Below are 144,179 nucleotides of genomic sequence, written 5' to 3' on the forward strand. Positions count from 1 at the left end.
ACTTGACCCAAGGAAGATGTAGTTCATCTGACAAAGAATGGGATTTAGAAGAAGATACTGAAAACTTCAGTCAGAGGTGAGATTTATGGAGGCCTTGCAAGGAAAAGCAAACACAGCACCACAAGTCTGGCCAGTCTGGGTCACGTTATCACATTGCTATGTGGCATCCAGACCAATACATGAGTCTCACCAGTTCCCAAGTGAGCATGTGCCTCATGTGTGCTGGGCTAAGGAGTCTTGTAGGTTATGCATCTCATCATTTCTAGTAAGGGTCTTCATCAACAATTTCCTACAGGTTGCTTATGAATAGTCACACAGAAGTGATTCTCATCAATGCTACAAGATTTTGCAGATCTCCAATCAAAAGGGTTAATGTGGGTGCTCCAGGTTTTACATCAAGACCTCTTGTAAACCTTATGAATAACATCAGAGAATTTACAAAATTATAATTATACACAAGACATAGACCTTAGCTGCTGGGCTATAAAGGTATAAATCAGACAGACCTATTACTCATGAGGATTTATATCCATACCACAGAGTCAATACCAATCTTTGGGGAAAAAGAAAAAAAGAGAGAATTCTAGTCATTTGAACCCAAGGTCATAACTGACCCTTTAGGGAAAAAAAATATACCAAGAAAGAAAGCTTTTTCAAGAAAATAAAAAGTGAAAAATACAGAAAATAACCTCTAAAGCTTCCTTCTTGGATTTTAAACTTTCAAAATATGGAAACTCTTTTCAAGTACAGAATATGAATCTCCACAGCAAAATCCTAAATGTTATAGCCAAGAGAATATTTGAAGAGGTTAGAATTTGTTGAAAAAGACTCGTCTGTATATCTAGGACAGAAAGAATATGTGTAGCTGGTAATGTGAACACTAAGCCACTTTGAAGATGTTATGAGCAGGCAAAAAAGAGTCTTGTCATTATTAGGGGGTGAGGATGCCTGCATCCCTCTTGAATTAGATGCAGCTGTGATTCCACTGGAGAATGATGCACAACTGCTCAAAGAAAGCCTTGCCTATGCTAATGGCAAAGCTACCAATGGAGGACACGAACATTCTTGGACCCACTGCAGACCTTCTGAATTGAAAACTCTGAGTGCAGAGATTTAACAAGCTCCTCTGATGATTCTGATGCAGTTATTTTGAGAATCACTATTCCAGGTTGAAGAAGGAAATGGCAACCCACTCTAGTATTCTTGCCTGGAAAATCCCATGGACAGAGGAGCCTGGTAGGCTACAGTCCATGGGTTCACAAAGACTTGGACACGACTGATCAACTGAGCACTTTCTGGGTTAAGGGGCTTCCTAGGTGGTGCTGAAGAAGTGACGTGTTAGTTTCTCAGTCTCAACCCACCTGCCAATGCAGAAGACATAAGAGACTCGGGTTCTAGCCGAAGGTTGGGAAGATCCATGGGAAGAGAGCATAGCAATCCACTCCAGTATTCTTGCTTGGAGAATCCCCACAGAGAGAAGAGCCTGGCCACAGGGTCACAAAGAGTTAGACATGACTAAAATGACATAGCACACAAGCATTCTAGCATGCAAACCTTAAGATGTAGTATCTTCTACTATTTAATTTCTGGAGAGATGGCACATCATAGAAAAATCAAGCTTGAGAGTATTTGGCTTTCAACTCTAGGACAAAATGGCATCCTTGCCTAAGAGTAAGTGTCTTTTTCAGGAAACAGTGGTGTACTTGGATAGAATGAAATTAAGGTAATATTTTCCAGATGAAGGTAATGGAATTCTATTTCTGGTAATCTCAGCTATATGCTGGCTTCCACACCCATTAAAATAATGGCATACATTGTATCAGAGGAAGTTCAAATATAGCCTAAATATTTACTGATCAATTTTGAGTTTCAAATTAGATAATCTTTTAATCTAATGAACATAATTGACTTTGGTATTCCTTTTCCCTCACATTTTAGAAGCTTCTTTTCAAATATCAAGATAAAATGAGAAGTCTAAGCACAGCTTTTTGCCAAAGCCAAATGTAGGGTGAATATAGTATATAAATGACATAAGGAGAGTTTTCTGTGACTTAGAAAAGATATAAACATGTGAGTATTGGCTGTAACATAAATATAGAGAATAGAAGACATGTTAGGATATTGATTAAGGCCTCAATAGAGCTTCCCCATTGGCTCAGCGGTAAAGAATCCATCTGCCATGCAGGAGACACGGGACATGTGGTTCAATCCCTGGGTTGGAAAGAACCCCTGGAGGAGGGCATGGCCACCCACTTAGGTATTCTTGCCTGGGAGGATTCCATGGGCTGAGGAGCCTGGCAGGTTACAGTTCACTGGGTCACAAAGAGTCGTACATGACTGAGGTGACTGAGCACACATCCAGGGCTCTGATAAGGGACAACAGCCACTCCACCACCACTTAGGATGGGGGAAGAGAAAACAATTGCAAGACAGGGCAAAGAGCAAACCAAAAGAAAAGACTTGCTCTCTGCAGCACATTATCATCATGGAAGAGGAGAAGTAGCAGTTGGACATTCATAGACATTTCTAGTCAGAAGAAGAGCTGGAGATGGTGCACAGGGATCTAACTGAGAGCTTGCCTGAAGCAGGCATGAGCTACAGAGGGTCTTCTTCACTACTAGAGTGTGTGGCCAGGCTGAGGATCTGAGATCTGTAAGGGACCCCAAGTTGGAATAAGGGAGCAGAAGAATCCAGGAATCTCGTGATCTGTCAGTTATCATGAATGAGGACCACGCTGATAGTCTAAAACCAGGATGGACCCGGTGTTCCTGACAGGATCCGTTCAGGAGTGACTGCCAGGACAGTGTTTAGTGAGGACAAGAAGATGCTTATGGATGATGCCTTCCGCAGAGATTAGAAAACTTCACTTTGAACCAAAAGATCAAACTGGAAAGTCGTGATAAGACCATTTGAAGCACAAAGCAGCTCTGACAATGTGTTCAAACTTTATATTGATAGAATATTTAAGTAAAAGGAACTATTGTCAACCAGAAGAAATCAAATTTAATAAACAAATGCAGAGGCCAGTACTCTATCTCTACCATCAGCAGGTATGTGTGTTCCAAGAGGTAATGAGGTCAGCTATAGATAACCAAGTTATATTGTCAAAGTCAAAATACATATCCATCTTCATTGCAGGAGACCCAGGTTCAATTTCTGGGTCAAGAAGTTCCCCTGGAGAAGGGATCAGCTACCCACTCCAGTATTCTTGGGCTTACCTGGTGGCTTAGATGGTAAAGAAACTGCTTTCAATTAGGGAGGCCTGGATTTGATCCCTGGATTGGGAAGATCCCCTAGAAGAGGGCACAACAACCCACTCCAGCATTCTTGCCTGGAGAATCCCCATGGACAGAGGAGTCTGGAGACAATAGTCCATAGGGTTTCAAGGAATCAGACAGGATTGAACAACTAAACACAAAATATATAACCAAACACAGAAGGAGTCAGAATCCATGGGCTTCTCTTTTCCTGAAATCTCAGATCTTCCAAGTGAAGCTGCCTCTCACAGCAAGTAAGGCACTTTTGCAACATCTTAGATAAGTAGGTCAATTTTGTGTCCAAAGAGAGGTTATGCTGGCATTTAAGTAAATGCAGACTATCTGAAACAACAGTTACAGGCAATCTATGTGTATATAAAAGCAGCAATAAACTGCATTTGTTGAAGTAAGCTTTTCACTATCTGACTAGCATCTCTTCAGATAAATTTGAGAGGAAGGCTACAGCAGTCAAGAAGTTTCCCAGGAAAAATTTTGAAAAATCAGTATGACTTATTTATCAAAACTAAGCTGGGTAACCTGGTCGTGTGTTTTTCAAATAGTGGTATCTACTTCCAAGGCCAATGCAGCATGTAGCCAAGGTCTGAGTGCAAACAGGTCAAGATATGCTACATAAAATTATGCCAAAAATAAATGCCTTCTATAAAAACAAACTTACTCATAAAAAACATTCTTTGTTAACAGATAACTCATGCTGACAGCTTGTGAATTCCAGAATTCTTCAGGCAGTTTTTCTATTGGCCATTCTTTCAGGCCCTAGTTTAAAATGTTCACTGATTATCACAAAAAGGTGGCTAAGGATGCATTTTAAAAAGAGAGTTTGGATAATTTTGAATTTACAATGGCAGCCAATAGAGAGCCTTAATAAGTTATATGTTATCTTTCTAAATGTATAGACCAATAAAAAAGGATAAAGCACCAAAGAAAAGATCCTGGCAAAACATGCATGGTTATATAATTAAGACTGCAGCCTTATCCTACAAAGACAAACTTCCAAATTGCACACATGTTTAAAATGCAGCCATAAATCTATTTAAAGTGCTTCTTCATTCAGGCCTGCAAACATAGCATTGTCTTTGTCAATTTGTCTGTAGCCTGTTCTGGTAGGTGACATTGTTCTTGAGCACTAATCAATTGATGTCTCTGTGCCATCTGTCATTCTGTTGCTAAGCACAGCAGCAATACTGTAAAGTGAAGTGTGAGTGGCAAGAAGCAGGGTTTGTGTTCATCACGATGTCACTGTCCAGACTATACAGTCAATAAATCCTTCACATACCGGTCTTATCCTAATGGTGAAGAAATGCCTTGGCAATGCATGGGAGAAAATAGGATGAAAAATAATCACTCCAATAAGACTTTGAAGATCTTGCTTTGTTTACAGAGTGACCTCGTAAAAAAAAGGATACTGTTCTTTACTTGGATGGGATATATATGTCATTACATAAAATTACATTACTGAAAACTCTGAGCTCATATTTGTTCTTTCTCACCTAGATATATGTGCAACATTTCTTATGGACTCAATTTCATCTCTCAGCGGAGCCCTCCATAACTTTTCTTCACATTTCTGAGCATAAAAGGCAGCACTATTAATAATTATGCAGAGAAAGCAAGCTGATACCAAGAGTGTCCCAGGCAAAGTACAAGTCTGCAATTTGAGAAAGCTGTCCCATTAAATATTGTAAGATTCAAGAAAAAAAAAGAGGTGCTTACTAATATGTTCTCAAAATACTGCTAATAGTTTACTTTCAAAATATCACAGATAATTGGTTATAGTTAAGCTTGGATGTAGTGAAATTGTACACAATTTTCCTTGATGCAAGAATAATAAGGTGTTGATTTCAATTATAATCATTAAAACATATGAACTATAAACATGATGTACAGCCCAGGAAGTCTCTATTACTGTGTTTCATAGTTACCAAAATCAGCATAATCCGATGTGGGAATGTGTGTGATTAGTTCAAGTTACATCTCCCTGAATATGACATTCCAGATTTTCTATTCCTTAGACAAAAGATATATGCCTAACTTTCAAATAAATCACTCCATTGGCTATATCTGGCTGGAAAACAACTGGTTGAGAAAATACCATGGGGAAAGGTACTGGCAAATCCCTGTAGGAGGTAACCATCAATAATTGATGAATGGCTTCAAAGGTTATTCCCAAATATGCGAAGCATTTCTTCTTTTTAAAGCAGTGTACTTTCTCATTATAACAATGAAACTTTTAGAGTAATAGGCACACTGTACATTTAAAATGTTTTTTGAGAAAAAACAGTTTAAATATTTTGTACATTTATACATTTAATTATACATTCAAACAACTACCAAATTTTTATAAAGTATATAATAATAATACTATGTGCCAAGGAATTTACAAAGTACTGGCAATACAAACATATACAAATGACTATGCATTTTAGAAACAAATATAGGAGGAGAGTGACACAAGAAAATTAACATGGAAAGAACAAGAGTAAGGTATTTACTCTAAAAGCACTCCCTCTCTTTTTTCTATGACCACTTACCTTGGCTTATTCAGATGAGTTTAACTGAAGTAATCACTGAGTAAAATAATCACTTTAAAATTACTATTTGAGTGATATAGGTCAAAAGAAAGAGGAATAGGAAGAGGACTAATCATCCATCCTTCTATACACATTGTCACTTCAAAAGTAATCAATTCTTGGTGTACGGCCAACCATCCTCATGACTGTTGTGACTGCCCATAAACGTACTTATGTTTCCTTTTATAGTTTGATATTGTTTTTGAAAATCCTCTACCGATAGACTATGATAACAGAGGTTGGGGCATTTCTTATTTCTCTAAGACCAAGTAAGAAGATCCAGACTCTGATCACTGTTGATGATACAATGCTATTGTGCTTTGGGGAACAAAGCATGAGTAACACAGAAATCAAAATGTTTTCTGGTTATTCATATTTATAAAATATAAAATAGAGCTATGCCATGATATAATTCATTATGTGATTTTTCCATATATTTCTTTGTGATTTTTCCCTAAATTTAATGAAATACACAAAGCAGGGATATATAGTCTCTCTTGAAAGTTCTTACTGTCTTTACTGTATCCACCTGATACAGTACTTACAGTACACTGATATGGCTTACGAAAGCTTATCAGTTCAGTTCAGTTGCTCAGTTGTGTCCAACTCTTTGCAACCCCATGGGCTGCATCATACCAGGCTTCCCTGTCCATCACCAACTCCTGGAGCATGGCCAGACTCATGTCCATTGAGTTGGTGATGCCATCCAACCATCTCGTCCTCTGGTATAAAAGATTATACATCCATAATTTTAACAATTATATAAAAATAATTTAGATGTGTGTATATATTTGTAAAAGAATACTCTGTAAAGGCTACAAACATGTCCTTTCAAGTCATGTTTCGTCTTGTGTCATGTTGATTGTTTCAACAGAGTCAGAAATTTGACATTAGAATAATTATACAGAGAACTAAAGTGCTGTCTGATGGATTTAAGGAGAATGTCAAAGGTAGAACCATTACTTGGAGAAAATAAATTATTTTAATAAAAGCTTTCTACTGGCCAGAAAAACAACATTCTTTATACTTAGGCATATACTCTGAATAAAATTCCTTTGTATGATAAAATCATTCTGTGAATGTGATCACCATATATGAACAGACCGAAAAGCAATATTAAGATACAGATTGTACTGATGTAGCAAGATTTATTACTAGTTGCCTGATTATATTTAGTAACTGTCGCAATGCAATGGCAATCCAGTGCTTTGCTAATTAGTCAGACAATTTGGCACTACATTCGTTGAAAAACAGAGGTGAATGTCGAAAAACAGAGGTGAATGTCGAAAAACAGAGGTGAATCTTAGCAGTCCAGAGATTTTGCCTTCTGGCTTTTGATTCTATTTCTCTGTAAATACAAGATGAATTTTGGCATTTGCAAAGTCATCCTAGAGAAATAAGTTTCAAATAAAAAGCAGAAAAGGAGGTATCATAGAAGACAGAAGATTTTCAGACAAAATACAAGACTGAGGAGAGATTACCTTGGAGATGAAGGCAAGACCACTCTGAGGAAGATGCCACTCATCTCTCTTGTTTAACTCATGTTGCAGAGGTCTCAGATGGCTCCAAAATGTGCTACTATAATGATCAAAATTGTTTAATAAAAAGCTTATTTTTATTTAAGCATGTTACCTGCAAATTAGGAAGCTTTTCAAGCTATAGAAATAGAGAAAGAGAGCAAAGTGTCACAATTTCCAATGTCACAGATACCACACCATAACTATTTTACATACTATATAAATTTCTCTTTTTTTTTCCTGTCTAAAGTCCAGCTCTGCATAATCTCGTAGCCAGTGTTTCTCTTATTCTACACACACATACATTTGCTCCAGGATCATTAAAAAAAATCAATGTTAGTCTCTACTAACAATTTGAAGATTCTCAGGAGGGATTTACACTTCACAAATAGCTGCCTTCCTAAAAGTCTTTCCTATGTGCATAACTCCCCCACCGTTCTATTATTTAGGGTGACTCCCCAAATCACTCCCTTTTCTTTACCTTTCATCTGCCTCTCATCTTATTTAACCAACCTCAACATAAATCTCTTTGCTCCAGCTTCTTCAAACTACAACTTGTCTTTTTTTTTTTTTTTTAATTGCCCTTAACTTGTTTTTCACAAAGTTTATGTTTTTTCAATATTTCAGTATCACATGGCTGGCTTTGCCTCTTCCCAATACTCTAAAACAATTAGCACAAAATAAAGTCTCTTGTTAGATCACCTTAAAATGAAGTGCAAAGTGAAAATTTTGATTGCTATTTATTTAAATTTGACTTTATATATATATATAAATATGATGATTGGAATAGTACACTTGCACTATTGAAAACTGGAAAATAGAGCAATGAAACGTTTAGAAATATCACATACATTCACTAGGCAGTAATAACCACCATTAATATTCTAACATTTACCCTTCCAAATCTTTCTCCCTGTGTATATTTGTGTGTACACACACCACAATGGAATCGATTTTTTCATAGTATACTACTACCTACTTCTTTTAATTAAGAAGTTTTACCACAGTTATTCTTATCTAATCTAATAGCCAGAATTATTTAGATTTCCAAAACTGACCCCCCAAATATCATTTCTGATATTCAAACCCATTCCTAGCCTGAACTATGCTCTCTGCATCTGATAATGTCCCTTATATGTGGTCCAGTCTTACACAGAAACTTTATTATTTTGTTGAAATAACCAGGATAGACTGTCCCACTTTCAGAAGTTCCTGGATTATTTAGTATGATCTAATCAATTTTGCTCATTTATTTTGTTTATTTCATACAAACTTTGCCAGATCTTCAAGCTTAATGATAAAAAATGCAATTCAATTAAAAAAAAATTTAGATGGACTAGGTCCTGTTTTGTTCCCAATATTCCTTAAATTTGACGCTCTGCTTAGGTCATGAAATTCTAAATGTAATATATGTGATTTCTAAGTAATATCAAATATGTAGTTCTCCATCAATCATATACTTAATAATTTTAATACCAGTTGTTAATTCTTGGCTGACCCAATTTCACCAGTTTGTTAAATCTTTGTTTCTAACATATTATTTCTTTTACATATATTTGTTGTCCTTCTCTAAATTGGATTCATCCCTCAATAGCAGGGCTATTTAGTTTGTATTATATTTATCATACTGCTGATTGAATTCACTTGTATCTGCAGCAGGTGAATTTCCATATATCTTAAAGGAGTATTCAAAGATAAAGGAGCATTATGCCTGCAAATAACACAGAAATAACTCAGGAAAAATAATAGTCAATATATACACATACATATATATTTCACATAAAGAAAGAGAGCATGATATTGAAAATATGTCAAAATAGTAGCATGCAGTGAATCTGGGGGCTTTCCAGGTGGCTTTAGTGTAAAGAACCTGCCTGCCAATTCAGCAGATGTAAGAGACAAGGATTAGATCCTACAGTCAGGAAGATCCCCTGGAGGAAAGTGCAAGTGAAGTCGTTCAGTCGTGTCCGACTCTTTGCGACCCGTGGACTGTAGCACACCAGGCTGCTCTGTCCATGGGATTCTCCAGGCAAGAATACTGGAGTGGGTTGTCATTTCCTTCTCCAGGGGATCTTCCCGACCCAGGGATCGAACCCAGCTCTCCCTCATTGCAGGGACTTTAACCTCTGAGCCACCAGGGAAGCCCCTAAGGGCATGGCAATTCACTCCAGTATCCTTGCCTGGAGAATCCCAAGGATGCAGGAGCATGGCAGGCTATGGTTCATAAGGTCGCAGGGTGTTGGACGTGATTAAACCGACTTAGTACGCATGCATGTGAATCTGGGTAAATGTAGATGAGAGTTCTTTACAGTGTTTTGAAATTATGTCTAAATTAAAATAGTATATTTCAGGAAACCGATAAACACATGGCTGATCACAGTAACAGCAAAACAGTTAAATATAAAGTTGTAGTTTATCAAGTGAAATGGAGAAACAGGAAAATACATAATCATTTATCTTTTAAGCATAAAGCAGATATATTAGATTGCCAGTGGTAATATAAATTGATAATATTTTTGTAGACATAGTTGGTGATATGTGTCTTAGCTATAAAAGTCCATGTACCTTTTGAAAATTCTGATTTAATTATTCCATGAAAAATAAGAAATGTATAAAAATATCTGCATTTGTTATGCCTATTTTTATGTTACTATTCCCATGATAAGTTTAAAGAATCTAACTTTACAAGAACAACAAAAAAAAGAAGTTAGGTAAATTATAGTACATTGTAAAAACAATACACAGGCAATGAAATTAAGGTGGAGTATTTATTTGATAGACTTTCAAATAGTATTTCAAATAGATATATTTCAAATAGTATTTATTTGAAAGTAGTATACAATTATTTGAAAGTATTATATGCAATCTTGCACTTGATGCTTTTCCAAATTAGCTAAAGTAAAAGGTGTAATTACATACAAGTGGATAGTCCGTTCTGAAGGAGATCAGCCGTGGGATTTCTTTGGAAGGAATGATGCTAAAGCTGAAACTCCAGTACTCTGGCCACCTCATCCGAAGAGTTGACTCACTGGAAAAGACTGATGCTGGGAGGGATTGGGGGCAGGAGAAGAAGGGGACGACAGAGGATGAGATGGCTGGATGGCATCATTGACTCGATGGACGCGAGTCTGAGTGAACTCCGGGAGTTGGTGATGGACAAGGAGGCCTGGCGTGCTGCGATTCATGGGGTCGCAAAGAGTCGGACACAACTGAGCGACTGAACTAAACTGAACTAAACTGAGATAGAAAAAGATAAACCATAAATATGAGACGATAACAATTTTCTAAGGAGTCAGGACCCCGGCCTCTGCCACTTGGTGTGGTCTTTGAACTTCCTGAGTCTGTCTCACATAAGAGGCTGTTTAAAAATCTGAACCCAGGATTTTTAAAGAGCACCAAAATTGATCCAGTGGCATGCTAATGTACATTTTTTTTGTCTGAGCATAGAACCAAGATTAATCAAGGGCTTGGTAAGACTAAATTTAGGCCTATACAATAAATAAGATTATAAGCCAAGAAAGGTACTGATTCTCTCTCTTTTCATGTTAAAAAAAAATAATTTCTCCTTTCTTTGCTCAAGCCCTGTGTAATTTAGTTTTAGAGCTTATTTCTTTACTTTGATCCTTTTTGTTTGCAAATTCCGTGAAATTGGGCTTGGTATTTCCTCAGAAGCTGTGGCTTATTATTGATCTTAATTATCTTCTAAGAGTCTAGCCTTCTAGACTGTAATCAAATTGTTCGGAGCTTATAAGCCTCTTTCCATAACATTTTACACAAACTACCTGTATCCTGGTCTAAATAGCATAGAGCTAGTTCAGACTTCCCATTATTCACGCTCCCTTAATTCCAAGAGATCTTTGCTTTATCATGCAGGATGAAACAGGAATTGCCTGCAGGCACTTCCAATATTAGGTGTTACCAAACTCAAAGAATTATTTTGTTTGTAGGATGGGAAACTTTTAAAAGCTGTCAAGAAATTTACCTTTAAATACCTCACTTTGCCACATCCAGAGATGAATATCTAGTCTCCTAACTTCAGAGACTTGTTCAGATTTATTCCTATCAAGAATATTTCTCCTTTTGCCAGAATTGTTGAAAGGCTATTCTTAGTCAACAGTCTATTGAGGACCTCAGAAAATTCCAAAAACAAAATGAAACAAAAAACAAACAAAAAAATTCTAACTACATTCTACTAATTATGTTCACTTATTCTGCTTCTGGGAAAATAGATTAAGAAAATGAACAAAAGTTGCAAAAATGCCAACTGTGAGTCTTTACATTTAAAAAATTAGATAATACTTTCATTACCTGCATTCGGTAAGTTACTAAAACACTTTCTGACTAAATTTCTTTAACCAAAAAATAGGGATAATAATAGTACTTACTTAAAAGGTGGTTTTGAGTTTTGGATGACTTAATATATTCAAAGTCCTTAGAATAATGCCTGCAAGTAGTAGTGCTTGCAAATTATTTTATTATCATAAAAGAAACAAATGGTGCAAGAAATTGTAGTACAATCATTGATAATGTATCACTAAGTCATTAAAACATTTTAATAAAAATTAATAACATGAAATAAATTTTTAAAATAAGGAAAATTTTAATAACTTAATTGAGTATTGTTTTATATATGTCTGATTATAACTATGTACATAGTTTTTTTTTTTTTTTTTTTAAGTAGAAACACTTCAGTTCAGTTCAGTCGATCAGTTGTGTCCGACTATTTGCGATCCCATGAATCACAGCACGCCAGGCCTCCCTGTCTGTCACCAACTCCCGGAGTTCACTCAGACTCATGTCCATCAAGTCAGTGATGCCATCCAGCCATCTCATCCTCTGTCGTCCCCTTCTCCTCCTGCCTCCAATCCCTCCCAGCATCAGAGTCTTTTCCAATGAGTCAACTCGTCACATGAGGTGGCCAAAGTACTGGAGTTTCAGCTTTAGCATCATTCCTTCCAAAGAAATCCCAGGGCTCATCTCCTTCAGAATGGACTGGTTGGATCTCCTTGCAGTCCAAGGGATTCTCAAGAGTGTTCTCCAACACCACAGTTCAAAAACATCAATTCTTTGGTGCTCAGCTTTCTTCACAGTCCAGCTCTCACATCCATACATGACCACTGGAAAAACCATAGCCTTGACTAGACAGACCTTTGTTGGCAAAGTAATGTCTTTGCTTTTCAATATGCTGTCTAGGTTGGTCATAACTTTTCTTCCAGGGAGTAAGCTTCTTTTAATTTCATGGCAGCCATCTGCAGTGATTTTGGAGCCCCAAAAAATAAAGTCTGACATTGTTTCCATTGTTTTCCCATCTATTTCCCAAGAAGTGATGGGACCAGATGCCATAATCTTCATTTTCTGAATGTTGAGCTTTAAGCCAACTTTTTCACTCTCCTCTTTCACTTTCATCAAGAGGCTTTTAGTCCCTCTTCACTTTCTGCCATAAGAGTGGTGTCATCTGCATCTCTGACATTATTGAGACTTCTCCCGGCAATCTTGATACCAGCTTGTGCTTGAAGCCCAGTATTTCTCATGATGTACTCTGAATATAAGTTAAATAAGCAGGGTGACAATATACAGCCTTGACGTACTCCTTTTCCTATTTGGAACCAGTCTGTTGCTCCATGTCCAGTTCTAACTGTTGCTTCCTGACCTGCATATAGGTTTCTCAAGAGGCAGGTTAGGTGGTCTGGTATTCTCATCTCTTGAGGAATTTTCCACAGTTTATTGTGATCCACACAGTCAAAGGCTTTGGCATAGTCAATACAGCAGAAATAGATGTTTGTTTGTTTGTTTGTTTGTTTGTTTGTTTTCTAGAACTCTCTTGCTTTTTCAATGATCAAGCAGATGTTCGCAATTTGATCTCTGGTTCCTCTGCCTTTTCTAAAACCAGCTGGAATATCTGGAAGTTCATGGTTCACTTATTGCTGAAGCCTGGCTTGGAGAATTTCGAGCATTACTTTACTAGCATGTGAGATGAGTGCAATTGTGTGGTAGTTTGAACATTTTTTGGCATTGCCTTTCTTTGGGATTGGAATGAAAACGGACCTTTTCCAGTCCTGTGGCCTCTGCTGAGTTTTCCAAATTTGCTGGCATATTCCGTGCAGTACTTTCACAGCATCATCTTTCAGGATTTGAAATAGCTCAACTGGAATTCCATCACCTCCACTAGCTTTTTTTGTAGTGATGCTTCCTAAGGCCCACTTGACTTCACAATCCAGGATGTCTGGCTCTAGGTTAGTGATCACACCATCATGATTATCTTGGTCATGAAGATTTTTTTGTACAGTTCTTCCGTGTATTCTTGCCACCTCTTCTTAATACCTTCTGCTTCTGTTAGGTCCATACCATTTCTGTCCTTTATTGTGGCCGTCTTTGCATGAAATGTTCCCTTGGTATCTGTAATTTTCTTGAAGAGATCTCTAGTCTTTCTTTTTCTGTTGTTTTCCTCTATTTCTTTGCACTGATAGCTGAAGAAGGCTTTCTTATCTCTTCTTGCTATTCTTTGGAACTCTGCATTCAGATGCTTCTGTCTTTTCTTTTCTCCTTTGCTTTTTGCTTCTCTTCTTTTCACAGCTATTTGTAAGGCCTCCTCAGACAGCCATTTTGCTTTTTTCATTTCTTTTCCATGGGGATGGTCTTGATCCCTGTCTCCTGTACAATGTCACGAACCTCATTCCATAGTTCATCAGGAACTCTGTCTATCAGATCTAGTCCCTTAAATCTATTTCTCACTTCCACTGTATAATCATAAGGGATTTGATTTAGGTCATACCTGAATGGGCTAGTGGTTTTCCCTACTTTCTTCAATTTCAGTCTGAATTTGGTAATAAGGCGTTCATGATCTCAGCCACAGTCAGGTCCTGGTCTTGTTTTTATTGACTGTATAGAGCTTTTCCATCTTTGGCTGCAAAGAATATCATCAATCTGATTTTGGTGTTGACCATCTGGTGATGTCCATGTGTAGAGTCTTTTCTGGTATCGTTGGAAGAAAAGACTCCACACATGGACATCACCCCATGGACAGTATGGAAAAAAGTAGAATGGAATACATCAAATGAACTATTCCATCTCTGTGATACATAAAACGTTGGGTATTTTTTGGTAACCCATATTTTTTTAGAGAAGGCATTGTTCTTTTAAAAAAGAAACTATTAATAAAATATTAGGGCATTTTCATAGCATGAGTATATCTAATGATGGTATAATGTGGTATTACTATTTCCCACACTATGTCAAATCTCCTTCAGAGCTGCTATGTAGAAAACAAGCAGATCAGTGGTAATTAAGTAACAATAAAATCTTAAAAGTGAAAAGTCTATGTGATAAACTAACTGAAAATGTTCAGTTAAGACCATAATGTTTGCCTTGCCAGACCTTCAGCGTACATGGTTGCAAACCCTGAGTGGTATTAGCACCATTTCAACAGTCTTGTGGTATTTGAGCAGCATTACTTAGGAGGCAGTCTCAACATTTAATAGTATGATCATGAACCCTCAAGGGTTCTGTCAGGTAATAGAACAACCCTTGCCAAATAACCTTGAAACAAAATTCATTTTGTATGACCAAGTCCTCTTGCTGTATAAGTGTGAAAAAATATTGGCATCGCAGAAGTAAAGTAGCTGCTATATGTTGAGCCACAAATGAATAAAACCTCCAATAAGACAGGAAAAAGAAATGCACTGAAATAACGCATTAAATAGGATGGCATGTCTGAGGAACGCTGAGGGTAAATGAAATAAAAAGAGAAAAAATTGCCAGATTTTGTTAACAGTTGACATTGCTAGTCAGCCAGTTTAAACATGTGTTAAAGATATAAGGATAAAATATTTTTTTGTTTACTTTTCTGTTTAAAGATGAAAATGAAATACAGTAATATCTGATATATTTTCATTGTGATGTGTTGATATTACATGTAGAATGTTCTCCTTTATTTGCTAACATCAAAAATATCACTCAATAATTGCAGGGAAATAAGATCAACCACATGCTAACCCTGAACAATGCAGTGCAGCTGTGTCGGAGAGAAGAAATTTGGCATTTCAATGAAAAAAAAAAAGGCACATATATTAAACTAATGAACTCTGTTCCACAGGGATTACTAGAATGACTATATTTTAAACAAAAATGCCATCACCGCACTATTTTCTGCGTTGTCAGTGTACTGTTTTTGAAAAAAATCTTTATTCCTTTAGATAAACGATTTACTCTGTAACTTTTGTGTTACTAGATTGTCATTACATAAACTATATTCTAAATACAATACAAATCATTGTATTTATTGTGACTGTGAAATTCATTGTCTAAAAAATACCTCCTAAGGAGCAAATTTACCAGAAAAGATTATTTAAAAAGGCCAAATTGGTTAGTATTGGAAACAGTTGACAGGGAATGACATCAGAAAAATCTAGGTTAAAATTCTGATGCCAATTCCTACTAGTGGTAAAAAATATATATAGCCAAGTTTCTGATATTTAAAAGCCTTAGTGTCCTCATCTGAAATGCAATTAGTAATATTTAACTTGTATATTTGTTGAAATAAAATAAAACAAGTTATGAAAGCTGTTAATTATAATGACTGATACAAGACAATATTAATAACAGATTACAGTTCTTACATTTGCATATTTGAAATCTTAAACATTATGTTTTAAAAACAAAAAAATAGGCTTATCCACAATTACATGCCTATTGGTTAGTCCATGACAAGCCCCATAGCGAGATATTTAAAAGTGAAAGTGATCTTTTGTGGGAGATAAAGAATATAACTGCATTGAGAAGTCAGGCATTAAATGGTTCATAAAAAAATTTTTTTAATGTATTTTTTCATTTGCCCGAAAAGCCAAGTCAGGGAAGATAAGGTTGAAAGATGCATATACATCCTTGAGAATTCACACAGTTTCAGCTGACACGTGTGTTTTTCTATAAAGTATAGTGATGAATGTTCATTGTATTTCATTTTCCCTGTTTCAAGCAGAAAATTTGTGGCTTCTTATAACACTTGGGTGCCTGCAGGGTCCCCAATTAGGAAACTATTAAAGCTGAGATCTGTATGATTTACATGGATGTTGGGGTGTAGGGGCTGGAAGGACATACATATTGAAGGAGGAAACAGACAGACCAGGCTCCATCTTGAAAGCAGGAGTCCATCTTGGGCCGGACTGTGGACTTTGAGCTCTATGCCCAGTATCTATGGAAACGACATACCAACTGAAAAACCAGGCCCCCTGGATGGAACACCAGGGCTCGTAGCTAGACTCTCTGTTGCCTAAAAGAACAATCTAATTATCTGTGTAACTGAATAGAATCATAAATTTTATTATTCTTATTGGGGTATGATCACAGGCCTGTTGATAATTGTCCACTGTTAACTACCTAGGCTTAAGGCATATGAATCATGGGTTAACTTTGATTGTATCTTTCTTTTCCTTTGTTCAGACTAGTTTCAGGGAATTTGAGGAGGTGGGTATGGGCACGTACACTTAGGGTATATAAAGTTTTCAGAAAAACTGGTCAGGGTCCTTGGCTAAGAGGAAACTCTGCTTTGGGCCCGCCGATGTAATAAACTGCACTCCACTATCTGCATTGTCCTTCTGAGTGAGTTTGTTTCCCGGAATGTGTGGCTACAACAATATCACGTTCATTCACTGATAAAGCTAGTCTTTTGATTTTCATAGTTTTATCTATAGAATAATTAGTTTCCTATTTAATTTTTTACACTCCTTTATAACTTATATGTGAAGAAGGAAATGGCAACCAACCCCAGAACTCTTGCCTGGAGTATCCCATAGACAGAGGGGCCTGGCAGCCTACAGTCCATGGGGTGGCAAAAGTGAGTAGGACCCAACTGAGGGACTAAACAACAATAATAACATAGCTACGTTCTTGACACAGATCGAAGGTACAACAATTTCAACAACATTTCTTTAAAGCAACATATATATATATTTAAATCAAAATCAGCATGAGAAAAATGTAGATTCCATAAAGGAGAATAAAACCTTAAAAGTTCTGGTAGTGTTTAAAAAGAAAATGAAAACAAACGATTAAAAAAAAAACAACCCTGTGTATTTTCTGTTCAATTTCAGCATCTGCTCTGTAGCTTTCTTTTTCTTCCCTCTAGATGAGTGCCTGCAATCGTAAAACACGACTCCGGTAATACTTTTGTAAATGAATCACTACAGCATTCATACAATTAGCCTCTGAACAGATGTCAGAAAGTAAAGATCCGCCGCTTCTAGATCAAGTTGCCGCTGCCAACTCTCGCGAGCTTTGTCAGTAACTGTTGATTGTAATGTCAGTGCAGTCCAATTTACAGGCTGGAGAAGCAGCTGCATACTGCATTTCCCTGAAGTATTATATGATTTCTACTCCTTGCAAACTTTATCATCTTTGTTGCAGTGAGTCGGGTAAGTTGCTCTGAATTTACGTCTTCCTGTAGAGATGGAAGTTACCCTGAAGCTCATTCTGTAGGAGGAATGCGATCCCTTCACGTGTTTGTTTGTGCCCCTTTGGTGCTCTGTGGGAGGCAGTCATTGGAAATGGGACAGATGAAGGGAGCAGCCACATACATCAAAACTTCTGATTATTCAGGGAACACAGACTGAGTTCATTTAACTGCTTACGGAAATAATGAATTTGTTCAACTTTGTATAAAGGACCGTAGCAGTTAATAGTATCACTGTAATGTATGTTCCTAATGCACCCTCTAAGGGAAAACATTTTATGCTGTGTTTTACATTTAAATGCTCTGTTTGGTGAATGTCGCCTTAAAAGAGTAACAGAAGTGTTTCTTGACCAATCTTACTCTATTTTTCTTTTATTTTCTCTATTTTTCTTTCTATTTTTCTGAAATGAATAGTTCTCTTATTGTCTGGTTTTACAGAGTACTTAACATTTTGCTATTTGAAACTTTAACAAAATCAATTTGCAAAGGAAAGGTCTAAGTTTGTTTTGTATAAAAGGAAAGATCTATTTCTTGATTTGATTTACAAACTTTGGTCTAGTTTGCCCTGTTTATTCTCTTTTGTAATATGTGTATTTATAGAAAAGTATTTTACATTTGTTATTTTTATTATTATAGAAATAATAGCAAATGCACACTTTCTGCTCATTCTACAATTTTTTAAATCTACCTTTATTTTGATATCAATTCTTATTTCACCAGAGGATTAAGCACTGTGTTTTTATAAAACCATATGAATGATTAAAAGTGAACTGAAATGTGAACAAAATTATTTCACTATTTATGATTTCTATTTGTAATAAAAAAAAAACTTGTCCCTTCCAAATTTTTATGAATATATTGCATGATAATAAACTCAGGAGTTACTGTTATTAGTCTGTATAATGCCTTCCATAATATGAGCTATCTCATAGCTATGATAAATATAATTATATGTCACTTCTGTAGTTATTAAGGGTAAGCATGAGGTTTTAAAGAATGATTTTTACTTTAAATGACAACCTTTAGAATTCTCTGTGTGTTTGAAATAGAGTGGTCTTTTGGATGCAAATTATATTTCTAATTGGATTTTCAAAGTTCTGTTTTGTTCTTCTAGACATATTATTGTCCTTAGTTTTTTAATTATAAGAAAATATTTGGTGGAACTCCAACTGAAAATCTAAATATATTTATTTGAAACAAAAATTTGTAATATATAGTGGAACTATACATAACATTGTTCTGTAATTTCCAAGTCTCCTGTAAATGTGTTAGCATATTTTCAGATTAAAAAAAAAAAAAAAGAAAGCTAAAAAAAGAAAATATAGGGATCTACTCTATATTTCAGCTTTTAAAATATAAGCAAATGATATCTTATTTACAGACTTAATTTCCGCTTTGATTTATTTCTTGGTAACAATGAATAATGCATGCTTAAATTATATGTTGTCTTCATTTTAACGCTTTCTTGCCCAAATCTGCTCATTCTTATCAAAATTTAACTGTTCCAAATGAAGAATTATAACTGAATAGATGTCAATCTAAGAATAGATTGAACTTTGCAAGAAGACCCAAGATATCTAATGTTAAATGTTCAAATTATTCACACAATAAAAAGTTTGTAAAATTTTTTCCTCATTGAGGAAAGTTATAGATCTGTGTTTCATACCTAATATAGTGTCTTCTATCTATACATCCTTTTAGTGTCTATTGGGTATCTGAAGGATCCCTGGAAGACAATGGTGTAGTTTATAAACAGACTTCCTCAATTTCCCGCTTCACTTAGCCTACAACAAAACAAGCTTTTTAGGTTTGATATAAAGGCTCAGTTGTTTTAATTGGACTATCTACATTTTAGTGGCCCTTGTTCTAGACCATATTATCTAGATGGCTCTTTTCTTACCATTTTAACAGTCTTTATTTTTATATAGAAGTATATATTCTACTAAAACTTTTTTAAAATGACAAGAAAACTACATTCAGTGAAAACTATTAACAGGTTTTGCTTGACCATCCTTTAATAAGTCCTTGACTGCCCAATTATTTAGAAAATTTGGTTGATATCCAATTATGACAAATATATAGCAAATAAACAGCTTTTTATACCAATAATTTTATTATACTCATACCTTATACCATTGCATACTTTTAAAACTAGTCAAGGAATTTTGATACTACTTTCAAAATTGAATTAAAAATACAAAAAGAAGAAAATAAATTTTTACATTTTTAATTTTGAAAGTTTTTTTTTTTTTTTAATTGAGAATAATTTCCAGAATTGCCAGTAGATTTTGATATCCTGGACCATTTGATAAACTTGGAACACTATAGTATTCATTATTTTCCAGGTTTGTCTCCTTCCCCACTCCCATCAATTTTCTTTTGCAATTCCAAACAAAACTTCTGCCTTTAATCAAGTATTAAATATTATTACAATAAATTAGTTGATCTAAACTGAGTATTTCTAAATTCATTTACTCAGGTGTCCTTGGTATGAAAATTTACCCCATTCTTTGTGATAAACATGCTATGTGTTCTCAGAATTTAAATTGTTTAATGTACCAGTAGTCAATTTGCAACAGAATTTATAGGATGAAATAAATGAAATTTTATTGAATACTTTAATTATTAACAAACACTTAGAGATACAGAGAAATAACATTTTTTAATCTCTTTTGTCTACTTTTTGATTGCTTAATCTTGTGATAATGTATATTAAACACATAAACATCTCTTAATGGTAAAACTACAGTGCAGCATTTAGACTAGAGAATACTACATTATGAAAAAAAAAATTATTCTTACTTAAATAAAGGACTTCAGTGGCTCAGCAGTAAAGAATCCTCCTGCAATGCAGGAGACCCAGAGTTCAGTCCCTGGGTTGGGAAGATCCCCTGGAGGATGGCATGGCAACCCACTCTAGTATTCTTGCCTGGAGAACCCCATGGACTGAGGAGCCTGGAAGGCTACAATTCATAGGGTCACAAAGAGTTGGACATGACTGAAGTGACTTAGCATGCATGTAAATAAATATAAACATATTAGCCTACACTAATAATAAGTATGCAAATAGAAACATATGTTCATGTTAAAACCTAGATTTAATAATATAGTGTTTAAAATGTACTCCAACAGGTTAACACCAAGGTTAATTAAAATTATATTGCCATTCTTGCTACAAACACAGACTTATATGATTGAATGTTACTAATTACATTATTTACAATTACAAGGTGTAAGTACTTATATTACTAATACCAAGGTGATGACTCATAGATATCACTGTTGAAAAAGAAAGATTATTATTCATGTAAATCATATTATATAACATTTAGTTCTACTTAGCACAAAATATAAATAAAAGCATACAAGTACTTATATAAATCAATTAAGTGACATGGAATGTTATTGCAACCTTTTAGATGTTATAGCAGCCTTTCATAATACATGCAATGAAAATTATTATATTTATTAATTACATACAAAAACAAAATATGTTGGTAGTAATTTTATATTCACTATGGAATAAAATTAATAAACAATAGAATGAAAGTTTGAAAACTGTCAGAAACCAAAAATTATCTGGATCTGTTATATGGTTTATATAAACCAAACAAAAAGAATACAATCTTTATTAGACTCAGTAGAGATTGATTGAGCTAGGCCAAATGCCTACCTCCAATTTAGAAGAAATGTCTTAGGATTTATCAGAAGGGGGAAAAATAAAATTGTAGTATGTGTTAGCAGTATCTCTAAAACTCCTAACTCTCTGAAATATAAAATTTTATTAGAGTCAAATTTGCTACTGCTGCTGATATTTAGTCAATAAGTTGTGTCCAACTCTTTGTGACCCAATGGACTGTAGCCTCCCAAGTTCCTCTGTCCATGGGATTTCACAGGTGAGAATATTGGAATAGGTTGCCATTTCCTTCTACGGGAGATATTCTTGACCCAGGGATCAAACCAGGGCTCCTGAATTGGCAGGCAAATTCTTTACCACTGAGCCATCAGGGAAGCCTCAAGTGTCAAGTTTACAGGCATCTTTATATTACCATGTTGTTGCTGCTGCTGCTGCTAAGTCGCTTCAGTCATATCTGACTCTGTGTGACCCCATAGATGGAGCCCACCAGGCTCCCCCATACCTAGGATTCTCCAGGCAAGAACACTGGAGTGGGTTGCCATTTCCTTCTCCAATGCATGAAAGTGAAAAGTGAAAGTGAAGTCACTCAGTTGTGTCCGACTCTTAGCGACCCCATGGACCGTAGCCTACCAAGCTCCTCTGTCCATGGGATTTTCCAGGCAAGAGTATATAGCATGACATTATATTTATTATTTTTATTTTTAAAATATATTTAATTTGACTATAATATCTAAATTTCATAATAGCATATATATAGTGTTAAAATATTATATACTTTGATAATATATTTTATTGATAATAACACAGAGTCATTTATTTCAAAATTGAGAGCATAAAAAATCGCATGGCTTGATTTCTTAAAGCCTTACTATTATAGCAATCATTATGTATAAACATGTATGTGTATATATATGCATAAACATGCAGATATAAGTAGAATTAGAAATAAATATATATAAATATAGACATAGCCATAATCATAGACAGAGACAGAGATAGTAGTAGAAATGGATATACATCTATAAGTACTGTACACTGAACAAAATAGTGTATACAATGAATTAGTTTATTCATATATTTTGGGGGATCAAAAAATACTTGTTGGTTACTAACTGTCCTGTGAGCAGTGGTGAATGAGGCTCATTAACTATGAGGATCATAGATCTAAGACAGTTATCGTAATAGGTAGTGCCTAAATCACTGCCTTCTAAGACATTCTAAAATTTAAGAAAAAAAAAAATCTAATACAAATTCTTGGTGCTCACAGGATTAGTTTCTTGGACACATAGTTTGGATTTATTATTACACTCTCAAAACATAATGAAGAAAACATTTTGTACATGTATAGAACTTTGCTATTGTTTTATGGATGAGAATCAGTGTTTGTATTTGCCAATTTTAATCAGATTTTCTTTTTTTTCTCAGTTGTATAAAGATATTAATTCTTTCAGATAATATCTGCATTACATTTTTCTATCCTTTGTCACTTAGAGTTTCAGAATGTGATTTAAATTTTTTATTGAAAAGAGACTCAACTGTGCATTATGAATTTTTAATAAAACTTTGATTTGCCTGAATGTTCTTTTCATATTATTAAATAAATATTATTTCATGAAATGTCAAGTAGTGATGATTTAGTAGGTATTAAAGATTACTGTTGCTTCCCCTGCTTTTTCCAGTAATTCCTCAATTTTAATCCTCTGATTTCACTGTCTACTACCAAAATATAAGCAAATCTGACCATGCTAACACATTTAACCTCCCTAGTTGCATATGCTTTAATAAATTAACAGATTAAGACATTTACTGAGTCATCTCTAAGTGTAAAATTTCTTCTAAATTGATTTCTTCATCCACACATTACATTATCAGTCAGTCTCTTCATTGGCAATATAATTTAGGTAGAAAAATCCTTCATGGTTATTCGGTTCCAAAGGACTGGTATACATACAATCTTCTCTATCTAATTTTTCTGGTAGACCTTTATGGTGGTAGCAGATTTGTTTGTTTTCACAATTTGTAGGATTAATGGCAGCTATTGTATTTTTTTTTTTCACTTAACATTTTATGAATTGCTTGTCCAAATTCTCTTCTGACCTTACACTATGCTTATAGTTGTACAGAGGAAAAAACCACTAAGGCAAAAAGGACCCCAGATGGGACTGTGGAAACAGAAAAAGACAGTAATAGAAGTCTGAAGATCCTTAGAGTTTCTTAACCTACTTCACAGCTCTGTCAAGAGCCAGTCAGCCATGATTAGAACTGCATATATTCCAGAGAATATGTGAGTTTGTATTTCTTTCTCTAACCAAGGTAGAAATTTAATCTACTGTATCTGTCATAAATAGACTGCCATTTAATGCCTGGTAAAGTCATACACACACACACACACACACACACACTTATGCCTTGGACAAATTTTCTCCTTAAAATACTAAATCTCTCTTTCTTACAGAGGTTTGTAAATGAATCTCTTCAAATTGAAATCATTTCTTTTTCCTTTTCCATTTCACTCATTTCTTCCCTAAATTGAAAACTGAAATATGTCCAACCATTTTCTTTTGTTTGTAGCAGTGAGAGATTAATTAGTTTTCATAATTTACAGGATTAATAAGAGCTGCTAAATTTTAGTTAATTATCATCAATAAAATATAACATTAGATGCATGGAGCTGTTGAAACTTCCTGCTTACCTTTCTTGCAGAAACCAATATGCAGAGCCGGAGTACAGTCATATACCTCAGATTTGTCTTACGGTTCCTTCTGCTCTGGGTACTTTTTGAGAAGTCACACACTGAAGAAGACATCATAATTACCACCAAGAATGGAAAAGTCAGGGGGATGCGCTTGCCAGTACTTGGTGGCACAGTAACAGCCTTTCTTGGAATCCCGTATGCACAGCCACCTCTTGGTAGACTACGATTCAAAAAGCCACAATCCTTGACCAAATGGCCTGATATTTGGAATGCTACAAAATATGCAAATTCTTGTTATCAGAACACAGATCAAAGTTTTCCAGGCTTCCTTGGATCAGAGATGTGGAACCCAAACACTGACCTCAGTGAAGACTGTTTATATCTGAATGTGTGGATTCCAACACCTAAACCAAAAAATGCTACTGTAATGATATGGATCTATGGTGGTAGTTTTCAGACTGGAACATCATCTTTGCATGTTTATGATGGCAAGTTTCTGGCACGGGTTGAAAGAGTTATTGTGGTTTCAATGAACTACAGAGTAGGTGCCCTTGGATTCTTAGCTTTACCAGGAAATCCTGAGGCACCAGGGAATGTGGGTCTATTTGATCAACAGTTGGCTCTTCAGTGGGTCCAAAAAAACATAGCAGCCTTTGGTGGAAATCCTAAAAGTGTAACTCTCTTTGGAGAAAGTGCAGGAGCAGCTTCAGTTAGCCTTCATTTACTTTCTCCTAAAAGCCACCCGTTGTTTACCAGAGCTATTCTGCAAAGTGGATCTTCTAATGCTCCTTGGGCAGTGACATCTCTTTATGAAGCTAGGAACAGAACATTGACTTTAGCTAAATTTATTGGTTGCTCTAGAGAAAATGACACTGAGATAATCAAATGTCTTCGAAATAAAGAGCCCCAGGAGATTCTTCTTCATGAAGTGTTTGTTGTCCCCTATGGTACACTCTTATCAGTAAATTTTGGTCCCACTGTGGATGGCGATTTTCTCACTGACATGCCAGACACACTACTCCAACTTGGACAGTTCAAAAAAACCCAGATCTTGGTGGGTGTTAATAAAGACGAAGGGACAGCATTTTTAGTATATGGTGCTCCTGGTTTCAGCAAAGATAACAACAGTATTATAACTAGAAAGGAATTTCAAGAAGGTTTAAAAATATTTTTTCCAGGAGTGAGTGAGTTTGGAAAGGAATCGATCCTTTTCCACTACATGGACTGGTTAGATGATCAGAGAGCTGAAAACTACCGAGAGGCCTTGGATGATGTTGTTGGCGATTATAATATCATATGTCCTGCTTTGGAGTTCACCAAAAAGTTCTCAGATATGGGAAACAATGCATTTTTCTACTATTTTGAGCACCGATCCTCCAAACTCCCTTGGCCAGAATGGATGGGAGTGATGCATGGTTATGAGATCGAATTTGTCTTTGGTTTACCACTGGAAAGAAGAGTTAATTACACAAAAGCTGAGGAAATTTTTAGTAGATCCATTATGAAACGCTGGGCAAATTTTGCAAAATATGGGTAAGTGCCAATTTTTGTAATTGTTCTTGTTTGTTTTGTTTTGCTTAGCTTTGCATGGTCCCCTGTGTAGACTTCATTCAAGGTACAGAAACATTTTGATTATTTATTCTCTTCACGCTTTAAGCTGGTTTTGTTCTTCATTATGTAGTACATTTCAGTTCTTTGCATCAGAGTGCTTAAAAGAAATAATCAAAGAACTTTTATGAAAAATATTTTCTGATTTCATTTCCATAGCACCATAAAGTACTTTAACAACATTCGCCAAAGTTTGTATGGAACTAGATGTCCACCTTGCGAACAAGATATCCACCTTGTCAAGTATTTTTCAGCGTAAAGGTTCACAGCATTCACATGTTTAAGAAGGAGCAGGAGTATCTCTCTTTTGCTTGTGCTCTTAAGCAGTGGCACACTGTTACCTGATGCACAAGGACAGACATACCATCACAGGAAAATCAAAGGGCAGGATGGTGTTAGGGTTGGCCCTCACATTATTCAAAATACAGAATTTGACATTTTATCAATTTTTTTTATTCCTTAATATGTTTGTTCAGAGGTTTTAGGTAACCTTTGTTGAACAAGAGTTGCAAGGCTCATCTTGTTTAGCTAAGCTGTTTTATACTTGAGTAGTCACAAGGGTGACATTACATAATAAGAGATGCTACAAAAGAACATATTTTCCCTCAATGTTACAAATATTGTGATATTATCTCTTTAATAGTCAGAGAAAAATGCTCTTTTAATATCAATATATTTTCTATTTTTAAATACTTCATGTGTATAAAAAATAAGGATTCTGTAATAGTGTGTAACCTCAAATTGAATTTTATACACTGAAACAGTTTGTATCAGTGAGTTTAACCAAAGAAATAACAATTGGGGCACCTCTTTTTTGAAAAATGCTTACAGAAACTCACAAATTGATTGATGCATTAATCCAATCTGTCATCCTATCTTTATAATCAAAAAGAATTTTGGGAGTGATTTTCTTTCTGGTTTTCTTTTCCATCCTCCATTTAGAATTAATTATGTTGATGCTTCATGTTATTATTGGTATTTTTCTACAAAGTACCTGTATTTTATAATTCCTCTCAAAATGTTTTGACACTTATTCACTGTATATAAGGCTAAAACTCTTCCATCTGGCATTAAGATGCTTCTGTAACCTTGCTACAACCCGTTCTCCTCAGTACCTGTTTCCTTGGTAGAGGAGATATCTCATGAATATCAAATATTTCAAGTTTAACTACACCTTAGAGCCTGTTCTTGCTGTGTGCCCTGTTTAGAAAATTTACCTCTCTCCTTTGTAATGATACAAGTCCTACTATTGTGTTAAGTTTTGACCAATTACATGTTTCATACAGAGTATCTTTAATTCTAAAAGTTGTAATTGCTTCAGACCTGTTTTACACTCTCAGAAAAACCATTGACAGTCATGTATCTAAATGCTATCTTTCATTGTATTCTGAGCCTCCTAAACTAGACTGAGAACTAACTTCTTGAAAGAGAAGTTATGGTTTTATTGTATACTTATTGAAGTACTGACATTGGTGTATGTTCCACTTAACAAATATTTAGATTCAATAAGAACAAGTTAAACTTTTTTTTTAAGATATGTAAGCTATTATCTGTAGCTGTACAATATGTTACACCTTCTCAACATCAGCCTAAATTTCTGCTTAACAAGGAACATCTTATTTCTAGAGCTGCTTTAGAATTATGTATATTTCATTCTGTTCTCTCCCTCAAGGCTTTAATCCACATTAAATCACTTGAGTATGTTTTTAATTCTGTCTGACAATTCTAGAAATTATAAATATTTTAAGGGGACTATTAAGGGAATTTAAGGGAAACATCAATATTTCTTCAAATTATTGATGCCTATAATTTTTAAAAGACTTTATATCTTACATGTTTAAATCATCAAGAAATATATATTTTCTTATTTCACAATGGAGAACACTGAGAACCAGGTGAAATAATGGTCATATCTATGGAAAATGAGTGCAACAGGTCAAAGAAGAGAATATTTGATACTTAATAGAATAAAAGATTGTATAATCCTAATTTACTTATATGATTAGCATATTTTAATAGGAAATAAATGAATGTTGACAAATTTTGATTATAATAGTAAATTCATATGAACAAGATTAAAACCATAAAGATTAAAGTAAACTTTTTAATGTAGTTCAGCTGTAGATACCACTCAGCAAGATACCATTTTAACCAGTGAGTTTCTTTATAGTCCATGCTTGCGCAGTTAGACAGAGATAATAATATACCATATGTGTTGAGATTTGACTTGATGGCAAACATAATGTTAATCTCCTGGTGTGCACTATATTTTTTCAAAGTATACCTATGTAATAAATACAGAAGCTTAGAATGATTAAATAAACTCCATGATAACAAATTTGGTTTAAGTGTCAGGTTTGGAAATTCACTCACATTCATTTGCCCACAAACATGACGTTTGATGTTCTCTTCCCAGGGAGATGCTCCCCCTTGGTTTGCCTCCACTCCCAGTACCAAGGACATTTAGCAATATCTGGAATTATTTTTGAGTATCACTTCTGGAACTGGGGTGGGCTACTAGCTATATAGAGGCCAGGGATGCTGCCAAACTTCTTACAATGCTCAGGATAGTCCCCCAGCAACAAATTATTCATTCCAAATGTCAGTAATGCCTAGATTGGGAAACAGCAGATTTTTACTCCCATATAACCCCAAAATCACACATAAAGAAAGTAAAAGGTAGAAATAAGAATTGTAATTATCATTCAGGAAAGTGAATTTTCAAGTACATGGTTCATAAAATGTTTTAATGAATTTTTCTCCTTAAAGAATGTTTAGTATACATTATATTTCTTATTAGGACTAAGTTCAACATAATTTTGAAATTTTCTTTGTGATATTTTATTTTCCCAATGGGTTGTTTAGTAGTCTTTTATTTAACTTTTAGCTATTTGGATAATTTCTAGATAGTTTGTTGTGGCTTTTTAATTTAATTCAGTTCTAGTTAGAGACTCTACTCAATATTTTCCGGTTTGAAATATATTGAGAATTATTTTATGACCCAGAATATGATTCATATGGGTGATTACTTTATGTGCTCTTGAAAAGAATGCATGTTCTTTTGGTATGATATGTTCTGTAAATTAATTAGTCCATGGTTTCTCAGGTGTTCTAATATTTTCGTCTACTTATTTTAAATACTGCGAGAAGGGTATTAACATCTTTCACTATAATTGTGATTCTGTTTATTTCTCCACTTAATTCTACTAATTTTCCTTTTACTATTTTAAATTTGTATTATTAATTCTGTGCACATTTAGGATTATGTATTCCTGATTAGTTGACTTTTACCATTGTGAAATGTCTCTGTCCTGAAATTGTCTTTGCCTAATATTAAGATAGATACATCAAGTTTCTCATGCTATGTTTGCACAATATATTTTGCTCCATCCTTTTACTCTAGCTCACCTAATTAAAAAAAAAAAAAAGAGAGAAAGAAACCTTTCTTAGATTTAGCATGATTAACCCAATTGGCATTTAGTATAATTATCAATGTGTTTTGTTTAAATCTACCATCTTGCTATTTTTAATCCATCCTTCTTATTGCTCCTTTGCAACTCTTTCTTCTTTAATGTTTACGCTATTGTATTTTTTTTTTTTTTTTTATGGATGTTTAGTTTGTCTTTATGGAGAAGGTAATGGCAACCCACTCCAATACTCTTGCCTGGAAAATTCCATGGACGGAGAAGGCTGATGGGCTGCGGTCCATGGGGTCACTACGAGACTGAGCGACTTCACTTTCACTTTTCACTTTCCTGCACTGGGGAAGGAAATGGCAATCCACTCCAGTGTTCCTGCCTAGAGAATCCCAGGGATGGAGGAGCCTGGTGGGCTTCCGTCTACAGGGTCGCACAGAGTCGGACATGACTGAAGCGACTTAGCAGCAGCAGCAGCAGCTGTTTGTCTTTAATTTTTTCCCCAGTGTTTGTTTTAACACTAAAATTGTTTCACTTATAACTATCTACTTAAAGTTAATACTGACCTACTTTGCTGACATTTCCCACTTTCTGAACAATTCATGCTTCCTATTTTCCATTTCACTCTTAACTACTTCACAACTGTAAGAAATTAACAATAAAGTTTCATGTACTCTCCTCATTTTTATATTTCCCTATGTTTATGCAATGTATAATATATCTCTTAAAATTGTGTTTGTTTTTTACAAGTTATATTAATGTAAATTCATAAAATAAAAAGCAGAGTCTTTTATGTTTACTTGTGTCTTTAGTGGGGTTTCCCTGGTGGCTTAGATGGTAAAGAATCTACCTGCAGTTTAGAAGACCTTTATTCCATCACTTGGTTGGGGAGATTTGGAGAATGAAATGGCAATCAACTCCAGGATTCTTGCCTGGAAATTTCCACGGGCATATACCATTTCCAGTATTCTTGATCCTTCCTATGGATTCTAATTGTCATCTGGAATTGTTTTCCTTTGTGCTAAAAAACATCCTTTAGAATTTCTCATTGGCAGTTTGAATAGTTACAGATCCTCTCAGCATTTTTTTTTTTAAATCTGAGGATACCTTTATTTTCCTTCAATTGAATGAATTTTTTTAAAGATAGATTTCTGGTTTAATATTTTTTTCTTTTTCTTTCATCAGTTTAAAGATATGTTCCATTATCTTCTTGTCTCTTCAGTTCTGATGTAAAGTGAACTTTTATTTGTATGATCATCTTCTCTATACAATGTAAAAAATTTTTTCCTCTGGTTGATTTCAAAATTTCCTCTTTATCTTTGGTTTCAATTGTTTATCCATGGTATTTCCAAGAATGATTTCTTTGTCTAGGGATTTTGTCTTATTTTGTTTTTGTCTGATGTTTGCTAAGCTTTTTCTCAGTAATTTTTAATATCACATTTGAGAAAATTTGTATCAGTATTCCATCAAATATTATTTATGCCCCATTCTTACTCTCATCTCCTTCTAGAACTCCAATTATACATGCACTAGATTATAAATTTTGTCCCACAGGTTACTAAGCTTCTGTTGCCTTTTCTGCACATTTCCAAATTAGATACATTTTAAAATTTTCTCTACGAGCTCAATGACTTTTTCTATTATCTCCAATCTGTGATTGAAGGTAACCAATGAATTTTTTATTTCACTTATTTTAGTTTTCAGATTTAATTTTTTCAGTAGTTTCATTATTTTGGGGAGTTCCTTCCTGTTTTCTATTTAGATATTATTCTTTAAGTTCCTGAACATATTTAAAATAGCTGCTTTAAGTTGTTCATTCAATATCTAGTTGATGGGTTCATGTACTGTTTTCCTATTTTTTTGCATGTCTAGAAATTTTTACATTTGTACTAGACTTTGTGGATGATACAACAGAAATTCTATATTATTTTAGCCTTCTCTGAAGAATATATGCCTCCACTGAATGATGGTTGTTTGTTTTTAATTTTACCGAACAGTTCAATTAAGGGATGTGTATATACTTCAATTTGTCTGAAGCATGTGTAGACTTGGTTTTATATTTTGAGTGAATCCATGAAAGGTCCAAAATATTTTATAGACCCTTTAAGTTGACAGAACTTAAACTAATGTTTGTTTTCACTGAGGATGTTACAGTTACTTGTTTTGTGTCTATTAGAGTGGAGATAGTGCTTCCAATGCGGTGCAGTGGTAAAGAATACACCTGCCAGTGCAGGAGATGCGAGATCCGCAAGTTCAATCTCCTGGGTCAGGAAGATCCCCTGGAATAAGAAACGGCAACCCATTCCAGTCTTGTTGCCTGGAGAATCCCATAGACAGAGGAGCCTGGCAGGCTGCAGTCCATGGGGTCGCAAAGAGCCAGGCATGACTGAGTACACACACACACCATGGTAGAGATAGACTGGGTCTCCTTACTCTGAAGTTATGGCCTTCCACTCAGCTGGCCTGCATATTAACAAGATGAAAGCAAAGTGTTGACAACATTATACTAGTTATTCACTCTTCAGCTGTCCCATCTCTTCTGCTCTCAGCCATGCAGTCTCTTCTCTCTATTCCCAGCCTCTCATGTTCTTGCTCTGAATCTATTCAGCCCAGGCCTCAGCCAAAGATGTTCAGGGAGACCTGTCCCAAAGATTCTAGCTACTTCAATACCCCAGCATTCTTATTTCTATTTTTTTCGCCTCAGTGAAGCTACCGTACTTTGCTTAGGTTCAAGCTCCGTACATCTTGGACAGCCAATTATCTTCATGTGAGTAACCACAGTAAACACAGCCCCACCTTGAAGTTCCTCTTCTCTCAAATAACATAGACTTATGTTGCCTGTTATCCAGTTCCTGAAACTCGTCATTTAATTTTTTTGCTTTTGGTCCAGTATATACTTGTTTATGGTGGGACAGTTAATCCAGTTTTGATTATTCCATCATGGATGACAATGAAAGCCCAACCCCATTTGTATTTCAAGAGAATCTTAACCTTTATGTATTTCATTCAGGTCCATGAAATTCATTTTTCCAGTTACTTTAAAAACACTTGTCAATTTCCAAGATATAGGTTAAGAAAAACTTTTAAAATTTCATTTCTTTGCAAAAATAAAGAAAATGTTATCCTGTGAAAGCACTAAATAGTATTTGAATTTTGTATCTTTAGTTGCATGGTTTGAAATTCCTTATAAAATGTATACAACTGAAGCCTTAGCTAGTTGGAATTACTGTCCATATGCATTTTGCTTGCTTTTGCTTTTCCCTCAATCCCATCTCTAAAAATGAATTTAAATCTAGATCCAAATAGCAGGCATGTGCATCACACCCAGTATCCTATAATAGGAGACATTAAAATGTCAATATAACATATATATATCCATCAGTTATTCATTTAGTCAATACCTTGATGACCAATAGATTAGATTAACCAGCACTTAATGATGTATCTTCAGCACTACCTCAGTGATACAGGAAATTGGGGAAACCAAACTTGATTTGTCAAACAGACCAGAACAGCTAAAGGAGGAATATAAGCCAAAATACAATTAGTAGTATAACGTCAGATAGAGGATCGTTATTTCTGCTGCTGCTGCTGCTGCTAAGTCGCTTCAGTCGTATTCCTGGACCCCTCCAATTGCCTCCTGCTGCTGCAGAGCATCATTTGTTTACTGTGTTCTCTCTGGGTGCTATTTTCAGAATTCCTCCAGGGCACAGCCTCAAGTAGAGCTATTCACAGTGCAGTTACATAGCCTTCCCCATCATCAGTGATAGCCCTGATGTGTCCAGTGTTAATCTTACTAGGGATCCTTTGTGTATAACCTTAGTCAAGTTACTTAACATCCCTTACTGTGTTTTCCTATCTGAAAAAATGAGGTTATAAATATACCTCCCTTATTGACACGTTGAAATAAACCTTATAATTGACAGGAAACTGCATTTCTCTATTTCATTAAAAAAAAAATTCTGTTTTTCCCCTACCAAGCATAAGCTACTTCAATCTATTCTTATCTAAGTTTAAACTTGACTTCCTCCCCCAAATGTACAATTGTTTAACTTCCTGGCTCAGCATTAGTCAAGTTTTCAAACAAATAAAGGTAAACTACAAAATTGAGGCAATTAAGTTTCTTCTGTGTCTTTGGTGAGAATTTGTTTATTCAGGATCCTCTAAATTGGTTAATGTTTCCTAATACTTTTTTTCCAGAAATAAATGATATGACACAAATACTTTTTGTCCTATTTTGATGTCATGAAACCAAAAAGTTACTTAGCAAAGTATTTTTAGTAATCTCACAGAAGTATACTGATGTTATCCTCATGTGTCTTATTTATTTACTATTTATTCCCTTAAACTTTTTTACATAGAAATGAAAATATATTACTAAACTTTCAGTCCCCTGGTTTACTGATCTGTATTAAATAAATATGAACAGTTCATGACATTTGTCCTGGAAAGCAGGTGAGATTAAATGAATGCTGAGTCATAATTTCTTAGTGCATAAGATTATTTTGAATAATTGTCAGAATTTAAAATAGACTTGCCTCTGTGTACTAAATTGTAATTACAACCATCAGAAATTTACAGATTTGCCAGATTTCTAAAATAATGAACTTTATAGCTATATTCCAGATATATATAAGATGGGTATTACACATGTACTTCCATATTTTCCTTATACTAGTAAGAATATGCTTATTTTATAATATTTATATAAAGTTGATTTAATAATATTTAGTTTTTAATGGGTGTATTTCTCTTGTGTTTACATATATATGACACAAGAAATAAAGTAATTGAAACAACACTTCAATTCCAGTTAATTTTCAAACAAATCTGTTTTCTTTGTATGTTCTCTTTCTCATCTCCTGGAATCATTTTATATTTTTAAAAGGTAATAGAAAAACTGAAGAAAAGTTGAAAAGAAAATGTTAGTGGAGAACTGGTGCCCCTTTATTCTAATTCTCTGTATAGAGATTTTGCGTGTATCTGTTCTCATTTGATAGAGTTCATATCCTGTCACCAAGAAATTAATTTTAAAATTACACTTGAGTTTATTTTTATTATATTTTTCAACTTGAAATAAATATTCTAGGACTTAATTACAATATACCTCTTGTGAAGCGATTTCTTAAATATACTAAAAGAGTAGCAGTTGAAGATAGTTTTAAAGTGGACAGTACGATTAAACTGACAAGGTATGAAATGCATTTATGCTATTATTAGAATGAAAATTTGTTGAAATGATGACATTATCTAACATTTTCTGATGAGAAGAATGTGGTCCATAGAAGAATAGTGAATTGGAGCTAATAGGTGACAGAACAAAGATTAACTGTGACTCAAGACTATTAACTTTCATTTCCTTCTATTATCCGTTCACCAGGCTGCCTTCACCATGAATTATTGAAAGCAGTCATTAAATAGGCTTACAAAATGCATTTGGTTACAAAGTTATAATTTTAACATGTTAGCATGCTGATATTTGCCTGGATAATGTTACAGAGGTAAGGACAGAGAATAAACTAAAATTAAACATCATGACATGCACAGACAAGTTTAAGTTTGTGAAAGACTCATCTGGCCATCTAGTCCAATTATTATCAGGCTTGTAATTAGATTTTTTGACAGATAATAGTTCATGTGGCTTCCAGAGTGAGAGAAAAAGTCCTTGCCCTCCAGTTCTATAATTATTTGTGGTGCCTTATCGTAATTAACTTAACTGAAACATTTTGAAGACTTTACAAAGAGGTCAGGGTTCAGATCCTTTGGGATTTATTTTATTGTTATCATGAATGCATCAATGTTGTATCACTTCAAATACTTTTCTCCCCCTTAGGAATTAGTTGAGGAATTAGTTGGGAATAAAACAATAAATGTTGTCTGCAACATTCCTAAAAATACCTTAGTTTAACAAATATATTATATATGTAGGTGAAATATATATACATATATATGCATTAGGTGAAGGTCACTCAGTCATGTCTGACTCTTTGTGATCCATGGACTGTGTATTCCAAGTAATTCTCCAAGCCAGAATACTGGAGTGGGTAGCCTTTCCCTTCTCCAGGTGATCTTCCTAACCCAGGGATCAAACCCAGGTCTGCCACATTGCAGGCGAATTCTTTACCAGCTGAGCCACAAGGGAAGCCCATCTTTGCGTTAGTGTAACCTATTTGAAAAGGAAGAATTATGTCGCATGACAACTTAAAATGTACATAAGATGACGTGCAAACTGTTCAGAGTGCAGTCATATTTTGCCATCAGTGACAGTAGAATGAAAAGAAGAAACCAGAATCCCCAAAGAGCTACTACATCTACAAAAATGTTTGACTAAGTGTTTTGAAGTACTGTAGTATTTTAAGGGAGCTCATTAAAACGTGGAAAATCATATTTATGTTATAGGATCAATTTACTTAGAAATAGATGAATGTGATTTGTTCTCTGAGTTTGCCCAAAATTTTTGTGTATTTGTAAAAATTATAACATTCAATCTGCCTGTAAATCTTAAATTCAATCTGAAATTAGAATTAATCATTTTTAAAAAGTCAAAATCATATTTTCAGGAATGTACATATAAATGCAGTACTTCAAAAGATGTGTCAGATAGAAAATAACAACTTCAAAAAAAACAAAATGTGGCTTTAAATATTTTGTTGTTTAAAATACTACATTTTTCTGACTGTTCCAAAATCAGAAATTATTAAAATGTGTTTGGTTAGATTGATAAGTTCCAAGAAATTATTCTTGGTGCAGTTTTTCTCCCAAGTCATTAACACTCAAGATCAGAGTTAACAAGCATAACTCCACTCTCTTAAATTTTCAGCATATTAATAGCTCTCTTGGACACCTTCACATTAACATGATAAATACTATTAACCTGATGAGATAATCTGTAGTTTTTTTATACATGAAATGTTAATATTAACTTTTCCACAGACCTCTGTTATATAAAAGCAATTTAATCTTTATCTTATGCAAATTAAATTTAATTACTTTTGATGTATCATTCTTTATGAATTGATGCATAGTAATATCTGTCTTATGACTAGATTTAAAAATACTAGTTATAAATTATATTTTATCTGATAAACCATTATAAAACAATAACACAATTATATCAAAAGTGTTAGAATTTCATATTTTTCTTAAAAACCATAATGCCAAACATGCTTTTGCTGGTTTTGTGTTTATGGAAATAGGAAAAATTACACATTTTATGAAACTCCTTATAATAAAAGTTTGCATCTTTTATAGACCTGCTAATCACAAGTTAATATTGTTTGTTTAGATAGGTCATTATGTTGATTGGTTTATTCATTCTTCTGCTTAATCATTCAACAAATATTAACATATCTGAAAGCTTATATGAACCAAGTATTACTTAGGTGATACGAGTACAGTAGTCATCAAAATATACCCAAGGAAAGAAAGAAAGGAAAAGCAAAACATGGGAGAGGAAAAAAAGAAAATCCCAGAGAAAGTTTCTACCTTCAGGGGCCATACAAATAACTTTAACTAGTTTGGAGACTTCGTTAACTACCAATGCATCCAGGAAAGCCCAGGTGGTGCAGTGGTAAAGAATGCATATGCCAATGCAGGAAATGCAAGAGAAGTGGCCTGGGTCACAAAGATTCCCTGAAGAGGGAAATGGCAACCCACTCCAGTATTTTTGCCCAGAAAATCCATGGAGAGGGAAGCTTGATGGGTCCATGGAGTTGCAAAGAGTCAGACATAACTGAGCTCCATCCACACACTTATGTTTGATGACCCCTTTATACCTCTTTGTTATTCATAGAAATCTTTGACTCCTTATAGTTAAAATATGAATCTATTAAACACAGATCATAAAGATGAAAATGATAAAGACATGAAGCTAAAAGAAACTCCATTTAAAAAAGTCAGAATGTGAGAAGGAACTACCTAATTCTACAAATTGATTGTTGGAATCAAAGAATCCCTAAGTTCCCTGAAGGAATAATAAGAAAATAAAATTATCAAGCTTATTTAGAGATATACATTTCATTTTAGATTTAAAAAAAAAAAAAAGCAAAAACTGTGTATCTTAATGAGCTAGCAAGAATTAAACTGGCCATCTTGAAAGCAGAAGAAAAATGGCTTCATTTCTCAAATCTGAACAGCTATCTCAATCTCTCTTTTGAGTGCATCACTGATGATTTCAAACGCACACGGAAAAAAAAATAATAGAAGGACAAATATATAATAAAATTTTATATTGACCAGAGTTCTGAAAAAATATTAAGCATAATTAGGGACCTAGAGCCTGACGTGAATGGAATGTGATGATATTTGTAGGATTGCCATGAAAAGTCTCTCTCAAAGTTATATTAGAGTGAAATGACAGAGTTAATCATGTGGATTTCCAGGAGAAAAATGTGATGTCAGTATCTTGGGAATAAATTTTCTCCAGAGAAAAAGCAGCAAGGACATGCCCTAAGACTGAAATATTTAGGATGTTTCAATTCCCAGGTGGCTCAGTAATGAATCTACTGGTCCAATGCAGGAGATGCCAGAGACACAGGTTCAGTCTCTGGGTTGGGAAGATTCCCTGGAGCAGGAAATGGCAACCCCTCCATATTCTTGCCTAGAAAATTTCACAGACAAAGGAGCCTGGTGGGCTACAGTCCGTGGGGTCACAAAGAGACATGGCTGAGTGACTGAATACACACAAGTTAACATAGAAAAAGCTGGAAAGCAAGTCTATGTGAAGGTAAGTGGTGAAAGGCAAAGTCCGAGAAGTACAGAGGGTCAAGATATATAAGATTTGGTGCTTAGACTGATTTTCTGGAATCTACTCTGAATGAAATGATAAGCCATGGGACATTTGGGGCAATTGAGTGGCATAAGTTGACTGAAACTTTATAAGCATCTCTCTGACTGGTAGGTAAATAAGGGTGAAGCAGAGAGAGGAGCTAGGGGACTCCTATTAGAACAACCCAGGTGATGTCTTGAATTGAGTGTACCTGGGAAGGACTGTCAGGAAAGATATTTTGAAAGATATTTTGAAAGATATTTTGAAAGATCTGATAGGATTTGCTGACTGGATGTGCATATGAGAGAACAAGTGGAGAAGAGGATGAACCAAGGTTTTCGATCTGAGTTACTAGAAGAACAGAGCTGCTGTTTTGTGAGATAGGGATGACTGTGTAGGATAGTGGTTGAGATTGTGTGATCAAAAGTGCTGATTTAAACATTTTAAATTTAAGGTGCCTATTCTGTAGACACCTGGAGCAAAAAAAAAAAAAAAAAGCTATTCTGACACTGAAGTCTGAAATTCAAGGGAGCGGTAGAAGTTAGAGATCTAAACTTTGTACATAATAGCATTAAAATGATATTTAGAGCTGCTGAATTATATCATTTATGGAGGCAGATATCTGAGCTCTTCAGAGATTTGGAGGAAAAGAGTAACAATCAGAGGGAATGAGTAGCCAATGAGTCAGACAGACAACTAGGAGAACAAGATATCTCCCAAGATCAATAAAGAAAGAACTTCAAGGAGGGTATAGATATCCGCATCAAACATAGGATAAGTATAAGGGAAACTATATGAAACTGTATATATAGGCTTGTGGGTTTGGAATTATGGAGGTTATTGGTGAGTGACAAAGATACCTGATGTTTTGATGAAAACATAGAAACTAAAATCTTAGTGGAAAGCCAAAAAACAATGAGAAGAAAATGATTAGAAATTGAAACTTGACTCATCTTTTTTAAGAACTTTACTCTTAAGGGGAACTGAATCTGGGGATATGAGAATAAGAGCAAACAGGAGGGTTTTTGATTGTTTTTGCTTTTTTTGTGGTAAATATTGCAACATGTTTGTGTGTTGATGGAATGGTATAGTGATTAATGTGACTAATTTTGTTTTATGTCGGCATCATAACCATCTACCTAATTTTACCCTTTTATTTATTTTCTTCTGAGAAAACAATGCAGTTAAATACAATGCATACCCTTTGGATAGAAATCAGGCTGTCAGTAACTTGGATTTTGCAGAACACAAATTAAGGTTCTCAAGAGATGGGAAGCAAAGTGAAAATAAAACCACAACCCAAATATTCGGAACATCCAGAAAAAAAGGCTGTCATTAAATACTTCTTTGATATTTATTCTACAGAAAAGATTGTATTTCATTCTTTAGAACCTATGGACTTATAATGTGCCCTAAATTCTGGAAGAATTATTTCTTCATCTTTTAAGATGAGAGACAAATCAAAAGCAGCAGATTTCTGAGAGCTAAGGAAGGAAGCAAGCAACTTTACAACAAAACTAAGAGGTCACAGACTAAGTCAGACCAACAACTGTCAGGGTGGGGAGCCTATAACCTCTGGTATGTAAGTGCCTGTAACTAGTGACAAAATATTAGCCTTTAGACCAAAAAAAAAAAAATTGTGTAATGTTTTCATTAATGTGTCCTTTAACATTCAGGGAAGAATTATACAATATCTATTAGGAAAATTTTCTTTATTAAAATTACTGTGGTTACAATAAAAGTAACTGAGCCCTTAAGGAATATGCCTCACATATGACCTATACATAGTAATAACTTAGCCTACTGTTATAGTCTGGATATTCTTAAGAAGGTACTGAACAAGTAGTTATTTGGATTAATAAATTTGTCTATTGTAATATTCATGTTAATAATAACATTAGTTAAAAATTTATTAACTGCTAATGATAAGGACAGAAACAAGGGATGAAGAAAGTGATTAAATAGTTAATTTCACTAGGGTATTGTAAATAGAAAATATATGAGACCCCTAAAATTTAATGATTACTCAAGAAAGTGGATTTGCTTAACCACAAAACCAAGCAAGCATGCTTAGCAAAAAAAGCCATTCAACAAAAGCATGAGACATGCCCCCAGACAATAAAACAAGGTGGCATGAGACCCACATTCTGCCCAGGGAGCTCAGTTCAGTTCAGTCACTCAGTTGTGTCCGACGCTTTGAGACCCCATGGACCTCAGCACGCCAGGATTCCCTGTCCATCACCAACTCCCGGAGTTTACTCAGACTCACGTCCATCGAGTCCGTGATGCCATCCAACATCTCTGTCATGCCCTTCTCCTCCCACCTTCAATCTTTCCCAGCATCAGGGTCTTTTCAAATGAGTCAGTTCTTTGCATCAGGGCACCAAAGTATTAAGTTTCAGCTTCAGCATCAGTTCTTCCAATAAATATTCAGGATTAATTTTCTTTAGAATGGACTGGTTGGATCTCCTTGCAGTCCAAGGGACTCTCAAGAGTCTTCTCCAACACCACAGTTCAAAAGCGTCAATTCTTCAGCGCTCAATTTTCTTTAAGTCCAACTCTCACATCCATACATGACCACTGGAAAAACCATAGCCTTGACTAGATGGACCTTTGTAGGCAAAGTAATGTCTCTGCTATTTAATATGCCATCTAGGTTGCTCATAACTTTTCTTCCAAGGAGCAAATGTCTTTTAATTTCATGGCTGCAGTCACTATCTGCAGTGACTTTGGAGACCCCAAAAATAAAGTCTGTCACTGTTTCCATTGTTTCCCCATCTATTTGCCATGAACTGATGGGAACAGATGCCATGTTCTTAGTTTTCTGAGTGCTCAGCTTTAAGCCAACTTTTTCACTCTCCTCTTTCACTTTCATCAAGAGGCTCTTTAGTTATTCTTTGCTTTCTGCCATAAGGGTGGTGTCATCTGCATATCTGAGGTTATTGATATTTCTCCTGGCAATCTTGATTCCAGCTTGTGCTTCATCCAGTCCAGCGTTTCTCATGATGTACTCTGCATATAAGTTAAATAAGCAGGGTGACAATATACAGCCTTGACATACTCCTTTCCCTAATTGGAACCAGTCTGTTGTTCTAACTCCAGTCTAAGTGTTGCTTCCTGACCTGCATACAGTTGCTCAAGAGGAAGGTCAGGTGGTCTGGTATTCCCATCTCTTGAAGAATTTTCCAGTTTGTTGTGATTCACACAGTCAAAGGCTTTGGCATAGTCATAAACCAGAAATAGACGTTTTTCTGGAATGCTCTTTTTTTTTTGTTGATCTGACAGATGTTGGCAATTTGATCTCTGGTTCCTCTGCCTTTTCTAAATCCAGCTTGACCATCTGGAAATTTCTGTTTCATATATTACTAAAGCCTGGCTTGGAGAATTTTGAGCATTACTTTACTAGCATGTGAGATGAGTGCAATTATGCAGTAGGTTTAGCATTCTTTGGCATTACCTTTCTTTGGAATTGACATGAAAACTGGCTTTTTCCAATCCTGTGGCCACTGCTGAGTTTTCCAGATTTGCTGACAAATTGAGTGCAGCACTTTCACAGCATGATCTTTTAGATATTGAAATAGTTCAACTGCAATTCCATCACCTCCTCTAGTTTGTTCGTAGTGATGCTTCGTAAGGCCCACTCACATTCACCTATGCTCTAGGTGAGTGATTATATCATCGTGGTTATCTAGGTCATGAAGATTTTTTGTATACTTCTTCTGTGTTCTTGCCACCTCTTCTTGATATCTTCTTTCTGTTAGGTCCCTACTATTTCTGTCCTTTATTGTGCCTATCTTTGCATGAAATGTCCTCTTGGTATCTCTAATTTTCTTGAAGAGATCTCTAGTCCTTCCCATTCTGTTGTTTTCCTCTATTTCTCTGCATTGATCACTGAGGAAGGCTTTCTTATCTTTCCTTGAAATTCTTTGGAACTCTGCTTTCAAATGGGTATATCTTTCCTTTTCTCCTTTGCCTTTTGCTTCTCTTCTTTTCTTAGCTATTTGTAAGGCCTTGTCAGGCAACCATTTTTCCTTTTTGCATTTCTCTTTCTTGGGAATGGTCTTGATCCCTCCCTCCTGTACAATGTCACGAACCTCTGTCCATAGTTCTTCAGGCACTCCATCTATCAGATATAATTCCTTGAATCTATTTCTCACTTCCACTGTATAATCATAAAGGATTTGATTTAGGTCATACCTGAATGGTCTAGTGGTTTTCCCTACTTTCTCAATTTAAGTCTGAATTTGGCAGTAAGGAGTTCATGATCTGAGCCATAGTTAGCTCACATCCTTGTTTTTGCTGACTGTGTAGCGTTTCTCCACCTTTGGCTGCAAAGAATATAATCAATCTGATTTTGGTGTTGAGCATCTGGTGATGTCCATGTATAGCATCTTATAGTGTGTTGTTGGAAGAGGGTGTTGGCTATGACCAATGTATTCTCTTGGCAAATCTCTATTAGCCTTTGTCCTGCTTTGTTGTGTACTCCAAGGGCAAATTTGCCTGTTACTCCAGGTATCTCTTGGCTTCCTACTTTCGCATTTCAGTCTCCTATAATGAAAATGACATCTTCTTTGGGTGTTAGTTCTAGAAGGTCTTGTAGATCTTCATAGAACTATTAAACTTCCACTTCTTCAGCATTACTCATCGGGGCATAGACTTGGATTACTGTGTTACTGAATGGTTTGCCTTGGAAATGAACAGAGACCATTCTGTTGTTTTTGAGATTGCATCCAAGTACTGCATTTTGGACTCTTTTATTTACTATATTGGCTACTCCATTTCTTCTAAGGGATTCTTGCCCACAATAGCAGATATAATGGTTAACTGAGTTAAATTTACCCATTCCAGTCCATTTTAGTTTGCTGATTCCTAAAATGACCTCACTGAACTCAGTAAGTTAATAATCCACAAAAAAAAGCACAAAACCCCATAATTTATAAACTTAGCTTGACCATGCAGAAACAGGAAAACTCTGCTGCTCATCCTGGAGGAGTAACTGATGATGGAAACATGACATCTACTTAAGAAAGACAAATAAGTTCTTCTCCCCCACCTTTCTTTTCCTTGGATTTTTTAAAACTTTTGCCCTCTAATTTTTGTGGTATGGCATTTCTTGCCCACTTACTTATAAGCCTCACAAACATCCTATTTTAATAAATCACTTCTTATCTATCACTAGGCTCTTACTGAATTCTTCTCTGCGTTGAGACCTAAAGGACTATCGTGCTGGAGCTATCCAGAACCCCCGAAATGACACACTGTTTCACTGATTCCTGTCTGTTCTCTGCATGGGACTTTGCTTTCAGTAAGACAGACAGCTTTCTAAGAAAGTATGATCATCATCAACAGGTGGTGACAAGGATACTGAGAGTATATAAAGAACTTAAGCTGCTCAAAATTCCACAGGTATTAGTAAAAACCAGAGCTCTAGTTTGAGCCCTGTGGTCTGATGGAAGAACCCACGTCTATCTTTTCCACAGTTTGCTTCTTTTGTATTCAAATTTTTATGAATCAGTGGGAAAGGGAAAGAGCAAATAACTGAATCTTTTCTGCCCTTAGTTTCCTTATCTTTGATATGGGAGTGCTGATAACTATCTCCTAGTTGTCATGGAAATCTGAGAAACTATACGTAAAAAGTCTAACATATTTCTAGACACACAGTGCAAGTAGGGAAATGGCAACCCACTCCAGTACTCTTGCCTGGAAAATCCCATGGACGGAGAAGCCTGATATGCTACAGTCCATGGGGTCGCAAAGAGTCGCACACAACTGAGTGACTTCACTTCACTTCAGTCCAAGTAGGATTAATGGATAAGAAACAGGATACTCAGTTAAGTTAGTACATATTGTTTAGGTCAGCTAAACAAGAAATATTTTTTTTTTTTTAATATAAGATTTCTCATAAATCCACATGGGGCATACTTATACTAAAATAAAGTGATTACTTGTTTAACTAAAATTCACAATTAATTTGGTGTTCTATTTTGTTTAGTTTTGTTTGTGCTGAATCTGGTAATCCTAACAGAAAGTCAGATAGCTTACAAAGAATGTGAAGTAACCCTAAGGAGCAAAGTTTGGTAAAGCTAAGAAAGGTGTCAGAAATTCAGTGAAAGTTCTGAAGCCAAATCTAGCCTCTGTATCCTGACACCAAATTGATTCTCAGAGACAGAGTTTTGGGTCAAGTGGAAAAGAATAGCTTTATTGCTTTGTCAGGCAAAGGGGGACACAGTAGGCTTTAGCCCTCAAAACTGTGTATCCTAACCTGGAGGGGTAGTGAGACGTTTTATAGTAATGGTTCAAAGAGGGTATTATCTGTTTGTGGACATTCTGCTAGTTGGTTGGTGGTGAGGCAAGTGGAGGTTAGCATCATCAACTTCCTGGTTCTGACAGGTCTGGGGTCTACATCCTAGTGGGCAACATCCTTTAACTTCTACCACCTAGGGGGATTTCAGCATCTGCAAAACAGCTCAAGGATATTACTATGTGTATCCCTTGAAGGGGAACGAGGACCCTGCCCCAAGACTGCTATATTGTTTCTTTGACTGTTCCTATTTGGTTCCACATCCCCTCCCTTCAGTTCAGTTCAGTTCAGTCCCTCAGTCTGTCCGACTCTTTGCGACCCCATGAATGGCAGCACGCCAGGGCTCCCTGTCCATCACCAACTCCCGGAGTTCACTCAGACTCATGTCCATCGAGTCAGTGATGCCATCCAGCCATCTCATCCTCTGTCCCCTTCTCCTCCTGCCCCCAATCCCTCCCAGCATCAGAGGCTTATCTGAGTCAACTCTTCACATGAGGTGGGCTTCAGCTTTAGCATCATTCCTTCCAAAGAAATCCCAGGGTTGATCTCCTTCAGAATGGACTGGTTGGATCTCCTTGCAGTCCAAGGGACTCTCAAGAGTCTTCTCCAACACCACAGTTCAAAAGCATCAATTCTTCGGAGCTCAGCCTTCTTCACAGTGCAACTCTCACATCCATACATGACCACAGGAAAAACCATAGCCTTGACTAGACTGACCTTTGTTGGCAAAGTAATGTCTCTGCTTTTCAATATGCTATCTAGGTTAGTCAAAACTTTTCTTCCAAGGAGTAAGCATCTTTTAATTTCATGGCTGCAGTCACTATCTGCAGTGATTTTGGAGCCCCCCAAAATAAAGTCTGACACTGTTTCCACTGTTTCCCCATCTATTTGCCATGAAGTGATGGGACCAGATGCCATGATCTTCATTTTCTGAATGTTGAGCTTTAAGCCAACTTTTTCACTCTCCACTTTGACTTTCATCAAGAGGCTTGTTAGTTCCTCTTCACTTTCTGCCATAAGGGTGATGTCATCTGCATATCTGAAGTGATTGATATTTCTCCCGGCAGGCAATCTTGATTCCAGCTTGTGTTTCTTCCAGCCCAGTGTTTCTCTTTTCAATAGTTAGCAACTGTTTCAACCTGCTCATTGGAACTCAGGGAAGGCCACGGAGGAGGCTGAATGAAGTTTATTTCCTATAACCAAGAAATGTTAGGAAACAAAAAGGCTTTTGTGCCCAGCAGCCCCACAGGGCATTTTACTTGGTATCAGGGCCACAGGTTGGTAAAAAGATGAACAGAATAAAAAAACAGATACTGAATTCTGTTGTGAAAATTCATTCTCACAACTGGATCAGACCAGCAGGATTAGGGAATTTGGGCTCTGAAGGGACTCACTTTATTTCTGTCCTGGTTGTATTTCTCAAGGTTGGCCCTGAGGTTAGAGAGACCTCAGTCTGCATGTTTAGAGTTTACATTATAAGTGAGCTGAGGAAAGTAAAGATCAACATCATAAAGGAAAAATTTGGTCTAAATATTAACTATAATAGAAGCAAGACTTTTTTTCCCCCTTAACCTAAATCTCTAAAGCTCTGAATATGCATTTACTTGTGTTTATTTCATTGTTTATTTTTGGATTTTTTTTTTTCTTTTCTACGTTAAGAAAAGATAAACTCTGGGCAATGAATGTTTCATAAATATATTCATAAAGACTTTTGAATAGTATTGATGAACCCTGTAATATAGAATGAGGGGGAAATGGCATAAACTAGAAAATATGTTATTTGTAGGTTCTTCAAACTAATTCTATTTATAACACTAGATTGCAATCTCAAATTTCATTTTTATTACCTCCAGGAATTATTTACAGTGCTCTATATACTCATAAATTTGTGTTATCAGAAAATAAACTACTCAGACCTTGTAATATAAGAGGTTTTCTTACAAAGTAGTCATTGTGGAAGTTAAAGAAACCTAATAATTATAAAAAATAATTATAATTCAAGGGTGTAGAAGTCCAAATCTTATTTCCTCCATCAACTTGGGAGTAAAGATAGTCTACTAGTTATTCAGGCTTCTACTATGTATAATGTAAGTAGATTTTTTTGATCTCTACCTAAATTATAGAGCTATACTGGATGATTCATCCCTTTCCCTTATTACATTCTTTTTCTACCATTAATACAATGGAGATCATTATTTATATGTGCCTGCATGCTCAGTAACTCAGTTGTGTCTGACTGTTTGTGACACCATAGACAGTAGCCCACCAGGTTACTTGGTCCATGGGATTTTTCTGGGCAGGAATACTGGAGTGGGTTGCCATTTCCTCCTCCAGGGGTTCCTCCAAACCCAGAAATTGAGCCTGTGTCTCCTGCATTGGTAGGCGGATTCTTTACCACTGAGCCAACTGGGAAGCCTTATTTATATGCAATGGCTAAGCAACTTTAAAATGAGAAAAGTTAACTTCTAAATATGAAGTTGAACCTCATCTTTGCAGTTGCCCTTTCTTATGTGGAAACTTTTACAGAAATTTTGCTTAAAACCTGTTTATATTCATTTTTTGTCAAATGACAAAAATAAAACAATTTAGCAATGAGTTTGGTGTTCAAGGGGAAATAATATATAGACTATATGTAGATTCAAGGGAAAATAATCTATAGACTAGGGGAGTACAGTGCCTTACAAGCAGTGAAGCCTTCTTTCCAAGGGATGTTTGGACAAGAGCAAGTTTTATAGACTCTAGAAGCGGTAAGGAGGGGACAGAACATGGCTGACTGAGGTTACATATGAACTTACTTAGAAAGATAAAGGATCAAGAAAATAAATATGGAGCCCAGAACTGACTTGATGTTTGGGGATTGACTAGCTGGATGTACAGTTGACACTTGAACAATGCTGGGCTTACTGAGACTCAACTTCCTGTGAAATTGAAAATCCAGTATAATTTATAGGTATCCTCTGTATACATGGTCTACAGCCTTGGATTCAAATAATGGAGGATCTTATAGTACTATAGTATTTATCATTAGGAAAAATTATTCCTATAAGTGGAGCTGTGCATTTCAAACCCATGTTGTTTAAAGGTCTAAGAAATCTTTGAACAAGTTTATTACAGTATATTTTTATCTCTTCAAACAGATTATTGATAAAATTGTGTATTCCAGAGTCAGTACCAAAGTGTTAAGAATGTATAAAGACTAAAAATATTTACTCATATATATTTGTTCCTGATAGAATGATGTGGTCCTTTATCTGTTCTTGAAAGTCTCTTTTCATAGAATCTTCAGGATCCACCTTGCAGATATTTTGATTTCTTGAACTGAGCTTCAATTAAAAAAAAAAAAATCTCTAGAGGATGACAGGTGAGAATAAGGGAAATGAAAAAAAGAAAAAAAAATAGGAAACTTAAATTTATCCAGTTTCTATCTTTGGACTAATGTGTTCACATATATTAACACATTTAATTTAATTCTCATAACAAATTCATTTAGAAGGTATTATCTCGCTTAGTTAGATGAAGAGAGAGGGTGAAGTAAAGTAGGCAAAATCAAATACTAGATATGGTATGAAGTGGGCTTCTGACAAAAATTATTTCTGAAACCAAAGCCGTTTTTTCCCACCTGGTCACATGGCCAACTTGCCACTCTATATTTTACTATGTTTACTATTATTTTTTAATCCCTACTGCCTATAGTGTCCAGTACTTGCAGTTTTGTGTTTAAGCTGAAATTCCATGCACTAGGAAGATAACAATGGTTATTCATGTATCCTACTACATTGTTGAGGGAATAAGAAATCTAAGTTATCAGATTAAATTGTCTTTATTTCAAATTTAGAAATTAAATCTTTAATACTGAAAAGAGTAACAGAATTTTTGAAGAGCAAATCAAAATGATTTCTTTTGTGATTTGAGTTTTGTGTTTCTTGGCAGATGCAGATAATTTATTTAACCCCAGAAATTACCATTGTTTTTTCATTTTATTTTAAACCTCTCTTGTTTTTAAAATAATTTTATTACTTTTCAGTTTATCCTTTATTCATGAATTTCCTCTCCACATTTACACTCCTCTATTTACACACACATGGGGCATTTGTTCATGAATATATAGGTGTTGTTGCTGGCCAAAAACGTGGCTTTCTCTGCTCACTGAAATCGAATAAAAATTATGGAGACAGAGTATGGAGGAAATAGAAACGTGGTTTTAATTCTCAGTCTGCAGAGAGGGGAATATAGTAGGCTCATGCCTCAATAACTGTGCCTGCCCTCAATCCCCCATGAGGAGTCTAGGGATTTATATAAGATAAGGGCTCACAGTCAGGAGTCTATGAGGGAAAAAGGTGTTAGGATCTTGATTTCTTCCTCCTGATTGTTTCAAAGACAGTTATAGGCTGGCATCAGTAACCCAGTAATTGAGTCTGGCAGTCCAATGGCTCTGAGGCCTTCTTTCTGATATGTAAAAAGAAGAACTATAAGGGGAAGAGTGCTGTAAGGATAAACACCAGGTAAAGGATATATTTTGCATAGAGTCAAAGGAAAATAGGTGCAAAGTGTAGTTCCTATAGAGTTAGGGGGCAGAAAAAGCAAACTTAGTTACAGACCCTTTAAAAAAAAAAAAGAAAAAGAAAGCTAGGAATGTTCAGGTCTGCTCACTCTTCTCAGGGGGAAAAAAAAAAAAATACTTTTTTTCCCCTATCAATGCAACAGTGTGTCTTAACTTTTCTCTCAGACTCATGTGCTTTGATATTAAAAAAGAAGAAGAATTAGACCTCCACTGGCATGAGCAGAATAATTTTTGATGTCAGTTCTTCTGTGAGGTTTGTAACTGCCTCTTAAATAGAGAGATCTAAATCCCTCCTCTTTAGATTCTTTAGCAGTTTGAGTCTTTGAGCCAGATTGTTTCATTTCTCAGTGGTTATATTATACTAGTTAAATTCAACATTGCTGCTGTTTTCATGTTTGTGCTAAGTTGCTTCAGTCCTTTCTGGCTCTTTGCAACCCCATGGATGGTAGCCCACCGGGCGCCTCCATCTGTGGGATTCTCCAGGCATGAATACTGAAGTGGGTTGCCATTTTTTTACTCCAGGGGATCTTCCCGACACAGGGATTGAACCTGTGTCTCTTATGTCTCCTGCACTGGGAGGCGAGTTCTTTACCACTATTGCCACTTTGGAAGCTTTATTGGCCCACACTGGGCTTAAATTCAAAGTGTTTTCAAGGCTGCATCCCTTTTGGAGGCTCCAAGGAAGAATCAGTTTCTTGCCTTTTCCAGATTCCAGAAGCCACACTCATTTCTTGGCCTGTGGGCCTCAGTCTATCTTCAAAGCCAGCAACATTGGGTTGAGTCTTTTTTAAAATGCCATCTCTGCAGTTCCCCACAGCCAGGATTTTGTTGTGGTTCAGTCACCAAGTCCTGTCTAACTCTTTGTGACCTCATGGACTGTACCCAGTTAGGCTCCTCTCTGTCCATGGAATTCTCTAGGAAACAATACTGGAGTGGGTTGCCATGCCCTCCTGCAGGGCATCTTCCCAACCCAGCGATTGAACCTGTTTCCTTCAATGGCAGGCAGGTTCTTTACCACTAGTATCATTCATGGCTGATATCAAAAATTAAACATTTATTGTATCTACTTTGGCTATCTATCATTTGTGTTCAGTTCAGGTCACTCAGCTGTGTCCGACTCTTTGCAGCCCCCTGGACTGCAGCACACCAGGCCTCCCTGTCCATCACTAACTCCCTGAGTTTTTTCAAACTCATGTACATTGAGTCCGTGAAGCCATGCAACTATCTCATCCTCTGTCATCCCCTTCTCCTCCCGCCTTCAATCTTTCCCAGCATCAGGGTCTTTTCAAATTAGTCAGTTCTTTGCATCAGGGTGCCAAAGTATTAGAGTTTCAGCTTCCGCATCAGTCCTCCAAATGAATATTTAGGACTGATTTCCTTTAGAATGGACTGGTTGGATGTCCTTGCAGTCCAAGGGACTCTCAAGAGTCTTCTCCAACACCACAATTCAAAAGTGTCAATTCATCAGCACTCAGTTTTCTTTATGTCCAACTCTCACATCCATACATGACATTGAAAAACCATAAATTTGATTAGAGGGCTTTTGTTGGCAAAGTAATGTCTCTGCTTTTTAATATGCTCTCTAGGTTGGTCATAACATTTCTTCCAAGGAGCAAATATCTTTTAATTTCATGGCTGCAGTCACCATCTGCAGTGATTTTGGAGACACCAAAAATAAAGTCTGTCACAATTTCCATTGTTTTCCCATCTATTTGCCATGAAGTGATGGGACCAGATGCCATGATCTTAGTTTTCTGAATGTTGAGCTTTAAGCCACTTTTTTCACTCTCCTCTTTCACTTTCATCAAGAGGCTCTTTAGTTCTTCTTTGCTTTCTGCCATAAGGGTGGTGTCATCTGCATATCTGAGGTTATTGATATTTCTCCTGGCAGTCTTGATTCCAGCTTGTGCTTCTTCCAGTCCAGTGTTTCTCATGATGTACTCTGCCTATAAATTAAATAAGCAGGGTGACAATATACAGCCGTGACTTACTTCTTTCCCTATTTGGAACCAGTCAGTTGTTCCATGTCCAGTTTTTACTGTTGCTTCCTGACCTGCATTCAGATTTCTCAAGAGGCAGGTGAGGGGGTCTGGTATTTCCATCTCTTGAAGAATTTTCCATGGTTTGTTGTGATTCGCACAGTTAAAAGCTTTGGCATACCCGTAAAGCAGAAGTAGATATTTTCTGGAACTCTCTTGTTTTTTTGATGATCCAGCAGATGTTGGCAGTTTGATCTTTGGTTCCTCTGCCTTTTCTAAATCCAGCTTGATCATCTGGGAATTCATGGTTCATGTACTCTTGAAGGCTGGCTTGGAGAATTTTGAGCATTACTTTATTAGCATGTGAGATGAGTACAATTGTGCAGTAGTTTGAACATTGTTTGTCATTGTCTTTCTTAGGAATTGGAATGAAAACTGACCTTTTCCAGTACTACAGCTTATTTTTATCATTGCTGTGAAATAAATTTCAGTCAATTTATCTTATAATTCTTGAGTAAAATGTAAAACAAAAAAAATGCAGGTAATTCAACTGGTGTTTTAGTCAGAGGTTTAATGTTAATCATGAATCAGTTGTCTGCTTGTCCAGAAGTTTCCCTCAGTCTTATGTGGATCTTGCCACAGGTTGCCCTTTGAGATGAAAGCACCACACGAGTTCTTCATTTAATGTTATACTGAAGAACAAAAAGTTTGAAAGAGATAACAGCTTACATCAAAATCTGCTAAGAAAGCCAATGTCTAATAACTTGTTATTAATTTCAAGTGGAGAAACTTGATTCTCCAAATGGCCACCAAAACAGAGCTGATGAACATAATGCGTTGTTATTCCCAATGGCATTGCGACTAGTCCTGTTTGTCCTAGTATCAAAGCCCAGCTTCTAAGCCATAAACTGGCAATAAAATAATACCCCAAGGGCAAAATGGGAATAAATGTTATGAAGTGATAAAGCTATGCAAATATTCAGTGAATCCCTTAAAATGCAACATTAGCCCACAAACGAAGAAGTATATATCCTGGAAAACCCACACTCTTCCACGAAAACTATAGTGTATACCAAGATATTTTGATATGATTTTTCCAGTAATCAAGTACAGATATGAGAGTTGGACCATAATGAAGGCTAAGCACTGAAGAATTAATGCTTTTGAATTGTGGGGCTGGAAAAGGCTCTTGAGAATCTCTTGGACTCCAAGGAGATCAAATCAGTCAATCCTAAAGAAAATTAACCCTGAATATTCATTGAAAGGACTGATTCTGAAGCTGAATCTTCAGTACTCTGGCCACCTGATGCAAACAGTTGACTCATTTGAAAAGACCCTGATGCTGGGAAAGATTGAGGGCAGGATTAGGAGCAAGTGATAGAGGATAAGATGGTTTGATAGCATCACCAACTCAATAGGCATGAGTTTGCACAAACTCTGGGAGATAGCGAAGGACAGGGAAGCCTGGCATACTGATGTCTATGGGGTTGCAAAGAGCTGGATATGACTTAGTGACTGAACAAACAACAGCAAAGATATTTGGCATGGGCATAATCTTCCTAGTAGAGACAATATGGAAAAATTTCATAAATGTTTTGCCTATGAATTTGAACTTGCTGCTAGAAAATCACAAATTGAACATAAAAAAATTATCTATAGCTCATATTGATTATAAGAATAAATAAAAAACCTTATTCTTTACCCTGAGTTTTATTGAGGAAAAATTGACATATATTGATGTATAAATTTAAGATGTACAGATTGATGGTTTTATTTATATATTTTGTGAAATTTTTACCACAATAGATTTAGTCAACTTCCATCATCTTACATAGATGCAATAAAAAGAAAATATCTCCTTGTAATGAGAAATCTTGGGATCTATTCCCTTTACTTTCCTATGTATAATATCATACAGCAGTTGTAATGTTTTACTAATATATCTTATAACTAGAAATTTGTTCCTTTTAACCACTTTGCTCCAATTCTCCCTCCCCATTCTTTGCCTCTGATAACCACAAATCTGATCTCTTTTTATCTGAGTTCGGTATGTTTTTGTTTTTGGATTCCAAGTATAAGTGACCTCATACTGCATTTTTCTTTCTCTAACTTATTTTGTATAATGCCTTCAAGGTCCATCCATATCATTGCATATAGTAAGATTTTCTCTTATTTAATGACTGACTGATATCTTATTGTGTATATGTGTGTGTGTGTGCGTATGTATGTGTGTGCATGTGCGTGTGCGTGTGTGTGTGTGTATATACATATACATATATGTGATGGTGGTGGTTTAGTTGCTAAACCATGTTTGACTCATAACCCCATGGCAAAGTAGCCCACCAGGCTCCTCTGTCAGTGAGATTTCCCAGACAAGAATACTGGAGTGGGTTGCCATTTCCTTCTCCAGGGGATCTTCCTGACCCAGGGATCTAACCTGTGTCTCCTGCATTGCAGGCGGATTCTTCTACCTACTGAGTCACCAGTGAAGCCCGTGTGTGTGTGTGTGTGTGTGTGTGTGTGTGTGTGTGTGTGTATGTGTGTGTAGATGCATACACACATATGTATATATACTTCTTTATCCATATTAGTTAGCAAGAATACGGCCTACCTAAAACTCATTATTGTTGTATCCAAAATAAATCTCAGTTTCTACAGTTAGTGTGAAAATACAGAATGAATTTAAATCACCTAATACAATGTCTATCATAGAGTAAGCATGACTAATAATGGACATTTTTAATATTACTAATAATCATAAACATTAAAAATCTTCTTAAGAATGCCCAGTACTATTGACCACTATAAAATACTAAATAAATGAGAGTATTTCCAATAAATTATGTTAACAACACAATTCTTCTCTAGACAATACCTTTTTTTTTTAAAGTTTGACAGTGAAGAAATTTAATTAAGGCCCATGCTCTACTAAACATGCTAAAGTCAGATTTTGCTGTAATAAGTTTAATCATAAAAGCCATATCAGTTCTCATAGGTAATTTATGTGTATTTTTAATTATGTGTTTTACATTGGCAGATACTGCAAATATGAAAATATGTTACTCTTAGATTATAAAAATGCAGTTTTATACATGGAATTAGTTAGAGGGTAATTTATTTAACACATAATTGTCTCAAGGTATCACTGATAAACTTATGCTAAATATGAGCAATGGATTTAAACAGTTATGCATTTGCAATTGTATAGATATATACAAAATGACAAGTGACATATTTTAATACACCTTGAATGTCAAAAAAATCTTTAAAATCTACTCATTTCTTATTGAAGAAGTGACAGTTTAATCACTCAGTCATGTCCAACTCTTTTCAGCTCCGTGAACTGTAGCCCACCAGGCTCCTCTTGTCCATGGAATTCTCCAGGCAAGAATACTGGAGCAGGTTACCATTTCCTTCTCCAAGGTATCTTCCCAGCCCAGAGGTCAAAACCAGGTCTTCTGAATTGCAGATAGATTTTTTACTGCCTGAGCCACCAGGGAAGCCCAAATTCTTATAATATAACAATAAACTAAAAGTACCATGTATTTAAGTTGTTATGTCACGCAAGAGTCCTACAAACATTCAAATTTGATGATAGTTTGATATCTTGACATAAAAGTTGAAAAATTCTCATGAAATTTTTAAATTGAAACCACATGGAAATTGATTAAGGAATTTTTAACCTGGGCTTCAATATTTCAATTGATTGACAATTTTATCCATCCAACCTCCAGAATAGTCCACATAAAAATAAAGGATAAACATTTTTATAATACAGAAAAATGAAAGTTCTTAACAGATTTGTCTTCTAAAAGCTAAATACTAAATAATATTATGGACACCCATTTATCATAATAACAAATGATTTCATATCAACTTGAGAAAACTTGTGAATTATCTATTATTTAATATTAAAGGTAAAAATAGTCTTTAACTTTCTTAGTGATGAAATAATAAATAATACATGTAAAGTCAAGAGGAATAAATAACTTTAATTCACCTCTCCATAATTGATGATAATTTTTTTTCCTACATTTTACTTTCTTAACTTAACCACAGATAAGTTTATAGTCAAGATTTTTCTGTAGTATACATGTCTGTTTTATAGATATAAATGGCATTTTGGAAGAATATTCATAGCAGTCTAAGTGCTTTCAAAATGGCCTTCTTGAGTTGTAGCAGAAATAAACTACAATATTGTCATAGTCTTTGAAATTAATTATTTATTATGTTTATAAAATAAGAAAAAAGGATATTTTTTAAAATAGAATACATTTCCTAATGACAATCTTGTCATAATGGATTGATTACATAGCATTTGTTCATTAAATATCACTGGTATATTAGAAATTCAACATACCAAAAATTACTTTAAAAATTACAAATGTCTTTCATTATTTCCTTATACTGTATGTACTAGAATAGAGAGATTACGTATATATTTGACAGCCTAAAATTTTTCTTGAAATTGATTTTTTGTCAGCGTTTATGAATTCTTAAAGGACACCTGATATATCTATCATTCCTTTTCCAATAGTTGGTGTCAGAATACTTAATGTTGTTTAAAATAAGCAGACTATACTACTTGGTAGTCAGTTTTTCTTAATGAAATACAACTCAAGAAAAAAACCCTTAAATCATAAAAAATTTTCTGTGAGTAACATACTTTTAAAAATCTAATCAAATTTCATTTTGATAGAAGTCATTTTTAAAATGAATATCTCAGTGTCTTCTGCAGTGATAACTGGTTATTGAAAACAATTGTAGCTATTTTATGAAAATATTATAATGTTTCAGTCAGGGAGAATTTCAACTCTATTTCCTAAGGAAACTTATTGGGCAAATAAGCTTCTAAAAAATATTACTTTGCTTTAAAGGTGGCCTTTATCATGAGAAATTAGAGCAAAAATGTTTTTAAAGGCCTTATATGATGTCAGAAAAGTAGACAAACACTGTAATGCAACTATAATTTACCTTAATCCATAGGATTTTCATTCTGAATTTATTTGTTAAAAAAAAAATTGCTGGAAATTTTTAATAAATTAATGTGAGGAACCTAAAGAAACATTTTAGTTTCACTGTAGTATGTACCTCAAAAAATAAGTAGAAATGAAATTTATATGCTATTTGAGTTTCTGTATCCATTCCACCAACCAAAAATATAGTAATACTTTCTTCAGGAAAATATGATAGATCATAGTTGCTTAAAGTTTTGATAATATCTATTCAGAGACATAGGAACATTCTTTATAGTTGTTCCCCAAAGATTATAGTATTCTATCAAGCTATTTTTTCCAACATCTGAATTTTTCAGAATCAACCAACACAACCATGGAAAGCACCCAGTTTGGTCATTAAAATAATCACTACAATATTTCATGCACTTTGACTACTATTTAGGCAGATTAAAATAAATTACATAAGCATTATGCTAAAGATATGATTATACCATTATTTCAGCATCTGGTTCTGGTCCCTTTTTGTTGTATCCAATGTTATGAACGTAAGTGATGATTATAAAAAAATCATATGCTTTATGTTAAATTTTATCTCTTTTCTCTTTTAATATTTTATACTCTCATTCATTGAACAAATATTTATTGAGCAACAGTTACAAACCAGGCAATATGCTAAATACTGTGGAGTCAGTAGGAATATAGTGTAAAAGAAATTACAGACCTACTAGCAGGAGGTTACCACCTTCTGCTGGAAGACAGCAGCAAATAAGTAATGTACCATAAGGACTATACCATGCTTAACTACAGACTTCTCAGACCAATCCTAGAAACCTTCCTGAAGGAGACAAACAAGCCTTTGGGACAGATAATGGGTTTTATTTGTTTGTTTTCCCTTTAAGGCCATGCTGTATGATATGTGGACTATCACCAACCAGGGATTGAACTTGTGCCCCTTGCATTGGGAGCACAGAGCCTTAACTACTAGGCTTCCATGGAAGTCCCTGGGAATGTTAGTTTGTATTTGCAAAGACCCAGAGGTGATAGGGGGCTTCCCTAGTGGCTCAGTGGTAAAGGATCACCTTCAATGCAGGAGACACAGGTTTGATCCTGGGTGAAGAAGATACCCTGGAGAAGGAATGGCAGCCCACTCCAGTATTCTTGTCTGGGAAATCACATAGACAGAGGAGTCTAGCGGGCTACAGAGTCCATGGGCTCGCAAACTGTCAGATGCGACTGAGCGACTAAACAAGTGACAGAGTGAGAGAAAATAAGAAAGTGAGAGGGTAACAGGCAGGAAGGCCAGGCGTCTCCAAATGGAGGAAATAGGCTGCAAGTGTCAGGCGTTGTTTTGTCTCTCCCTTAAGGGGCAGGAGGAAACAAACTCTCTATGGAAATGTTTCTTCTGAAGCTATGTTCATGAAACTATGTATTTGCTTTGGAATTGGCCTTTCTTTGAAATGGTTCCACCTAAGACTAACTGTTTTTTTTTTTTTTTTTTTCTTTTCTCAAACCTCGGGCTGATAATAACTCAACAAACCCGTATTCATATCAATTGTTTCATGGCTGGGGGATGACACACCTCATGCCATCCTATCTCAAAAATGCATATTGTGGGAGAAGGGCCTGGTGAAATGCCTTCAGCCTTGAGGTGTCTCTCTTATCTGATTAATAGCTTTCTAACAGACATAAAACAGCTTTCTATAACTAGGAAAACCAGGGAGCACTCTCTGTCCCCCTTCTGATGTCTCTGTCAGAAGCATCCCTGTCACTGTTTTTACTTAAATAAAACTGCTACACAAAAGCTCTTCAGTGATCAAGCCTGGTCCCTGATTCTGAAGCTAAATCTTCTTTGGAGATCACAAATTCAACATCATTCACAGTAAGCTATCAAAAGGAGGTACAGAAAGCTATGACTTTAGAGAGGTATGGAGGAACCAGGTTATACTTTGGCAAATTCCACCAGTTATGGATTATATTCTAAGATTACCATGTAGAAATATTTTGTTTGTTTAAATCAGGGAATAATGCTTATCGACTTTGAATTTTAGTAAGATCATTTTGTTTGCAGAGGAGAGAATGATCTAATAAGCCAGAAAGGTGAAAGGGAGAATAATTTGGAAACATGTCACAATCACTTGGAGCAGAGGCAGCATAATAATGGTCTCAATTAGCAGGGTTTCATTGGAAATGAAAAGACTAGGTAGAAGATGTCTTTGAGGGCTTCAGTGGACATCAGTCAAATTGTCTGGTGATTACTTAGGTATGGAGAGAGAAGTAAAGTAAATCAAGGAATGTTACCTTGTTTTCTGACTTGACTAACCAGGGTCTTTTACTGAATTTGATGCATGTGGAGGACAGGGTTAGATTGATAAGTTCAGTCATTCTTATGCTGAATTAGTGCTCAAGACACATCTATGGGGATATGTTGAGTAGGTACTTGGATATAAATGATAATTTAATTAATCAAACTGGATGTGATCACTAAGATATTTTATGTAGGATGAGAAGCCTATTAGGTGTAGGACCTGACAATCTCCAATGTTAGGGAGGAAGAAAAGGTAAAGTGAAGTGAACTGAAGTGAAGTCGCTCAGTCGTGTCCAACTCTTTGCGACCGCATGGACTGTAGCCTACGAGGCTCCTCCCTCCATGGGATTCTCCAGGCAAGAGTACTGGAGTGGGTTGCCATTTCCTTCTCCAGGGGATCTTCCTGACCCAGGGATTGAACCCGGGTCTCCAGCATTCCAGGCAGATGCTTTAACCTCTGAGCCACCAGGGAAGCCCAAAAAGGTAAAGATGCCTACAATTCAGAGTAAGAAGGAATGACTAGAAAATTAGAAGGAGAAAATAATAAATTTGTGATGTTTATAAAGGCAATGAAAATTAGTTTTCTAAGAGAAATGTGAACAATTGTTGAGCAGGGGCTAAAAATATGGTCTTTATAGTTAATAATTTAGGTCATTGGGGTCATCTGTGCTGTATCTTAGATCTTCCAGAATCATATGAAGATAGAATATCTCCCATCTGCCTATATACATATGACTGTGCAAGCATTGAATTAAATATTCAAAACACATGACAAGCCATATTATGTCACTAAGAAATGTAACCCTGTGTTTAATAATCTCTTTGAAAATATATTTTTGTTCCTTTAGTAATCTATACTGACAATATACTATTCATATTACTATTTTTCCCAAACCTTCAAACCCCATCAACTGTTCTTTTTGGGATTCCAAAATTCACTACCGTTTCAACTTCTTGAATGTTTCCTTAACTCTGGCTTTGAATGATGTCTGGCTGATTCTAAAGATTCTATTTCACATTCAGTCTGTTCAACTGATGGCTGTTTTTATTTCACTATTCTTGTACCACACAGTTGTATTTATATCCACCTGACTAGAGGTTACTATTTTTAACTTTACTTCTCCCTCCTCTCTCACAATATTTCAATTTACTTGAAGCAGATTCTGTTAGACTATATTGCACTATGCTATTCACTCCCCATTTTTGCTTTCTCATCCTCTTAAATTCTGGTGAATCCTATTCATTCATTGGAGACTTTTAGCATCTAGCTTACTTTCCTTCTGTCCACCGTAAATCATACAGGCATATTTAATCATTTTAGTGTTCATATTAATAACCTATCCAACATTTTGACTCCTTTATCTCAATGTTTCTCATTATCAAGAATCAAAACTTTATGTCTAAATCTATAATTGTGGGCTTCTCTGGTGGCTCAGTGGTAAAGAATCTGCCTGCAATGCAGGAGACATGGGTTTGATTCCTTGGTCAGGAAGATCCCCTGGAGAAGGGAATGACAACTCACTCCGATATTCTTGACTGGGAAATATCATGGACAGAGGAGTCTTGCTGGCTACAGTTCATGGGGTCTCAAAGAGTAGAACACGACCAAGCAGCTAACACTTTCACTTTCATCTCATCTCTAAACGTTAATGTTTCAAAACTCAGCTCTTGGACATATCTTTTCTCTACATATTCATTCCATAGATGATACCACCCAGTTTTGTACCCACCATCTACATGTGGATGGCTTTAAAAGTTATATCTTCAGCCCAGGTCTTTGCCTGAACCCCTGGACATAATGTATCTATCCACTTAAATATATAGTATCACAAAATTTTTATAGCCATAGTTTTCTTTTAATATTTCCTTCCAAGGTTTTTCCATTTCAGTTAAAAAGCACAGCAATGGGAAAACCTTGCACCTCAAGGAAAAGTAGCCCTCACTCACTCCAACTAGAGAAAGCCTATGTATAGCAACAAGGACCCACCACAGTCAAAAAATAAAAATAAAGAAAGAAATCTTTTTTTAAAAAGTGTAGCCAATCAGAATTCTCATCAAAAGTACACACTGCTTACAACTGCTAATGTCCATTACATATCTTTTAATCTAAAATAGTCTTAAATAGAGTCTGGCCAGTGTCTGTTAATCGCTCCTCATGTCCAATTCTTTGTGACCACCTGGACTGTGGCCCACCAATCTATTCTGTCTATGGGATTACCCAGGCAAGAATACTGGAGTGGGTTACCATTTCCTTGTCCTGGAGATCTTCCCAACCCAGGGACTGAACGCAGGTCTACTTCTTTGCAGGCAGATACTCTAATGTCTGAGCTATGAGGAATAGCAGTCTGGCCATTAGGTGATTAAAAAATCATTATTAAATTTATTAGGTATGACATTGTTTTGGATAAAGAGAAACAATGTCTTTCTTGAGAGGAGGAAGTGCATCTTGAATTGATTAGGTAAAGAATGTGATGTCTCTACTATAGCATAAAACAAACAAATAAATAGAAAGAGTTAGAAAATACTCATAAATTAACCAGTCTTGGCTACTTCCACTGCCACTGCTTAGGTTCAAACCAACATCTTCCCATAGCTGTGAAAAAGAAGGGAAGTGAAAAGCAAAGGAGAAAAGGAAAGATATACTCATTTGAATGCAAAGTTCCAAAGAATAGCAAGGAGACATAAGAAAGCCTTCCTCAGCGATCAATGCAAAGAAATAGAGGAAAACAACAGAATGGGAAAGACTAGAGATCTCTTCAAGAAAATTAGAGATACCAAGGGAACATTTCATGCAAATATGGTCTCAATAAAGGACAGAAATTGTAGAGACCTAACAGAAGCAGAAGATATTAAGAAGAGGTGGCAAGAATACATGGAAGAACTGTACAAAAAAAGAGCTTCATGATCCAGATAATCACAATGGAGTGATCACTCACCTAGAGCAAGACATCCTGGAATGTGAAGTCAAGTGGGTCTTAAAAAGCATCACTACGAATAAAGCTAGTGGAGGTGATGGAATTCCAGTTGAGCTATTTCAAATCCTGAAAGATTACACTGTGAAAGTGCTGCACTCAATATGCTAGCAAATTTGGAAAACTCAGCAGTGGCCACAGGACTGGAAAAAGCCAGTTTTCATTACAATTCAAAAGAACGCTCAAAGTACCGCACAATTGCACTCATTTCACATGCTAGTAAAGTAATGCTTAAAATTCTCCAAGCCAGGCTTCAGCAACATGTGAACCGTGAACTTCCAGATGTTCAAGCTGGTTTTAAAGAAGGCAGAGGAACAAGGTATCAAATTGCCAACATCCACTGGATCATGGAAAAAGCAAGAGGTCCAGAAAAATATCTATTTCTGCTTTATTGACCACGCCAAAGCCTTTGACTGTGTGGATCACAATAAACTGTGGAATATTCTGAAAGAGATGGGAATTCCAGACCACCTGATCTGCCTCTTGAGAAACCTATATGCAGGTCAGGAAGCAACAGTAAGAACTGGACATGAAACAACAGACTGATTCCAAATAGGAAAAGGAGTATGTCAAGGCTGTATATTGTCACCCTGCTTATTTAACTTCTATGCAGAATACATCATGAGAAATGCTGGACTGGAAGAAGCACAAGCTGGAATCAAGATTGCCGGGAGAAATATCAATAACCTCACATATGCAGATGACCACCCATATGGAAGAAAGTGAAGAAGAACTAATGAGCCTCTTGATGAAAGTGAAAGAAGAGAGTGAAAAAGTTGTCTTAAAGCTCAACATTCAGAAAACTGAGATCATGGCATACGGTCCCATCACTTCATAGGAAATAGATGGGGAAACAGTGGAAATACTGTCAGACTTTATTTTTTGGGCTCCAAAATCACTGCAGATAGTGACTGAAGACATGAAATGAAAAGATGCTTGCTCCTTGGAAGAAAAGTTATGACCAACCTAGCTGCTGCTGCTGCTGCCTAGTTGAGTCAGTTGTGTCCGACTCTGTGCGACCCCATAGATTGTGGCCCACCAGGCTCCCCTGTCCCTGGGATTATCCGAGACAAGAACACTGGAGTGGGTTGCCATTTCCTTTTGAATGCATGAAAGTGAAAGTGAAGTCATTCAGTCGCATCCGACTCTTCGCAACCCCATGAACTGCAGCCTACCAAGCTCCTCCGTCCTTGGGATTTTCCAGGCAAGAGTACTGGAGTGTGGTGCCATTGCCTTCTCCATGACCAACCTAGACAGCATATTAAAAAGCAGAGACATTACTTTGCCAACAATGGTCCGTCTAGTCAAGGCTATGGTTACCAGTGGTCATGTATGGATGTGAGAGTTGGACTATAAAGAAGACTGAGTGCCAAATAATTGATGTTATTGAACTGTGGTGTTGGAGAAGACTCTTGAGAGTCCTTTGGACTGCAAGGAGATCCAACCAGTCCATCCTAAGGGAGATCAGTCCTGGGTGTTCATTTGTAGGTCTGATGTTGAAGCTGAAACCCCAATCCTTTGGCCACCTGATTCGAAGAGCTGACTCATTTGAAAAGACCCTGATGCTGGGAAAGATTGAGAGCAGGAGGAGAAGGGGACGACAGAGGATGAGATGGTTGGATGGCATCACCAGCTCGATGGACATGGGTTTTGGTGGACTCTGGGAGTTGGTGATGGACAGGGAGGCCTGGAGTGCTGCGGTTCATGGGGTTGCAAAGAGTCAGACATGGCTGAGCGACTAAAATGAACTGAACTGAACATGTGCTTTTGCACTAGTCTCCTGTCTGGTATCTATTCTCTGTGTTTGTTCAACTCCTATCTGTTCTCAATGTAGCAGCCAAAAGAAGCTGTTAAGTTTGTCAGGACATGTTAAGTCTTTTGATCAAAGTCCTTCATTTATTTTCATCTTACTCAGAGTAAAATGAAGTATTTTACAATGGTTTAAAGGCCCCTTGATAATCTCTTCTCCGACTTCTTCTCCCCTGCCTTTACCACCTCCAATCCACATCAGCCACACTGGTTTCCCTTCTGTTTTGAACTTCCTGGGCAAACTCCCATGCTAGTTATAGTCAGAACATTTGCATGGAGTTTCGTTTAGTGGTCTATTTGTCTCCTTCTTTAGACAAGCATGTGAATATAGCTTTCATTTTCTTCAGTTCAATCCAAAATCACCTTCTCAATAGAGACTTTCCTGGTCACCTTACCACATTTTCAACTTTCTGCGTACTAAATATCTCCTTCTTAATTTCTTTTGTCCCCTTAGTTTGTCCTATTTAACTGGTTGATCTTATATACCCTCTCTTTCTTTCTCTCACCAAAATACTAGCTCCAGAAGAAAAAGGAGTTTTATTTATTTTGTTCAGAACCATATAATCCAGTACCCAGAACATAACTTACACACATAATAAGCAATAAATAATTGCTCAGTAAGTGAATAATTGAATAATTAAGTGGATTCTTTTTATCTTCCCTATATTTACAGCTCTCCAGAGCTTTAAATCTCTTCCCTCTCTTTTCCTATGTGCTTCCCTAAGTAAGATTATCTTATTTCTATGATGTTAAACATCATATATACACTCTTGTGACTTTTCTTTATATCTCTGTAAATATCTCCTATATTTACAAAAGTTACTTAAAACCAAAACCTTTGCTCACTAGGAATTCTTACATCTTCCATTCCATATCAGCAAATTCTACAAACTCAACCTTCAAAATATATCAGAAGCTAACTCAGATAATACTGTTCTCAGTTAAAAACCTAATCTATGTCAGGAGTGTGACTGGGTTTCCTACAATAGTCAGCCTCCCTGGTTCCTCCACTGTCTCTCTGTTGTTTATTCTCCTCAATGTGGTTGTAGTTATCTTTCTAAGATGTAAACTAAATTTTATCACTGCCTAGACAATAACTCTCCAGTGACTTCTTACTTTATATAGAATAAGATCCAAATTTCTTATCATTGTCTAAAACAGCCTATATGACATGTTCTTTGTCTACCTTGGTTAAAATTTTCTCCCTGCTCACTATACTCATCATTGCAGTCTCCTTGATACAATTTATTGAAAATGTATGGATAACTAGTCTCTGAGAAGTTGAGGAATTCCATATAAGTTTAACCCATTTTAGTAGTAGATACCGGTCACAAAACATGTGGTTACAAATCAAATATGTGTTCCCTTGGATTGCAGTGTGACACTGGGACCAGGTTGAGGACATCCACTGAATTAGATAAAACAATAAGTGTGCACTTTTGTGGAGGTTAAACATAGTGTGGCCTCCCTGAGTTGAAAGGAGAGGTAGAATGCTAAATATAGGTTTATACACAGTGGCTGAGATTTCATCACTAGGGTCAAGCAAAGTGCTGTGGATGAAGAATGTGGAGAGAGGCAGGTGAGTTCACTGCATACAAGAACAATTAAAACTGAGAGTGGGTAAATTTGTTAAAAAAGTGAATAGAGGCAGAAAGGAAACTTAAGCTTGGGACTATGAACCTTATAAAAGGCTATACCTGGGGAACCCAGAATCTGAATGGCAATTTGATTTTTTACTTATTACAAACCTTTGAGTAGCAAGGTCTTATCTGCCTTTGGAATATTGAGTCACAATGATAGCGCTTTTAACGATAGAGAATAGGACATCCATCTTCATCAAAGTTTCTAGATAGGCACATGCAATTTTTAAAAGTCCTGCAAAAAGGTCTGGCATGATTCCAGATGGATGTGTCTTCTAATTACCACCATTTCCTTCTACTCTTATTTCACTTTCCATTGAGAATCTCTGATTTATGGTATAAAAAGCAGAAATACCTTAAATTATTTTTCAAACTACATCAATAAGGAAAGGTTAAAAATATAACAGAAAATGATGGTAGTAGCTAAAGAGACACAGAGTAAAAAATAAATATATACTTAAATTAAAAGCTATATCATGGATAATAGTCATCATTGCACAGATAATGTAAATTAATGATATGTGGGTGTCTAAAAGAATGTACCTTCCAAAAAAGAGTTGTGATGACAATATTTAAAAGTACAAATACATTTAAAAGATGCAGTGCTTTTATTTTAATTACTTTTCAATTCTGAACATATTGAAATAAATGATGCTGAAAATCTAAACACACACTTTAGTATGAACTTATTTTACCTCCACTAAAAATTTTTATAGAGGCCTTTGTTTTTAGGTCTCTAACAAACAATGATGCATCAGAAATAGCCTGCCCTTTAGACAAACACATAGTTGAATTTTGAAAACCATGTTTACCACAGAGTTGCCAAGGTAATTAATTCTGTGTCTCTGTTTCCTGAATAAAATCTATCTCACATCTTTATTGGCAAATCTTGTCCAATAATTTGGGATCCTACCGTGAGAAGTTGCAAACAGCAGCCAGAATGACTCTGGTGGTTACAGGATAGTGTGGGTTTTGCCTTCGTCACTGCTGGCATCTTCCTCTTCACTTTAATAGATTCAATTCATTAAATATTTTATTCAGATTCAAACATTTCTGTGAAATTATGCATAAATATTTCATATTTAATTTACAACTACTCTGTGTAAAATGCATTAATATCCCTATATTACAAATCAACTAACAATTGGAGAATTTAGGCAAATTGCTCAAGATCATGGGCTTCTCAGATAGCGCTTCTAGTAAAGACTCTGCCTGCCAAAGCAGGGGACATAAGAGACCCAGGTTAGATCTCTGGGTCCTAAAGACCCCCTAGAGAAAGGAATGGTAACCCATTCCAGCATTCTTGCCTAGAAAATTCCATGGACAGAGGAGCCTGGTGGGCTACAGTCCTAGGGTTGCAAAGAGTCAGACAGTGAAGTCACTTATCATTCATGCATGCTTATGAACCACACAACCAGTAACATTTTAAACAAATACTTTTCCACCTCATTTTATGATATTAAAATTGTCTTTAAATTATGACACCTGCAATAACACTTTAATACTAGTATCAAAGCAAAAACAAAAAACACCTTTGAAACATAAGATTATATTGTTGGCAGAAATATTTATCTTCTTTAAAAATCTGCCATTTTCTATCCAGAAAATAAACATTTATCTCACCTCTCAGATTAAGGATATTTTAATAACTTTAATTACAAAAATAATATTTACATAATATTATATATATTTCATAATTATATTTCAGGTTTCATAGTTCTATAGTCATGTAAATTGTTGACCATATGTCTCATCATAACAAGATAAAGATATCTGTAGCTCTAATCATAATACAGAATACAATTTAATAGGAAAGGCATTTTTAATCTTTCATTACCTTAATATTTTTGCATAAAATTCATGAAATAGTGTCCAAGGAAACCTGTATTAAATTAACAAATTATTACATCATATTTCCTTAGTAAAATAATTATCTTTGTAGTTTTTGTTATTGTCCATCTGCCCCGGACATAAGTAGAATCTTGTGACTGACTTAACTGTAATTCTCAAGTCATTCGGAAGTCATATGCATCACTGTCACTGAGAAGAGTCCAGAAGATATTGCCTGGGCTGTATTTAGCATCCATGAGAATTGCACAATCCACTGCTTCTCCTGTTTCTCTTTCTAGGTAAAAGCCAGAAAGCTATAGCCAAGAACCAGTGCTGGAAGGAAGGTTCGCTTTCATTACCCTTCCTCAGTTTGTCTCACTTCTCCTTTCCATGGCTCAGTAGCCAGTTCTTAATTATTGTATGCTCTTTAAAGTCATTTGGCCATACTGCTTATCTTTTCTTCATAGTAAATATAAGTACCTGAATTTTTATTTTATTTTAGTACCTGAATTTTTAATAATGTTACTTTACTTCTAGTCCATCTTCATTAAATTGATCAATCTCTGTGATCAGGGACTTTATCAGTCTTGTCGCTGCTATATCCATTGCCCATGGAGTTCCTGTTGCACACTGGGCAAAAAAAATTCAGTAAGTGAATGACAAACAACTTGCTGAAAAAAATAGGTTTGATATTTTATTGTGGATTAAGGAAAATTCAACAGAATATTGGCTATCATATGACACATCTCCAGATAAGAAAACCTTATTTATTGTCTCATGAAGGAAGAGATTTTCTTTAGTCTAGAGGACAAAAAGAGGTGTTTGAGTGAGGAGATGAATGTATCTGGCTTCAAGTAAAACAAAATGTGTCAAATTGTCATAAAGAGAATTTGGATATATTCTTTGTGGACATAAACCCGGGAATCTGGGTAAAATGCATAGATATGTCAATTTAGCTTAGCATTAAAAAAAAAAACAAAAAAACAGCAAACTACTCTTTGATAAAAAGTGAAAAATAGCTGCAGTGCCTGGAATTCTGGAAGGGCAAATATGTTTTATCAAGTAGAGTTAATAATGAATAAAGTTGTCAGGATTTAGAATGAACTTGTCCAAAATCTGACACACACCTCATGATGTAAAATGAACAAACAAGCAGAAGACCTTTAAGCAGATATTTTATGCAGAATGAAACACTGAATAGGAGATGAAACAACATTACCTCGAGGAAATTTCAACTTTATATTTAAAGATCATAATATTTATCTCTGAGTAAAAAAGTTAAAATTATTTAATTAATAGAAAAGCTAGGAAAAGTATCAAGAAAAGAGCCAAAACAATTTAAGAATAGAAAATATTTGATTATAAAATATGTCCAACTTCATGCCAATAAAATACAAGGCTTTCAAGAGAAATAATTGAGATAAGGATAACATAAAGAGCTTTCCTCATGGCTCAGATGGCTCAGACAGTAAAGAATCTGCCTTCAATGTGGGAGACTCAGGTTCGATCCTGGGTCAGGAAGATACCCTGGAGAAAGGAATGGCTACCCTCTCCAGTATTCTTGCCTAGAGAATTCCATAGTCAGAGGAGCCTGTTGAGCTGCAGTCCATGGTGTCACAAAGAATCAGATACAACTGAAGTGACTTAGTATGCATGCTTGCATGGGACATCCTAAAAGTTTTAAATAATTTAAAATTATGAAAATGATTATTTTAATTTACTAATTATTAGTCAATTAATATGATAGAAGAAATATTAAAATAGCATTTTTTTAATGGTAGATAGCAAACATATAGATTTAATATCAGTTGGATCAAAGGATTTTACCAATTAGTTAGATAATAAAAAATTGATCTTAAATATGATTATTTTATTTATATAACCATGTTAATAATTAGAAATTCAGTATGCTTTGGTGCTCAGTTTGAAAAATTCATTAATCATGATTTGAGTCTATTGTGTATATATGTGTATTGCAATAAAGCTTACTTAAAATATTTATTTCTTCAAAAATAATGTCACTGCTATCACTGCAGCTTAACTTGGCATATTTTTTCCTTCATCTTACTTTCCTTGGAATCAATGTCCTGTAAATAAAATCAAATATACATGGATATTTTAATTTTAGTTTGCAATGTATCATTCATCATATTACCTAAATTATTTTTGTGTGTTTTTGTGCTTTGTATTCAAAATTACATTGGGTTTTGGTACAATCAATCTAATGGTTTACTTACTTAAGCAAGCCCTCTGGTAGGAAAAATCTTCAGCAAGCAGCTTTTATTGAGCACAGACTGTGCTAGGCTACAAGAATGAACAAAACAGGCATGTTTATCTACTCTCATGGAGTTTTCCAGCCTAATGGAGTTGATAATTTAAACAAAGGAAACTCAAGTAAATGGTGATACAATGAAAAATGTTTGAATTCAAGAAGTATTTTATATACTCACACTCTCCCATAAATAAAAAAAATTGCAATTAAGTTTTTATGTAATTTTCTTAGAGCATTTGATTTCCCAAGTCCCTCCTAATGTTCAAGGGTTCCCTTAAAATCAACCTATTTTAAGAATTGCATAGCTACTACAAAACTCAGTTTCCAGGACTTTTTCTTGGCATTTCCTAGGCTTATTATTGAAACTGTGGGCTTGCTGACATCAACTTTATGGCACAGATTAGAGCAAACTGACATGAAGAACAAAAATGGTAAAATTTGGAATACTCAAAAGAGAAGCCAGTGTGTTTCAAGTCTGGGGTTATTTTCTCATCCATGATTAATACTTAGTCTGAACTCATTAAAAGAAATGCTCTGTTGACACTATGTAAAATTGCATTTGAACTTAATACAGACTATTGCCCTATAGCCCTTCTGGGGTTAATACGATTGCTTCCAAATGATAGCAGTTGCTCTGATGTCACTGGAAGACAGATATAGGTACAAATACAGTGCATTTTCACATTAGAAATTAGGCAGATTATCTGAATGCATCTGCAAAGCTAATAAAGAAAAGAAAGAAGGCAGGAGGAAGGGAGGAAGAGAAAGAGAGGGGGAAGAAAGAAGGAAGGAGGGAGGGAAGGAAGGGAGAGAGGAAACAGTTCTGCTTCTCTTTAAATCAATCTAGTATTCAGTCCAGTTCATTTTTCTAGAGAGCTGGAGGAGGCTAAACATTGGCTGGTGTTTCTCTGTAACTCTCTAGGTAATTAAGTCAACCCTTCTGTCCAAACAATGCAGAGGAAAGAAGAAAGAATAATCCTCCAAACCAGGAAAGCTTTGTTCATCCATCATATCAACCATCTAGTGAGAATCTTAGAGATCTTTTGTCTGGCAACCTTTTTCCCTTTCAACTGATAAACAACTGAAGCTGTGCTGTGCAACCAAATTGCTAAATGCAAACTGTGTTCTGGGAATCAGTTTGTTTTCATGATTCTATCCAAGTACTTTGGTCAAGCATTTAGGAGACTGGGTTAAGTACAAAAACCTCTCTTAAATACTAATTACAATCTAAATGTTCCTATAAAATAATAGAAAATGTGCTTTAAAATGGACACCTGACTTTTAGTTATATATTTAGAGAGGAAAAAAAAAAAAAAAAAAGAAACCATGTGTCAGCAAAGGTGAAAATGTGTTGGAACATACAGATTTGGATTAAGAGGAGTAGCATGTTTGTGTGTTTTTAAGATATTTTGAACTCTTTATTTTCCCCTTCAATATGATCGAGTTCAACAACACTGATTGAAAATCTGTGGCAATTTCTTTATTCAGTTCAGTTCAGTCACTCAGTTGTGTCTGACTCTTCGCAACCCCATTAATTCCAGTACGGCAGTCCCCCCTGTCCATCACCAACTCCAGGAGTTCACCCAAACTCATGTCCATAGAGTCCGTGATGCCATCCAGCCACCTCATCTTCTGTCGTCCTCTTCTCCTCCTGCTCCCAATCCTTCCCAGCATCAGGGTCTTTTCCAATGAGTCAACTCTTTGCATGAGGTGGCCAAAATATTGAAGTTTCAGCTTTAGCATCAGTCCTTCCAAAGAATACCCAGGACTGATCTCCTTTAGAATGGACTGGTTGGATCTCCTTGCAGTCCAAGGGACTCTCAAGAGTCTTCTCCAAGACCACAGTTCAAAAGCATCAGTTCTTCTGTGCTCAGCTTTCTTTAGAGTCCAACTCTCACATCTATACATGACCACAGGAAAAACCATAGCCTTGACTAGATGGACCTTTGTTAGCAAAGTAATGTCTCTGCTTTTGAATATGCTGTCTAGGTTGGTCATAACTTTTCTTCCAAGGAGTAAGTGTCTTTTAATTTCATGGCTGCAGTCACCATCTGCAGTGATTTTGGAGCCCCCCAAAATAAAGTCTGACACTGTTTCCACTGTTTCCCCATCTATTTCTTTATTAAGTGCTAGTAAAAAATAAAAATGAAAAGATGAGACAAGGTTCTGACAGTCAAGAAGTCTTACCTTTTATGAAATGTTCAGCTTTTAGACTGAATGTTTTTTTCTTACTTCCCAGACATCCATTTCATAGTGCCTGTCTATCTATATTATATAATAATTGGCCTCTGCTTATTGCTAGAGCTGAAACCTCATCCCATATTCTGAATGCCTCCAGTTACTACAGTTACTAATTATTTTTAAAGTTAGAAGATGATGTGCAGCTAAATATATCTCATCTTCCTAATGGCATTTATTTAACTGAAATGTAATTTGCTCCTTTTTATTAGTGCTGACTGAAAATAAATCTTCCTCTTTTATTCCGTCCCCAGAAAATTTAGATCATTGGTGTGTTTTGCCTTTTGATCAAATTAGGTAGCAGGATTATTTAATTTATATATTTCTATGGAACTCTTCTCTTTAGTTCCTTCTTTTATCTTGCCTTCTCTTTTTTCTTCTCTTTCTCTCATAAAAATTTTGAATTCTTATTTCTCTGTGAAGTTGAGAATATATCCCAATCCACTAGTTAAGAATAATGAGATAATAAAAATTTAAGAACCAACTTGACCATGGATCCTGTTTACATAGTATATTTAGATGGAAGAAATAATTTTTGGAGAATTTCTGAATTATTGCAAACTTTTACAGTGTACTAGTACAATTCTGCCACCCTGGGTACCCATATTCCTGCCTTGAAAAACAAAGCTGTCGAAGTAAGGAGGAAACTTAAATTCATGAAGCTAGGGAATGGTTCTTCAGTAATTACTTCTCTTATTTCCACAGTTTTCATTGAAAATGTCAGGAGATGGGGGAAACAAGTACCAAAAGTGAACTAAATTAAGACATTTGTGTTAAAATATAATCTAAATTGCAAGTGATCCACTTATAAAAAATTGCCCAAGTAAATTGTTATAAACTCTATATTGCTTTGGTAACATTTTTTTTTCCCCTTATTACCTCCAGGGAGAGAACAGTACAGTCATAACAATCTTTCTGATAATGTACAGTGCATCTGGATGGAAGAAATAAAACTTGAAAAAGAGTTTCAGTCTGTGAACAGGCTTAAGAGTAACTCACACACATTGTGACCTTCCATTAGCTCATGTAGGACTTTGAAGTGAAATGTATTATTGCTTTAGGCACTTGAAGAATCAATGTATGTTTTCAGGTTTTTATTCTTAAAAGAGTAATGTTTACCATACATTTTTATTCATCTTAACCCAAGAGAATAAAGTGAATTTCTATTTTCATATAGTACTGTGAAAAATATTTAATAGTTCTCATTTCAATAAGCATTTATTGAGCATATACTTTTTGCTCAGAATTATTTCAGGTACTGAGCATACAAAAATAAATAAGATATGATTTATTTCAGAGCTTTGTTATTATGTAATTTGGCACTGTTACAGTGAATTGCAATAATATGCTACTATATATATTTTAATCTTGATGTAAATGATATTTGCTCAGTTGTTTTTGGCTTCCTTAATATTTGGGCTTTCCAAGTGGCTCATCAGTAAAGAATCTGCCTGCAGGACAGGAGACCTGGTTTCCATCCATGGGTCAGGAAGATCCCCTGGAGAAGAACATGGCAACTTGCCTGGAGAATCCCACGGACAGAGGAGCCTGATGGGCTACAGTCCATAGGGTTGCAAAGAGTCAGACATGACTGAAGAGACTTCGCATACACACATGTACATCCTAAATATTTAAGTTGTGTAACACACACACACACACACACACACACACATGTATGCTGCTGCTGCTGCTAAGTCGCTTCAGTCATGTCCGACTCTGTGCGACCCCATAGGTGGCAGCCCACCAGGCTCCCCTGTCCCTGGGATTCTCCAGACAAGAACACTGGAGTGGGCTGCCATTGCCATCTCCAATATATATATATATATATATATGTATATATACATGTTATATACAGTAATCAGGAGCCAGATTAACCAGAATGTGTACATTTGCATGTATATTTTTGAAGAAAACTTGTTTACATTATTTCATTCATCATTGAAGCTTCATCACGGAAGCTTGTAGAAAATCACGAGATTCAGGATAAGAAGTTTTATAAAACTAATTAATGTAGGCTCTAACCTTATAAATTAAAATGCAATCAGTATCCTTGAATTACTGGAATGCATTTATGAATTAATACTTGTTTTAATAGAATTCAGTGGTTATTAGACTAATTTTATTTGGTTATATAAATGTTATAATTTATTTAATTTAAGAAAGCTATCTTTGGGTGAGTTTTAAAATTGTTCAGATTTTCAAACATCTAATTAAACACAATTCGTAGTGCAATCTGATCAATTTTACAAATACTACAGTCACAGAAATTCTTCTGGAAGGAATAAAAAAACTACTTCAAAATATATTTGATGCCTATTTTTATCCTAAGAAGTTTACAATATGCAAAATGATATGGAGAATATGACCTTGCAATAAGCAAGATGGTATTTACCCTTTTCTGTTTATTATCCTTTTCGGTTTCACCCGTGTCTCCATATTTACTTAAAATAATAGATTCTGATAGGAATACACATTTCTTTTTATATGCTTAAATATGAAGAGTAAATTTGTTTACTATATGAAAATCTCTTTGTCTGTTCTTTATATAAATCTGTCAGTATAATAGAAGCGACATGTGAAATGTTTCAAGTACTGCTCCCACTACTAATCATGATACTCACAGAATGTCTCCTTTTTTGAGCTCAATTTTGCTCAATTGCTTCCTGATTTTTTTTCTAAGGGTACTAAATCTGAACATCTCACTTTTAAAATATGGATCCTTTAGGCACAGGCTATATGCTTTATTATCAATTGTTTTTATTAAATGCTGAATTGCTATGGTAAAAAAAAAAGAATAATGTACATGAAAGGGACATGTAAAAACTGTTGTATGGTGTCTTACAGCCATAGTGAAAATTTATTTGATGCAGAGTTTCACATTATTTAGCTTAGCATGTAGGACATTCAGCTGGTGTCAAAGACTTGCTTATTGTTGTGAAAGGGTGGGGCAGTCTTGTAGGACTGAGTCCTTTTCTGTTGGCTCTGATGCTCTGTCCAGGTAGTGTCAGAACTGAATTAAATTGTAGAACACTCAGCTGGTGTCAGACTAGCTTATTGTATTGAGAAAAGTGTTCACACAGTTAGTGTCTAAAAGGATCAGTGGTGAAGTGTTCTATGTGATAGAAAAGGAGACTAACAGGAAAGAAATATACAGTAAGGAAAAGCTGTGTTTTTCCCCCTGCATAGGAAGGGAAAAATCTGACATTCTTCCTAAAGACCTGGGAAGAGTTGAACTCATGTTATTTTCCTCCAAGTATGCTCTTCTGGATGAATTATAAGCTGGAATTAATATAGGCATGAGAAACATCAACTATCTCAGATATGCAGATGATATCACTCTAATGGCAGAAAGCGAAGAGGTACCAAAGACCCTCTTGATAAGGGCGAAGGAGGAGAGTGAAAGGGCCGGCAAAAGACTAAATATTAAAAAACGAAGATCATGCCATCCCAGCCCCGTTACTGCATGGCAAATAAAAGGGGAAAAGGTGGAAGTAGTGACAGATTTCTTCTTGGGCTCCAAAATCGCTGTGGACGGTGATTGCAGCCATGAAATCAGAAGACAATTCCTTCTTGGCAAGAAAGCAATGACAAACCTGTTTGAAAGCAGAGACGTTACTCTTCTGACAAAGGTCTATATAGTCAAGGCTATGGTCTTCCCAGTGGTCATGTACGGTTGTGAGAGCTGGACTGTAAAGAAGGCAAAATGCCAAAGAATTGATGCCTTTAGACTGTGGTGCTAGAGAAGACTCTTAAAAGTTCCTTGATCAGCAAGGAGATCAAACCAGTCTATCTTAAGGGAGATCAACCCTGAATATCCCCTGGAAGGACTGATGCTGATGCTGAAGCTGAAGCTTAAGCTGAAGTACTTCTGGTCAGCTGATGTGAGCAGATGACTCATTGGAAAAGTCCCTGATGCTGGGAAAGACTGAGAGCAGAAGGAGAAGAGGGTGTCAGAGGATGAGATGGCTGGATGGCATCACCAATGCAATGAACATGAACTTGGGAAAGCTTCAGGAGTGGGTGAGGGGCAGGGAGGCCTGGTGTGCCACAGTCGAAGGAGTCGCAAACAGTCTGACACAACTGGATGACTGAACAGCAATAGCAACAACATGCTCTTCTTACAGGATTTCCTATTTGAATGATGGCAGCTCTGTTAATCCTCCCAATTCCTCAGGACAGAATTCTTGGAGTCATCTTTGACTGTTCTCATTTCTCTCCACTTCTAATTCATGGCCAGTTATAAGGACTCACCCTTCAAAATATTTGCAAGCTCTGAGCACTTCTCTCAATTTCTGCTACTACTTCTGTGGTTCACACAGCCATCAACTCTCACGTAAATTGTTCCTGTGGTCTCCTAACTGATCTCCCTGTTTTTACCTGTAGATGCTCTGCAGTCAATTCTCACAGATAATCTTTTCTTGTCCTTTATTTGTGAAAACCTTCCAATTGCTTCTTCTCTCTCTCAGAGCAGAGGTAAAAAGATTATAAGGTCCTACAGGTAAATAAATAATATCACCTTCTACTCCTTCCTCCCTGACTGGCTTCACCTCAGTCACACCCTCCTACATAGGTCCTTGGGAAACTCCAGGCACACACCTATCTCACTGGCCTTTGCTTTCTGCTTTTGTTAAAATACTCTTCACTCAAATCAGTTGCATGGCTCACTCTTCAGTTCAGTTCAGTTCAATTCATTTCAGTCACTCAGTCATGTCCGACTCTTTGCGACCCCTTGAATCGCAGCACGCCAGGCCTCCCTGTCCATCACCAACTCCTGGAATTCACTCAAACTCAGGTCCATCGAGTCGGTGATGCCATCCAGCCATCGCATCCTCTGTCATCCCCTTCCCCTCCTGCCCCCAATCCCTCCCAGCATCATAGTCTTTTCCAATGAGTCAACTCTTCGCATGCGGTGGCCAAAGTACTGGAGTTTCAGCTTTAGCATCATTCCTTCCAAAGAAATCCCAGGACTGATCTCCTTCAGAATGGACTGGTTGGATCTCCTTGCAGTCCAAGGGACTCTCAAGAGTCTTCTCCAACATCACAGTTCAAAAGCATCAATTCTTCAGCGCTCAGCTTTCTTCACAGTCCAACTCTCACATCCATACATGACCACTAGAAAAACCATAGCCTTGACTAGATGGACCTTTGTTGGCAAAGTAATGTCTCTTATCCTCTGTCAACTCTTCACTTAAGTTTCTTTTCAAATATTGCAGAGTTTCCCTACCCAGAAACTTCCAAAGTCAAGGTTAAGGCACAGCCCTTCAGACTGTCAACTTGTCCCAAGATTTAGATCTAACTTGAGAGTTCAGAGTCCACATGCATTCCCTCAGATTTGGTAATTCACTAGAATGACTCACTGGACTCAGAAAAATGCCATAAATCACAATTTTCAGTTTTAATTTAGCAAAGGTCTTCCCTGGTGGCTCAGATGATAAAGAAAATCTGCCTGCAATGTGGAATACCTGGGTTATGAAGATCCCCTATAGAAGGATATGGCAACTCACTCTAGTATTCTTTTCTGGAGAATTCCATGGACAGAGGAGACTGGTGAGCTACAATCCATGGAGTCAGAGTTAGACACAACTGAGTGACTAACACACAAACAATATAGCAAGAACACAGCTCAGAACCAAAGGAAAAGATACAGAGAGCAAGATCTACAACTAACAAGCTTCCAAACAGAAATCTTCAACATCCTCAGAGACGCTTCATCTTCATGGCATCAACTGTGGTAATGCACACATGGAGAACTGCCAACCCAGAAAGCTCACCTGACCTTGAGGTTTAGTTTTATTTGGGTTGCATTAGAAAGTCATGGCACAGTCAATTATTGGCCAAGTGGTTTGACTCAATATTTAGGCCCCTCCTCTTCCTGGAGCTCAAGGTTGATATCTGTTGGCTCAAAGTCCCAACCCTCTAATCACTGAAATGGCAACCCACTCCAGGATTCTTGCCTGGAGAATCCCAGGGACAGAGGAGCCTAGTGGGCTGCCATCTATGGCGTCGCACAGAGTCAAACATGACTGAAGTGACTTAGTAGCAGCAGCAGCAGCAGCAGCAGTCTTTCAGGGGTGGTCAGTTCCTTCCCTAAGATTATCAGTGTGTGCAGCCCCACCCTGAGTCACTGCATTAGCAAAAGCCATCATGTGCACAACATGAATCACCCTGTTAGTATAAACTATCAGGTATGGTGCAAAATTCCAAGACTTAGAGGTTATCTCACAAGGAAATTTGGACAATATCTATCAAATTCCTTATTATATACTCCCTATTCTCTGCCCTCCACACATACACACATACTTAACATACTCATGATTTCCTATCATCCCTAATTTCCACTTTATTATTTCTAGGAGCTATTACTATTCAACATACTATATAGTTTTCTATTATTATTATCATTATTGTCTATCTTTCTCAAGAATGAAAACTGTATGAGGTAGGAATTTTTTTCTGTTTTTGTTGTTGAATCTTCTGTGATTCAAACAAGTTTGACAAAGTATGCTCTCAATTGATAATTGTTTAATGAAAGAATAGGTTTAATCTCTAAATTCAGGTTCTTTTATAACCCTTCTATTCTTTAAATTAAAATATAGTTTTATTTAAGCATGACATGACAGAATATAAACCCATGAATGTTTGCATATAAGAAATTATCCACTATATACTATATCCTTGTGGCCTGCTTATGATTGTGGAATATTTCAGGTGGCCTTTCAGTTTACAACTAGTAATCATGACTTCATTTTACTAGATTACAAAAAAACACTAAAATATATTCATTTTAAAATAACTGTATAGCACAGGGAACTCTGCTCAGTGTTGTGTGGCAGCCTGGATGGATTTGATGGAGAATGAATACATGAATATGTATGGCTGAGTCCATTCAGTGTTCACCTGAAACTATCACAACATTGTTAATTGGTTACGCTTCAATATAAAATAAAATGCTTAAAAAGGAACTATATATCTTAGTTAGAAATAACCATCTCTGAATTCTTAAAGGAATCTTAATTCCTGTGTTAGGACTGGGTAAGCAATATTGGAATTTGTATTCCTAAGAAAACTTGATACATGAAGTTGAATATATCCTAGTTCTTCATAGTCAATTAATTTATTTTTAAAGATTCTATTCATAAAATTAATAGAAAATGTTCAAATATCAATGACAAGCAAGCAGTTTTCTGTAATACAATTGTTCAAACGATATTCTGCATTTTTGGTTAAATAAACCATGTCTTAAATTTTTTCAATCTTACATTAGAGGAAAAGTGCAATGAATGATCTTTAGACTACTTTTGTATAACACAAATTAGAAAAAAAAAAACAACCTGATAACATAAAGAGAAGAGATTTCTTTATATGATGGAAAGTGTTGCATATTTTCACTTTGAGGTCTTTATTTTGTAATCGGAATATAAAATATTTTTTAAAAAATGGCAAAGTCAGGATGTTTAAATTTATTTTATGATTTTGAAATTAAAATTATATAGTGTTTCAGAGGGTTTCCCAGGTGGCTCAGTGGTTAAAAACATCTGCCTGCCAATGCAGGAGATGCAAGAAATATGGATTCAGTCCCTGGGTTGGGAAGATGGAGGAGGAAATGGCAATCCACTTCATTATTCTTGCTGGGAAAATTCCTTGGACAGAGGAGTCTGGTGTGCTACAGGTCATGGGTAGCAAAGTAGCTGAGGGACTGAACATGCACAACACAGTGTTTCAAAATTTTGTATCTGGAAAATATGTTGCATTCTAAAAAGTTTTTAGTTTATACAAATAAGAAGAGAATTGTTTATCTCATTAAGTTTGAGTCTTCGGAGTTTTTTTTCAAATTATAGAATAAAATGTTTCATCACTTCAATAGCTATTTCAATCACTTTTTGAAAACAATATCTGCATCCATAGGCAAAGGAATTTTATTATCTCTGAACTACAATTTGGAATGTCATGAGTTATTTCATAGGACTAAGTTTGTTAAATTAACACTGGCAGTGCCATTAGTGCTTCGCTCTTGAACTCAAGTAAAAGTCAGCTCTGTTTAAGTCACCATTTGCAGAAGCCAGAAATGAATGTGCAGTTAAAATGGTGCCATAAGTTAATTAGAATAAAATTAGAAGGAAAGTAGGCTATTTAGGAACATAAGAATTGCTGTACCGAATCAGACCAGTGGTTCTCCTGGTTTAATATCCAGCCTCCAGCAGCTGTACTTGTTAGTTTCTAAAGCTTTAAAATAAAAGAAAAAAACTACGTAATTCACCTAGACAAGTGTGCCATCTGTGATCTGGAGAAATTTTCTTCCTGACCTCTTTCAAATAATACCCTAAAGCAAGAGGGTTCAATCCTGTTATGATATTGGTTTAGCTTGAATAGCTCTGGTTTTTAATAATTCTTATTAAATCATCCAGTTCCTACATAAAATCAACCAGTTCATCATGAAACTATTTATCTCTATAGCTCTTGACTCATGGTTGAATATGTCTGCATCTGTGATAAAATAGGAACTTATGGTACTTATTCATCACAAGTTCTTGATGGCAAAATCTGCCTCAGATAACCATGCTGATGAATCCCTGCTTTTCTTTCCAAATTCTAGAGGTTCACAGGCTTTTGGCAAGAAAAAAAATGTATGTTCTATCAGTACTCCCAAGTTTCTGTCAATAATATATAGAAGGTATGTTGTTAATGATGAAGAATTTTGTGTGGTATACTTTTAGAAAAGTTCAGCTGGAGATTTTCTTATATGGTTGTGCTTAAGTTAGAAAGCGATGAATTACATTTGACTGTCACTTTAATTTTTTTTTTTTTTTATACAAGTCTCAGTGACTACTTTCTAGGTTTCTTGGTTATTCTAGATACCACCTCTAGGTTAGTAATTCTAAACTATTATGTTTACAGTAAATCATCTGGCCAAGAATCCTTCAAGAATTGTAAATGCCTATGAACTAAAGTCTAAACCATTTTCCTAGATTGTCAAATCTTATTGCTATAACACTAATATCCTAAAGCTATAATTCTAATAGAATCTCCTCTTAGAGTCCAAGAAAACAACTTTTTTTTTTTTTTCATTGCTATTTGAACTAGGAGGAACACAATTTTTTACCTATTTTATTTCAGCTTCCTTTCTTTAGTTTTCCAAAATTTTCTTTCTGGTTCAGTTTCTTATTTTTTTCTCCTTACTTCATGTAAAATTGCATTTCTTCAGGTAATTCCCTCTTCTGACAAGTCATGTTTATGCTTGATTTAGGCTACCATATATTGTTGGTTCTTTGTTTTCATGGATGTCCTGTCTTGTAATTCTCTGAGGGAAACTACTTTTTTCATATGTATTTGTATTTCTAAAGCCTAGAGCAGTGTCAGACTCGTAAAAGTAGCATACAAATATATAAAAGGGAAATCTTTAGAATTACCAGTAACTATCCAGATAGTCACTTCCAGAATGTTTATTCTTTAGTTTCTGTTTGTGTGACCTAGGCAATAATATATTATTGAATCCTACAAGGTGTAAATGAACCAAAAATTATAAATTTCTGAAAAATTGAGTCAAGCACTATTGATTTAAAAATCGCAATTGAAAATATGGGAAGCATCAGCATGAAAACAGTATCTGAAGGTTCTGAATTGGTTTTGACACCTGATATTAGGAAATGAAGCAATTCCAGGCAAAAGTAATAGCTAGAAAAAGACAGGAGGTGAAATAGAGAAAGAAATCACTAAGAAAGTGTCCCTAACTTGTGTTGGCTGGCCTGCAGAGAGAATGCCTGAAAGTAAGCTTGGAAATGTGGGTGGCATGTTCACTAATATTTATCTGATCTCACAGGGAGATTATTGAAGGATTTTTAAGCAGTGAACAAATTTATATGAATGAAAGAACAACTTAAAAGTTAGATCTAGAGTAATACGGTTATTACATACTTAGGAAATAAGCAATCAGTCCCAAACTTAGATGTATATGTTCAAGTGTAAAGAAAGTATTAGCGTTTTATTTTATTTTATTTTTATTTTTACTTTATTTTACTTTACAATACTGTATTGGTTTTGCCATACATTGACATGAATCCACCACGGGTGTACATGCGATCCCAAACATGAACCCCCCTTCCACCTCCCTCCCCATAACATCTCTCTGGGTCATCCCCGTGTACCAGCCCCAAGCATCCTGTATCCTGCATTGGACATAGACTGGAGATTTGATTCTTACATGACAGTATACATGTTTCAATGCCATCCATTCTCCCAAATCATCCCACCCTCTCCCTCTCCCTCTGAGTCCAGAAGTCCGCTATACACATTTGTGTCTTTTTTTCTGTCTTGCATACAGGGTCATCATTGCCATCTTTCTAAATTCCATATATATGTGTTAGTATACTGTATTGATGTTTTTCTTTCTGGCTTACTTCACTCTGTATAATCGGCTCCAGTTTCATCCATCTCATCAGAACTGATTCAAATGTATTATTTTTAATGGCTGAGTAATACTCCATTGTGTATATGTACCACAGCTTTCTTATCTATTCATCTGCTGATGGACATCTAGGTTGTTTCCATGTCCTGGCTATTATAAACAGTGCTGCGATGAACATTGGGGTACACGTGTCTCTTTCAATTCTGGTTTCCTCGGTGTGTATGCCCAGCAGTGGGATTGCTGGGTCAGAAGGTCACAACAGACAACACAGAAATGCAAAGGATCATAAGAGACTACTATCAGCAATTATATGCCAATAAAATGGACAACGTGGAAGAAATGGACAAATTCTTAGAAAAGTACAATATTCCAAAACTGAACCTGGAAGAAATAGAAAATCTTAACAGACCCATCACAAGCACGGAAATTGAAACTGTAATCAGAAATCTTCCAGCAAACAAAAACCCAGGTCCAGACGGCTTCACAGCTGAATTCTACCAAAATTTTCGAGAAGAGCTAACACCTATCCTACTCAAACTCTTCCAGAAAATTGCAGAGGAAGGTAAACTTCCAAACTCATTCTATGAGGCCACCATCACCCTAATACCAAAACCTGAAAAAGATACTACAAAAAAAGAAAACTACAGGCCAATATCACTGATGAACATAGATGCAAAAATCCTCAATAAAATTCTAGCAATCAGAATCCAACAACACATTAAAAAGATCATACACCATGACCAAGTGGGCTTTATCCCAGGGATGCAAGGATTCTTCAATATCCGCAAATCAATCAATGTAATTCACCACATTAACACATTGAAAAATAAAAGCCATATGATTATCTCAATAGATGCAGAGAAGGCCTTTGACAAACTTCAACATCCATTTATGATAAAAACTCTCCAGAAAACAGGAATATAAGGAACATACCTCAACATAATAAAAACTATATATGACAAACCCACAGCAAACATTATCCTCAATGGTGAAAAACTGAAAGCATTTCCCCTAAAGTCAGGAACAAGACAAGGGTGCCCACTTTCACCGCTACTATTCAACATAGTTTTGGAAGTTTTGGCCACAGCAATCAGAGCAGAAAAAGAAATAAAAGGAATCCATATTGGAAAAGAAGAAGTAAAACTCTCACTGTTTGCAGATGACATGATCCTCTACATAGAAAACCCTAAAGACTCCACCAGAAAATTACTAGAGCTAATCGATGAATATAGTACAGTTGCAGGATATAAAATCAACACACAGAAATCCCTTGCATTCCTATACACTAATAATGAGAAAGTAGAAAAAAAAAAAATTAAGGAAACAATTCCATTCACCATTGCAACGAAAATAATAAAATACTTAGGAATATATCTACCTAAAGAAACTAAAGACCTATATATAGAAAACTATAAAGCACTGATGAAAGAAATCAAAGAGGACACTAATAGATGGAGAAATATACAATGTTCATGGATCGGAAGAATCAATATAGTGAAAATGAGTATACTACCCAAAGCAACTTACAAATTCAATGCAATCCCTATCAAGCTACCAGTGATATTTTTCACAGAACTAGAACAAATAATTTCAAGATTTGTATGGAAATACAAAAAACCTCGAATAACAAAAGCAATCTTGAGAAAGAAGAAGGGAACTGGAGGAATCAGCTTGCCTGACTTCAGGCTCTACTAGAAAGCCACAGTCATCAAGACAGTATGGTACTGGCACAAAGACAGACATATAGATCAATGGAACAAAATAGAAAGCCCAGAGATAAATCCACACACATATGGACACCTTATCTTTGACAAAGGAGGCAAGAATATACAATGGAGTAAAGACAATCTCTTTAACAAGTGGTGCTGGGAAAACTGGTCAAACACTTGTAACAGAATGAAACTAGATCACTTTCCAACACTGCACACAAAAATAAACTCAAAATGGATTAAAGATCTAAATGTAAGACCGGAAACTATAAAACTCCTAGAGGAGAACATAGGCAAAACACTCTCAGACATAAATCACAGCAGGATCCTCTATGATCCACCTCCCAGAATTCTGGAAATAAAAGCAAAAATAAACAAATGGGATCTAATTAAAATTAAAAGCTTCTGCACAACGAAGGAAAATATAAGCAAGGTGAAAATACAGCCTTCTGAATGGGAGAAAATAATAGCAAATGAAACAACTGACAAACAACTTATCTCAAAAATATACAATCAACTTATGCAACTCAATTCCAGAAAAATAAACGACCCAATCAAAAAATGGGCCAAAGAACTAAATAGACATTTCTCCAAAGAAGACATATGGATGGCTAACAAACCCATGAAAAGATGCTTAACATCACTCATTATTAGAGAAATGCAAATCAAAACCACAATGAGGTACCACTTCACACCAGTCAGAATGGCTGCGATCCAAAAATCTGCAAGCAATAAATGCTGGAGAGGGTGTGGAGAAAAGGCAACCCTCTTACACTGTTGGCGGGAATGCAAACTAGTACAACCACTATGGAAAACAGTGTGGAGATTCCTTAAAAAATTGCAAATAGCGTTTTAAAATAGAATATATTTTTCTTCCTATATGTTAAGCTGAAATATGTGTAAAAGTTTCTTCTTTAATTTTTAATTCCTACAATTTTAACTAACATAGTGCTTCAAGGTACTGAAAACATTCAACTAGTTCTTTAATGCTTGACATTATCAAGCAAATTCACATTTTCTGACTTTTTAGAAGCTCTTATTGATTTCTGAGAACATTATGTATGTGTGTGTATACACACACACACACATACACATACACACACACACACACACACACACACACACATATATATATATATATATATATATATATATATATATAAATCTATCAGTGACTTCAATAGAACTATCTCTATTTTTTTTAGAAATCCGAATGGGACCCAGAACAATAGTACAAGATGGCCTGTCTTCAAAAGCAATGAACAAAAGTATTTCACCTTAAATACAGAGTCACCAAAAGTAAATACCAAACTACGTGCTCAACAATGCCGATTCTGGACACTATTTTTTCCCAAAGTTTTGGAAATTACAGGTATGTGCTACTTTTTTGTTCTGTTAGTATTTGGTTAAATAATTAGTTGTGGGCTATGTAAAAGAGGAAAAAGTTACACAATCTAGGGCAGAGTGATAATGTTCATCTGCAACTTTACATTAATTGATTCCACTGTGTACATTATTTAAAGAAAGTAAAACCAGACATTTTCTCTAGAAGAAAATGAAACCTACTTTGGAACTAAGGGTGATCTTGTTATTCAGCAAATTTGTGTGGAATTATTTAATAGAAATTGAAAAAAGTAAATATATAAAATAAACAACTTATAAAACTGAAAAATTGAACTGATATAAAACTGAATACAATTGCTAATCCAAAAGAGGCAAAAACAAATTTAGTGATACATTGACTGATTTTTAAGGGGGGAAAATCTCTAGCATTTATATATTTAAAAACATTATCCAAATATTTCTAAATATTCTGAGCTTGGAAATATTTAAGACCAGAGACATACATTATATAACATAATAAACAAGTAGTAATTTAGTTAGCTATGCTTCACAAAGTGATTACTTAGATTTATATAAGGAAATATTAGGAAAATGGTTCAGATGATCATATTATTTCAAAATTAACTAGTAAAATATTTAACTAAGCTCAAACAATCAACTTGAGTGATTGCATATTCTCTGAGAAAAATGACATACATTTACAATTCATTGCCTTTGTTTGTTTGTTTGTTTGTTTTGTTTTGTGTTTTTAATGCCCAGTTCTTTATAACTGATGTGGCTCCTCAAGTCTATTTTCTATATTTTTCAAATAAAAGTAATTTACTTTCAACAACTGGACATACTGCAAACCAGTTCCTTTAGACTTTACCCTTCTGTTTCTCATAATATTCCATAATTTTCAAGCTACATTTTAGATATCACTATATAGTAGTTGTTTTAGTTTCTTCTTTAGAGAGGTTAAGGGTTAGTTTCTGGCAAATAAGGATATTTCAGAGTTGTCTTTGATTGTTTAATATGCTTTTTTATTTTCTCAGACATTACTCACCAAAATTATAATTACAGACTCCACCTGTTTGGGAAGTACTACTTATAGACCAGTGCTTTGTGTACTCCCAAATGTTCTGTGACACAATATACATCAGAGATAGGCTTCTGCATCCCTTGGCAGAGCTACAGTGCTGCCCTTGTGTCCTCTGGGTGTGAATAGCAATGAGGCAACATGCATAATCTGCCAGGAGACTAGACGAGGTACCATTTAACATTTCACAGATTATATGTTCTCAATCTTTACTTAAAATATCAGTATTTTGAAATGGTAGGATCATAATTTGAAGCAAAATAAGCTGAGAGTAAGGGAAATTTTTAAATGACTAATTTATTATAAAATCAACTTAGTCGTTCAGGTTCAAGCACATGTGGTCTATTGCAGTGTGCGTGAGTGTGTGCTAAGTCGTTTCAGTTGTGTCCAACTCTTTGCAACCCTATGGACTGTAGCCTGCCAAGTTCCTCTGTCCATGAGATTCTCCAGGCAAGAATACTGGAGTGGGTTGCCATGTCCTCTTTCAGGGGATCTTCCCAACCTACGTATCAGACCTGTGTCTCTTAAATCTCCAGCTTCCATTGGCTGGTGGGTTCTTTACCACTAGTGCCACCTGGGAAACCCCTACTGTAGTGTATTTGTAGATAAATTAAAATTTTAATATCAGCAAACTTTGAAGGTGTACTTCAAAATCTCTATCTCTAAATACCCAACTTCTATAAAGCAGTTGAATAAACCAGTTCCTATGTGTTTGTCCAAATGCTGCTCTTTCCTACACAGGGCTGAACAACTTCCTAATGTAAAGAACACTGAGCTGTATGGAAATACATATCTCACTCTGGGATACTTCCAATGTGTTTTGAAAACATATTTTATATTTATCACTATTTTTTCATATAATCACCCAAAAGGAGTTTTATGAAATATATTTAATAAATTTTAAAGTAAATGTATGACATAATTGTTATAATGTCAACAATGTAATCATTAGTAATAATAATATTTACATTTAAATAAACATAATTAGTTTAAAATGTCATGTCTGGGTTTTATAAGCAAATAATGTAGAGGGATTTAAATATTAAGAAGATATGTTCTTATTATACTTTATATTTTTCTAGTCATAAAACTTTAAACATTTTACTTTTCAGTATTCTGAAAATTGGGTTCTTCAGATGACCTGGGCTGAAGATTTTATGGAAATACTCCTTTTGGTTTTTTAAAAGCAAGTAAACTTGACAAGCAAGGGAAAATTTCAAAAAAAAAAAAAAAATACTGAACAAGACTTCTTAAAAGGAGAAATGTTTATTTCACTCACAATGGAAGTACAATAAGCATAAGTATCTTCTGAGCAGGTATTTACATCTGAGTAGTAAATATGCTCAAAAAACGATCCTTAAGATTTGTTCAACACACAAATTCTAACACTTAACTTCAGACTATATTTCAGCACACACCTATGCTCTTATTGCAAGTACCTGCAAGAAATAAAATACACTATTTGTTTCAACTGTTAACAAATTCAGATTTTTTTGCTAAGAATATAACTACAATATATCATAATCACAAGAAACAGAAGTAGGGAAATGACCCATTCAATGTTGATGAAATATCAATATTATTCATTGAAATTGAGGAAGCAAATTCATATATAGAGAAAAAATTGGCCTTTGCATCTTCTCAGATTAAAAAAAAATATCAGATTCATTTATTCCTCCTTTTGCCTTTGAATAAATCATGAAATACTGCTTGATACAACTAAAAAAATTCTGATTGGTCACATTGGAATCTCATATTCTGCTACTGGCTAATTGTTAGCAAGAATGCAAACAAAAATGGTATAGTGAAAAGGTAGTTTGAAGGAAAAATATCAAGCAATTTTTCACATTTGACTGTTCCATGCCTTGTTAAAAGCAAAACAAAGTAAGTTCAGTTCAGTCCAGTCTCTCAGTTGCGTCCAACTCTTCGTGACCCTGAGAACCACATCATGCCAGGCCTCCCTGTCCATCACCAACTCCCAGAGTCTACCCAAACCCATACCCATCAAGTTGGTGATGCCATCCAACCAGCTCATCTTCTGTCGTCCCCTTCTGCTCCTGCCCTCAATCTTTCCCGGCATCAGGGTCTTTTCAAATGAGTCAGCTCTTCACATCAGGTGGCCAAAGGATTCGAGTTTCAGCCTCAGCATCAGTCCTTCCAATGAACACCCAGGACTGATCTCCTTTAGGATGGACTGGTTAGATCTCCTTGCAGTCCAAGGGACTTTCAAGAGTCTTCTCCAACACCACAGTTCAAAAGCATCAATTCTTCAGCACTCAGCTTTCTTCACAGTCCAACTCTCACATCCATACACGACCACTGAAAAAATCATAGCCTTGACTAAATGCACCTTTGCTGGCAAAACAACACCTCTGCTTTTTAATATGCTGTCTAGGTTGGTCAAAACTTTCCTTCCAAGGAGCAAGCGTCTTTTAATTTCATGGCTGCAGTCACCATCTGCAGTGATTTTGGAGCCCAGAAAAATAAAGTCAGCCACTGGTTTCCACTGTTTCCCCATCTATTTGCCATGAAGTGATGGGACCAGATGCCATGATCTTAGTTTTCTGAATGCTCAGCTTTAAGCCAACTTTTTCACTCTCCTCTCACTTTCATCAACAGGCTCTTTAGTTCTTCTTCACTTTCTGCCATAAGGATGGTGATATCTGCATATCTGAGGTTATTGTTATTTCTCCCGGCAATCTTGACTCCAGCATGTGCTTCCTCCAGCCCAGCATTTCTCATGATGTACTCTGCATATAAGTTAAATAAGCAGGGTGACAATATACAGCCTTGACATACTCCTTTTCCTAGTTGGAACTAGTCTGTTGTTTCATGTCCAGTTCTAACTGTTGCTTCCTGACCTGCATATAGGTTTCTCAAGAGGTAGGTCAGGTGGTCTGGTATTCCCATCTCTTTCAGAATTTTCCACAGTTTACTGATACACAGTATCAGTGATACACACAGTCAAAAGGCTTTGCATTGTCAATAAAGCAGAAATAGATGTTTTCCTGGAACTCTCTTGCTTTTTTGATGATTCAGTGGATGTTGGCAATTTAATCTCTGGTTTCTCTGCCTTATCTAAAACCAGCTTGAATGTCTGGAAGTTCACAGTTCACGTATTGCTGAAGCCTGGCTTGGAAAATTTTGAGCATTACTTTACTAGTGTGTGAGATGAGTGCAATTGTGTGGTAGTTTGATCATTCTTTGGCATTGCCTTTCTTTGGGATTGGAATGAAAACTGCCCTTTTCCAGTCCTGTGGTCACTGCTGAGTTTTCCAAATTTGCTGGCATATTGAGTGCCACACTTTCACAGCGTCATCTTTCAGGATTTAAAATAACTCAACTGGAATTCCATCACCTCCGCTAGCTTTGTTCGTAGTGATGCTTTCCAAGATCCGCTTGACTGCACATTCTAGGATGTCTGATTCTAGATGAGTGATCACACCATCGTGATTATCTGGGTCATGAAGATCTTTTTTGTACAGTTCTCTGTGTATTCTTGCCACCTCTTCTTAATATCTTCTGCTTCTGTTAGGTCTCTACCTTTTCTGTCCTTTATTGAGCCCATCTTTGCATGAATTGTTCCTTTGGTATCTCTAATTTTCTTGAAGAGATCTCTAGTCTTTCCCATTATATTGTTTTCCTCTATTTCTTTGCATTGTTTGCGAGGAAGTCTTTCTTATCTCTCTTTGCTATTCTTTGGAACTCTGCATTCAGATGGGTATATCTTTCCTTTTCTCTTTTGCTTTTCACATCTTTTCTTTTCACAGCTATTTGTAAGGCCTCCTCAGACAGTCATTTTGCTTTTTTTGCATTTCTTTTTCTTAAGGATGATCTTGATTTCTGTCTCCTGTATAATTTTACGTACCTCCATCCACAGTTCATCAGGCACTCTGTCTCTCAGATCTAGACCCTTAAATCTATTTCTCACTTCCACTGTGTAATCATAAGGAATTTGATTCATGTCATACCTGAATGGTCTAGTGGGTTTCTTCACTTTCTTCAATTTCAGTCTTGAATATGGCAATAAGGAGTTCATGATCCAAGCCACAGTCAACTCATGATCTTGTTTTTGCTGTGTGTATAGAGCTTCTCCATCTTTCTGCAAAGAATATAATCAATCTGATTTCTATGTTGACCATCTGGTGATGTCCATGTGTAGAGTCTCCTCTTAAGACTTTGAGTTATTTGATGATCAAAGTAACTGTTCTATTTATTTCACTGTAAAAGCATAAGAAGTCTTCACAAAACCCAACCTGAGTCATTATGAAACTGAAAATTGCTCAATGTGTCCAACACTTAGCGACTCCATAGACTATAAAATCCACATGGAATTCTCCAGGCCAGAATAGCCTTTCCAACCCACGGATTGAACCCTGGTCTCCCCCAGTGCAGATAGATTCTTTACCAGCTGAGCCACCAGGGTGTCCAAGAATACCAGAGTGGGTACCTATCCCTTCTCCAGTAGATCTTCCTGACGAGTTTATTGTAGTTCACTCTATCTCACCACACACCTCAAATTATAACAGGGAAATTAGTAAGTTTATGATTTACTCCATAAAGAATTATGAATTCTTTTGCAATTTTAATAACTGATTGAAAAACTGGAAGATAAGCAAGTAAAGGGAACAGAGGATATTTTTATGATCTCTTAAAGCACAGGAAATATGTTATTTTTTATTGTAATGTTAGTATCATTCAGTATCAATATAATTAATGTCTTCTACCTTCATCTGGGTTAACAATAACAGTAACTTCTCTTATGGTCTGTCCTAACTCCTCAGACTTGGCTAGTTAGACTTAGCTCACCCTTCTTTAATTGACAAGACAAAAAATAGTTTAATTATTTTCCTTCTTTCTATAGGGAAGACTGCTGACTTTCCCCCAAATGAAACATAATGTGGGCAAAGCAAAGATCATAAAAATCCTGAAAAAGTTGTATAAGTGTGTTTTTAAATTACTGGTATTAATCTAGTTCTACACTGATTCAATAAAGAGCAAAGTTAGGAATGAATTTTTGTAACAAAGGCAGTAAGTTCATTTCCAGAGCTCCCCAAAGATGCATATAGTTTCATTTCAAAATGTACACACCATCTCAATTATCCCTCATGGCAACACTGCAAAATAGGGATTACCAACTCCATTTTCCATTTGGAAAATTAATTTGAAAAGTTAATTTATTTTATACTGATATCATAATTGGTCAAGTTGGAATTTCAACACATGTCACTCCAAAGCCTATATTGATGTTCTTTTTGTTATTTCACAGTGCAGTACCCTGTTAACTACAAAACAGATAGAACTACATCACAATGATGATGATAAATCTATAGCCACTTAAGTACAAACATTCCAGTTTGGGAGGAAAAATAAGGAGGGGAGGAGAAAAAAGTTCTAATTTTCATTACAGTTTATGACATAGGACTAAGGTTGTTTTTTTTTTTTTATTGTCTTTTCATTACAGTGTATTCGGTTCCTTTAAATTCTGTTAGAAAATAATTAAATGTTTTGTACACTATTGTCTCAATCAATATTCGGTAATTCTAAAGGGAAAATGTAATCAGATTTATAGAGCATTTTGACATTAGAAAGTAAACTCTTAGTAAGTAAATTGTATAGATATTTGATTATGACACAAGAATAAATAAATTTATGTTTATATGAATCAATGCATTTTATATAATTCCATGAAGAAAATCAGATATAAGACCTTTTCTATAAATATTAAAATTCATCATCTAAATGCTAAATTACCAATCATTTATTTGTTATACCAAAAGTTTTGTCGTTTCTAAACCAGTCATTTATTTGTTATAGAAAAAGTTTTGTCGTTTCTGACCTTATTTTGTGTAAATAACTTTAAAACAGCATTTAATTATCATAAAAAAGAACAGAAGAGTGAATCATTTGGTAGGATATTTAATATCTTTCTTCCACATTTACTGTTTTTTGATTCTTTAGAAAAGTTCTTTTATTCACAAAAAATTATAGCCATTGACCTTTTCAAAGGCATTTTACATAAAAATAGGATATATTTGTCCTATAAACTCAAATATAAACTCACAAATATTTGTCCAATGTCCAAGCACTATGAACATTTCAAACCTAAATATATCTTAAATTACAGGGGATCTCTTAATGGCATTAAATATTTTGATTTTCATTTAACAAAAAACAAATCGCTGAATGTGCTCCACTGTTAATAATATGAAGATATTTTTATGTATACATTATAATGTAGTATGAAATCACATGAACATTCTTCTCCTAATTAACACCTTACAAAGTTATAATTAATTTCAAAAATTCCTAACTGAAAAATATATAATAAAAATTGTCAGTTTTTATTTTCACAATAGGTGAAATAACTTAAAACTTTGTTTTTAATTTAATGACTGTAGCTCATCATCCTAAAGACTTAAAAAGTGACAGAACTACAAATATATAAAATACCTATAGATTTAAATAAACCATCTTCTAGCTTTATTCATTTCAGTTCAGTCGCTCAGTCATGTCTGACTCTTTGTGACCCCATGGACTGCAGTATGCCAGGTTTCTCTGTCCATCACCAACTGCTAGAGCTTGCTCAAACTCATGTCCATCGAGTCAGTGATGCCATCCAACCATCTCATCCTCTGTCATCCCCTTCTTCTTCTGCCTTCAGTCTTTCCAAGTATCATTGTCTTTTCCAATGAGTCAGTTCTTCGTTTCAGGTGCCCAAAGTATTGGAGTTTCAGCTTCAGCATCAGTCCTTCCAATGAACATTCAGGACTGATTTCCTTTAGGATGGACTGGTTGGATATCTTTGCAGTTCAAGGGACTCTCAAGGGTCTTCTCAAACACTACAGTTCAAAAGTATCGATTCTTTTGCACTCAACTTTCTGTATAGTCCAGTTCTCGCATCCATACGTGACTATTGGAAAACCATAGCTTTGACTGGATGGACCTATGACAGCCAAATAATGTTTTCTGTTTTTAATATGCTGTCTGGGTTGGTCACAACTTTTTTTCTAAGGAGTAAGCATCTTTTCCTTTCATGGCTACAGTCACCATCTGCAGTGATTTTGGAGCCCAAGAAAATAAAGTCTGTAACTGTTTGCATTGTTTCTGCATCTATTTGCCATAGATCCAGATGCCATGATCTTAGTTTTTTTAATGTTGAGTTTTAAGCCAACTTCTTTATTCCCCTCTTTCACTTTCATCAAGAGGCTCTTTAGTCACTCTTCACTTGCTGCTATAAGGGTAGTGTCATCTGCATATCTGAGGTTATTGATATTTCTCCTGGTAGTCTTGATTCCAGCTAGTGCTTCATCCAGCCAGGCATTTCTCATGATATGCATATAAGTTAAATAAGCAGGGTGACAATATTCAGTCTTGACGTACTCCTTTCCCTATTTGGAACCAGTCTGTTGTTCCATGTCCAGTTCTAACTGTTGCCTCTTGATTTGCATACAGATTTCTCAGGAGGCAAATCAGGTGGGCTGGTATTCCCACCTCTTTAAGAATTTTTCACAGTTTGTTGTGATCCACACAGTCAAAGGCTTTAGTATAGTCAATAAAGCAGAAGCTGATGTTTTTCTGGAACTCTCTTGCTTTTTTCAATGATCCAACAGATGTGGGCAATTTGATATTGGTTCCTCTGCCTTTTCTAAATCCAGCTTGAACATCTGGAATATCACAGTTCACATACAGTTGACGCCTGACTTGGAGAATTTTGAGCATTACTTTGCTAGCATGTGAGAAGAGTGCAATTGTGCGATAGTTTGAACATTCTTTGGCATTGCCTTTCTTTGAGATTGGAATGAAACCTGACCTTTTCTAGTCCTGTGACTACTGCTGAGCTTTCCAATTTGCTGGCATATTTAGTGCAGCCATTTCATAGAATCATCTTTTAGGATCTGAAATAGCTCAACTGGAATTCCATCACCTTCACTAGCTTTGCTTGTAATGATGCTTCCTAAAGCCCACTTGACTTCACATTCCAGGATGTCTGGCTCTAGGTGAGTGATCACACCATCGTGGTTATCCGGGTCATGAAGATATTTTTTATATAGTTCTGTGTATTCTTGCAACCTTTCTTAATATGTTCTGCTTCTGTTAGGTCCATACTATTTCTGTATTTTTTATGTGCCTATCTTTGCATGAAATGTTCTATTGGTATCTCTAATTGTCTTGAAAAGATTTCTAGTCTTTCTCATTCTTTTGTTTTCCTCTGTTTCTTTGCATTGATCACTGAGGAAGGCTTTCTTGTCTCTCCTTGCTATTCTTTGGAACTCTGCATTCAAATGGGTGTACCTTTCCTTTTCTCTTTTGCTTTTCACTTCTCTTCTTTTCTCACCTATTTGTAAGCCCTCCTTAGACAAATATTTTGCCTTTTGCATTTCTTTTTCTTGGGGATGATCTTGAACACTGCCTCCTATACAATGTCATGAACCTCTGTCCATAGTTCTTCAGGCACTCTGTCTATCAGATCTAATCCCTTGGATCTTTTTGTCACTTCAATTGCATAATCATAAGGTATTTGATGTAAGTCATACTTGAATGGCTTAGTGGTTTCCCCTACTTTCTTCAATTTAGTCTTAATTTGGTAATAAGAAGTTCATGGTCTAAGCCCCAGTCAGCTCACAGTCTTGTTTTTGCAGATTATAAGGAGCTTCTCCATTTATGGCTACAAAGAAAATAATCAGCCTGATTTTGGTATTGACTGTCCGGTGATGTCCATTTGTAGAATGTTCTCTTGCGTTATTGGAAGAGATTGTTTGCTATGACCAGTGCTATATCCTGACAAAACCTCCTAAAAACTTAAAACATGAGAGTACTACAAATATACTAAATACTCATAGATTTGAATAAACCATCTTCTGGCTTTATTACATCTATTTATATTAGGAACTTAAATACTTAATTTTAAAAGCTTGTAATTTAAGAGCTTATATTGTTTACAATCTTTATTCTTTAATATAATACACTTTTCAAATAAATCACCATTTCAAGTTTTTTGTATTACATAAATTCTTTTTGGTTCATTGTCTCATATTATTTCTGGTAGAAACACTCCTCTCCCCTGACAAATACATACACTTTGAAAACTGCTGGAAAACGGAGATTTTCTTGGTCATCTTTCTAATTTTCAAAGCAGTAAATAAACTTCCATATTACACTATTTTTAATAAACTCTTCAATGATCAGGCTTTGTGTGTAATGAAAATATATTGATACAGAAAGAATGTAAAATCTATGTAGAATGCCAACTACAAAATTCTCCTAAAGCGTTAATAATAAATATTTATATATAAATATTTTCATCAGAAATAATAATCTGTTATATAATTATATATGTAAAATAGATGCATTAAATGAGATTTTTGCTATGCTTAGGGGAGTCTAGAAAATAATATTTATGTATCTTCTCAGAAACTAAAGAAAAAATATGTAATGTAATTTGACATAATATACAAACTCATGTGTGTTGCATTTTATGTTGAATACATCTTGTAAGTATATATTATTTTAATTTTCATATAGTATATTTACAATTTTATTACAGTTTTTTCATGTAGTGAAGGACGTTGATAATAAATAATGAATTAAAAGATCACTGTGCAGTGTACTAGGAGAAAATGGTATCTGCAATCAAAATTATTTTTTAATTAACATAAACAGAAATTGAAATGTAGATTAACACAACTCACTTCATGTTTTACAGGAAATATTGATGAAGTAGAACGAGAATGGAAAGCAGGATTCCATCGCTGGAACAATTACATGATGGATTGGAAAAATCAATTTAACGATTACACTAGCAAGAAAGAAAGCTGTGCAGGTCTCTAATTAATAGATTTACCTTTTACAGAACGTTCGTTTTCCTGTAGATCAAGGCAAAACTATCATTGGCTCTCTTACACTCCTGGTAAGAAAGCTATTATGTATAAAACAAAAATGTCAAAAGGATAAAATTGATTCCTCTCTTCTTTCACTTAGTATTGTACCTAGCATTTCAAAACCCAAATGGCTAGAACAAGTTTAATTAAAGTTCACATTATAAAGTATGACAATTAATTATATGCATATTAAAACAATTTGCAGCTTCAAACTCTTTCTTTCCTGAATAACTTTAAGAAATTATTTCCTTAAAATGTATCTCAGTTCTGTTTCCTATCTCCAATTTATTTTTATTACCACTGATAAAAGATATTTTTTAAAAGTGGGTGGGAGGTCTTGAAACATTACATACTGTGATTTACAATATTATTTCCTTTTAACTAATTTATGTGTTTAATGTTAATATGGTATATTAAAACAAACAAAGTAATTGGCTTCTTTGGTTTTTCTTTTATATGAAGGCAACAGAATTTATTCAAGAGAATCTTAAAATAAGAAGCTTGGTCAGTTGGAATCACCTAATGATAGAAACAAAATGTCGCAACCAAAAGACAAAATGTAAAAAAATATAATTACATATATTTTGAATTTTTTAAAGATGTATATGCTTATAGTCCTCAAATTATACTCCTGTTCTTTCAACTTTTTTCTTTCTCACATCCTCACTCCTCAACTCTCCCAAACATGTCCACATGTCAATTCCTGTAATTCAAAAATTATGTACTATCTGAAATATCCCTTGACTGGACCCAGATATATCAGGATTTTAGTAAAGAAATTATTCAATTTCAAAAAAGAAATGATTATATATTTCAGATAAATTATATTGTTTTAATAATTTTAAAAATTACAAATTTGCACTTACTAACTTTCATGACAAGGGAACACATCTCATGAATAAATTCATTGTCTTTCATTAAAGGGAAGATGTCAGGGGATTTTAAATCCCAGGAAAGAGCAGCACTGTTTTTGTTTTGTTTTGCTGTTTTTGTCTTAAATGGCTTATCTCTTTTTTTCTTTTTTCTTTACAATTTTATTTATTTTTCAGGTTGTGCTGGGTCTTCGCTGTTGTGCAGGCTTTCCTCTAGTTATGGCATATGGGGGCTACTCATTTTCACAGTGCACAGGCCTCTCATTGTCATGGCTTCTCCTGTGGAACACAGGCTCTAGGGCACATGCACGTCAATAGTTGTGGCACGTGGGCTCAGTAGTTGTGGTTCCCAGGCTCTGGAGCACAGGCTCAGTAGTCGTGGTACAGAGCCTTAGCTGCTCTTAGGCATGTGAGTTATTCCTGGATCAGGCCCATATCTCCTGCATTGACAGGTGGATTCTTTACCACTGAACTACCAAGGAAGCCCAGGGCAGTATCGTTGATTATGCTAATTAAGAAGCGAAAACTAGTACTCAGTATAAAGTGAGTCTATCAGTCTGTAGACTGTCAGCAGAAGCAAATCTCATTATTCATTGGTCATAAGTTTCTCTAGTTAGATCCGATAAATATAGATCTGCAGTCCTCACTCAGTGTGTCACTCAAAGATCATGGTATTTATCAACTTCAGCTGATCAAAAAGAGTTGTTATACATGCCAAGTTAATTCGTTTCAGTGGTGCTATAAATGGACATTTTATTTTATATTTCTTCCCTCATCTTGAGATGAATAAAAAAGCCACACATAAGATAGCCGAATATCCTGGTTTTCCATTATATAACCACCATCTTGGTTTCAGGTGCTATTCTCCTAGGATCTATTATGTTTTTCTGAATCAGCTGAGTGTCATTTTGATGTAGAATCCTCTTATTTATGAAATAACTAAATGATGCCTGTTCAACCTTTAAAAGTTCTCTTGATGAGAGTAATAATGAATAAAACATAACTGATATTTGTAGAATACCTGTAAATTTTCTTATATGACTAGTCCCAGTCATTAGAAAAGATACCATGGTCCACTTTGTCCTACCTTGGACAACCAACTGCTTCATTCTTGAATTTTAGCTAGAATATCACTTGACTTATTCAGAAGCTTTTATCCATGAGTTTAGTTTGCCTTGCTCTGTCTTTTACCTGATGCAAAATCTCATCATTAGAGTCACCAACTGATGAGATAATAAAGCAGCAGGAGTGAAAGAATGATTTGAGAAGTGAATGTAACACAAATAACCATGCACACACCACATAAAACTCTGCCCACAAAAGACTGGCTTATTTTCCAGACATTACCCATTTTCTTAGCCTACTTTAATTCTTTATGGTTACCCTGAAAGGTGAAAAAATCCAAGTTTCTATGGCAATTAACTGCCAGTGCCTTGATATTATCAGATTCATCTCTAGATTCCCAGCTGGGAACTGTTTGCCAAGTACCATCACTGGGTGGATGCTTGCTGACTGAGTGAATGGATGGGAGGATGAGATACAGCTGAGTTTAGTTCCATTATGTAGCAGGAAAATTACATTGTGAGTCCTCTGAGACCCAGGAAGAAACATGACAAAAGTAGAAGAAAAAGATTGAGGGAGGTGTGTGTAGGAGGAAACCCTTCACTGAATTTATCCGAATAAACTATCCTATGTATGCAGGTCAAGAAGCATCAGTTAGAACTGGACATGGAACAACAGACAGGCTCCAAATAGGAAAAGGAGTACGTCAAGGCTGTATATTGTCACCCTGCTTATTTAACTTATATGAAGAGTACATCATGAGAAACACTGGGCTGGAGGAAGCACAAGCTGGAATCAAGATTGCCGGGAGAAATATCAATAACCTCTGACATGCGGATAACACCACCCTTATGGCAGAAAACGAAGAGGAACTAAAGAGCCTCTTGATGAAAGTGAAAGAGGAGAGTGAAAAAGTTGGCTTAAAGCTCAACATTCAGAAAACTAAGATCATGGTGTCTGGTCCCATCACTTCATGGGAAATAGATCGGGAAACAGTGGAAACAGTGGCTGACTTTATTTTTGTGGGCTCTAAAATCACTGCAGATCGTGATTGCAGCCATGAAATTAAAAGACGCTTACTCCTTGGAAGAAAAGTTATGACCAACCAAGACAGCATATTAGAAAGCAGAGACATTACTTTGTCAACAAAAGTCCATCTAGTCAAAGCTATGCTTTATCCAGTGGTCATGTATGGATGTGAGAGTTGGACTGTGAAGAAAGCTGATTGTCGAAGAATTGATGCTTTTGAACTGTGATGTGGAGAAGACTCTTGAGAGTCCCTTGGACTGGAGATCCAACCAGTCCATCCTAAAGGAAATCAGTCCTGGGTATTCATTGGAAGGACTGATGCTGAGGCTGAAACTCGAATCCTTTGGCCACCTGATGTGAAGAGCTGACTCATTTGAAAAGACCCTGATGCTGGGAAAGATTGAGGGCAGGAGAAGGGGACGACAGAGGATGAGATAGTTGGTTGGCATCACTGACTCAATGGACATGGGTTTGGGTGGACTCCAGGAGTTGGTGATGGACAGAGAGGCCTGGCGTGCTGTGTGGTTCATTGGGTCTCAAGGAGTCAGACATGACTGAGTGACTGAACAGGACTGATATACTTGAGTTTTAGCACAGAAGAGGTGATGAGATAGAATTGTGGATATGTATAGTAGGTAATTTCACATTGATATTTGGGTATTTAATTAAATGATTCTCAAATTTCAACCTTGACTACATTTGAGAATCTTGGAGTGGAATCTCCTCATCAGTATTTTTAAGTTTCTCAGGTGATTCTGATTTCAGCAAGTGGAGGAGGGGGGCAATATTCATACTGTTTTAGTACTCACAAGCAGATAACTATAAAACTTGCAATTTAACAGAAGAAAGAAATGTATTTATTATTGATATCTGAGGACCTAATTGTTTTCCTCTGAACTAGGAACTATAGCAGATATTACTGAATACATAAAATAAATTTGGCACACACAGTTTTTTCAATGACCTCCACACCAGAAAGGTATCCTTTCAGGATGTCATTTTTATTATAAATATATACTCTGAGAGGATGTCTGAAAAATTAGAAAGAGTACATGAAATACATAGAATATTTTACAGTTCGTTAACTGCTGTTATTACTGAAGATCATCCTTTTGTTTGAGCTAACCCCAAATTTGCTTCCATTTCCCTGGTGGCTCAAATGGGTGAAGAATCTGCCTGCAATGCAGGACACCCAGGTTCAATTCCTGGGTTGGGAAGATCACCTGGAGAAGGAAATGGTGACCCATTCTAATATTCTTACCTGAAGAATTCCATAGATAGAGGAGTTTGGCAGGATACAGTCTGTGGCTTAGCAAAGTCTGACATGACTGAGTGACTAACATGACATGCAGAATTTGTTACTTGATACTAAGTAATAATAATAACAATTCAGATGCAAGATGACTAATCAGACTTTTAATTTCTGTTTCCCATCGTACTTTTCATTTTAAAAGTATTGACTGTTTTGCAAACTCTCAAAAATATGGACAAGTAATCATTCTTGCCAGGTTCAGAAAGAGATGCTACTAGGATTAATTACATAATGATTATTAAACTAAGTAGGTGAATACAAAGACTTGCTTTTCTCCTCAGAAGCATTTGTAGAAGTCTTTTGCTTGAGGCAATTACTATATTACCTTGCTTTTCTGAGTTAGACATTCTAATTAGTTTTGATTTCCTTCAATGGTTAGGGAGAAAAAGCAGGAGCAGAGGGGATTTATCAAAGAAGTCTCTGGATAATAAACTATAAAAATGTATTTAACAGTGTTAAACACCTTTCTAAAATACTTGAAGTAAATATATCAACAGAATAATAAAAATAAGACAGAGAGAATGATCTATCAATCTATCTATTATCTATCTATCATCTATTAAGGATAACCGCTCCCAATTTTAGTCAAAGAGAGGGATAAAAGCCAAAGGAATGTTATTAGTATACCTAATACAACCTGGAATATAAATTCAAAATCATTGTCTTGACCAAGAGAGCCTTACTGTTCCCCTCAGCTTGACATAGTTTTAGACAAATTTCCTCCTGGCTGTGGGCCTCTGACTTCCAGTTTCTTAGAGAATTTGCTTCAGAAATCTTGCATTGTAAATTCTTTCTCTGTACCTTTGAAATGTATATAAATCTCTCAGCCTCTTGTCAGTTTTACTACCCATGAAATCTCTTTCTCAAGGACCTGGGAACTATTACTTTGAAACTAAACATTAAGAGAGATAGTGCCTCCATCACTCAGTCTCAATGGGAAGACAGGAGCCTAACTTCTTTGGGAGCCAATTACCAAACACTGATGGCTTAATCCCAGAAGAAAACATTGCAAACTCAAGAATAACTCTATGCGCTCAACATATCCCTTTGGTCAACCCTCCCCCAAAGTCTTCCAGTACTTTTCTACTAGCTCACCTCAACATGAAAAAACCTTCACATCTTTTATTTCAGAGAAGTTGAGTTCAGTCTCTCTCCCCATTTGCAACTGTTGTTATTGTTGTTCAGTTGCTCAGTCATGTCTGAGTCTTTGCAACACCATGACTGCAGCAGGCCAGTCTTCCCAGTCCATCACCATATCCCGAAGTTTGCTCAACTCATATCCATTGAGTTGATGATACCATCCAACCATCTCATCCTCTGTTGCCCCCTTTTCCTACCTTCAATCATTCCCAGCATCAGGGTCTTTCCAATGATTCATCTTTTTGCATCAGGTAGCCAAACTGTTGAAGCTTCAGCTTCAGCATCAGTCCTTCCAATGAACATTCAGGACTGATTTCCTTTAGGATGGACTGGTTGGATCTCCTTGCAGTTCAAGGGACTCTCAAGAGTCTTCTCCAACACCACAGTTTAAAAGCATCAGTTCTTCAGTGCTCAGCTTCCTGTATAGTCCGACTCTCTCATCTATACATGAATACTGGAAAAACCATTACTTTGCCTATACATACCTTTGTTGACAAAATGATGCCTCTGCTTTTTAATATGCTGTCTAGGTTAGTCGTAACTTTTCTTCCAAGGAACAATTGTCTTTTAATTTCAAGGCAGCAGTCATTGTCCACAGTGATTTTGAAGCCCAAGAAAATAAAATCTGTCACTGTATCCATTCTTTCCTCATCTGTTTGTCATGAAGTGATGGGACAAGATATTGGTGAACTTTATTTTGTGAATGTTGAGTTTTAGGCCAGCTTTTCCACTCTCCTCTTTGACCTTCATCAAGAAGCTCTTTAGTTCCTCTTTGCTTTCTGCCATAATGGCAGTGTTATCTGCATATCTGAGGTTATTGATATTTCTCCCAGCAATCTTAATTCCCCAATGGCAAAAACCTTGAATGAAGTTTTTATTGACTGTTAAACTTTGTTCAGTGCAGTATTTACTTTCACAGCCTAAACCAAAATTCAACACTTCTTTAAGTGCCTAGGGCACATTCATATCTATATTAATATTCTACTACCATATTAGGAAATAAAAGTATTTTCTTGAAGCAGATATTCTTCAGAAAGGATGATTCACTAATGAAGAGGGGAGTAAAATGTGAATTTATGAGGTTTTGACTATCTGCTTTTTAGTAAATTTTTTCTGATATCTTTTAGACTTTAGTCACATATGATAATTTTCGTTCTCATGTTAATCTTGATATTTTGGCATTTTTTGTTTTTAGCATTTCTCAATGTTTCATGATAGATCATTTTTTCTCTTTGACATCAAATTTAAGTTTTCTTGGTTATATTCATCTCTTCATAGAATGGCTGAGGGCAAATGGATTCACTCGTTTTCCATGTGGGCTTTCTTTTTTCTTCTTGCCTCTCATCTTATTTGTCTCTTCCATGAATGCAGAAAACAGATACAGATTCTTGTGTTGTGGTCTAGGAATCACAGGTGACATAAAGGATGGTGTATATATTTTTAATGCAAATTTTCATTATACTGTTAGGCCTTTGGGATGAAAAGTAATATTTTCCAAGAAAAAATATATCATGAAGAATAACAAACTTCAATAATCATACTTGCAAGGACCCCTTTGAAGACATTGTGTGTAATTTTATTTTTGCTAAAGACAATTTCCAGAAATACAGGAGTTTCAGGAGGAGCAAAACTTAGTTTAGTTTCTGTTTTTCACTGCATCAATGGAAATGAGTCTTTAGTCTATAGCCTCAGGCACAAAACAACATTTTTAGTCCAAGAGGACTCTGCCTCCCTCCACTGCCTTTAAAGACATTCCACCAATTTTCTTTAGTTGAAATGTGCTATCATTGTTTTACAACATTGTAATATGCTAATTTTGAAGTTACTATCTTTGTGCAAGGTAATAAGTGAGTAAAAACTCAAATGCTAACATCTGCTGTGGCATTTCAATTTTAAACCAAATGTGTGTATAATATTCTCTTTGGTAAGTGAATTAACATTTTCACATAACCATGAGAGATAAAATTTTAATAATCTCCCTTGGAGTTTTCTCTTTGAAATCATGTGCAAAATATTAAGTGAGAAGAAGAACAGAACACTAGTTCTTTCTTATAAGATTATTGAAGTTTTCAAAGACAGAGATTGAATACCATGTCCTTCCTTTCAGCTCACCTGGAATTACAGTCAGTTGTGAGAGGCAGCAATTTACTTAGAGTAGATTGAAGTCTACAAAAAAATGCCTTGAATTCCAGAGCATCCATGGTTCTTGATCAATGGTTGACACTGCTGTACAGAATTCTACATATGAAGGCATATTTTTCAATGCCTGAAAAAAACTTTTTCTAGGATGTCTTTCAATCATCTTTTCAACCTCTTTTTGACCGTCACTATCCCTCAGAAGAACAAATATTTCAACTATTATATGCTAATGTCTTAATAAAAAATATTTGATTTATCATATTACATTATCACTCCAAGGCATGTCAATTTCAGTAAAGTAAGTCTGTCTTGAATCCCATTTAAAGAAATGGAGTAATAGAATATTTGATGACATAGTCCCATTGAAGTTCAGGCAGAGGGAACGAATGAGAAGGTCCTATGGAGATCTCCTCACGTACTGTGTTTAGGGAACAGGTAAGAGATCTAAGCTGCTGAAAGAAAAAAGGGAGGGTGATAGGAAATGAGGTGGGAACTGATGAGAAAGGCAGATGGCAAGTCATCAGAGGGCATTGAGCAGACTGAGTAACACAATCATGATCATGCCTTTTTTTTTAGAAGGAGCACTCTCATTCTTTGCAGGCTAAACTATAAAAAGGCAAGAGTGGGCATAAAGGAAGCTGTTTAGCTATCCAGATAAGAGAAAAGAATGGCTTGTAGTTAGTAGCTACTGAGAAGTAAAAGGTATTATATTTATAATATTTGTAAGCAATAGCCAACAAGATTCACCAAAAGACGGGAGTAAACAATAAATATAAGATTTTCTGCTTAAGTAACTGGTAGGGTGAATCTATCATATTCTGAGACTGGGAAAGTTGTAGGTCCTACAGGTCTAAATAGAGAAACAACAGTTCATATCAGGGCACGCTGGCTTTCAGATGCTTATGAGGTATCTAAGAAAGAAAAAGAGAAAACACTTTGTTGAAGGAGAGTAGAAGGGAGATGTCTAAGTTAGGGATATGAGTAAAGTTGTTTCTAGCATAAAGATGGTATATAAAGCCATGGAACTCAAGATTACCTAGAAATTGAGTGCAAATATGAACTGAGTCAAGTCAGCACTCCAGCACTGAGACTTAACTTGATGTTCAAATCTGTCAGTTTTATAAAGTTCTCTGCTTATTACCAGACCTTTCCCTATCCTTAAGTTTCTAATCTTGATTCATCTCCCGTTCATCTGTTGTTCAACAAATTTTTTTCTTCAGGAGAAGTAAAACAAGACTTTTTATAGATGAGAAAATCTTTTGGTGTCCTCAAAAATAAATGAATATTTGGTTGAATTTATAATATCACCATTTAAATATATTTTCCTCAACTCCATAGAATTCTCTACAAAATGAAAGTCTACGAGCAGCTAGATTCTTATTTTAATGCTTATAATCTGTATCTTCTGTTTGTGTATTTTGCAAGACTTGCATGTGCATGCAAACATACATCTAATTCATAAGCTAAATAATGGACCCCACAAATGACAGCCACTTCCTAATTCCTGGAATTTGTAAAGGTGGCCTTATATTTCATAAAATAATTTTGTAGACGTGATCAAGTTGAAAGCCTTGAGAGAGGCAGATAATGTTGTATTAGCTAGGTGATCAATAAATGCAATCACATGTATTCTTACAAGAGAGACACAGAGGGAGACTTGACACACAGAAGAGAAGGCAATGTGACCACAGAGGCAGAGTTCTGAGGGACACAGCCGCAAGCCAACAGAATGCCAGCAGCCGCCAGAAGTAGAAGAGACAAAGAACAAATTCTTCCTTGGCACCTATGGAGGGAAGTGTGGCTCTGCCTACTACTTGGTTTTGACACAATGAAACCAATATCAAATTTCTAACCTCCAGAACTGGGAAAAAATTAATTTCCATAGTTTAAACCATCAAGTTTGTGTTAGTGTATTGTGGAAGCCATAAGAAACTAATACATGAGATTAAATTTCACCAAGATGAACCTAAATATTGTTTATCTAACATAACTTTCCCTAGATTTTCAAAGATATTTTCATGCTGCAAGTTAATATGTATCTTAATTTGGTGAAAGTTCTTATGTGTATCTATTTGTTATTTCTGGTCTGGCTGCTTCGTTCTCACCACCTGTAGTCCTACTATATACAAGTGATGTTACCTGAATCTGTCTCACTTTAGCTTCATTTTAATTTTACTTATTCTTTTCCTTAGAAATACTATAATTTGGGAAAATTTCCAAGTGTTTGCTCCTCCTCCAAAATTTGTCTTCTATAACTGATCCATTATTTTTATTACCACAATTATTACTATTAAATGTTACAATGTTTTGCATCTCATATATTTTTACTTATTTAAACTTTTTCTCTCATCATCCATTGTTATGATTTCATAAGTGTAAAAATTCCTTTAATCTTTCAAAAATAATTTTTATATATTCATAAATTTTCTAAAAATTTCCTTTAGTTTTGCACTAGCAGAATTTCAAAAGCAGTATAAATTTAGATATAGTTATTCCTTTCAAATGAGTCATCTTTTCATAGGTCTAATATAGTACCATGTGATATAAATATTGAAATAAATTTTGACAGAAGTAGGTGGGGATTCCTGGTCTAGTCCTACAGACACAGGCAAAGGAAAAGGAGGCTTTATATTTAATATTATTTTTATTTATTGGTGAGAAAATCCAATATCTGGCACCATCTAAGAGGTAATTCTAGTGGAGGGCCGTGCCACAGAAGGGATATTTCTTGGGTTCTACTCCAAGATAAGTGTGATAGCAACTTAGCAGTGCCCTATTTTTTCACTTTTCTTGTTGGCTTTATTTCCCATTTTTTTCAGCTTTGCTTGGTAATGGGAAATATCAGAATTCACCTTCAGAGGTCCTTTTGGTCTTTGTCTGGCTCAGTTGTCAGTAATAGAAATATGATTAATTAGAATGTTAAAAGCCTAAATTCTGCTGATCTGTATTTTTAAAGTTTTCAAGATCCTAAAAGATTAAAGGTGTATAGTGTGTATTAGTCACGCTCAGTCATGTCCAGCTCTTTGTGACCACATGAACTGTAGCTTGCCAGGCTCCTCTATGCATGGGATTCTCCAGCCAAGAATACTGGAGAGGGCAGCTATTCCCTTCTCCAGGGGATCTTCCCAAAGCAGGGAATGAATCTAGATCTCCCAAATTGCTGGCAGAGATTCTTTACCATTTGAGCCACCAGGAAAGCCCATAGAAGGGTATAGGCTGGAATTATGAATGACATCTGTGCAGAAATTCATATGGTAGAAAAAGAAGAAGAAGAAAAAAAAACTTTATCCTTAAAATCTGTCGGTAAATCAGTATGTCAGAAATCTTTCATTAGAAACTCAAAGAGATATATTACCCAAGAACAAGTAACTGCTATAGTGATATCAACTGATAATCACAATATTGGGTATTAATTGTTCTGCACAAAAGACAACTGAAAATGTATCAAATAATAGTCATAAGAACTATAAAATTATTTTTACTGGATCAGAGTACTACAGTTTTCTTTTTGAGTAGCACTTCCACCAATAATTTTATTTGCTCGTAATAGAAGCTCAAAAACTGTTAGATATACCTTCTGTAATATGCAGCAGCATTTGAAGACTCCTTTCATTTTTCACTGAGATATTTTCAATTAAGAGTCAAGAGGCATTGTGCTGCTAACTTGGAGTTGGAATAAATCAACTCAGGACTCAGGTATAGTAAATTCACCAAATGCTTCTTCCTTTTCTTGCTTTAACGTAGCACTCAAGATGAACAAGGGACCACTAAGCTAAGAGATTGTAGGTGGCATAATTAAATATCAAAATGTATTTTAAATATAATAATATTTGTCAATAATGAATGAAGGAAATAATGACCTAATTCGGAAAAAATATTCATGGAACAGATAATAATTGTAAGCAAATATATCACCATTAAGTAAAAAAAAAACAAGTAATTATAGAATCAATAATTCAAAGCATAGATAAAAGAATTCAGGATAGAAATGGTAGGTAACAGAGATACAATACATGAGTTAGCAAAGGACAAAACAGAAGGAGGAAAAAAATAAACTCTCAGGTATGCTGCTTACACTAAGAACATCATAAAAAAGAATGATGCTGTTTTAGAAGACACTGATGATATGACAGGATTGAAAAATAAATAAGATAAAATAAAAGCAGGAGTAAAAGAATAGAAGAGATTTCAAAAGGATATACAACACAATCAGCTTGCTAACAGTAAAAACTGAAATAGGAGATCAAAACAGAATTGATGATGTAACTCAGAATGTTAAATACAAGTTTTCATCTGTAAATTGAAAAATGGCACTATTTCTCAGGTTGGAAAATATGTTAGAGTAGTACAAAATCTTAGGACTTATCCAAGACTTTAAAAAAATTCTTTGTTAGAATGATACATAAATGTCCACTAATAGGGAGGTGTTAAAGCTAATTTGGTTTATTCAGAAGATACAATACCGTGTAGCTATTGGATGATGTAACTAACTCCTTATGAGTTGATATAGAAAGATCACCATGATTTTTTTCACCAAATTTGAAAGAAAATAATGTGAATAATATTAAAGATGAGTTATGATTTCTATTTAAAAACATTATGTTTTGTACCTGTGCTTTAATGTATGTAGATGCTCTCTGAAAACACGTTTTAAAACTATAGCAGTGAATACCTCTGGGGAAGGAACTAGATGGCCTGTGATAGAAATATCAGACTAAGAGTTATTGCTCATGTTCTGTCTTTAAGTGCCTTTTATACTCTGTAGCATGGGCATATACTACCTACTCAAAACAAACAATAATATGTAATTGTAAAAAGGCAGGGAAACCTGTTGAATTATTTGCAAAGAAAAATTATACAATAAGAACAATAAGAACTAAATACCCATACTATTGTTTTCAACAGGCATTGGTCTACAATACAATAGATGATGCTAAATAATTCCATCCAACGTGAATACTTTCAACTAAGTAGAATGGTATTTTGCTGCCAGTTCATCCTGGAAGATCCATGAAAGCAGTGCTATTCAAAATTATACATTTGGCAAAGAGATTTACTAATTCCTCCAATGTCTATGGATAACTGGGAACATCTGCCCTCAACATTTCCAGGCCAAAATGGCTCTCCCATCCTCCGTGGTATGGAACTTTGGAATCTCAACCAAAGCACTGATTCTTTTACAGGGGAAAAAAAAAAAAAAAAAGTCAATAGAACTCTTTAAATGAAAATACAATTTACAGTTCTTAATTTCCACAATTAACTGTTAAAATGAGTACTTACTGTATGCTTCAATCAGTATCAAATGTATCTATTAATATAGCCTGGGTTTTTTGAACAGATGAAATGGATATGAGGACTTGCCCCAAACCCAGGCCATTTTGTCTTCTTATATGATAAAGGAGAATAAGCCCTTAGATTTGAGTATCAACCACACCCACATAAAATTTCTTTGGATCTTCATATTACCCATACACATTCCCTTTGTCTCTTTGTCTGTTGATAAGATACAAGAGGAGGTTAACAAAGGCATAAAGTCATAATTCCATGCCCAGGTAGGTTCTTTGTCATATATCATGTCTGTTTTCTGATCAAGATAAAGGTGATTTTCCTTAGACTGCTCACCATACTGGTTTCTGTAGATTCTGAAAAAAGCAATTATGACACTTACATATAAAATACTATAGTTGACAATTTTTTGCTACATAGCAAAAGTTTCTCAAGTAAAGAAAGCAGTGCATTAATTTACATTCTGTTGCAAGTTCCTTATTTATATTTCCAACTACTCAGAAGGTCTTATTTGAGAACGGTGATAGCATATGACTGGGATATGGTCACAAATGGTTCCCCAAGTCCATGTTGTAAATCTGAGATGAAAATGACAAGAATGAGAACATTACATAGATGTCTAAGGAAGAGCATTCTATATTAGTGCAAAGACCCCAAGGTGAAAATAAGCTTTGTGTGTTTGAGGAAAAGACTAGAATTTAGAAAGAATAGCATGAGCCATAGGAGATAAAGTTGAATTATAAGAGCTCTAGGATTTTTCATTTTATTGTAAATTCAATAGAGAGTTATTAGAAGGTTAATAAGTGAAGGAATGACATGATCCAATTTAGAAACTGAAAGGTCACTCTGACGTGTCTGTGGCAAAGATTCTTAGGATAGGTGGTCCAAGCAAAGCAGGGAGACCAATAAGGAAGCTATTAAAATAGTGTAGATAAAGGCTTGAAAGGTTTGAATTTGGAATATGGAGGAGGTAGAATATGCTTTGAAAGTGAAATCATCAGAGCTTTTTAATGGATTGAGTATTGGGTATGATGGAAAGAAAGACTTGAGAGTGACTCCAAAATTTTTGTTTTGATTAACTCAGTGTGTTGTGGTGCAGTGAGGTGGGGCAGCTGAGATCAGGAAACTCAGAAAGAGGAACAAGTTCATTAGCTGAAGGTGTAAATCAAATGTTCCCTCAAATAAGACACACAATTCACATTGCCTATGCTTAGTAAATCCCATACTCCTTAGGAAAACTTATTAGATCTTCATTAAATTTTTTTTTCTTTTCATTTTTTAAATTAGGGGAAGGTATGATAACATATTTACAGAAGACTTAAAAAAAAAGAACAAAGTTACATATAGTTCCATTATATATTACAAATATTTTAAAGTATATAAATTAAGATTTTTCATTGGAGTTTCAACATCAAACTCTCAAAAATTAATAACATTAATAGAAAAGTAGAAGGATATAGTAGACCTGAAAAGCACTATGAACCAATTCAACATAATTAAGCTTCATACAATTTTCACACAATAGTAGAATATAAATTCCAAGTTCCCATAGACTGTAAACTAGGAGACTCTGAAACATATCCAGGAATTACATTAGAAATCAATATCGAAAGATATTTGAAAATAACCCACATGTTTTCAAACTCAATGTGACATTTACCAAGAGAGATCCTTGATTTAGCTTTTTAAAGCCTCAATAAAGTTAAAAGACTGAAAAAACACAGAGTGTGATTGCAGAGAAGAAAGCATTTAAATGAAAAATTAATATCAAAATGAGAGATCAACATCAAACATATTTAAAAAACCCCATGTATTTGGAAATTAAATGTCCACTTTTAAATGAGGGGTGAATATAAGAAGCCATAACAAGGAAAATGAGAAAATACTTGTAGCAGAGCTTCATTTTTGATCCAAGACAATCTCTCCAGCCACATCTGTAGTTGATCCTAACAAACATAGGTAAATTCCACTTTCCAAAACAAACCTACTGTTTCGTATTTCTTTGTCCAAACTACCTACATCCAGATACTTTCCTAATGAAGTAATACACATCCTATAAATCTCAAGTATATATCAATTTCTTTCTATTGTTTTCCTTGATCCTCATCAGGCACACTGCCTCCCCCCACGTACTATCACTTCATTTTATTTGGACCTTTTAGGAGAAGGGGTCACATTGACATTTCCATCAACTCTACTATGAGTTACTCAATGATGAATCTATCTCTAATTCATATTAAAATTCCTGGAAACTTGCCCAGTGCATAAATTCTCACTCCAGACAAATTTTCTTACACACTTAATGCTGAAAAATAGCTCACAATATTTCAGACCCACCCACATATCTAACTCTAGTATTCTTGGACTTCCGTGGTGGCTCAGACGGTAAAGCATCTGCCTTCAATGTGGGAGAAGTGAGTTCAATCCCTGAGTTGGGAAGATCCCCTGGAGGAGGGCATGGCAACCCACTCCAGTATTCTTGCCTGGAGAATCCCCATGGACAGAGGGACCTGGTGGGCTACTGTCCATGATGTCTCAAATAGTCAGACACAACTGAGTAACTAAGCACCGCACATATCTAAATAGCAATCCCTCTCTCTGCATACCTCTTCAAGTATGTATGTACCTTTGGAACATCAAAGGTTTCTTTTAAAAACTAATAGCAGATATAAGATCTCTTTTTTTATTAAAGAAAACCTCATTTTAAACAGTTTTATTATTATTGCAGAAACATTCTATTCTGTACTAGGAAGAAAAATATTATTTTCAAGTTTCTCAATTCCTACTCCTTTGTTGGTAGTAAATATTACATGAAGGAATGCATTATTTTCATATTAAATTTGTGCATTTGTAATTAAACCAAAATGGTTTTCTTGCAAGTCACAGATTTGGGTCAAGAATCTGACAGTGATTCAGGGGCTGAGAGGCAATGAAAGCAGTGAGTCTGGCTCAACTTTGGGCCCCAGTGCAGAAAAGGATGAGTGCCAGCTGAATGAGTATGTGCTTTCCCTCTGCTTCTTTTCACAACTGTGGGGCACAGCCAAAAATCTGTAGATTGCTGGCAGGCAAGCAGAGCCAATCCAAGCACCTGTGTTGCAAAAATCAGCAATTGTGTGATTGCCATTACCAATCCATCTGTGAGGATGGTTATTTGCCACATTTCAGTTGACTCATATGAGGTGAGTTGGAAGGGAATTTCCATTAGATATGGAGGACAGCAAAATTAATAGATCATTTATTCTTTTTGATTGAAAATATATAGTGAACATTGATGAAAAGTGAGAATTATACAAATGATTGGAAGAGATTAGTAATGGCTATTTCGTGGCAAATGGAAAAACTTCAATTTGAAAGGCAAACATATTGTATCATTTGAGGAACAAAGCTTTTACTTTATGTATTATGTACCTCATATCACACACCTGGTGGCTCAGATAGTAAAGAATCAGCCTGCAATGCAGGAGACCCGTGTTCAATCCCTGGGTCAGGAAGATCCGCTGGAGAAGGGAATGGCAGCCCACTCCAGTATTCTTGCCTGGAGAGTTCCATGGACAGAGTAGCCTGGCAGGCCCCAGTCCATGGCGTCACAAGAGAGTGGAATACGACTGAGCGACTAATACAGACACACAAATGAGGACTTCTCTGGTAGCTCCGTGGCAAAGAATCATCCTGCCAATGCAGGATATGGGTGTTCCATCCCTGGATCAGGAAGATCTCCTAGGGGAGGAATGACAAGTCACTCCAGTATTCTTGCCTGGGAATTCTCATGGACAGAGGAGCCTGGCACGCTATAGTCCATGGGGTCTTAAAAGAGCAGGACATGACTTAGTGACTAAACAACAACAACAACAACAAAAACACACAGATGAAGTATCAGAGTCATAGTCCAGTATAGAGATAAAAGAATGATGTCTTCCCAACGAATCTAATACATTTAGTGAAGTTCATTATCTTAGATTCTTAAATAACAAAGTCTCAATGGCTGAGACTCAAAAAATTCAGACTTTGTAATAGTAGATCTTGTCTAAGCTGAAGTTGTGCTGCATTATGGGAACAGTCTTACTAAAAATATCAATAATGAAAAATATTGAAACCTCTTTTAAGTGCAGACATGTTTAGCATATTTTGGTCTGTGAATATGTGAATAATATGCAAATTTAAAGTTACATACTAATATCAATTCATACTTATATACACTGTGCATGTGATGTGCACTGGATGAAGTGCTACAAGTATCTTATTTTGCTTCTCTTGAAGCTGTTAAAGTTCTATAACTGGGGCTCAGAGTAGTTACCTGTCTTAACCATTCAACAGAATAACCTGTTTAATATTCTCTAACATAGTTTCACTTCCTTTATATTATTTTGTGGCACAATTCATAGTGGTGCCTATTACACAGTACTTGATAAACATCTCAGTCCTTAATCTATTGAGACAGTACAATCCGATAATACTGTATTATGAAGTACATGTAGAGGACTGTACTAGCTGAGAAAATCAATAGAACATAAAATATCCATAGGATAGGTCAATGAGAAATCCGAAGGATAAAAACAATATTTGTCATGATAAGATTCAGGTGGGAAATGATAAATTCGAATTTTAAGAAGCAGGGTTTCTGGCCAAATCTGTTAGATGACAAAGATAATATGTGCTTCCCATCTATTTGCTTTACTCACTCTCACTTTTAAAAGGGCATTTATTAAAGCAAATTCTAAAGAACACACACCAAGTATCTCTGAGTAGTAAGAATTTATATTTTCAGATTTTGTTCTTTTGTATTTAAAAATGGATAGCTATTCATTATGAAATTGAAAACTTCAAAGAAATGTTTGAGGTGACCAATTGTAATCAGTGATCAAGGTGCACATTGAACTTAGAAGTTGAAAGGTAAATGAATTTAAAGTAATGTAAAATACTATCTGAAGTATACTAGGAATAGAGATTCTTCTAGACTCTCAAGTGCATAGAAATACTAACTGAGAATGCATGCTTAATGTGAGCAAGTTCTGTTTGATTTGGTTTTTATTTTTTCCCAATATTTCATTGGGATAATTTCTAAGACAAAAATAAGTTGAAAGAATTTTTCTGTTAAAATGCATATATGTACTATATCAGTGCAGAAATTAATATTTCACTCTATTTGTTTTATCACATATCTGTTTGTCTATATCCATCTACACATCCTTCTAACCATTGATTCATGTATATTATTTTTTGATGCATTTCAAGCAAAGTTATAGACACAGTACAGCCTCACAAAAACTTTAACATGCATATTATTAATCAGAGTTCAATATTTATTTACAATGCTTTTTTGTTATTGTTGTTGAGGTATATATTTATATAAGTTGAATTCATAAACCCTCAGTATTCTTTCAGTTTTGACAAATGTATCTAGTTATTCATTTTAAAAGGGTGTGTGCTCATATTAAGCTCTTCTCCTTCTTGTTATTTTCTCAATATCTTCCCAGATTGGTGAGTTGAGGGTAATAAATGAAAATCATTGTTTTTACGGATGAGGGAATCTTTTATATAAATGATATTTTGTCAACTTGGCCCTATTACATTTTCTGATTTGACTAGTGAATATTTGTCATATTGGAACAGTGAAATCACTTCCTCTGGACACAGTAGCAGGACTCATTGTGGTTAGACTAGAAGTACTTACTGACACCAGCTAACAACAAACAGCTCTTTAATGAGGCATCCAAACATTAATCTTTATGACAGCATCTATCACAAGGATTCTAAAACGAAAGCTAATAGTAGCCTTTTTCAGCTTGAGAAGAGGTTGTTTCAGCAGCAAGACTGAACCAGGAAACAGTCCAAGTGACTAATGACAAAAAAGCTCTAATGACAGTCATTTTGGTGGTTCCAGTTCTTTTTCTAAGGTTTGGACACATGAGGCCCTTGTGACCTGTAAGTTACCCTTATGTTCTATTCTGCTAATATTTTTTTCTTTTTGATTGAACAATTCCCAACAAGCTTGTTATTTGCCAGTAAGAGTTATAATTATCATATTAACTATAGGTAGACAATTTTGATCAGGAAACTCCTTTACACCCACATTGCAGTTATATGACAATTTATTAAATGTGGAACTCAATATTTCTAACTATAACCTTACATGTAATTAATACTGAATTTATTGCCTCCTTAATAAATGACATGATAGAATGACAAGTTTCTTTTAAAACAAGGAATTCCTTCTTGTACCTTTAGAAGTAGCTGAGAGAGCAAAAGGATTGAGAAGTATTAAAGAACCATCTCATCTTCATTTAAATTACTATCCGTTTAATCTTCTCCACCCCATTTCTATAAAACATTAATAAGGCTGTATGTCTGAGCTCTTATGTCATTGTAACTAAGTGTAGCTTTTGGACACTCCAAGAGATTGACTCCAAATATGGTATTTTCTTGCTGCAAGTAATGTGCATATGAGAGGCAATAACTCATCTCTGCAAGCTCTAATTTCATAATAATTTATTCCAAGGCCTTGGCAGCTAATGTTTCAGTCACTATTAATAGAAAACTATGCAAGTAGTGTAGGTGGTACTTTCAGTTTAGTGGTGCTGTAGTTAATTTCTTTAATTTATAAAGTATTTATAAATCTCATTTTTGCAAAGCTGCTGAAACTTTGTAGGCAGAAACCAGTTATCTCCTTATCTCACAGCCTTCCAAATTGTATCTTCTGTAGCCTACATAATCACTTGCACTCCTCTCACTAAATCTGTGTGACCCCCATCTGTTACTTTGCATCTTGTGAAGTAGCTAATTATTTGCATGGCTTATGACTAAGAATTGTTTTGTCATTGTCACTCCAATTACTCTACAGCAGGATTTTTTTTTTTTTTTTTTACAGAGGGTATGGTAGAATTTCAGATTTGTTGTTGTCGTTGTTGATGTTTAGTCGCTAAATCGTGTACAACTCTTTGTGACTTCAAGGACTGTAGCCTTCCAGGCTTCTCTGTCCATGGGATTTTCCAGGCAAGATACTGGAGCAGGTTGCCATCCCCTTCTCCAGGGGATCTTCCCAACCCAGAGATCGAACAGCATTGGCAGGCAAATTCTTTACATCTGAGCCATCAGGGAAGACAACTCAGATTCCTGAGCTCTATATCAGCCCAGTTAAAAATTTCTATTTCATCTTCATGAATTTGCCTCAGTTATATTTGGAAATCCCTGTACCCTCAAAGCCTCCTTTACATGACACTAGTATCATATCAGTTTTATCACCCTCAGTGTTTGTATGGTATGTCTTTTCTCATCTTTTTACCTTTCTATGTTATAATAAAACTTCATTTCTGCTTTCTAACATTTGAATTTCATATCATTTTCCACTTATATTTTCTTCTTTTGATCCAGTTACAATGGAAAACCCATTCCTAGCTTGAGGGCCATACAAAAATAAGCAGTGTGCCAAATTTAGCATCACTTGGCATTCCTTGCTCTACAATACAGAATAAACTTAATCCTGTCTACAATGCTGGATTCAATATTCAGAGTTCATTTCTATTTGCTCATTTGGTATTTATTGATTTCCCAATTCAAATTGGGAAAAGTGCTGCAAAGTTGCAAAGATAAATAAATAACACAAGTGAAAGTGAAAGCTCAGTTGTGTCCAACTGTTTGTGACCCCATGGACTATATAGCCTGCCAGGCTTCTCTGTCCATGGAATTCTCCAGGGCAGAATACCGGATTGGGTAGCTGTTCCCTTCTCCAGGGTATCTTCCCAATCCAGTAATCAAACCAGGGTCTCCTGCATTGCAGGCAGATTCTTCACCAGTTTAGCTACGAGGGAAGCCCCCAAAATAACTCAAGCAGGACTCTATATATGTATTATTTCCAAAAGCAGAAATAATGCATTTAAATGTGTAGAAAATCCAATATTAAATGTGGTAAGTGAAAAAGGGTTATTATGGAAAATACTGGGAACTGATTTGAGGTTTTTTGACAAAGAATTTGCATGAAGTAAAAACCACAGGTGTATAGTTTGAGAAGTCTGACAAATGTGTACTCCTGTGAAACCACCATCCTAGTCAAGAAAAAAGGTATCTTATTACCCTGAGAAAATATAATTTGCCCCTTTACAATCAAACATTCACCAAGATCAACCATTACTGAGATTTGCCTCAAATTAAATTAGTGTTTTGCGTATGTAAATAAAATTCTAATGTATGCCCAATAATAATGATGGATTTTTCTAGTTCTCTCTTTAGCTCCAACAGTTATTACTTATGATTTGTTGAACTCTGTTATTAGGTACAAGCAATTTAATATTTTTAGATCCTTTTGTTAAATTGATTCTCTTATAATTATAAATATTCATTATACCTGGAAATACCCTGTGTCCTGACATCTACTTTATCTGATAAAATATGATCATGTCAGTTTTATTTTACTGTGCTTACATAGTGTATCTTTTCTGATGTTTTCACTTTCAACTTTCCTATGTTAAAAATTCATCTCATGTATACTGCATATGAAGTCTTCCCAGGTGGCTCAGTAAAAAGAATCTGCCTGCCAATGCAGGAGACCTGCTTTCAATCCCTGGTTTGGGAAGATCCCCTGGAGCAGAAAATGGCAATCCACTCCAGTATTCTTGCCTGGAAAATTCCATAGACAGAAGAAACTGGCAGGCTACAGTTCCTAGGGTCATAAACAGTTAGACATGACTGAGAACGCAGACACACATACTGTATATAGACAGAGTTTTCCTTATTTATCCAATTTGACAATCTTTGACTTTTAATAAGAGTACCAAGTACAGTTTTATTTAGTATAATTAGTGATATTTGGGGGTTCAATTGTACCTTTTTACTATTTGTCCTATTTTTTGTCATCTGTCCTTTGTCCACTGTTTAGCCATCACTGCCTTTTTTTGTTTGTTTTGGTTTTTAGGATCCCTTTAGTTTGCTGCTTTTCATTTCACTTTTTTTTCATTTTTAAGGGTCACTGAAGTATCATTTACTAAATTCTGTGAGGAAAGTTGCCTCTGAATGGTTGTGCCTAGGAATCACTGAGAAACAACAATCCCATGTAGAGTAAACAGAGTGGTTGAGCCAGGCAGACTTCACAGGCCGATGTGTCTTCTTTCTTTCCCCCAACCCAATCCAAGCTAAGAGAAGACTGAGTCACCAGAAGGTTTGGAAGGAACCAGTTTAATCTTTGATAAAGCACCTGACTGGAGCCTGGGAGGCAGAAGATACAGAGCACAGGCTCCCCCAGACCAGGATTCAGGTAGGTGATCCCCAGGGGAGTCCACTCTAAGGACTGAGGCTGGCCCTCAGTACCTATTTGTAGATGGTTAGTGGGTCTCAGTTATTCCAAATACTGAAAAGTGATGTGTGAACAATGACCTTGGGTGTTCTCTTCAGCTGTCTTCTAGACTGGGACCTTCTACTCCCTTCCAGTTTCACAAAGAACTTGTAGAATGTGGAAGGAAAGAGAGAGAGTCCCAATCACAGCAGCTCTCACCCCTTAAGGAAAAATCTAGTGAGGGCCTGCTGAAGCTGAAGCTCCAAAACTTTGGCCACCTGATGTGAAGAGCCAATTCACTGGAAAAGACCCTGATGCTGGGAAAGATTGAGGGCAAAAGGAGAAGAGGGTGACAGAGGATGAGAGGGTTGGATACCATCAATGAACTCAATGAACTTGAGTTTGAGCAAACTCCAGGAGATAGTGAAGGACAGGAATGTCTGGTGTGTTGCAATCCACAGTGTTGCAAAGAGTCAGACATGGCTTAGCAGCTGAACAACAACAAGGGCCTGGATGAACACTTTTTTTTGAAAAATCTTGAGTGAGGTAAGTTGCAGTTCCTATTGCTGTGGATTATCCAGACTCTTATCTGAGAAACCATAGGTGAATAATGATTTTGGGAAGCCAGCCAGGTCCAATAAGAAGACACTTTTGGTGAAATTTAGCACACCAAGGTAGTTTCTCCAGACCTGGGATCAGAATGCATATTGAAGGGAAAGACCATTCTGCTGGTGACAGTTCTCTAGCAGAGGTTGTTGGTTTGGATTTCCTCCCATCCCCATGGTTACCAAGATCTGGACGGGCTATTCACGGTGTGGTGAATATAAAACTGATTCACCTTCTAGGAGAACTGTGTGCCGGCTAGTTGAGGTCAGTGGTCACTTGGTGGGTCTTCTGTCAGCAGTCCATGCTGAGGTCTACATCTCACAAACAGGGTGCAGGATCAAAAAACAAAGACTGCATGCAGTCTTGAGTTTAATACTACCCCTGTGATCAGAGTGGTCTCAGTTTCATAGCCTCATCTAGCTGACACTCAGGAGGATATTCCATTTTAAAAAGTGTTTTTACACTTTTGTCCAAGGCTTGGATTGTTTTACGTGTCCTATCCTTTCCTTCTCATCTCACATCCCCCTTTCTGTTATTGATGTACCATGTCCAAACATAAACATCTGTTACATTTATCGTATGGCCAATGAAGAGGGAAGGTAGAGGCATATTTCTTCTTTCTCCCTCTAAAAGGATAGGAAGTTTCTCCCAAACCCATGTATACTGTGATTGAAAATATGCAATTGGGGGATAAAGTCTATGGGTGAGGTTATTCCTTTGCTCCATTCTTGACAAGTCTTTTCTTCTCTTGTCTCGCCTCAGAGATGGAGGGCATCATGTGTTTCAGGATACAGAATGTTCTCCTGGCTGACTGGGGATACCACTGTCAGGACTCATGGGATGACTGACCCTGTGGATAGCCTGGCCTGGACTGGGGCTCATGAGCATAAGAGGAAACCTCAGGTTTAGCCACTGAATGACCCTGTCAGCTCCCTTTTCTTTCCATGGGGAAAAGGATCATTAGGACAAGAACTCTTACATGTGTCCTCAGGCACAGACTTGGTGTGGCCTGTGATTCTCAGATCTGGAATATCTCATTCCTACTTGAAATATTCCTACTCTGGAATATCTCTTCCTACTTGTCACGGTTATGTCTCCAAAGAGAGAAACAGTCTTATAATCATGGTTTTCCACACATCCCAGGAAACATTTCTTGTTCTAGCTATCAGGAAAGATCTGGCCTCCTAAGAGAAAACATGAGGTTTTTATTTGCAAACTCTCCAGATCTGCTACACGTTTTTTGTCTTAACTTTTCTTCATTAGTAGTGCACAAAGAATTCCGTGTGTTCTTTGGGACTGCAGCTTCTATCAATAGAGGACACATTCACATCTCATTTAGAATGTCATTAAAAATACCCCTTTTCTTCAGGAGTTTCATTTCTGCAATGTAGCTCATACAATCGATTAAATCTTGGATTAGGGCCTCACCCAGGTGACTTGAATATTCTGTTTGTATAAGAATTACCTATCTTTGTATGCCACCAAGCCATTTCCTGGAAACACATAATCGTGTCTTTTTAATCACATCATTTTCCAGCTTCTCTTGCACTTTATCAAAAGTCAACCCACCTATTACTCAGATTTTGATCTTCTGCCTTAATTTGTGTAGAATGCCATTTATTTCTTTCATAGTTTCCTGGCAAGAGGCCAGCAAGGTCAAGGAGGCAGAAGATTGGGCCAGGAACCCTCAAGCCCCTAGCTTCCATCTCTCCTTCCTTACTTTCTGTTAAATTAATGAAAATATAGTAATAGGTTGTTTTTACTATTCCACTCTACCTCCTATGCAGAATTTTGTTTTTCACTGTTTCAGTTAGTTTTCTACTGGTTAATTTAGAGATGACAATATGCTCCCTTAACTTTTCATCTCCCTGGAATTGATATCTAATTAATTCACACAAGGCAAGAATTATTTTTAGTCTCATTTTCTTCTGTTGGATCCACTTCCTGTGATGACCCTTGCAACTCTGCTCTGTTAGTCCCCGATCCTCTTAAGTTTGTTTTCCTGAAAGTTTCTTTATTTTACCTTCTTTTTTGAAGAATATCTTCACGGTATATAGCATTCCAGGCAAATGTACTTTATTTTTTTAAGCACTTTAAAGATACCATTTCATCACTATCTCTCTTCCACTAGCTGTCCTGTTCATCTTCTACTGTATACATTGCTTGTTCTCTCTCTTTCTCTCCCTTTTTTTCTTTTTTTCTACCTCCCTTCTTCCTTTCTTACTGGATGATTTTGAGATATTTGCTTTATAGGTCATTAGTAGTATTTTCACCTGGCTGAGACCTGGTGTAGTTTTTATTGTATTTATCCTTCTTGGGATTTCTTTCTTCTTGGCTCTGTGGACTGATGCTTTTAAAAGCTTAAAAATTTTATTTGGGGTTAATATTTTTTCTTTCCCATTTTTGCATCTCCTCCTGGGACACCAATTACATGTATAGTAGGTTCCCTGCATACAAACAGTTGTTCCAAGAGGACGTTTGTAAGTCCAATTTGTTGGTTAAGTCCCACAAAATTAGTCTAGGTACCCCACTATTGGCTATAGCATTGCACTGTAGTAGGGTTTGTAATACTTTTCACACAAATAATACACAAAAATAAACATAAAAAATGAAGAAAGCATTTTTAATCTTACACTATGGTACCTTGAAAAGCATAGAAGTATATTACAAGAGCTGGCATCCAGTGAATAGGCAAGAAGAGCTACTGACTGGAAGAGGGAGAGGTGGTGTGCTAAGGTAGAGCTGAAGGATTTTCAGCAATAAGAAATGGAGGACAATCTGCAGTTTCACTTATGCCTGACACTGATGGCACAGGTTCCGGTTCCTTGCTGGAACAAGATGCATGCTCACAACTTCAAGAAGGTTCATATGTTGAGGTTTGTATCTAGACTGTTTGTTATTATCACCACCTAAGTCTCTATGGCTCTATTTTTTCAAGCTTTCCTTTTTATATCTGTGCTTCAGATTAGATTAGTTTCTATTTACTGCTCTTCAAGTACATATTCTTTCTCTATATTGTCATTATTCCCCTCCAATAATTTTATTTCAAATATTGTATCTTTTTAGTTCTAAGATTTATATTTGGTACTTTTAAGAGAGATTTCAATCAGTTCTGAAACTCCTTATCTCTTTAACATTCTATTCATCTTTGGCTATAAATTATTTAACATATCTCCAACAGTAATTTTGATGTATTTGGCTGCTAATTCAAACAAATGTACCATCTGAGTATCTTTTTCTATCCACTTGCTTTCTACTTTGATTATAAATTTAATTTTCTTGCCTCTTCATATGTCAAAAAAGTTTTAACTCTATGTAAATCACTATTGATGATATAGTGAAGAAAATCTTGACTTTGTTACCTTCATCAGAAGAGTACTGAATTTTCTCTACCTGGCAGTTACATTATTGGTGAATCTCTTTATCTTGTGAAGGCTCTTGTTTTAGGCTTTATTAGGATGTATCTATGGGCTTCCCAGGTAGTACTAGTGGTAAAGAACCCACCAGCCAATGCAATAGACGTAAGAGACACAGCTTGATCCCTGGGTCTGGAAGATTCCCTGGAAGAGGGCATGACAACATACCCCAGCATTCTTGACTGGAGAACCCCATGAAGAGAGGAACCTGGCAGGCTACAGTCCACAGGGTTGCAAAGAGTTGGACGTGAAAAGTGACATAGCATGCACACATGCAGGGTGAATCTACATTTACTCAGTTTTTTCTATACAAATGTAGCTCCATATTTTGAGAGAGACTTTTACTTCTAAAACATTGGCCCATCTATATTTCACTGGAATTCTTGAATTGTTTGATATATGAGCTGTTCAGACACTTTAAAAATTTTGATATTCATCTTTTTTTTTTTTTTTTTTTAGTATGCTTTTACTTTCTAGTGTAACGAATTTCCAGGCTCATCTCTTCCTTTCCCTGTACCACATCTATAATCAGTCAATGGGAAATTGGAAATCAGCCATAAAGATCTTTGTTTCATTTCAGTTACTAATAATATTTTAAAACAAAGATCTGGATATACTTGTATTTATGCATCATTCTTTCTGGGCCCTTTTCAGGGAAAGAAATAGGAAAAAAAGAAATTAATGAATTTGAGGGTATTTCTACTTCTGGCCATAGAGCGCTGCTCTTAGAATGACTCTGCTGCTATAAATAACTAAAAGACTGTATATACCTCAACAGGTTCCAGACACTAGGAAACAGTTGGAATAGGACTGTGATTCTTGAGAGAAGGAACACAAGTAAGTCAGACTTATGCTTGATATACATTACTTTCTGAAGTTAGTTTTCTGGGTTATGGTGCAGGGAAAGAGAAATCAAACAAAGCTGAGTAATCTCAACCAGCTGAAGAGCCAGAGTCAGGTGGAAGGAGGCAGAGAAGGATCAATGTGTTGTAAAAACGACTGGGGAGAAGACAGTGCAGACACAGGTTCAGATAACTATAACGAGGTCTTCTTGAATATTTACCTTATTATTTATCTGTACATGAATAGGAAAGCATTCCATGAAGTGCTTGGGGTAACACCAGTCTAAACAAATCCTAGAGCTCAGAAATACCAAAAGCAGAAATACAAAGTCAAATACTTTACGAGGCCTTAGAAATAGTTCACAACTTTAGAAGTTGAGCCAAATCAACTATATACTAAAGATTTCTCTGAAATTGCCTTCACAAGTCTTAATAGCCATCCCCAAAGGATCAAATTTCTTTTAAGTAGCTTACCTACATGCTAGAGAAACCTCCAAGCTCATTAAAGAAATAAAATATATTCACCCATCATAAATATCATAATTTCTGAAATTCAATACAAAATTGCTACATATGCAAACAAGCAGGAAAAATAAGATCTATAACCAGCAGGAAAATGAATCAAAAGAAAGAGATGCAGAAATGGCAAAGATTACATTGTATTAAAATAGCTAATATATATGTCCTGAATGCTCAGAATAAAACAAAACTATGAACATGAGGAGGAGAGAACTAGAAGATAGCAAAACTTTTAAAAAGAAGATGGTAAAATTTTAGAGTTGCTAAACAATATTTGAAATAAACAGTACACTGGATGATATGAACAGCAGATTAGATGCCACAGAAGAAAGATCAGTGCACTTGAAAACACAGTAATAGAATGAAGCACAAAGGGAATCAGACCTGAAGGTGGAAGAAAAAATATTTGAAGAAATAATAATCAAGAAATATTCTAATTTGAATTCTGTGAATTTAAAGATAGAAAGAGTTAAATAAACTCTGTCAGCATAAATATAAAGCAAAGCACATCAGAGTCATATTTTGAAAACCACTGAAAATTTGTTTTAAATTTTAAAATTCAGTATTAATGAGGATTTAGTGAAAACCTTTAAGTGTGAATGAACTATGTTGAATCTTTACTAGATCAGTTTGCTTGCCAGAAAATAAAATAAGGGTCCAGAGTGTAGACAGTAATTACCAGACCAAAAGATAAGAAGTAAGTGCTAAAATAAAGAAATGATAATGTAGACAGTTAATAAGGAGTTATTGACCAATATTTGTCTACCCTAAGGCAATATCTGTTTTCTTCACTCTATTGTTTAAATTAATGGATCTTTAATGCCTTCATATTTTCTTTGTGAGTTTAGATTTGTGAGGAGCTAGAACTGAGAAAATTCCATGAACATCTATGATTTAATGATGTACTATTTTTAACATGTCATTTAGCAAGTCATTTAGCCTTCCACAGTGGTAAAGGCAAAGAAATAGAGGAAAAAAAAATAGAAAGGGAAAGACCACAGATCTCTTCAAGAAAATTATAGATACCAAGGGAAAATTTCATGCAAACATGGGCACAATAAAGAACAGAAATGGTATGGACCTAAGAGAAACAGAAGATATTAAGAAGAGGTGGCAACAATACACAGAAGAACTATACAAAAAAGATCTCCATGACCCAGATAATACAATGGTGTGATCACTCACCTAGAGCCAGACATCCTGAAATGCAAAGCCAAGTGAGCCTTAGGAAGCATCACTATGAACAAAGCTAGTGGAGGTGATGGAATACCAGTTGAGCTATTTCAAATCCTAAAAGATGATGTTGTCAAAGAGTTGTATTCAATATGCCAGCAAATTTGGAAAATTCAGCAGTGGCCACAGGATTAGAAAATGGCAGTTTTCATTCCAATCCCAAAGAAAGGCAAAGCCAAAGAATGTTTGCACTACCACACAATTGCAAACATGTCACATGCTAGTAAAGTAATGCTCAAAATTCTCCAACTAGGGCTTCAACAGCACGTGGACCGTGAACTTCCAGACGTTCAGCTGGATTTAGAAAAGGTAGAGGAGCCAGAGATCAAATTGCCAACATCCAATGGATCACCAAAAAAGCAAGAGTTCCAGAAAAACATCTACATCTGCTTTATTAACTATGCCAAAGCCTTTGAGTGTATGAATCACAAAAAACTGTGGAAAATTCTTAAAGAGATGGGAATACCATCTTGAAGAAACACAAGCTGAAATCAAGGTTGCCAGGAGAAATATCAATAACCTCAGATATGCAGATGACACCACCCTTATGGCAGAAAGTGAAGAGGAGCTAAAAAGCCTCAATGAAAGTGAAAGAGGAGAGCAAAAAAGTTGGCTTAAAGCTCAACATTCAGAAAACAAAGATCATGGCATCTGGTCCCATCAATTCATGGGAAATAGATGGGGAAACAGTGGAAACAGTGTCAGACTTTATTTTTCGGGGCTCCAAAATCATTGCAGATGGTGACTGCAGCCATGAAATTAAAAGACACTTACTCCTTGGAAGAAAAGTTATGACCAAGCTGGATAGCGTATTCAAAAGCAGAGACATTACTTTGCCGACTAAGGTCCGTCTAGTCAAGGCTGTGGTTTTTCCTGTGGTCATGTATGGATGTGAGAGTTGGACTGTGAAGAAGGCTGAGTGCCGAAGAATTGATGCTTTTGGACTGTGGTGTTGGAGAAGACTCTTGAGAGTCCCTTGGACTGCAAGGAGATCCAACCAGTCCATTCTGAAGGAGATCAACCCTGGGATTTCTTTGGAAGGAATGATGCTAAAGCTGAAACTCCAGTACTTTGCCCACCTCATGCGAAGAATTGACTCATTGGAAAAGACCCTGATGCTGGGAAGGATTGGGGGCAGGAGGAGAAGGGGACGACAGAGGATAAGATGGCTGGATGGCATCACTGACTCGATGGACGTGAGTCTGAGTGAACTCCGGGAGATGGTGATGGACAGGGATGCCTGGCATGCTGTGATTCATGGGGTTGCAAAGAGTCGGACATGACTGAGTGACTGAACTGAACTGAACTGAACTGATCTGCCTCCTGAGAAATCTGTATGCAGGTCAAGAAGCAACAGTTAGAACTGGACATGGAACAACAGACTGGTTCCAAATAGGGAAAAGAGTATGTAAAGGCTGAATATTGTCACCATGCTTATTTAACTCATATGCAGAGTACATCATGTGAAATGCCAGGCTGGATGAAGCAGAAGCTGTAATCAAGACTGGTGGAAGAAATCAATAACCTCAGATATGCAGATGACACCACCTTTATGGTAGAAAGTGAAGAAAAAATAAAGAGCCTCTTGATGAAAGTGAAAGAGGAGAGTGAAAAAGTTGGCTTAAAACTCAACATACAGAAAATTAAGACCATGGCTCTGGTCCCATCACTTCATGGCAAATAGATGGGAAAACAATGGAAACAGTGACAGACTTTATTTTGGGGGCTCCAAAATAACTGCAGATGGTTACTGTATCCATGAAATTAAGACACTTGCTCCTTGAAAGAAAATTTATGACCAACCTAGACAGCGTGTTAAATAGCAGAGACATTACTTTACCACCAAAGTCCATCTAGTCAAAGCTATAGTTTTTCCAGTAGTCATGTATCAATATGAGAGTTGGACTATAAAGAAAGCTGAGTGCCGAAGAATTGATGCTTTTGAACTGTGATGTTGGAAAAGAGTCTTGAGAGTCCCTGGGACTGCAAGGAGATCCAACCAGTCCATCCTAAAGAAAATCAATCTTGAATATTAATTGGGAGGACTGATGCTGAAGCTGAAACTCCAGTATTTTGGCCACCTAATGTGAAGAACTGACTCATTTGAAAATACCCTGATGCTGAGAATGATTGAAGGCAGGAGGAGAATGGGATGCCAGAGGATGAGATGGTTGGGTGACATCACCGATTCAATGGATATGAGTTTGAATAAGCTCTGGGAGTTGGTGATGGACATGGAAGCCTGGTGTGCTGCAGTCTACGGGGTCACAAATAGTTGGACATGACAGAGTGACTGAACTGAACTGATCTATTTTTAGCATCTCCTGGAGTTGCTGCAAAATTAACAATGCCACATATATGAAATAGAGTCTTGCTCTTTGAATTTGCTCCTTGAGCAATATTGATTTTAAAAATTATAGCAATTACATAGTGGCATTTAATGAGTTGAGACTTTTCCAATGATATTAACCCTCTAAAATCACGTATACAAAAGAGGAGTTTTCTAAATACATTTTAAGTTTTCCTTACAGCACAATACTTTTTTCAAAAAATCTAAATACGTATGCCTTCCACTATCTATTCACCTACCCATCCATTGATCTATTTACATTTTTTTAAGAGAGCTACATTGATTATAATACATATTTACTGTGCAATCGTGGAAACTATTCCAAATTAACTAAGACAACATAAACATGAATATTTCATTTAGCAGTAGTCTAATAGTAATCAAAAATCTCATTTACATTATGTTTTATGAATGTTTTTATTCATATCATTTCATTAGAATTTCACAACCGTGTCAGGGGGAGAAAACTGACATGACTCCCATTTTCAGTATGGCAAATACAACTTACAAGGAAAAGAGATTTCCCTAAGGCTCAAGTGGCCAGTACTGGACATGAAATCAGCTATTTTGTTTGGTCTTCCAGTGTTTTTTTTTAAATATGACAGAAAATGTCTTTGGAAATAGCTGCAAACTTGAATACTGACCATATATTGATTATACATTCACTAAAAGTACAAATAGTATTATATTTATATCATTAAATTAAATATACAATTAAATTTAAGTACATGTATTGATTTCTCTATGTGAGTAAATCTCTTAACATTGAAGTGTTGTCACAAGAACTAAGGAACCACAATAGTAATGAACACTGATTTAGATAGTAAATTAGATTTCTATTGGTACATAATCAGTTGAAAATATAGCAGCTTATAATTACATTCTTTTATTATCTCCCAGTTTTGGTAGGTCAAAAATCTGGCAAGACATAGGTGAAATCTCAGTTCAATGTATTACAAGCCAAGATCAATCTTTCAACAGGATTACAATTCAATCTAGGGCTTGGGGTCCTTTTTCATGATTACTATTGGCAGAATTTATTCCTTCGCATGTTTGCCATGTGTTTCCTCCCATCTTCAAGGCAACAACAGTAGGTTGAACTTTTCACCTTCTTCAAATCTCTCTGATTTATCTTTATCCACATCCCTCTGACTTCCTTTTCTGCTTTTAAGAGCTCATGTGATTGCTTTCTGCCTACCTGGATAATCCCAGATAATCTTTCTATCTTTAGTCAACTGTAACCTTAATTATAGCTCCAATGTCTTTTCTCCATGTGATGTAACATGTTCATTGACATAACACCAGGGACAAAGGTCATGGGGACAAAATTCTGCCTAACATAGAGATATTTCCTGAGAAGAAAGAGCTATCAAATAAATTTCTGTTTGTGAATATATGGCTTTATCTATTCAAATTTAAGCCTTAAATGTTAAAAAGCTAATTGAGATTAAAATTCATTCCAAAAGTATTTATTTGATGCTTAATAGCACAGTCAAGAAATATATATTTAACACTTGGTATTGAACAGTACTGGGGGGCTCTCCAGTAGCATATTGGGCACCGAATGACCTGGGGAGTTCCTCTTTTGGTATCCTATCATTTTGCCTTTTTATACTGTTCATGGGGTTCTCAAGGCAAGAATACTGAAGTGGCTTGCCATTCCCTTCTCCAGTGGACCACATTCTGTCAGACCTCTCCACTATGACCCGCCCGTCGAGGGTTGCTCCACAGGCATGGCTTGGTTTCATTGAGTTAGACAAGGCTGTGGTCCTAGTGTGATTAGATTTACTAGTTTTCTGTGAGTATGGTTTCAGTGTGTCTGCCTTCTGATGCCCTCATGCAACAGCTACCATCTTCCTTGGGTTTCTCTTACCTTGGACGTGGGGGTATCTCTTCACGGCTGCTCCAGCAAAGCACAGCCACTGCTCCTTACCTTGGATGAGGGGTATCTCCTTACCCCCGCCATTCCTGACCTTCAACGTGGGATAGCTCCTCTAGGCCCTCCTGTGCCTGTGCACCAAGAGGAACTCCCCAGGTCATTAGGTGCCCAATAGGCTACTGGATATCACTGGAGAAATAACTCCAGAAAGAATGAAGGGATGGAGCCAAAGCAAAAACAATACCCAGCTGTGGATGTGACTGGTGGTAGAAGCAAGATCTGATGCTGTAAAGAGTAATATTGCATAGGAACCTGGAATGTCAGGTCCATGAATCAAGGCAAATTGGAAGTGGTCAAACAAGAGATGGCAAGGGTGAACATCGACATTCTAGGGTTCAGCGAGCTAAAATGGACTGGAATGGGTGAATTTAACTCAGATGACCATTATATCTACTACTGCAGGCAGGAATCCATCAGAAGAAATGGAGTAGCCATCATGGTCAACAAAAGAGTCCGAAATGCAGTACTTGGATGCAATCTCAAAAATGACAGAATGATCTCTATTCGTCTCCAAGGCAAACCATTCAATATCACAGTTATCCAAGTCTATGCCCCAAGCAGTAACGCTGAAGAAACTGAAGTTGAACAGTTTTATGAAGACCTACAAAACCTTTTAGAACTAACACCCAAAAAAAGATGTCCTTTTCATTATAGGGGACTGGAATGCAAACGTAGGAAGTCAAGAAACACCTGGAACAACAGGCAAATTTGGCCTTGGAATGTGGAATGAAGCAAGGCAAAGACTAATAGAGTTTTGCCAAGAAAATGCACTGGTCATAGCAAACACCCTCTTCCAACAACACAAGACAAGACTACACATGGACATCACCAAATGGTAAACACCAAAATCAGATTTATTATATTATTTGCAGCCAAAGATGGAGAAGCTGTATACAGTCAACAAAAACAAGACCGGGAGCTGACTGTGGCTCAGATCATGAACTCCTTATTACCAAATTCAGACTTAAATGGAAGAAAGTAGGGAAAACTGCTAGACCATTCAGGTATGACCTAAATCAAATCCCTTAAGATTATAAAGTGGAAGTGAGAAATAGATTCAAGGGACTAGATCTGATAGAGTGCCTGATGAACTATGGAATGAGGTTCATGACATTGTAAAGGAGACAGGGATCAAGATCATCCCCATGGAAAAGAAATGCAAAAAAGAAAAATGGCTGTCTGGGGAGGCCTTACAAATAGCTGTGAAATGAAGAGAGGCAAAAAGCAAAGGAGAAAAGGATAGATATAAGCATCTGAATGCAGAGTTCCAGAGAATAGCAGGAAGAGATAAGAAAGCCTTCTTCAGCAATCAGTGAAAAGAAATAGAGGCAAACAACAGAATGGGAAAGACTAGAGATCTCTTCAAGAAAATTAGAGATACCAAGGGAACATTTCATGCAAAGATGGGCTTGATAAAGGATAGAAATGGTATGGACTTAACAGAAGCAGAAGATATTAAGAAGAGGTGGCAAGAATACACGGAAGAACTGTACCAAAAAGATCTTCATGATCCAAATAATCATGATGATGTGATCACTAGTCGAGAGCCAGATATCTTGGAATGTGAAATCAAGTGGGCCTTAGCAAGCATCACTATGAACAAAGCTAGTGGAGGTGATGGAATTCCAGTTGAGCTGTTTCAAATCCTGAAAGATGATGCTGTGAAAGTGCAGCACTCAATATGCCAGCAAATTTGGAAAACTCAGCAGTGGCCACAGGACTGGAATCCGTTTTCACTCCAATTCCAAATAAAGGCAATGCCAAAGAATGCTCAAACTACTGCACCATTGCACTCATCTCACATGCTAGTAAAGCAATGCTCAAAATTCCCCAAGCCAGGCTTCAGTAATACATGAACCATGAACTCCCTGATGTTCAAGGTGGTTTTAGAAAAGGCAGAGGAACCAGAGATCAAATTGCTAACATCTGCTGGATCATGGAAAAGCAAGAGAGTTCCAGAAAAACATCTATTTCTGCTTTCTTGACTATTCCAAAGCCTTTGACTATGTGGATCACAATAGACTGTGGAAAATTCTGAAAGAGATGGGAATACCAGACCACCTAACCTGCCTCTTGAGAAATCTGTATGCAGGTCAGGAAGCAAAAGTTAGAACTGGACATGGAACAACAGACTGGTTCCAAAATGGAAAAAGAGTACGTCAAGGCTGTATATTGTCACCCTGCTTATTTAATTTATATGCAGAGTACATCATGCATGAGAAATACTGGACTGGAAGAAACTCAAGCTGAAATCAAGATTGCCAGGAGAAATATCAATAACCTCAGATATGCAGATGACACCACCCTTATGGCAGAAAGTGAAGAGGAGCTAAAAAGCCTCAATGAAAGTGAAAGAGGAGAGCAAAAAAGTTGGCTTAAAGCTCAACATTCAGAAAACGAAGATCATGGCATCTGTTCCCATCACTTCATGGGAAATAGATGGGGAAACAGTGGAAACAGTGTCAGACTTTATTTTTCGGGGCTCCAAAATCATTGCAGATGGTGACTGCAGCCATGAAATTAAAAGACACTTACTCCTTGGAAGAAAAGTTATGACCAAGCTGGATAGCGTATTCAAAAGCAGAGACATTACTTTGCTTACTAAGGTCCATCTAGTCAAGGCTATGGTTTTTCCTGGGGTCATGTATGGATGTGAGAGTTGGACTGTGAAGAAGGCTGAGTGCCGAAGAGTTGATGCTTTTGAACTGTGGTGTTGGAGAAGACTCTTGAGAGTCCCTTGGACTTCAAGGAGATCCAACCAGTCCATTCTGAAGGAGATCAACCCTGGGATTTCTTTGGAAGGAATGATGCTGAAGCTGAAGCTCCAGTTCTTTGGCCACCTCATGCGAAGAATTGACTCATTGGAAAAGACTCTGATGCTGGGAGGGATTGGGGGCAGGAGGAGAAGGGGATAACCGAGGATGAGATGGCTGGATGGCATCAAGGACTCGATGGACATGAGTCTGAGTGAACTCCGGGAGATGGTGATGGACAGGGAGGCCTGGCATGCTGTGATTCATGGGGTTGCAAAGAGTTGGACATGACTGAGTGACTGAACTGAACTGAACTGGGTCTCTCCACGTGGTGCAGTGGCTAAAGAATCAGCCTGTTATTGCAGAAGACATGGAGAAGTGGGTTTGATCCCTGGGTCAGGAAGATCTTCTGGAGTAGGAAATGGCAACCTACTCCAGTATTCTTGCCTGGAAATTTACAAGGACAGAGGAGTTTGGGGGTCTACAGTCCATAGAGTGGCAAAAATGCTGGACACATCATAGTAACTGAGCACACTCACAAAGAACATTACTACTAGACAAAATTCTATCTTCATATCATTCTTTCCATGGTGGGTAACAATATCTGAAAAGTAAATATGCTTAATATACATCTCATAAATAATCATAGAGTAAAAGTTACTCTCTCTCATCCCAAAGAACTCTCCATATATAAAGAGTAATTTCCATACAAATTCCCATGAAAGCAAAAAATACTGTATTGCTGTAGCAAGAAATCATGGTGTATAAAGATAAAACAATGAAAGACAATCCTAGAAAAGTAAGCAAGAATCAGATCTTTGAAAGAAAGTTTTGAAAAACTGATTCTAAAACAGGACCTTGATCAAACTATTTAAAGGTTTTTTTTATGGTCATTTTCTCTTTGTGTAAATTCAAAACAAGCATTAAGTCTTCTAAGTCATATTAGGGTCGGGAGATTGGAATAAGGAAATATCATTGATATATGTACCCTGTCGAATGATGCTGTTATTGTTTAGTCGACTCTTTGTGTCCCCATGGACTGTAGCCTACCAGGCCCCTCTGTTCATGGAATTCTACAGGCAAGAATATTGGATTAAGTTGCCGTTTCCTTCTCCCTGGGATCTTCATGACCCAGAAATCAAACACATGTCCCCTAAGTTGGCAAGTGGATTCTTTACCTCTGAGCCACCAGGAAAGCACCACATGGTTGAATATGTTATACGTAATGTTAAATAAATAAAGTTAAGTACTTTTGGTAAGTTTCTATTTGTCTATGAAATTGTGTAGTATAGGTAATCACCTGTTTTGTCAATATGCAACTTAAATATCATTGTCCTTTATCAGATTCATTATCATGAACAAGTATACATTATTTCTGTGACCCATGATCAGACCCCAAGAAGATTCTTTAAAACTGCAAAATTGGTGAAATTAGTATAATTGAAACTATCACTACAGATGGTGTATTCAACCATGAAATTAAAAGACGTTTACTCCTTAGGAGAAAAGTTATGACCAACTTAGACAGCATATTAAAAAGCAGAGACATTACTTTGCCAACAAATATCCATCTAGTCAAAGCTATGTTTTTTCCAGTGGTCATGTATGGATGTGAGAGTTGGACTATAAAGAAAGCTGAGCACTGAAGAATTGATGCTTTTGAAATATGGTGTTGGAGAAGACTTGAGAGTCCCTTGGACTACAGGGAGATCCAAGCAGTCAACCCTAAAGGAAATCAGTCCTGAATATTCATTGGAAGGACTGACATTGAAGCTGAAACTCCAATACTTTGGCCACCTGAGGTGAAGAGCTGACTCATTTGAAAAGACCCTGATGCTGGGAAAGATTGAAGGTGGGAGGAGAAGGGGACGACAGAGGATGAGATGGTTGGATGGCATCACTGACTCAATAGACATGAGTTTGGGTAAACTCTGGGAGTTGGTGATGGACAGGCAGGCCTGGTGTGCTGCAGTCCATGGGGCCTCAAAGAGTCAGACATGACTGAGAAACTGAAGTGAACTGATTTCATAATTAGATACATCTAAGCAGTTATTTTTACTCTTCAAAACACTCTCATGCCATCTTATTGTACTTAATGACAACTTTCTCAAAAGCTCAGAAGATTTTGTATTTTATACTCTGCCTATTTCTCCAAACTTTTCTCATATCAGTTATCCATCCTTCCTGTCTTTGCTACATTAACACTGTCCTTTTTCTTTTTTTCTAAGTATATAGTGATACATGCTTATTTTCACCTCAGAGACTTTTAATATTTTAATCTTCCACACATACTTCAGCCCAATTAACTCATAATAATTGTTCTAATTGCAAAACAATGGTTTCCCATATTTTCTTTCTTCTTTTTTTAAATCATTATTAGGTCTAGTGATTTTCTTTCATATAAAAAAGTTGTTTAAAATGCCTCTTTATTTTTCTGTGTTGTGGACCATTTTAAATAGCATAGTCATGTTCTTATTTTAAAAGTTTGATAAAATTCTCTTTTCTGGTTCCAAGGATTTGGGGAGAGTAGCAGCAGTATTCTTGTATTATTTATTAAATGATGACTTTGCTTCTGCTTTTTTATGTTCCTGCTTTTTTGAAAATCTTAGTAGATTGATATTGGATATCAAACATCCTGGGTCAATGCTTTAATTTTTCTGACATTCTACTTTCCATCTCTTTTTTGTTGCTTTTCTACTTTACAGAAACTTTGTTCAAATTATTTTCTCAGTCTATTGAATTTTACATTTGTGCCATAATATTTTAAACCCTGAAGGTCTGTCTTGTTCTCTAAATGCTTTGATTTATTACTTTTTATTTATTTACTGTCATTTGTGATGCTATAACCTTTTTTGTTATGCAATATTTGCTCTTCTTTAGAATGCAAAGTATTAAAATAAAACTTTAATAATTATCTGCTTTATCAATATCTCTCTTTTTCTATTCCTCCCTTTCTCCCTTTCTCTTTCTCATTGTATGTTTCTTTCAATTGGAATATTTCCTTCAAGTATATTTTAAGTTTTTAAGAGTGAAAGTGAATGCAAAATTAAAATTTCCACATGTGTGTACCTATGGCTGATTCATGTTGATGTATGGCAGAAACCAACACAATATTGTAAAGCAATTATCCTTCAATTAAAAATAGAAAAACTGTGCTGCAATGAACATTGGGGTATACGTGTCTCTTTCAATTCTGTTTTTCTTGGTGTGTATGCCCATCAGCAGATGAATGGATAAGAAAGTTGTGGTACATATACACAATGGAGTATTACGCAGCCATTAAAAAGAATACATTTAAATCAGTTCTAATGAGGTGGATGAAACTGGAGCTGATAATACAGAGTGAAGCAAGCCAGAAAGAAAAACACCAATACAGTATACTAACACATATATATGAAATTTAGAAAGATGGTAATGATAACCCTGTATGCGAGACAGCGAAAGAGACACAGATGTATAGAACAGACTTTTGGATTCTGTGGGAGAGGGAGAGGGTGGGATGATTGGGAGAATGGTATTGAAACATGTATAATATCATGTAGGAAACGAGTCGCCAGTCTAGGTTCAATGCAGGATACAGGATGCTTGGGGCTGGTGCACTGGGATGACTCAGAGAAATGATATAGGAAGGGAGGTGGGAGGGGGGCTCAGGATGGGGAGCAAGTGTACACCCATGGTGGATTCATGTTGATGTATGGCAAAACCAATACAGTATTATAAAGTAATGTATGGCAACACCAATACAGTATTGTAAAGTAAAATAAAGTAAAAATAAAAATTTAACATTTAAAAATAAAAAAAAAATTAAAAAAAAATAAAAATAGAAAAAATAAACTTATGGGAAGAAAATGTTCAGGTCTAATGACCAAATCTAGTCAAACCAACACCAAATGTAGGATTTTTTAATCCTCTAAAGTAGTTAATATCTCTTAATTTTATTGCTATATTTTGTCATTTTACTTTCTAGAGTAGTTTCTAAATATTGGAAAGAAATGCATTTACAGCACAATTTTCTAAATTGTATGTCTGATCTTTGTACATTCCATAGGTGATCAGTTTTCAATCAGCTTCTTGATTAGCAAAGAAACTAAAAAAGAGGCATATCAATGCTCATGCAAAATTTTTGACTCTATTGAAGTGCAATGAATAAATGCCCAAAATCTTCACACTTGCCATGGCCACATAGTGAGCATGGTGTTCGTTTCTTCTTTTCTGACTTCACGGCATGATTTTTATACATGTGATTATTCTGGCTAGTGGAATACAGGTAAAAGTATCAATGAGTCAATTCTGAGCTTAGACTTAAGAAAATTCTTGTTTCCTTCAGAAGAGATCCCTTGGATATATATTAGTCAGGGATCTCAGAGAAACAGAATCAATAAGATGTATGTATATTATTTATATGTATATTTAATTTATATTGTATATAACATTATTATATACAGTATTTATAATTCCTTAATATATAATATAGTAGTAGTACTAGTCACTCAGTCATGTCCAACTCTTTGCGATCCCATGGATTGTAGTCCACTAGGCTCCTTGGTCCCTGGGATTCTATAGGCAAGAATACTGGAGTGGATTGCTTTTCCCTTCTCTAGAGGAACTTCCCAACCCAGGGATCAAACTTGGGTCTTCTGTGTTTAATATATAATATATATAGGGAAACTAGCTCATGTGATTATGAAGGCTGATAATTCCAAAGAGCTGCAATATACAAGCCAATAGTTTCAAGACTCACAAAGAATCTATGTTTCAGTTGGAGTCCAAAGGCAGGAAAAGACCCATGCCCCAGCTCATCATAGTCCTGGTGAAGAAAGAGCTCCTGCTCACCTTCCAGTGAGCCTTTCTGCTCTACTCAGAACTCCAGCTGTGGAGAAGGAAATGGCAACCCACTCAGGTACTCTTGCCTGGGAAATCCCATGGATGGAGGAGCCTGGTAGGCTATAGGCTGTGGGGTCGCAAGAGTCAGGCATGACTGAGCGACTTCACTTTCACTTTTCACTTTCATGTATTGGAGAAGGAAATGGCAACCCACTCCAGTGTTCTTGCCTGGAGAACCCCCAGGGACAGAGAAGCCTGATGGGCTGCCCTCTATGGGGTCACACAGAGTCGGAAACGACTAAAGTGACTTAGTGGCAGCAGCAGAACTCCAATTGCTTGAATGAAGATCATTCACATTGGAGAAAGGAATCTGCTTATCCAGTCTATTGATTCAAATGTTAATCTCATGTGAAAATTTCCTCACAGACACACTCAGAATTGACCAAATATCTGGCAACCCCAAGCCCAGTCCACTTGACACCTAAAATTAACAAACATAGTTGGGTCACTAGGACTTCCACAGCCTGGACCCCAATGAACATTATTAAAATAGAGCTGTCCAAAAAAGGCCTAACCAGGAGGAGAATCTGAAGCAAAGGAGAGCCTATATCATCAAATTCTGGAAATCCACAGAAGTGTGAGAATAAGCTTTTTGTATATTTTTTGTGGGTGTGTTAAGCCATTGAGTTGTTAGACAAGTTCAGTTCAGTTGCTCACCTGTGTCTGACTGTTTGTGACCCCATGAATCGCAGCACGCCAGGCCTCCCTGTCCATCACCAGCTCCTGGAGTTTACTCAGACTCCTGTCCATTGAGTCGGTGATGCCATCCAGCCATCTCATCCTCTGTCGCCCCCTTCTCCTCCTGCACCTAATCCCTCCCAGCATCAGTGTCTTTTCCCATGAGTCAACACTTTGCATCAGGTGGCCACAGTATTGGAGTTTCAGCTTCAGCATCAGTCCTTCCAATGAACACCTAGGACTGATCTCCTTTAGGATGCGGTGGTTGGATCTTCTTGGAGTCCAAGAGAGTCTCAAGAGTCTTCTCCAATACCACAGTTCAAAAGCATCAATTCTTCGGTGCTCACCTTTCTTCACAGTCCAACTCTCATATCCATACATGACCACTGGAAAAAAGATAGCCTTTGTTGGCAAAGTAATATCTCTACTTTTTAATATGCTGTCTAGGTTGGTCATAACTTTCCTTCCAAGGAGTAAGTGCCTTTGAATTTCATGGCTGTAGTCACCATCTGCAGTGATTTTGGAGCCCCCCCAAAATAAAGTCTGACACAGTTTCTACTGTTTCACCATCTATTTGCCATGAAGTGATGGGACCAGATGCCATGATCTTAGTTTTCTGAATGTTGAGCTTTAAGCCAACTTTTTATTCTCCTCTTTCACTTTCATCAATAGGCTCTTTAGCTATTCTTCACTTTCTGCCATAAGGGTGGTGTCATCTGCATATCTGAAGTTATTGATATTTCTCCCTGAAACCTTGATTCCAGCTTGTGAATTTTCCAGCCCAGCGTTTCTCATGATGTACTCTGCATATAAGTTAAATAAGCAGGGTGACAATATATAGCTTTGACGTACTCCTTTTCCATTTTGGAACCAGTTTGTTGTTCCATGTCCAGTTCTAACTGTTGCTTCCTGACCTGCATATAGATTTCTCAGGAGGCAGGTCAGGTGGTCTGGTATTCCCATCTCTTTCAGAATTTTGAACAGTTGATTGTGATCCACACAGTCAAAGGCTTTGGCATAGTCAAGAAAGCAGAAATAGATGTTTTTCTGGAACTCCCTCGCTTTTTCCATGATCCAGCGGATGTTAGCAATTTGATCTCTGGTTCCTCTGCCTTTTCTAAAACCAGCTAGAACATCTGGAGGCTCACATATTGCTGAAGCCTGGCTTGGAGAATTTTGAGCATTGCTTTACTAGCATTTGAGATGAGTGCAATTGTGCGGTAGTTTGACATTCTTTGGCATTGCCTTTCTTTGGGATTGGAATGAAAACTGACCTTTCCCAGTCCTCTGGCCACTGCTGAGTTTTCCAAATTTGTTGGCATATTGAGTGCCGCACTTTCACAGCATCATCTTTCAGGATTTGAAATAGCTCAACTGGAATTCCATCACCTCCACTAGTTTTGTTCACAGTGATCCTTTCTAAGGCCCAGTTGACTTCACATTTCAGGATGTCTGGCTCTAGGTGAGTGATCACACCATCATGATTATCTGTGTGGTGAAGACATTTTTGGACATCTCTGTGTATTCTTGCCACCTCTTTTTAATATCTTCTGCTTCTGTTAGGTCCATACAATTTGTGTCCTTTATTGAGGCCATCTTTGCATGAAATATTCCCCTGGTCTCTCTAATTTTCTTGAAGAGCTCTGTAGTCTTTCTCATTCTATTGTTTTCCTCTATTTCTTTTCATTGATCACTGAGGAAGGCTGTCTTATCTCTCCTTGCTCTTCTTTGGAATTCTGCATTCAGATGCTTATATCTTTCCTTTCCTCCTTTGCTTTAGTTTCTTTTCTTTTCACATATATTTGTAAGGCCTCCCCAGACAGCCATTTTGCTTTTTTGCATTTGTTTTCCATGGAGATGGTCTTGATCCCTGTCTCTCCTGTACAGTGTCATGAACCTCTGTCCATGGTTCATCAGGCACTCTATCAGGTCTAGTCCCTTAAATCTATTTCTCACTTCCACTGTATAATCATAAGGGATTTGATTTAGGTCATACCTGAATGGTCTAGTGGTTTTCTCTACTTTCTTCCATTTAATTCTGAATTTGGCAATAAGGAGTTCATGATCTGAATCACAGTCAGCTCCTGGTCTTGTTTTTGCTGACTGTATAGAGCTTCTCCATCGTTGGCTGCAGAGAATATAATCAATCTGATTTTGGTGTTGTCCATCTGGTGATGTCCATGTGTAGAGTCTTCTCTTGTGTTGTTGGAAGAAGGTGTTTGCTATAACCAGTGCGTTCTCTTGACAAAACTCTATTAGCCTTTGCTCTGCTTCATTCTGTACTCCAAGGCCAAATTTGCCTGTTACTCTAGGTGTTTCTTGACTTCCTACTTTTACATTCCAGTCCCCTATAATGAAAAGGATATCTTTTTGGCTGTTCTAAAAGCTCTTGTAGGTTTTCCTAGAACTGTTCAGCTTCTTCAGCATCCCTGATTGGGGTATAGGCTTGGATTACCATGATATTGAATAGTTTTCCTTGGAAATGAACAGAGATCATTCTGTCGTTTTTGAGATTGCATCCAAGTACTGCATTTCAGACTCTTTTGTTGGCCATGGTGGCTACTCCATTTCTTCTGAGGGATTCCTGCCTGCAGTAGTAGATATAATGGTCATCTGAGTTAAATTCACCCATTCCAGTCCATTTTAGTTCACTGATTCTTACAATGTCGACGTTTACTCTGCCATCTCCTGTTTGACCACCTCCAATTTGCCTTTATTCATGGACCTAACATTCCAGGTTCCTATGCAATATTGCTCTTTACAGCATTGGACCTTGCTTCTATCTCCAGTCACATCCACAACAGGGTATTGTTTTTGCGTTGGCTCTGTCCCTTCACTCTTTCTGGAGTTATTTCTCCACTGATCTCCAGTAGCATATTGGGCACCTACCGACCTGGCGAGTTCCTCTTTCAGTATCCTATCATTTTGCCTTTTGATACTATTCTTGGGGTTCTCAAGGCAAGAATACTGAAGTGATTTGACATTCCCTTCTCCAGTGGATGACATTCTGTCAGATCTCTCCACCATGACCCACCTGTCTTGGTTGGCCCCACATGGCATGGCTTAGTTTCATTGAGTTAGACAAGGCTGTGGTCTGTGTGATCAGATTGGCTAGTTTTTTTGTGATTATGGTTTCAGTGTGTCTACCCTCTGATGCCTTCTCACAACACCTACCATCTTACTTGCATTTCTCTTACCTTGGACGTGGAGTATCTGTTACCTTGGATGTAGGATATCTCTTACCTTGGACGTGGGGTATCTCTTCATGGCTGCTCCAGCAAAGCACAGCTGCTGCTCTTTACCTTGGACGAGATCTCCCCTCCTGACCTTGAACGTGGAGTAGCTCCTCTTGGCCCTCCTGCACCCATGCTGCTGCCGCTCTTTCAACGAGGGTTAGCTCCTCTCGGTCACCTCCCCGACCTAGTTGTTAGATACATAGTGATAATTAATGTATACATCTAACACTTCCCTATTATATAACTGGAAAGCCAAACATATCTGTGAAAAGGCCAAGGACAATGTCACACTAGTTAGTGCATTTAACTTGAAGATAACTGCTGATATCTATATGCACCTCTTTATTTTGAGCGTTTACCATATTTGCTGTGTTGGAAAGCACACATGTGTAGTTTTATGTAGGAGATAGTACAAGTATAACTGTCAGTGTATATCCCACATGTGATTGAAAGTAGTGTTTTAAAATGATGAAATAAGCTTTTGAAGCACTACTGAACCAATTTTATTTTTTGTTTTAAATGCGGCATTTCTTTGTAAGCATTTATTTTCTGTTCCTGGTTTTCAAATGTAGTTTCTCCCATAATTTATGTTAAGCCAACCAATTTTCTGTTCCTATACTTGTCATCGCTTAATGGTTTTTTGATGAGTGTGTTATGACAACCATTATCTAGTCTTCAGGAATCTGATCTGTCACAAGTGCATTGCTAAAAATATCATTTGCAATGTCCCTTATTTCTACTGCACTTATTACAAAGTCTATGGATGTGTATGCCATGTGTTTCCAACACAGAGTGTTTAATTTCCCTGAAGAACATTTGATACCTGAAGGCGTGCTACAATTCATGGGGTCGCAGAGTCGGACACGACTGAGTGACTGAACTGAACACTATTGGAAGATCTTTCTTAAGATGAAATAAATTTTCTTTTGTGTCAATTGCACCTAACCTCAGGTACTCATAAGTCATATTCTCTTTAAAATAAAGACAAGTCTAGTAAGAATCAAATCAAATATTGAAAGCAGATAGACACCTGGGTTTAAATGCTGTGTTCACTACTCTGTAGTCATGTGATAGCAGACAATGCTTTATATCTCCAGCCATTTGTTTCTGCAGCTTAATGACTTGCTTAAAGGTAGCTTATAATGATTAAATTAGATAACAATAGCAGATTATTTAAAAGTGGTAAGTTTTTCCATAATGGCATTTCTTCTTTCTATTTTTACTTAAAGAGAACTCTTTTCATATAGAGAGGTTCTTGATGCTATCTTATTTGTGACCTTGCTTTAGAAAAAACTTTTACTACTGAAAACATCCAGTGGCACCTAACCAGTCAGTCAGTTCAGTAGCTCAGTCATGTCCAACTCTTTGTAACCCTGTGGTCTACAGGATGCCAAGCTTCCCTGTCCATCATCAACTTCCAAAACTTGCACAAATTCATGTCCATTGAGTTGGTGATGCCATCCCCTCATTTCATCTTTTGTGTCCCCTTCTCCTCCTGACTTCAGTCTTCCCAAGCATCAGAGTCTTTTCCATTGAGTCAGTTCTTCACATCAGGTGGCCAAAGTATTGGAGTTTCAGCTTCAGCATCAGTCCTTCCAAAGAATAGTCAGGACTGATTTCCTTTAGAATTGACTGGTTTGACCTCCTTGCAGTCCAAGGGACTCTCAAGAGTCTTCTCCAACATCACAGTTCAAAAGCATCAATATTTCAGCTCTCAGCTTTCTTTATGGTCCAACTCTTACTTTCATACATGACTACTAGAAAAACCATAGCTTTGACTAGATGGACCTTAGTCAGCAAAGTAATGTCTCCTCTTTTAATATGCTGTCTAGCTAGGTCACAGCTTTTCTTTTAAAGAGTAAGTGTCTTTTAATTTCATGACTACAGGCATCATATGCAGTGATTTTGGAGCCCTCAAAAATAAAGTCTGTCACTGTTTCTATTGTTTCCTCATTTATTTGCCATGAAGTGATGGGACTGAATGTCATGATTTTAGTTTTTTGAATGTTGAGTTTTAAGCCAGCTTTTTAAGTCTCCTCTTTCACTTTCATCAACAGGCTCTTTAGTTCCTCTTCATTTTCTGCCATAAGGGTGGTGTCATCTGCATATTTTAGGTTATTGATATTTCTCCTAGCAATGTTGATTCCAGCTTGTGCTTCATCCAGACCATTTCACATGACATACTCTGTGCAGAATTTACATAAGTAGGGTGACCATATACAGCCTTGATGTACTCCTTTCCGAATTTGGAACCAGTCTGTTTTTTCATGTCTGGTTCAAACTGTTGCTTCTTGACCTGCATAAGATTTCTCAGGAGGCAGGTAAGGTAATTTGGTATTCCCATCTCTTCAGGAATTTTCCAAGGTTGTGATCCACACCGTCAAAGACTTTTGCATAGTCAATAAAGCAGAAGTAGATATTTTTCTGGAACTCTCTTGCGTTTTCTATGAATTAACAGATGTTGGAAATTTGATCTCTGGTTCCTCTGGCTTTTCTAAATCCAGCTTGAACATCTGGAGTTTCTTGGTTCACTGAGGAAGAAAGTCTTCCTCAGTGATCAGTGTAAAGAAATAGAGGAAAACATTAGAATGGAAAGACTACATATCTCTTCAAGAAAATTAGAGATACCAAGGGAATATTTCATGTAAAGATGGGCACAATAAAGGATAAAATGGTATGGACCTAACAAAAGCAGAAGATATTAAGAAGAGATAGCAAGAATACACAGAAGAACTATACAAAAAGGATCTTCATGACCCAGATAACCATGATGGTGTGATCACTCACCTAGAGCCAGACATCCTGGAATGCAAAATCAAGTGGGCCTTAGAAAGCATCATAATGAATAAAGCTAGTGGAGGTAATGGAATTCAAGTTGAGCTATTCCAAATTGTAAATGATGATGCTGTGAAAATGCTGCACTCAATATGCCAGCAAATTTGGAAAACTCAGCAGTAGCTACAGGACTGTAAAAGGTCAGTTTTCATTCCAATTCCAAAGAAAGGCAATGCAAAAGAATGTCCAAACTACCACACAATTACACTCATCTCACACGCTAGTAAAGTAATGTTCAAAATTCTCCAAGTGAAGCTTCAACAGTATGTGAGCTTACCTTGTTCTAGTTATAATACCAATAGAAGAAAATTGTAGAATTATGACCCAGTGAGTACATATAAAAATATATTAAATAAATACCTCTAACAGGTAAACAACCATTTTGTTATTCATAGACATTAGAATTTCTATCTAAGAAAGAAATTGGCTTCAGAGGTGGCTCAATGGTGAATAATCTGCCTGCCAGTGCAGGAGCCACAGAAGACACAAGTTTGATCTCTATCCCAGGAAGACCCCCTGAGGAGGAGGAAATGGCAACCCACTCCTGTATTTTTTTTGGAAAATCCCATGAATAGTGGAGCCTGGCAGGCTACAGTCCATTGTGTTGCAAACAGTCAAACATTACTGAGCAACTTAGCACACATGCACGCTAATTAAGAAACTGATATTATGTTGTTATCAAGGTCAGTAGTACTACTGTCTTATCCTTTGGGGAAAGATTTACAAAAGAAATATGTATTAAAATTTGTTGTCTTATCCCATAGTATAAATATGGGGAAAATAAATCTGTACCTTATATATAAGAAAAGTAATATCTATGGAGAATTGACTGTGCTCTAAGTATTTGTTACACTTTTGCATATTAATCAATTTAAAACTCACAACAAGCCTATGAAACAGCTATTTTTGTTATCCCATTTTATAGGTAGGAAATGTAAGTGTCAAGAATTTCTGTCACTAATCTGAAGTCATACAACTGGAAAAGAGCCAGTGTAAAATAACCAATACAATTCACCTACATCCATGTCCAGCCACTTTAACCTTGACATTGCCCTAACATTTTCCACTCTGCACATTTAAATCTAGTATTCCACTTTCAGACCAAAGTTTCCTAATATTTAGTTGTCTTGACAGTTTATTTTTCTTTTAAAATTGCAAATATCTGCTATTAGATCAGAAAATAGAAAAAGCCTTATACCTCTCTGTTGCTGTATATAGTAAGACCATGATTCCCAAGTGAAATGTTCATCAATATCCTTCAATTCATCCCCAGTAAAATTCCACATGGTGCTAAAACAATGGGCATTTTGAATCCTCTGATCTAAGTAATTACCACTCTCTTATTACCTCTTACTTGAGTACTACCACCATCTAACCACAAGAACCAGAAATACTTGATAATTCAGAGAAAATTGATTTTTCTTCTCTACACATCTCAAAAGTAACGCCTTAACCTCTCCCGGCAAACTCATTCTCTTTATGTGTTACTTAACTCTGAATACTATTAGCATATGTTTTCTTCCTCCAGATAGACTACTAGAAGTCATTGTTTGCACTTCATATCCTCTCATCTTCCAT

The 144,179-nt window shown here is 36.0% G+C and overlaps 1 protein-coding gene across 1 annotated transcript; it reads left to right on the forward strand.

Annotated features, from left to right (window-relative positions):
- Positions 1-24,154: 24,154 nt before the first annotated feature.
- On the forward strand, positions 24,155-95,158 carry BCHE (butyrylcholinesterase). Its single transcript, XM_068966844.1, has 3 exons — positions 24,155-25,671; positions 84,111-84,277; positions 95,034-95,158. The coding sequence occupies exons 1-3, from the start codon at positions 24,155-24,157 to the stop codon at positions 95,156-95,158; spliced, it is 1,809 nt and encodes a 602-aa protein (XP_068822945.1).
- The last annotated feature ends 49,021 nt before the right edge of the window (positions 95,159-144,179 follow it).

Source organism: Capricornis sumatraensis, chromosome 1 (assembly GCF_032405125.1).
Source record: "Capricornis sumatraensis isolate serow.1 chromosome 1, serow.2, whole genome shotgun sequence".
NCBI lineage: Eukaryota > Metazoa > Chordata > Mammalia > Artiodactyla > Bovidae > Capricornis > Capricornis sumatraensis.

What these genes read in the sequence shown, in the direction of transcription:
- BCHE (XM_068966844.1), top strand. Translation starts at nt 24,155, where the DNA reads ATGCAGAGCCGGAGTACAGTCATATACCTCAGATTTGTCTTACGGTTC. An exon ending in GCAAATTTTGCAAAATATGG is followed by an intron (nt 25,672 to 84,110) that starts GTAAGTGCCAAT and finishes TATTTTTTTTAG; the next exon opens with AAATCCGAATGGGACCCAGA. An exon ending in CAAAGTTTTGGAAATTACAG is followed by an intron (nt 84,278 to 95,033) that starts GTATGTGCTACT and finishes CATGTTTTACAG; the next exon opens with GAAATATTGATGAAGTAGAA.